The sequence below is a fragment of the Raphanus sativus genome, chromosome 4 (genome assembly GCF_000801105.2).
Source record: "Raphanus sativus cultivar WK10039 chromosome 4, ASM80110v3, whole genome shotgun sequence".
Lineage (NCBI taxonomy): Eukaryota > Viridiplantae > Streptophyta > Magnoliopsida > Brassicales > Brassicaceae > Raphanus > Raphanus sativus.
The window spans coordinates 10,609,127-10,744,720 of record NC_079514.1 but is presented as its reverse complement, the minus strand read 5'-3'; the positions used below and the strand labels follow the sequence as shown (position 1 = coordinate 10,744,720).

Sequence of the window (135,594 nt, the reverse complement as noted above, 5' to 3'; positions counted from 1 at the left end):
GTCAGCACATCGCTGTCATATTGTTACCATATATGAGAACTGATTTAAAACGTCTGGATTTGGTTTTATCCAAAGGCACAATCAGCGTGTATGTGTTGCTTCCGTTTGCTCGGTAGTATTACGGTGTGTTTGTATGAGTTTTTCTCCTCCCTCGTGTTTTTTTTGTTTGATAATAGTATTAAAAATAATAAAAAATCTTGATGATTGATTAAAGTTCTTAATAGTATTTTTTCGAATATTATATATTCAATTTAAATTTTGCAAAATAATAATTATTATTATATTCACAATTAACAGTTTTTAGATGTTGATCATCAAAAGTATATAAAACAACTATTAACTAATTTTCTTGCAACTAACTATTAAATAATATTATAAAACACATTATATAAAATTTAATACAAATATTTATATTATAAAATTAAATATTTAAAATCTAGTACAAACTTAAGATTTCAATTTTTAAAATGTTTACTATTGATATATCAATATTTAAGGGATTCTAGCTATAGCCTTAGCTATTATCACACTGAGGGTCTGACTGGTGTAACTGCAGCGGTTGCGGTTGCGGTTGCGGGAGTTTGTGGGTGCGGGTGGTTGCGGTTTTAAGCGGTTTTTAGAGATTTGTACGACTGGTATAACTGTTAGAAATTGTTGCGTTTGCGGGACTCTTATGACTGGTAAACTACAAAAGGCAACATCTGTTAAATAATAATTTAACAATATTTACATTTTATGTAATTATAAAAATATTAAAAATCATAATAATATGATAAATATAAAATTTATATTTATAAAATCATATTATTCAATTTTAAAAATTTATAGAAAATATTTTAGTTTTGAATTTTTATAATATAAATTGAAATATAATATGAATACATTTTACAATTTCTATTATTTCAATTGAAAATTTTTATTGGATATTTTTAGTATTATTTTTATTTATTCTGTTTTTAAAGAAAAATAATTTACCCTCCCGTGACTACCTGCAACCGCAAACGCTAGCTGGAACCAGCTTTTGATTTTAAGAAGTTCGAAAAAGTTTGAAGCGATTTGTAGCGTTTTCTGTGATTGTTTCGAAATGCCAACAACCGCTATAAACCGCAAAAGCTACGTTTGCGGATGGTAGCGGAAAAACCAGTCGGCACCTGAATAGTCGAATTTCTACCGTGTGTAGACCAGATTACCAGTGAGCCCAACGCATATTATTTATTGTTTTTCCCGATATGGGTTTAACTTAATCAGGTATACGTCAACGGCTAGATTCTTTTACAATGACCAAGAAATAATCGAAGTTTGCATAATTACAACAATCAAACTCACTACACACATCTTTCTACTCTCTGTGAACAGCCAATGAGACTGTTAACACAATTCCCAGCTCACGAGATATGCTCATATATCCTTCAGACTGGTTTTGAGGCAAAGCTCCTCAAACTCAAAACGGAGAAAAGCATGTCGTTTCGTAGTGTGGACTAATCACTAGTCCAAGTAAAGATCCAACCAACTTCAAATGCTTGTATACGTTTAACTGTTTTTCCTAGCCTAAAAGATCGTCTAGAAGCGGACGTCCGGTGTCTGTCCGCGTTGCTGTCTCACTGTACCGACCTCTGCAAGGCAAAAACAATGAGTGATAAATAAGCGTTCTGGTTAAAGGGAAAAGACACTAAACTACACTTTAAAACTTGAATGATTTAAAGTCTGTCTCTATACTAGGGTTTAGACTTAAAAGATCACAACACCAGACTCGCGAGACTCCCAAGGCTTTTGTGATTTAGACACGAGAATAGCAGCAAGCTAGAGACCTTACACTAGTTGACTGTTGGAGTTCAACAGCTGATGATTCCCCGTTTTCCTGCATAACAAGACCAGCAACATCATCGATGTTATTCCTAATGAAATATTGTGTATAAACTCTCTACTGATGTAAAAAAAAATGGATACCTCAATTAGTAAATCCTTTCTTGTGATCAAGCCTATCACACGAGAAGGACGTGGAACAACAAATAGATGTCTCAACCCAAGTTGCCGGAAAAGGTTGTATACCTATAATTCAAACGGATCAAATTCTCTCAACAAATGATGATTGATATTCGTGTATAGGCAAAAATATATAACCAGTGCTAATACTCACCTTTGTCAACGACATGTCTTCAGGAACAACGTATGGAGACGGGTTTAAAAACGGAGCAAGATCTATGTACATCTCTAAATCATCTGAAGTTAGATGTATATCCTCTATGCATAACCCTTTAGATGAAACAGGTTTAGCAAACTCGCTAAATCTGTGCCTGGATATTGCATAATCATTTTATTTATCAGATCAAAGATGATTCCTTCCAAAGAGAGTGGAAAAGAAGAGGGTAAACATTAGTTTTACCTGATCGGTCTGGCACTTGGATCACAAGGCAGAGGACTATGTTGAAAATCCACCTTAGATTGAAGGAGTACAAGCAAGTGACTGCATGATGAACAAAACTTAGAATTATACATTTCTTTCAAAATAACTCCTTTTGCAGTTGGTGGTAATCACGTACCTCCGAAGAACTAACCCAATGACAAGCGTTTCACCACTTCTCGTGTGGTCGATCACCTGGTACAGTGTAAAAAACAAAGCCATCAGTACGGAGGACTAAGCACTAACGGGTCAAACCTGTGTCGGTGAAAGCAATGCTTACTGGAAATCCATTGTGTTTGTTGCTGCGCAAAATTGAAGCGACATCTGCAACCCTGATAACTCGAGGTAAAGAAATTACCTTCAAAAAAAGAAAAAGCATAATATAAGACCCACTGTCACCAACTCCATCTAGTGGATAAAACATAGCTCTGTCTTTGAGGATGGATAAAAATATAACCTTCTGACTTTGGCATGCTTCCTTCGCTATCATTTGCCGCATATGATACTTGGGTCTTGATTCCAGTAACGGAATGCCCTTAAGGCGTGCTTGTACTTCATACAATCCCTCATTGAAAGCATCACCCACGGCCTAGGAACAAAACAAATTAAAACAAACGTATTTTCATAAGAATTGAAGCAAATGATAATTGTTGGTAACTCATACCTTTGAAACGAGAAGAACCAACATTATAAGAGGCAGAAGTTTCAGGTTGTTTGTGATTTCAACCATGATAACACATAAAGATACAGTCATCCGCATCGAGCCTCCAAGAAATGAAGCAGCTCCCAGCAAAGCATAACTAAGGTTCAAAGGGCCTAAAGTTTAATCAACAAATTGAAAAAACGAAGTGGTAAGATCAACAAAGCACTACATAGAGAGACTCACGTTCCCTCTTCAATGTTGAGCTTCTTGTAAAACCTGACCACAAACATGCCTACAAGGCGCCCATACGTTGATCCTATCATTATTCCAGGGACAAACTGGCCAGCGGGAACAGCAGTGCCAAATGTCACCACTGCTAATGTATAAAACATAGCCTGTACATCATTAATTAAAACAGAAAGAGACCCATAAATCAGAAGAATATACAAATAAAATGATGTCCCAATAGATAAAGAGATGGAACGATATTAAAAATCAAATCAGCAAGTTCCTTATCATGTCGATAACATGCACATGATTCAGTTAATCTCAAACTATATACCAAATTAAGGGCATGTGACCGGGTTGAAGAACTTTTTAAAACTAACCAAGCAGAAGCATTTCATACCAAAAAAGTCAGTAGACTCTGAGCACTGAATTCTCGCATTGTTTTTGCGCTGAACAAATTCCTTATAGCATCATCCTGTCGCCAAAAAGAAAAACAGAAGGTTTCAATTGTAACATTCGGGCTTAAAAGTAAAGTAAAATCAAAATTCGAAAGAATAAATTTGAAAATATTCAAGAATAAAGACCTGAGTATTGAAGAAAATTGTGGCGAGATCATTGTACTCGTTATCCGTTTTGCAATAGAACTGCAATAATGGAAACGAAAAAGAAATAATAATAAACAACCAGAATGCGGCAATGCTAAAAGGCTGAAATGTCATGAAAGCCAGAAAGCTCAGTAGAGGCAATGAATGTCATTGCTAAAGTTCTAAGACCTGATTATTTAGTTTTCCTAGTAGACACCATCACATGATTCAACATACGCATCTAACAAGTGTTCGAATTTCACTAGGTGTAATTAGCAAAACTTGTAAGGTTTTTGGCCAGACATTTTTGCCATCGGAGAAACAGTTAAATGATGGGTAATATCACAGCGGATCTCAAAGATACACATCTATCTATAACAATGTCTTACATTTACGTAATTCCCATACATTCCAGGAGGCCGTGGACATTCAATACCAGAGTCAGCTGTTTCAGGGCATGGACTGCATTTCCTTAGGAGTGGCAGCCCAAACGAGATTGCTGAAGTTAAGCAAGAGATGATGCATGCTTCATATATCTGCATATTCAAATATGTAGGCAGTTACTTAAGTTCAGAAACGAGACAATTAATCTTCAAAAGAACAACATAACCAAACAAATGTAGAATTTCTTGTGAATCTTTTACCTTCACTCGATTTCCTTTCTTGTGCAAATAATTTCGACGCCAAGATGTCATATAGTATGTAAGTTGGTTAAATAATGCCCCTGAAAAAAATGCCACGAGAAATGAAATAGTTAATATAAATGGAACCAAGAATGCAGCAGCCAGCAGGAAAAGAAAAAACCTCACCAAGTAGGCCTCCGATAACTCCAATTACAGCCATTGGCAGTAGCTCCTTGAAGTAGTAGTCATCTTGACCACTAAACGAAGGAAAGAAAAGTTGCAAGTCAATTTGAGCACTCTTAGCTTTGCACAATGTAAGTGATCACTGAAGCTAGAACCTTACTCTGATACATCCCATATAATGAAACCACCTCCACCAAAGTGTCCACATATTCCACTCTTGCACCAACCCATGGCAGTACGCACCACAACAGCCACGATAGCAGAAGTGAAAAAGACACGCCACATAAGTTGACTTCTCCACCTTCAATAGAAGATGCAAATTAAGTAGATGGACAGACAGCATAACATCACAGATGCCCACAAGCTAAGGCATCCTAAGAATAAATGCGGTGCTGTCAAATGACACTAGTTACTAAGGACAACAAGGGAATAGACAGCAGAAGTTCCTCAAAAGGTTGTTTCTCTGACCGAATAATTTAAGCTGCTGAACATAGGATGAGGGAAGGAACCTACCATGATGTGACCTCCTCTAATGCAAATAACACTCCACCAACTGGAGCTCTAAAAGCTGCAGCAACTCCAGCTGCACATCCACAAGTGACCTTTCAAGGCATCGCAAAAGTGAAGGAATAAGATCTCTCAAGAGATTCGGACCTATTCTAATCCATAACAAAACAAAACCAGATAGCCTTCTTCACGAGAAGTATTTAAAAACTTACAAGATCACGACGATCTCTGTCACTCTTAAAAAGCTGCGGCCATCTAGAATTCAAATGATATTTCGTAGATCCACCCTGAAACAACATAAGCAAAAGGAAAGTATAATATGAGTTTCTTGAGGAATGCTGGAGAACAGAGGTTTAAAAAAAAAGCAACATTGAATTATTATCATCTACAAGCCGGAACAAAAGAAAACTCAGAAGCTCACCTGACCAAGCAAAGATGCAATGCAAGCACCCGTATGTACAAGGGGGCCTTCTTTCCCCAAGGCTAAACCACCTCCAACAGATCCAATGCTTCCAAATATCTAAGAGAGAGAGAGCAAATTATGAAAAAAACTTGTCTTCAAAATCGGAAAAAAAAAGTAAACTTTCAAGAAAACACACAGAAATAACGCACCTTTCCGATAAGGGTTCTAAAGAGCAATGTACCAGGAATATCAATTCCTGCACAATCCAATACATAAACCATTAAATGTGAACTACAAAACTCTCCACCCAAACCAAAACAAAAAAAAAAAAAAAAAAAACGAGAAAAAGGAGAATCGATGTTACCATTGAGATAACCCTTAATCTCAGGAATGCCAGAGCCAGCAGCAGCAGGAGCGAACTGTGTAATGATATACGCGGAAGAAAACACCAAGACTAGATTGATGACGAGGTAAACTATAAACCCAGCAAAGTAAGACTTCTGAATGATGGCGAAAGTGAGAGCAAACTTCCATCCAGCGAAATTCTCGACCGAGAGATTGATGAAAACAGCAGCCAATCCAGTTCCTTAAGACCCAACCAAACCAAACCAATAATTAAAAAAAAAAGAAAAAAAAAACAAAACCTATGGATCTGAAAAGAAGAATAGTTACCGATCCCGATGAGTAACGAGAAGAACCATTTGACGGCGACGTAGTAACCAACGTAGAGCTTCCCTCGATGCGCCTAACCAGAGAGAGAGAGATCATCATCAGAGGAAGCAAAGGGAGAGAAGTAGTAATAGTAAGTAAGTAAGGAAGTAACCTGTTCTTCTCTGTAGGCGTAATTCTCGATAACCTCGTAATCGAGACTATCGACGCCGGCGGCGCCGCCGTCACGGGGGGAGCTGAGTAAGCCGACGCCGTCGGTGGAAGAAGCATCGTCGGAATCAGGGACGCGTGACCAGATGAGGCTATCGGATTCGATCCCGTTCTGTAGATGATTCGAGAGCATGATGATGATCGAATCAATTCGAATCGAGGAGGTTGCTGGATTTAGGGATTCGATCACTTGAGATGTGTCTTTTTTCCTGTAGATTTGTGTGATTTAAATCTGTTTAAGAGAGATGTCTGTAACTTATGTTTATATACACATTTTAGCTTTCCCTATCATATTTATTTATTACGCGGTAAAAATGCTATTTACTTAACTTTTTGTGATTTTTTTAACGCTGTTGCAAACCGAAAAAATATTTCCGACGATTATACGGCCGACAATTTTACATGTTTTATGAAGATTTCTGATTCTATCACCTGAATCGTTCTATAGATCAACGCTTCACCGGTACTCCTTACATTATGCTGCATATCTTTTGTAAATTTAATCTCTAATAATTAGCATAATTTTGTTTTCTGTGAAACTCAAAACTTAAACCTTTGGCGTAGAAACATTAATTTTTATAACTATAATTTTTTTTAAAGAACTGGCTTGATTATAAACTTTTTTCTTTATCTGCCTGTATAATTGAGAAAATGCTTCTTTGTGGTATTTAAATTTAATATTTTTCTGGTATGAACAACTATAAAGTATTAACAAACCTTTAATCAAACCCAAAAATTTCCACAGACTCTAAAAATACTTTTGAACATTCTCCTTTCATTAATGATAATATAAAGATCATCGGAAGACAAATCTATATGTGTATATCACTGGTGGAACGCAAGTTTAAATTTAGTATCGGGGCTAATTATCCAAACCAAGAAAGACGAGAACCAACAACATCAATAGTTCTGAACACTATATGAGCCTAACAATTAGTCCAAAAAGTTTTTGACATCATATGGAATAAAGAAGAAAGGAAACAATACAATTTGGAATGAACATTGTGACCTTAGACTTAAAGTGCCCCTCCCCTTCGCCTTCATGCTTTTACCAATCCCACAAATGCAATTCCACTAAAACTTTATTGGGAGTGGAATCAAACGCATCGAACTCCTTTGTGCATGCATGTATGTCACTGCTTCTTCAAAGTATCCTTTTGGTTGTTATCTTTTTGTTTGCAGTATTCATCCACACCTCTTTTCGGCTTATGTCCCTTTCCATAATGGGCCTTGAGCTTAAATTATATAGCAAGGCCATATAGTCCTATGAATAGAAAGTTGACCTCAAAAGCCACTTTTTAAGATGTTAATGTCAACATTTTTAACCATACTATATATAGTACCCGTCAACATAACCTTTACAAGTTATGTCGATTTGCACGCAAAGTTTCTACATGTCAAAGTCATTAGCTGGTCCTCTAGCTTAAATGACTTTTTAAAAGTATCACTAAACATCTCTAAAGCCAGCAACACTGGCGAATGGCGATCAAAGTTGCATGGATTAGTACCATGACCGTTTTTTAGCACGTGCAAGTGGAGCGGTCGAACAGGATCCAAAATTTTAGAGGGTCCATATTTTTTTTATTTTGTCTTACTAATAGTTATAAATTTAAATCATATTTTTATAAAAAATCAGAATGACTATATTTGACTTTATTTTTGTATTTATAACCAATAAATGTAAATTATATTTTTTTTGTTTATATAACCAACTAAAAAGACAGTAAATTAGGAAGTAATTAATATTTATATCAATTATATATATTTGGAAAGTAATAAATAGTTGTGATGTGTGTTTGAATATTTAATGGTAGTATAGAAAGTTAATATTCTAATTGATTATATTTAGGAAAAAAATATCAATTAGTGATTAAAAATATGGAGAACAAAATATTTTTTTCATCAATTTTAATTAAAAATAGCAAACAAAAAAAGATAAAGCTAACATACAACTTCTGTTAACAACAAAAATAGTGACTTGTCCAATCAAGAGTATATAGCTTACTATTCAGATTTTGTTATTTTATTATATTTATAGATTATGATTTCTGATTGTGGATATAATAAACGTAAAAGATACTAAAAAAATTAGAATAATGATCAAATTTGATGATATGATCTATGATTTTGCATTAAAAATCTAAATAATAAAATTTAATGATTTGATCAATGATTTTACATTAAAATTAGAAACTGATGTTATTTAGATTATAAATAATAGAATTAATGTATTTATTTTATATTATAATGATATTTTGTAAAAAAATCAAAACTATTTTAGATTATTAAGAAAGGTCTTATTTTTTTTTTTGAACAGGGTCTCTGAAAAGTTTGAGACGGCCCTGATTAGTACAACCCCATTTCACAAATTTCATCCATAAAAAAAGAGACTGAACACACAATATACTTAAACATTACTTTAGTACATAACTACATAACGAAATCTGGACATAAAATGAAACCTACACAAACACAATCTCATGTAATGCCATTTGTACAACATATAGCCTCAGACCTCCTCGCTCTGCTGCCTCTGCAACACGCTTGAAGAAACTCGAGACCACCTGCTCATCACATGCGACTTCAGCTCTGAAGTGTGGTCACTGGTCCTCTCAAGGCTAAACCGCTCCAGGAATCTTCTCTCCTGGTCTGAGTTGATGTCTTGGATCCGAGTCTCTTCAGCGCAATCTCTATCAATTCTAAGAAAGGTAGCAGCTCAAGCAACATTATATCATCTCTGGAAGCAGCGCAACAACGCCCTCCACAACAGTGTCTCCATCCCGCCGCACGCTCTGTTTCGCATCATTGACAAGGAAATCCGCAACATCATCTCAGCCGGGAAGGACAGAAAAGCTTTCCATGGTCTGATGGTTATTTGGCTCGCTTGAAACCTTTATCTTCTTGTTGGCCTTAAATTAGTCTGCTGTCTTGTTTTTAACTTTTTTTGCCTTGACAGCCTATCTCTTCGATTGTACTAATTTGTACTTTCAGAATCTTCATTTTAATGATATTAACAAGTTAGAAAAAAAAAAAAAACAACATTGGTTTTTGGTGGGTAAAAATAGCTTAGGGTAGTGGTATCATCTGAGTAAGATACCAAAACTGGCATTTGTATTTTATTTTCTCTACTGCGAATCCATGGTGGGATCGGATGTATTTCAATGTGATATGACCATTCAGGAAACAATGAACAAAAACTATTAGGTTGGTTCTCTAATCGAGATTGTTGATTGAATTAGACAATTGGTAGACCGCCAAAGATGACAAGGAGCACAAGTAGTGAATGGACTTTGAAACTAAAAGGACCTAATCATAATGAAGTCCCAAGACCCATTTTTCTTCTAGACATGTGGAAAATAAACATGGCTCCAAGCAGTGTCGGCCCTGAGATTTTGGGGGCTTGTTGTACTGTCTATGTAAATAAAAAATTTAGAGGCTTAAAAAAAATTTTGGGGACTTATTTCTATGTAATTTTCTTCAAAATTTTTGGGGACATATTACAAATGTTTTATCACGCATTATTCAGGGCCGGTCCTAGCTCCAAGCCTCCAACACCACCATGACTCTGATATAGTATAATAAAGTTGTTGTTTTGCAAATAAGAGAATGATTTGATCTACGACAATATAAACGGCTTAATCATGTATTAGTTAGAATATAATAATACGAGACTGATAGAGAATCTATTAGTAATAAACTTATATAAAAAAATTGACCCAAAGAAAGAACTAATATCAAATAAACAGAGATGAGATGAGCAAGCGCCACTCATGGCGTTAGCATCACGTGATAGAATCACTATTTTAAACTTCCCCGCTGTATTTTCCGACAAGACGCGACGATGACGTTTATTTCGTTATAAAATATATATAATTTTTTGGTAAAATAAAATAAAATACATATAGTTGCATCACCATATAGTTACATTACTGATCCAAATTACAGTGAGGTTAACATCAATCTTCAAAAGGTATTATTGGCTACTTTTTTTTTTATTATTGGCTACTTGTGTTCCAGATGTTTGTTCTCTTTCACAACAAATGCACCTTGTACAACAATATTTTTCTATTGATAATGTAATATTTCATTATATCATCTCCAATATATTTTGCTATTTTTTCTTTATTTAATAAATGTTGAATCTACTCAAATATTTTTTTCTAAAATAGCATTTTCTAAATATAAAACAAAATAAAAATTACTATTTATTTCCTTAAATATATATAAAGAAGAAAAAATATTTTCTTAGGATAAGAAATAGAGTAGAGTAGATTTATCTTTAAATATTGTTATTAAAACAAATATAAAAAAGTGAAGTGAAGCGCTAATCGGTCCATTGTAAAAGATTAGTTAAACACAAATAAATCGCCAGGTCGAGTGTCCAAAACATTTGAGTATCTCCATATATGAGAAAGAGTATATTGCATGTGTCTCTCCCCTTTTCCCTCAAAATAGCTCACACTCAAGCTCAGACAATAGTAGTAATTAGTAAATCTCTTCCTTTTGATTCAACGTAATTTCATCATACTTTTCATTGATGTCTTATGGTTTAATTAATACTATTAAAACAGACACACGATCTATTAGTATAGGTATGGTCTAATTATTTTAATATAATTATTAACGCTTCTTATTAATTATTTAAAAAAGAAAATTTACACAAATAAAAATACATATATAATTAAAAATACAATTATAAAAATTAAATGTTAAAAATGTAAAATAAAAAAATATACCCACCTTTTTAAAAGTGGGTCAAAATCTAATACCGACTTAATTTTGGAGAGTCTTGAAAGTCACACGAGACGAACCAAGTTATATTGTTTTGCCAAAACACTATTCAAACCACTTGTAAATTGTAACCAATCACATTCATCACTAAATCTATTTCTTTTTAGAACAAATATAGAGAGCCAATTAAGAAATACCATTTTATTAAATTAAACTAGTTATAAACAAAAGAGATGCCAACAAAGTCAATAAAATCCAAACTTCAACCATAATTTCCGGGATGAAGAGAGATCGGACCATAGGTGACAAACTCACAAGTCACAACTAGCTTTGCTCTCACTCCTCACTCCTACAGATTGATTATTAATTTTTTTTGTAATTAATCAGGCGTCATTAAACGTCTCTCTAATCCTGTGGTCCATTTTAACACTATTTAATTACATTGCATGTGACTACAGCTTCAACCTAGCGATCATCGTGGCATTTTCTCATGATATCAACTGTACTTCAGCAGTCTCTTAAATATAAAACAAGAAAAAAATCATTTAAAAAACATTGCACTCTATTATTTACATAGAAGAAGCTAAAGACAAAGCAGAGAGATAAGAGCGCGATGAGACGTCAACCACGTCCACGTCCCTCGCCACCGCGTTCTCACTCATCTCCGTCGTCATCTTCATCGGAGTTCGAGTTCAACGTCTCCATCTCTCCTCGAAAAGCTTCTTCTTCGCTCTGTCCCGCCGATGAGCTCTTCTACAAAGGCCAGCTCCTCCCTCTTCAGCTCTCCCCTCGTCTCTCTCTCGTCCGTACACTCTGTTCTTCTTCTTCCTCCTCCTCTGACTACACTTCCTCTTCCTCCGCCGCACGTGACTCCACCGAGTCTTCCTCCTCGACTGACTCCACCGCCTCTTTTCCTCTCCTCCGCCCTCCGCCGCTCGATGGCTGCGACTCTTCCCGTCCTAGCTCCGTAACCGACGAGGAAGATTTGTTCTTTAAACCGACGAAGAAGAACACTAGCGGTGGTTTCTCGCTCTCTAGATTCTCCTCTGTTTTCAAGAAAGATCACAAAACCGTCTCCGCCGCCGCGGCTCCGTCTTCGGTGAAGAGAATGAGCTCAACGGCGAAAGAGGTAATCCGCAAATACATGAAAAAGGTCAAACCTTTATACGACAAGCTGTCTCAGAAACAGAGCAACACCGTTGTCGCGTCTTCGAAAACAGAGCAGTTATCTCTCAAACACTCCGGGAACATCCGTGGAACCTCCGCCGTCGCCTCCTCCTCCTCCTCTGCCATCACCTCCATTCCGGCCGCTGCCTCCAGCGGCGGCGGCGGGATCTCTATCTCTTTCTCAGGAAACCTGATGAAATACACGAAACGTGGACGGTGCGCGGCGAGCTGTCCGTCGTCGATGAGGTCATCTCCGAGTCACTCCGGCGTGCTGACACGTGGCGGTTTCCCGGGTCAAGGAGGAGGTAGCTGCAGCAGCAGCATCAACAACAGTATGTCTTCTTCGATGGAAGAGTTGCAGAGTGCTATTCAAGGAGCTATTGCTCATTGCAAGAACTCAATGATGCAGAAGAATATGGTTAGTAGTCTTGAGATCTAGTTTGATGCATCTCATTTATGTTTTTATGTTCTTGTCTTTCTAGACATTTTTAAAATTTTAATCTACTCTATTTTTTTGTCTTAGAATTGCAAGTGCGATCCAAACATCCGATATAATTAACGATGTTAATGGTTTATTTTATCTGTTTGATTAACTTAACTCAGAATAAGACATTGTAGTTGGTGGGTTCATTTCATGATCCATCTTGATTTCAATTCCTTTTCATATTATATATGTTATCCATCTTGATTTTTACGGACCAGAACTCATACATTTCATTCGCAAAACAAAACCAGTATTGTATTTATCCAATTAATATAAGTTCATTAGGCTTTTGTATAGATTTTCATGGTATAGCCAAAAAGAATGCTTCCAACGAACACTGTTTTCTCTGCTTCCATACCTTGCGGTCTGTTGAATTGATTAATAGATAAATAAATTAGAGAGCATAGAGACGTTATGAAATAATTGAGGGAAACAAGAAAACGACGGTGGGGTTTATATTTTTTAAATAATTGAAGAATTGGATTATTGAGTACTCATCAGTACTCTTCTGCGATGGTTCAGTTCTTCGTACCTTATCACCTTCCTCTCTATGTGGTTATTGTCGGTGTTCTCTGTTAATTCATAAATTAATGTGCCTTCTCCATTTTAATATCTCAATCAGTGATCTCACTTGAAATATCCAACTCTTTTTAAATAGTATATTTCTTTGCATCATATCTATGTCCAGCTATTATTGTGACAGTGTCACTCTAAACATTAAGTTTCAGAAAAGAAAAAAATGTCACTCTAAACATTTGTGCGTGTGTGTATGTTTTGAAGACATTTGTTTGCCAAAAATATATATAGTCATTGTTCTAAGAATGATTTAGACATGATGTAACCTACGAAATTGCTAAAAAGTAACTGAAAGTAATGTTACTCATTGGATTGATATAATGTACCTTTTCATACTATATTTAAGAAAATAACACACGTCGAATTGATTGATTGATTGAAAATATGAAATAGGTAAAAAGGGCGAGTATTAATTTTTCATTTTTATTTACCTTCTAATTTACAAATTACAAATGAGCACCTACGATCTTTGTTTTGTTGATAGAATTTTTCAACTTTCACGAACAAGTAAAAGAACCAAGCATAGAACCACCGACTCGGTGGTGAGAGCAGAACAAGTTATATTGCAACGGTAGACTGATCAATATAAACGTAACATAAGTAAAATACGTACAAAAATAAGAAGAAAATGGGTAAAACAGGTGAAAACAGCAGGTTAAAACCAATACTAATAAACTTTATTATTGGTTAAAAATGGTGGTTTTAACCCTAGTAAATTATAGATTTTGATTGGTTACCTTGCGGTGGTATAGTAGAATGGTGTTTTAAATATTATGTCAATCAATAAAATTGCAGAATGAAAAAAAAGTAAGTTTGTGTTTTCTGAAAAAAATACAAAAAATGTTATTAAGTGAAAAGTGAATTTTAATAAATTATCTATAAAATCAACACTTTCATATTATTAAATTATATAATAATTAATACCATTTTAAACATTTAATAAAATAAAATAAAATTTTATTTTATAACATTATAAAATTATACAATAATCTTTTTACAATATTATAAGATGTCAATCTACTGTTAAAAACATATTGAAAATAAGCTAAATATTTATAATAAGTAAAGTATTTAAAATAAATTTTAGTCATTTTTACATTTATAATAATTAGCTGAATTGTTTACATTAATAATAGAGTAAATACCATATAAAATTTTCAATAAATCTATTAATGTATTTTGCAATTTCACAAATTTTAATTTTTCCGTAGCTTAATTAAGTTTTTACCCAATTTAACTATTTTCATCATTATGCGATTAAACGATGTTTACCAATTAAAACTATAGTAATATATATCCGAATGCAGAGCAGGAAAGATTCCTATGTGGATCCAGACCACAATTCAAATAGCAACATATACGATCTTTGTTGTTCCCTATTTTAGCAACTCTAAATGATTAAATTGCTTGAAATTCAATTGTTTGCATGTCACATAGATCAATCTGAATTTCCATTAAAAACACTACAATCCTAATTTTTAATTGGTGATATCTTGTAGTTATACCATTAACTGGTTAATTTGAAGTTTTGAACTGCACGAAAATGCACATGTTGTATAGATTTTGTTATGGTATCTTGAAAATGTATTATGATGGTCGTACAATCAATCGTATACGTGGAGTAGAAGCTCAAAAACATTAATCACATATGCATATGTTTGGCTCTAAGTGGTTGGATGCATCATGCATGTGCATCTTTACATTGAGAAGCGTTGGGTATGTAATAAAGATTCTGATGTGGTCAAAGTCAACCTTCTTTTCAATTTGGTGCCTAGTATTTACATCACTAGGCCATCTAGTAACCCCAATCGGGAGCTCTTAACCAATACTAATCTTACCATAGGTACATACCAGCAGGGGCGAAGCCACCTTATGAGGTGTGGTGGCACTTGCACCAACAAATATTTTAAAACTTAAAATTTTAAAGCTAGGAACACTAATATTTTGGTGGATCAGATGGTAAAAGTCAACAACGGCACCCGTAATAACACAGGTTCAAATCTCATTTATGCGCTTTTAATTTTTATTACCGATAATGCACCCAGTAAATAAATATTCTAGATTCGCCACTGCATACCAGATATTAAAAATGCAATATCGGTGATCCGTTCTATTCGAAACGAATAGCTAAATTTATAATTTGCTTCGATCTAGAAAGTTTTAGATACTCAAATTTTTGAATTTTTGATTTTTCTTTTAATAAACGCCATAACAGCATACAAATTAACAAATCAAATTTTCATTATAAGATATGCATATAAATAATTACATTACTTAATTTTTATATACAGTTTGGATTCAGTTTTTGAAAATAATATGTGTATTTGATATGTTTTTACGGATTTTATATTTTACTATTTGATTTGATATTAAACCTTATGAAATATATAGATTTTAATCAAATAAAAAATAATAAGTGACTAAATTAAATTTAATGTTTAGAATGCCTATCCTTGTACACTATAAACTGAAATATTTACTTCTATATACTTTTAAGGGAAAATTGTTTTTTTGGGCCAAAAAACAGCAACTATGTCCCATTAGTCTAATTTCTTTTTTGTACCATTTTTTCCTCTAATACCCTTTAATATTTTCTAAAATAAATCAAATAAATAGTTTAGCAAACAAAAAAAAATTCAGAAAATAGTAAATGCTGATGAAATACTTATATCAACTTATAGATATATTTTTTAAGTTCAAAAAATGTTTAAATCATAAATTCATATTTTGTTCTAAAAAAGGTAGAATTAACATTCTACATAGTAGAAAACGTATTCTACTTTTTTTTCATTGAATATACTTTTTTTAGAATACGTGTTCTACTTAAATAATAGTAATCTAAAAATCTTTAGAAAACACATTCTATGCTTAACATATAGTTCTAAAATCCGTAGAAATCAAAATCTACACTTTATGAAATCTAACCTGGACACGGGATCGATCGGTCTCCAATATACGACCGATCAATCTACTGTCGATCGAGCTATAGCAGATCGGCTAACCTGGGCTTCGCTCGATCAGAATATGGTCTGCAATTTTTTTTTGTTCTAGACATTTATCTGGATCGACTGATTCAGATCGATCGGGTGATTATGGGATCGATCGGTCCTGATGCAAAAATGTCTTCGTCGTTTTTCTTTTTTTTCTTGGATTTTAAATATATTATTTTAATCATTTTCGTTTGAAAATATAATTTAATACTTAATATATTTTTTTCATTATTATTTCGTATTTTAATTGAAATTAGGGGCAGTATTGCCATTTAAAAAAAATTAGTCTAATAGGACATAACCAATATAAGATTAGACTAATGGGATATAGTTACTGTTTTTTTTGCCCAAAAAAACAATTTTCCCTATTTTTAATCATAGCTGATATACTTACTTCTTCTATCCAAAACTTTATGGATATATAATTTTTTCCAATCAAACGAAAATAGGATCAAATTAAATTTTACGTTTAAAGTGTCCATCTTTTTTTTGTCAACTTTAAAATGTCCATCTTTTTTTTGTCAACTTAAAAATGTCCATCTTTGTACACTATAAACTGGAAATAGTTACTTCTATATATCTTTTTAATCATAGCCAACAGTGTCCTCATTAATGATGAGGGCTCTTCATTTTTTCTTGACCATCTTCATGCTTATAAATACAAGTACATTGAATTTCAATTATTATCATTATTTATTGTGACCTCTTCATCGTTATTATCACTTTCTTCAAAATCTTACTCCCTCTGTTTTATAATAAGTATCACTCTAAGGTCATTTTTTTATTACACAAAGAGTGTCACTTTACAATTCCAATATAAATTATACTAATTTTCAGCTGAAAACTAATTACAAATTGCATTGATTTTATAAATAATTTTATTTATCTAAAATACTATTGGTCAAAGAGGTATAATTAATTACAACTTACATATATTTCAACAACTTTCTTAATCTGTGTGAAAAATGTCATAACGATACTCTTTAAGAAACGGAGGGAGTATTACAGATTGTGAAAATGGGAATACTGAATACATTTTCAGTATAGGTATCTACTTGCTATGTGGTTTGTTATATAAGTTATATTGACTGTTTGTGTCAAACAAAATTGATGTAATGTGGAGTTAGTATATACTATAGTATATAGCTAGTGTGATTGATGTGATTAATCGAAAGCAGCAGTAAATATAAAAAGATATAGGTTGGAAATTTGTCTTTGCGTTTCATGGAAATGGAGAGTTAATGACAAACAGGGGCATGTGTTTAGTAAGATCTTTGGTAGCATCGATATCCTATGTCTCACTCCTATCAACGACAATAATTAATACTTGCACCGTCGCATAAATTAAGAGGAGGACTATACGGTGACTGGTGTGAGCTAACTAGGCGAATGATTATACCTGCAAATAATACAAAATGAAAATTATTCTCCTAAATGACATTTTTTCTTACAGAAATAATAGTCACGGTTTAGATCAGCTTATATTTTAGTTGCAGTTCCGTAAAAATATTTATATACTTACTATGTATGAACCCAATTAAAAGAATTATTTTTCGATTAAACTAATGATCAGTAAGGTGTTCACTTAATTTAGTTCATGCTTCATAGTAAAACTGCATGAGAAGTTGAAAACTCTTTAGTTTAGTTCATGCTTCGTTGGTTTATAGTTATTAGAAAATGTATAATAAATATAAATAAAAAATTTAATTGAAAACATTGATTGTTTTCTTAATATGTACGAATTGTATAAAAAATCTTATTTTTAAGAATGGAGATAGTATGTTTTATTTTGACCGGGAACTTATGGTCAAGTGGTAAGGAAAAGGGTTTAAGATGTCACTACATTTCAGATTCAATCCATCTATTATGCGAAACTAAGTCAAATTTTTCTGGTAATCCAACACGGATATAAACTACTGCATTTCGGCCCACTTAAATATTCGGGAGAGAATCTATCCGTGAATTATACCTTCCATCCGGGGATTAGATATGTGTCTTTAATAGATTTAGGTTTAATTTTTTTCAGTCAAAAATTTGTTTTATTTTAAATATTTTATCTATCACATAAAGGTACAATGTATTCTTTTTGTGTGATTATATATCAAATTCACCCAAAATTAGAGGAATGAGAAATAAGAAACCAGAATTGTACTTGTAACCTGGATCATTGTAATCATCTATACTATACTAAAAGGGGAATACCCTCAAATTCTAAGCTGTCCACGTCATTTAATTAAATCGACCAATGGGAGAGAGTCTTTTTGCCACGTCGGATGCATCACTCAAAATCAGTTGGGCTTTATTTCGTTTGGCCCATATTAGGTTTATCAGGTCACGTAGATGAAACGCTGCGTAATAGATTTCGCGACTCCAGACCTGGTGGCGACTTTGTCTGCGCGCTGACCTTCCATCTTCTTCCCCTGGCAAATCCTGTAACCGATTCATCACCTTAAAGTCCTCAATTAATCGAGCAGGCACGATCTAGATTCAATGCGACCTTTAAGGTTTCAGAGACGGTAGAGTTCGACTATAAATAGGTAAGCTATCCTTTTTCATAACATCATCACATTCGTTCTAGACTAATCAGTAAAATGGCTAACGTATCGGTCCTCTCCGCTCTGCAGGCTGGACACTCCTCTTCCACCGTCAAGTTCGCTTACTCCGCTTTTGTGAGGCCTGAAACGTCCGACCTGGTGGAGAGCTCATGGGCATCGACATGCTTTTAATCGTCTCTCAGGTTATGTAACTCTTATTATTTTATGATTTGTTTATTGTTTATAAAGATTTGAAGTTCATGTGTATTCATCGTCTCTGTTAATTCTCTGTTGCCTTGAATTTTGTCATACTATTTAATCCTGTTTGATGCTGTTTTTTTTTATATTCAGTCGACCATGATGCCGGTGACTGTGAATGTCAACCGCCTTGCGACGCACCAGCCTAACCTTGAAGCGGGATCGGTCTACTCTTTAGCTCCACGAACTCCAGTTACCTGCAGCGGTAAGGGTTTCTCGGTCAGATATGTTTGCTATATTTTTTAATTTGGTTTCATGTTCACCACCCTAACGTTGAGCTTTCCACATGGTTCAGCGAAACAGAGAGGGTTTGTCCTCAAGAAGATAGAATCATTGATGGTGTCATAACTGAGTTCTTATGTGCTCAACTTCCACCGCAGGTCAAACTCTAAGTTAGTCCCTTCCATTAAATAAAACGCTTCTCATGAACTCTCTTGAAGAAGCCAAGAGCAGAGAACTGGAAGCTGCATGCTTCTTCTTTCAACCTCACTGTCTTCTTTTGAATACATTGACCTGTTTGTGTTTTTGGGATGTATTTTCAACAGTCATTCGTGAATCCAAGCTGTGAGCCTATGTCTTTACTACTTTGTGTAGTTTTTTTATTTTATCTTTTTTGTCTCAACCAGTTTTTCATGTTTTTTTTTAGCTTTCCAGCAAAAGTATGTTGTAAAGTTTTCTCCTTTTTGCCAAATAAAATTTAATGAAGGTCTTTTAAATATTCAAAAGCAATCAACGCTTTGAGAACATTCCTTTGGGTTCTCTTTTAGGTACTTACATAGATGATCATAGTTGGATCTGAGTTTCTTAGTAAACTGAATATTCACTTTCATAAAGTGATTAAAAATAGTTGATTCCAACTTTGTTTAGTTTAGTTCTACTGACTTTCAGAGTACAAACCAGCTTCAGATACTAGAAAAGTATTAAATCTGAATTAGTTAGATTTAGTATTCTAATATTTGTTTATAGTGCTTTGTCTTAATCTTTCTTTTTAAACCTGTAGGACTACTATCAAGCTTTCAGATTGAACCCACTTAATCCATTTTCAGGGCATAAGATATGATGTCATTGGGAGACTTAAATCCTACAAGCATGTTTGGAGCAGTGGTTTCAGATATGGATTAAGGTATGTTCATGTCTCCTCTCTTTTGCTTTTACAAAAAGTGTTACTACTTGAGAGAGACGAGATTGATCTAATATGTTTTTAGAAATAATGTTCAGAAGGTATGTTAAAGACCATATGTATGAATCAATAGTGTCACATTGTTAAATGAAAATGTCAAGCGTTTGTAATGGAAGTTTTATATAGTTTGTGATGATTAGTTTTCTATATTCAGACAGTTATGCAAATTATTTTAAAAGATGTCAACTAAAATCTTATTAGTAGTTCCGTATTTGTTCCTATTTTGTTGCTTTAATCAATTTTCAATACATAATATTAAATCCACCGGAAAGGTGGGAGTATACAATATTATTTTTGATTTGTATCGATTACATGATTTGATTTTTGATTGCATTGTATATGGAAAATTGTTCTGTCTATTATTATTGTTTGTTTCTGATGGCTGTGGGTATTGGGTTATGCAGGGTATTCAGGAAGGAGAAGAAAACTTGAGTTATATTTAGTTATGTAGAGCATCATGTTTCACAGTGCCTTGAACAAGACATGAACCAAGATCGCTTGGTCTCATGGAGCCAACATAGCGAAACTGATAAAGAGGAAAGAAGGCTGATCATCAGCAGGACACAAGGATCGATGACAATATGGCGACGCTGGTGACTTCCACCCTACAGGTAAAAGCGTTGTGAAGTGCTTTCCAGACAAACAATTTAACTTTTGGTGCTGCTTTGATGTTCCAGACGTCCTTATACCAGTTGGTTTGATGATTCTGAGAAGTTAGGGACTCTTGATCTTTGCATTCCAGCGCAGAAAGATACCCAGATTTAGTGCTATAATCTCCTGATGGAATCTTAAGCCACACCCGTCTGTCCGGAGCCCCGACCAAGCTTGGTTTGATGAGTCTGATACTCTGTTACTCTGTTGGCAATACTCTTCAATCGAAGCAAACTCAACATAGGCAAATTCACAGAAACTGCCATGGCGTCCTATAGCCATTGTAACATTAACAACTTGGCCAGCTTATTTGAAGAAGCTCCTCGCTGGAGGAAAACAATAGTAAAATCAATGGAAAACTTTCAAAAAAATAACCAAAGGTGTGTGTGTGTGTGTGTTTTTTTTTTATAACCAAAGGTGTGTTATAGTTGCATATCTAATCTTTAACAATTGGTATACGAGATTTCAACGTTTCAAAAGAAAGAGTTCCAACGTACTAAGTGTGGTTCCAATGTTTTCTGGAAATGGTGACATGTATTGTTTGTTGTTCTAAAAGTATTGTCTTTATTAAGTTTATTGAAAATAATTCTTTTTTTTGGCATCTATTGAAAATAATTTATAGCTTCAAAATCTAAAGATTATTGAAACATATTTATTGGTCATAAAATTTGCAGATTTCAATATTCAAAATACTTACACATTTATGAAAATATATATATATATATATGTATATGAAAGTAAGGTTATTAACCTATTCTTTAAATAATAACTTAAAATTAAATCAGATGATGTATAAAAAATATATTATATACATAAAACAATTAAAAATAAAAACTTAATAAATATATAGTATGTGAACTCTTAAAAGAGTTTAAACATGATTATTAAAAGATTAATAGAAACTGTGACTATGTTTACATATAAATTATTGATATTCCAAACAAAAAAATTATCTTTCAAAATATTTCACTCTAAATTTTCCAAATATTATATCAAAACAAATAAATTATATAATATAAACAAAAAGATATAATGATATAATGATGACAAAAAGATATAATATAAACAAAAAAATTAATTTATTTTAAAACTTAAGGTTTAATTTATACTCCTTCCAATTCCAAAACAGTAAAATTTCTATAACTTAATAATTTTAGGGTTTTCATATTTATTTAATTTACAAATATGTCCTTTTGAGATTTATATATTTTGATGTATGTTTTATGTAAAAATATGAAGAACATATGATTTCACGGTATTCTATATCGTTCCTATTCGATTATATGGGGTATACAATAAATGCAAATGCATTTTAAGTGTAAAATGAAAAATAACATCGAACATTTAAAAATATTAAGAAAAACTAAATATATACTTTACTGTGAATAGAAAACAAAATATAAAATATAATGATTATATTTATATAATATTTTTATACATTAATTTTTAATTTATATTTATATTACGAACATATATTTACATAAGTTTTTTCAAAAAAATTATCTTATTGAAATTTGTTATATTTTATGTTAGCTCAACTCGGAACTGCATGGTGAAGTTTTTGACTTTTTCTAACTTATAGTGATTATAAATTTCTCAAATATATATTTGGATTTTTCACACATATTAAAAGTATTTTAAATTTTGATTATAATTATTTTATTTCTACTTCACCAAATATATATACTAGATCTAACGGTATATATAAACTAATAAAAGATAATTTAAAAAGCATAAGCCGCGCGTAGCGCGGCGAAAAGATCTAGTATATATAATGCCACATTTTTCTCTCTCGAGAATGGCTCCATGTCAGATTCTAATTAGTGTTTGTGGGTCCCGCTTATATTTGGTTTAGTTCGGTATGATAGTTGATGTTTGGTATGATTTCACTCGGTTATTTTTTAAAGACAAACGACGCGTTCAGAGTTGTAGTGGCTAGGGTTTCACGATCACCTTCTTCATCTGTAATCTTCAACTCGCCGTTTTTTCCATCTCTTTCCCTTCCTCCGCTGCAAACCGTTTTCATCTCTTAACCTTCCTCGACCTTCAACTTTGTCTTAACTTTCGAAATAAATGTTGAGTTCACCACATAAACTCTTCAACGTTTGGGTTTTCTTCCTCGGTTGCGTTCGTTTTCTTATAAATAGGGGATGGATGATGCTGTGAGAATCGTTCGCAGACACTCTCTGTTTCAAATTGTTTTCCCGCTTTCAAAGATTCTCAGACAGATGACTTCCTCCGGTGCCGACATTGTTGCTCCAACATCCTTCGACGATCTCCACCTGGGCAGATCTGCGCAATTCGTGGTCGCTCGCCTCTTGCGTTTCTGGGACTCCAGGAACATTAAGAAGCAAGGTGAATTCATGGGAATCATCTTGCTTTTCCTTGATGAGCAGGTATTGATCGATTTATTAACCATCTTATTATTTTTTTTTGCTTTCCTATTATAATTGAATATATTTAGGTTTGAATCATCTTAATATATATATTTTTTTGTTTGCTTCCTGTTATAATTGAATCAGATAAAAAATTACGGCTTAGATTTGTTCGGAGTACGAATCTGGTTTAGTTTTGTGTCTTGCTTTTGACTTTGCTTTTCGTTTTGTTTTATGTTTCGCTTTTGACATTCCTCTTCACCGATAGCTAAAGGTCTTAATCTGATGAAATGTTTTGTTTTTGTTGTCATAAATCTGTGATCCATGGATTTATTCCTGCTGCTCGGTCCGGTCACTACCGTCCAGGTTTACGAAGTGGTTCCATTCTCAAAGTTGCCGGCTTTGAGATGGCTAGATGCACCAAGATGTACAAGATTACTGACAATCCATTTGTTATCTGGTTCCTCCCACAAACAACCATTGATGAAGTCTTGGTCAATGCTCCTAATATCAGCCTCCAGAAATTCATGCTGAGGAAGTTTGAGCATCTTCAAGCTCTTGCCAACACGAACTTAGAATTCCCAGGTTTGTTTCCTAAATCTTATTCTTCAAAAAAAAAAAAATTCCTAAAATTGTCTTACTTATGAACTGAGACTAAGACAGTATAAGTGTTTCACGTTTCAGATGTTGTTGGAATGATTAGTTCCGTCCAAGGTTCCGAGCTTTCAGACGCCTCAGTGATGCCTCGAGTTGTTGTCCGCTTCATCATCGAACCGTAAGAGAACAAAATTTTATTTCAAAAAACTTTTTATGAACATAGCATATTGATTGAAATCATTTTTGCCCAGTAATGTTGTGGTCTACCTGACCTTATGGGACGAAGCTGCGGCAGCCATTCGGGGACTCATCAGCTCAGGCAAGAGAACACAGACTGTGATGGTGGTCACAACTGTGAATCCAAAAATCTTTGCAGGTAGTAAAATATATTAAAAATATTGGACCAAAATGTCTTCGTAAATACAATGACTTCGCTGTTAGATTATGATACAACCCATTTTAAACGAAACATTTGCTCTCTGCAGGTAATTTGTACCTCAACTCCACCCAAGCTACGAAATTTTATTTCGACATGAATCTTCCGGCCATCACCCAGTTCACAGCTAGGTAATATTCCTGTTTGATTATATTAATCTTGAATATGTCGCATACTAACATATATGATTTACTTCCAGCCTAGGAGGACCAGTTGGTGAAGCTTTTCGTTGCATCGAAACAAAGGAGGGGGTTAAGAAAAAGGAAAATGTTTCCATTGGAGATCTGAACAAATTCATCTCCAACTCTGATGAGCAGGTACCAGTTATATTTATATTTTGTAGGAAGTGTCGTGTCAGATGAAATGAGGCTTATAAGATGTTTTGATATTTGTTTGGTTTAGACCCAAGATGCATAATTCATTTGCAAGGCTAGAGTTCTTGAGGTACTCAAACAGAATGGGTGGTCTTTTGTTTCATGCACTGGCTGCAGCAGAAAGTTAGATCAATCAGGCACCTCACTCTGTTGCAATCATTGTGGTAATGCCAACGTCACCGGTGTTATAAAGTGAGATTTTTTAGCTGTTTAGTATCGGTATCATTTTTTTTTTGGGAGGCGACTTCGTTCCAAAGTGCCCACTAATAAATCTGATTTACCAGGTACTATGTCGAATTGTCAAGTTTCAAGCATCAACACCGGCTGCTCTTTAATCAATGTAATATGCAAAGGGTTCACGAAATAGCAATGCAATGTTTTTTTTTGAATCAATTCTCTCTAATATATTTAAACACTTTCCATCTAAGCAGTAACCATAATAATCCAAAAAAAACATTCTTCTTCTAATACTACTCCCACCACTACCTAACCTTTACATCACTCCTCTTACACTACCAACCACCACCATCAAAAAACTCAAAATGCCACAGCCTCGGTTTTCCTAACATTTTCGCACTTGCGCGGGGCTCCGCCCCTAGTAATTAATAATTACAACGATCTGCCCTATTAACCAAAAAAAAAGAGTGGTCCAATACCAAGAAGCTCGACAACCTAATTTTTTCCTTCAGCCCCACAAAAATTAACCAATAAGGCTTTGTTGATTTCTTTTAAAATTGAAATTTATTTGTCTTCTTACTTTGGCTACGGATAGATTAAGTGTATGAATAGAATGATAGAACAAAGAAAACACAAGATGTGGTTATAATTTTTAAAATAAAAGAAAAATATTAATATATATGTATGTTTCTGAAACCCAATAGAAAACGCAACATAGTAAAAATAGTTACGAAGTAAAACTATTTCGATCATACTTTATTTCTTAATTTATAATGGAATAATGAATAAATAAAAAATAAATTATTTTACTTATGGAGTAAATTTTATTAATAGAGTGAAAATATAGTAGAATTATAACATTTTTTAATCCATAATTACTTTTATTTTTTTTTGGAGGAAAAAGTGGAATGAGATTGGAGATACCTTAACTTAATGCGGGATAATGGGTAAGTTGGTGCGGATAGTGAGTTTGTGATTTTTTTTTTAAGTTTGCAACTTTTATATAACTGTTGCATTTACACATTTGGTACATATGAAGTTGTTGACAAATCCAACTCTCTTTTTTCATTTCATTTTTTTTCATTTCATTTTTTTTTCATTTCATTTTCCCTAAGTCATTAAATATAAATAATATGTTTACATATTTAATCTAATTGTCATTGATAAAACAGAAATTTTTTATTTTATAGTTTATAAAATAAATTTAATATACATAATATAATGTTTTAAGAAAAGTTCTAGTTGTGTAGAATACATAACATTAAAATGTTAATTTTCTACTTATAAAATATATCTTTGAACCATTTAAAAATCCTATATTTTTATGTGTTAAGAAAATTATATTCGTTTATAAGTTAATGTATCAAATGTATTTAATTTTTTAATCAGATTACTTATTAATAAAAATATGATAGTGTTCACATAATATATATATTTTTTTTCATAGATAATGTTTGATAAATAAGCATTTTGAAATATATAGGTCTAAACTAATATAATTAGGATAAAAAATATTTTGTAATTTCTCTTTATATTTTCAATTTAGTATTATTAATATTGTGATAATAATGCAAAATGACTTTTAATATTGTGTTAATATTGCAAATATGTTATGAAAAAATTTAAATTCTTGTTAGTATCTTTGTTTATATGTGTTATAACAATAAATTTAATTTTTGTATATATATATTTATTAGTAATACTTATATTTTGTTACATTAAATATATATTTGAAATATATTTAAATTTAATTTGTAGTCCGCACAGTGCATATTATTTTTACTATTCTACTCTTGGTTCTATATCACATATATTTTTTTGTTACCATTCACATTTTACTTTATACCATTTTTTTTTCTAGCTACTAATATTCTGTAGTTTATAAAACTGTAGTTAAGCTCTATGCAATATCCAATTCACTTGTTCTACACCGTTCAATCCACTGTTATTATTAGAAATCTAAATACCAGGATTTTTTTTCTACAATCTGGAAAGCTCTCAATACACTCTTTATTCTCCCTCCGCATATAAGAGTATTGCATGAAACAAACTTTTTTTTTTCAAGTAGCATTTTTGTTCGAAGATGTAAAACTCAACTTGTACATCATAATTTTTTTTTAAGAGGTGATAAAAAAAATTGACACCAAAAAACTAAATTTGATATAATTTCAACACCAAATTTAGTGTCATGGTCGAAGTTGCTCTACAAAACATAAATTAGAAACCTATAAATATTGACCGGTTTTCTGCTTAATCAAGCAGCCGATTAACTACATATATGTCCAAATTTTTTATATAGTTTATGGAGGAATCCTAAACATCCATAGACATTATTCAATAGTAACGGAATTTATCTGTTATATCAACAAGCCAAATATGTTACATATTTTTGTGCGAAAATCTAGACCTAGCTATACACCACCAAGTAAAAGAGAAAACTACCTGTAAATACAACGTACAAACATAATACACTAGTAGATCAAACACCAACTCTTTTTTTTTTAACATTCTCTTGCTAAAAAAAGCTCTACCTTTCCTCTAATTCTCTAATTGTGAATAGTACTTTCCGGCCAATAGAATGGGCTTCTACAGCCACCATCGATCCGGTTAAAAAGTTTTATTTTCTTTTTATTTTCTTTTTCTTTGCATGTGTGTGTAAGAGGGAGAAGAGCTTTGTGCTTCACCCTAGCTTGGTCTCTGTTTTTTGAATCCGGGACACAGAGCCGTCGTCGGCTATTGTCTCCAAAGAGTAGAGGTTTGCCTGAACCTCACGCCGACTGCTTCGGCTTTCGACCCTCTATACGAGGTGTGACTAATCTCCTCTGGTGTTCTTTTTTGTCTGCTTGGTTCTTTAGTGAGATCTCGAATAGATCGATGAAGCTCCCGGGTGAAGTGAAGGCTATGAAATCAATGATTGTGTGGCAGCACCTGCTCCTGGCGAGGCCCGGTGAAACACTGTTCAGTTTCCGGCGTGATCCTCTTGGCAGTGGCGATGGTGGCTGGCTCGATTGTGTTATGGTGGCTCTGGTTCGGATGAGATAGAGGATAATCTATGGAAGTTCTCCGTAGAAAGGAACAAGGACGATGAAGTTGGATGTGTCGAAATTCAAAGTTCCGGCGAGTTTTCGATGTGTTCTGGTGATACTGCGGTTGCTGTCACTAGTGTTGATTCGTGGCAGTGAAAATGCGGCAGCCTTTTGACGCGTGGCTCCTCATTGTTGAGGCTGCAACACGTATTCAGCTCTGACTAAAATCTTAAAGCATGTCTCGAACTGCATTTCTTTCTTAACGGTTTTTGGTTTTGGGCTTTGTGGACTTATGGCCGAATGGTAGGTTTAGTTTGTGTCCTTCTGGTTTTGGGCTTCATGTGTTTGTAAGATTTTGGGTTTTGGCCTTTTGGTCTTAGACTCTTTAATGAATATAAGGTCGCCAAAAAAAACACTAGTTGATCAACAAAGAAAACTGAGAGATTCTTAGAATTGTGTAATCGTTGTGCCTTTGTTCACCTATCTGCTTTCTCAAACACCAAAATCGTTTCGATTATATAACCACCATCCAAAATATAAGACACCGGAATTTAATATTTTGCCAAAAAAAAAGTGGGCTTGGAGGTAGGCTGGGCTAGGGCAATGCTGGACCAATGACATTTGTGTCTGTATATGCTAAGAATAACAAAAAGTGTCTACATTCAATGTAACTTAAAAAGAGTTGGGTTCGGCTTATTAGATGTACGGAACAAAACGAATAAACCCAAAAAGACGTCTATGTTCAATTAAAATCCCAAGCTTCACGGGATACTCTTCCCAAACTCCAAAACTTTTGTCTCCCTCTCCCTGTATTTATATCTGATTCTCACATACGGAAAAAACATCACATATCATTTTCTAACTTCCTGTTTTCTTCTATTTCTTCTTATTTTCCTTCCTAAAACAGACCATAACAATTCAAGATGGTATTGTGGGTGTTCGGATATGGATCTTTAATATGGAACCCAGGTTTCGATTTTGACGAGAAACTCATTGGGTATATCAAAGACTACAAACGCGTCTTCGATCTCGGTATGTTCCCAACGTACTCGTTCTTGAACTATCAACAAATAAATAGATCAATGTTGCTAAGAAAGATCATTCCGATTTAATTTTGCAGCGTGTATTGATCATAGAGGCACGCCTGAACATCCTGCACGAACTTGCACGTTGGAGCAATCCCCCGGAGCAATATGCGTAAGCAAAGAAAAAAACATATGTTATGTTTTACAGGTTATTATTAAAAGATGAATATTAAACTGTTGATATTTTGGGCAGTGGGGTGCTGCTTATTGGGTTCGTGGAGGACCTGAGAAGGAGAAGCTAGCCATGGAGTACTTGCAGCGAAGAGAGTGTGAATACGACTCTAAAATCCTTGTCGAGTTTTTACACGGTAAGAAACTTGTTGTCCTTGTATTTTCCAAATTTTAATTTTATTTTTTCTAAATGTAGTTTCTATTCTTGGATGCAGGAAACTGACACATTCGAACCAGTCTTGACCGGAGTTTTAGTGTATGTTTGTCCTCTCTTTGTCTCTTGATGTTTCTAATTTGGAAGATTCAAAGTTTAAAGTCAGTTTTGTGTCCCTATCTTGTGTAGCTTTACGTCAACTCCAGATAAAGTGTCGAACAGATACTACTTGGGCCCAGCTCCACTGGAGGAGATGGCCAAGCAAATCGCCACAGCTTCTGGACCCTGTGGGAACAACCTGGAGTACCTTTTCAAGCTGGAGAAAGCAATGCACGACATTGGTGAGCTTCATAATGATTTTGCATTATATATAAGATTTTTGGCGCTGATTTGTTTGATGAATGTTGTGAAAACAGAGCATGAAGAAGAGTTTGTGATAGACTTGGCGAACGCGGTGAGGAAACAGCTAGACTTACCAAAGGAAGTGAAGGCATTGTTGAAGCCTGTTGTTTCTCGTGTACCCATGAAGTCTCAGTCTCAAGCTCATGTGTTTCCACTCTTCAACGTGTATTTGCATCATGAGAGACGACAGGCGAAGTCATGGAGCCAACTAACTACACTCTGGTGATAATTAATCTAAGGATGTAACACTCTTATATTTGAAATTTTATTTGATATAACATCTTTAGCTTTCAAAAGTTTAGATCTTTTATTTAGATGATTTTTCTTCTGTATCCACTGAGAACTAGGATAAAATCTGCGCATGTGAAAAATTTAAGAAAATTTATAATGTAATGTACATAACATACAAACATTCGATTACTTATATATGTAATCATTTGGGATTAACTAAGGTTACTGTGCCACTTATTTTGGCTATACTAATATTATTAGAGATATTACTTGAAATATATAAGTTGGCAATCAACTTTTTAAAAATAAATTCAATCTAAAATATTTTAATATTTGAGTTTAGGGTTTAGAGATTATTGTTTAAGATTTAATATTTTATATCTTAATTTAAAATATTTAAGTTACATAGAAAAATTGTGTGTATAGTGGATATAAACATCTAATCATGCGACCATGCACAATAGTTTTATTATTCAACAACCATCTTTGTACCTTTTTACAATCCACACCACCATATTATATTTTCTTTTTTCTAGATAATTATTAACATTTATTTAACTTTTATGCTATTAAAAATTAATATTCTACCATTTTATTAAAAAGGTAAATATTTTAAATTTTATACATGAATTTTATTTTATAAAATTGTGTTTATTTATATAAACAAGAATTTGTTAGTCAACAATAATGATATTAATAAATATGTATCCAAATTAAATGAACTAGTTCTTTTTATAGAGCAAAAAAATGATGAATTTTGAAATATCTTTAAAAAATATATTTCCTCAAAATAGTTCACCTGAAACAAATAGGATGAATAAAAATGTTGAAGTAATAAAATAGTTCACTTTTAAAAATATCTTTTCACAAAATAAAAATATTCCATACAAAACTATTTTAAATAACATAAAATATAATTTTGAAGTAATAAAATATTTATTTATATCTATATTTTCTTAGGTGAAAATATATATTTTTATATAATGTGATTTTGTAATCTATAGGTTATATTTTACTTATATATATGATTTCTAAAATACAATCACGAAAAATAAACTGTTTATTTTAAAAAGATATTTAAAATAAAGTAAAATTAACTTTTGATCAAATAATTAAAATATTTTAAACTAAGATAACACTATATAATTTAACAAGGTAGATATATTATATATTATCATTATTAAAAATGTTTTTTTAATATTAAATTTTATGTTTTATGTTTGTCAAAGTTAAAATAACCATAGTCAAAATACCAAAGCAAATCTGAATTCTCATTTTAAAGATTATTTAAAATAAATTTTAGTTTACCATTTAATATACATAAGACATAAAGTTATTTATAAGTTATAAATATTTTAATTATTGTAAATATTGATATGTGTTTATGAACTTCCAAAAATGTATTAGTTACTTATGTAAGTAATTTCTGTAAGTAATTTCCTATTGATTATCGTTTTACTTAATAATATTTTATTTTAAAAATCAACATATAATTTAATTTTTGTAATTTGGAATAAATACTTTAGTTTATTTTTAATTCATTCTAATCACAATATATCCTAAGTTATACATAATCTTCTTCAAATATATTTACATATTTAAGATAACAACCGACGTAAATGCAAATAATCATAATTTTCATATATTTAAAATGAAAAAATATAAGTTGAATTTAAAGAGTTGATGCAATCTAATATACCAAAATGATAACTTATTCAAAATCAAATGTCTGATTAAAGTAATATAATATTGTTATTATAAATTATGCATACAAATTATAAATTAATTCAAAATTAAAATTAAATAACAATTAATTATTGTAATATATTTAATTTATAAATATTTATATCCGTGTATGAGCATGGGAAACCATCTAGTTGCTTCAAAATAAGAGAGCTATTTTTGTATAAATGTGTTGTTTATTTTGTGCATACTAATAATATAGTTAATAAATGTGAAAATAAATGAAACACAAATAAATAATTTTTAGAAAGTAAAAATATAGTTATAGATTTTTCATATGATTAAATTAAATCATTTATATTTTTAATAAAGAATTTAATAATCGCAAATCCGCTGATTTATTTCCTAGTATAATTTAATAGTTCTATTATTTATATTTTCCAACCGCGTGGAAGACACATTTTAAGTTCTTCTTTTTCCAACCGCGTGGAAGACACATATTAAGTCTTTCATGTAAACCCCACTCCTACATTTTTCAACACCATCAGTACAAACTTCCGACATTTGAATATGGTTTGAAATTATTGGCTCATCTCTCAGCATTATCTTCTTTCCTCGTAAACTTTTTTATCAAAAAAAAATTTCGATGATCTTCTACGTTTTGTTTGTTTTCTCTATTTTTGTTTCCGCCACCTGCCGAGTAGAAAATGCAACGGATGCGGCGTACGAACCCACCGATGTCTTATTCATCAGCTGTGGTGCTAAATCCGATCCCTTCGTTGACACAGGCAACCGAATGTGGTGGGATGATTACCACTACGGCGGCCTGTTGCCGTGGAATGCAAAAGAATTGTCGTTTGCTGCAAAAGCTTTATACCAAGATTTTGCGGCTTTTCATGTTCCGTTCATGGAAGCTCGCATTTTCCGATCTAATTTCACCTACATATTTCAAGTCTCTACCGGCTGGAAATTTCTCCGGTTATACTTTTACCCGACACGGTACGGATCCGATTTCAACGCCAACGGTTCCTTCTTCTCCGTCAGTGTCAACGGTTTCACTCTCTTGAAGAACTTTAGCGCCTATTTAACGGTAATGACTTCCAAACCGGAATCAAAATATCTGATCAAAGAGTTTATCGTTCCGGTTTTTAAAACTCTCAGGCTCACCTTCACGCCCTCTCCAAACTCTTTAGCTTTTGTTAATGGTGTGGAGATTGTCTCCATGCCTGATCGGTTTTACACAAAGGGGGGATATGATGACGAAATCACAAACGTGAGTTCCACGGTTAATACTCTAGATGAAGAGACAGCATTAGAGACCCTCTACCTCTTGAACGTGGGAGGACATATGGTCTCTGCCGTGAACGACACAGGAATGTTCAAGGTACTACTTAAACACTACACTTTCGCAGAAGTGAAGAAGATTACAAAATCATTTTCGCATACCATTGGAAAAGGAGGATTTGGAACTGTTTACGGTGGAAACCTTTGTAATGGTCGCAAGGTTGCAGTTAAGGTCTTAAAGGACTCAGTGGGAAATGGAGAAGATTTCATCAACGAAGTTGCAAGCATGAGCCAAACATCTCATGTAAACATTGTTTCTTTGCTTGGTTTTTGCTACGAAGGGTCTAAAATGGTGATTGTGTATGAGTTTCTAGAGAATGGGTCTTTGGATCAGTTTATCTCTAGAGAGAATAAGCCATTGACTCTGGATGTGAAAACTGTTGAGATGAGGTGTCAAACTTGAGAATTAAGCTAGAGGGTTATAAGGATTTATAAGACTTTATAAAGGATTGCCAGACTTGAGAAGTTAGGCACTACACTTGAGAGGTTATACACCAGATTTCAGACTGTAGCTACAGTACTCGTCCAGAAAAGAAGAAACATGATAAGGTTTAGATACATTGAACCTAGACAGTCTTGTAATCTCTTTAAAACCTTGTAAACTCTCATTGTAATATTTTTAATGGAGTTTTGAGTCTCTCTCTAGTCTTTCTCTTGTTCTTATTCTCTCTAATCTCTTAATCACTTCAATCTCATACAAAATACTCAGATTAATCTGAATCACACTATAAAACCCAAAAGTGTTTATGGTATCAGAGCTAGGTTCTCTAAAAATCTGGGTGTGATTTTTTTTTTAAATATGAGTGTTCTTGAGGGTTTTCAAGAGCTAGATCTTTGAAAAACTCAAGATTGTTTCTGTTGGTGTTTATTTTTGGAGGTTCTGGAGGTCAGATCTGGCACATACTATTCAATACAAAGATGGAGCTAAGATCTGATACAACAACAAGGCATGAAAAGGAGATTGATGAAAGTTGGTCCAAATGGACTAGAACAACTCTTGAGAGTTGTGGGTTGTGGTGTGGCCATGTAAAGGAAGGACATTTAATGGAAATGGTCATGGAAGAAGGTCAGACAAGAAGTCTGGAAGATGGAGATGAGGCTGCTCAAGAAAACACTATAAAGAGTGGAATTGAAGCAGCTCATGAAGAAAAATCCAAACTTGTGAAGGTGTGTGAGGTCAAAGAGTTGATCCGCAACTATAAACAAGGGAAGGATGAGATTTTTCAGCTTGTGGGAAGGCTGAGAGAAGTGTGGCTGGAGCTTATGGCAAGGTCAGAAACTATTCAAGAAAGGAAAGAACAAGATTGTGTCTTTAACTTTCTGGTGGCTAAGATATATGAGTTTGTTCAATACACTTGTGATGTGTATGAGAAAAGGAAGGTATCAACTCAAGTGAAGGGTGGGTGGTACTAGCTTTAGAAGAAGAAGATTAAGAAAGCTCTCCAAGGGATGGTTCATGATGAGAAAGACTTGGAGAAGAGGCAAGGAATCAGGTCATCTAAGTGATAAGATGAGCTTGAAAATGATCAAGGAAGCTGCGCAAAAGGTGGTGAAGGGAGAGTGTTCTTACTCTGCCTACATTGGGAGCTCATGTGAGGAAAGTATGGTGGTAAGGAAGCAAGAGACCAAAAGAGCAGATGATCGTATCACAAAGAAGGAATGGGATGAGTTTGTTAAGTATGTGTATGCTTTGGCTACGACCCGGAGTCAAGGAGCTCCTGCCTTAGCATCCACAACCAAACCCGTCATCATTGATTTTGGAGCAAGTCATCATATGATCAGTGATAGGAGTCTGATTAGTGAGGTCAAGGCTGCAACATGGAGTGTGATGATAGCTAATGGAGATAAGATCCCAATAGAAGGAGTAGGAAATCTCAAGTTATTTGAAAAGAACTCAGCATCTTTCTATCTGCCTCAATTCACTTCAAATCTGATATCAGTAAAGAAAGCTACCGTTGATCTGGATTGTCAAGTGGTATTCAGACCAAATGAAGTTGAGTTCCAAGATTTGAAGACTGGAAGAATCATTGGCAGGGGAGACAGCAAGAATCAGCTCTACCATCTCCAAATGACTAAGAATCCTAAACCCTTTGATTATGTTTGCTTGAGTAGTGCTATTGATGGAGTTGATAGTAGTACTTAGCATGCTAGATTGGGACATCCTCATGCTCGTGCAATTGAACTGATTTTACCTAAATTGTCATTCAATCACTTCGAGTGTGAGGCTTGCATCTTAGGAAAGCATTGTAGAACTATATTTTCTAGATCTGAGACAATATATGAGCATTGCTTTGACCTGGTTCATTCAGATGTATGGACAGCTCCCTGCATGTCTAGAGATAGTCAGAAGTATTTTGTGACGTTTATTGATGAGAAATCTAAATATACTTGGGTCACAATGCTTCCTTCTAAAGATAGAGTTCTAGATGCCTTTATAAACTTCCAAGCATATGTTGCTAATCAATACAATGCTACTATGAAGGTTCTAAGATCTGATAATAGAGGAGAGTACACAAGTAATGCCTTTAAGAGTCATCTAGCAAAGCATGGGATTGTGCAACAGACAAGCTGTCCTTACACACCACAGAAGAATGGGGTAGCTGAGAGGAAGAATAGGCACTTGATGAAGGTAGCAAGATCTATGATGTTCCATGCTAAAGTCCCAAAACGCTTCTGGAGTGATGCTGTTCAGACTGCCTGCTATCTCATCAACCGAGTACCAACTCAGATCTTGAAGGATCTTTCTCCATTTGAAGTGTTGAACAAGAACAAGCCAAGTATTGATCATCTAAGAGTCTTTGGGTGTGTGTGCTATGTCTGGGTTCCAGGAGAGCGGAGAAATAAGCTGGAGGAGAAGAGTACTAAAGCCATGTTTATTGGATACTCTATAACCCAGAAGGGTTACAAGTGTTATGATCCAGACACAAGGAGGGTGCTGGTATCAAGAGAAGTGAAGTTTGTGGAGTCTACAGGGTATTATGAGAAAGAAAAGTGGGAAGACTTGGAGGATCAGTCTCAAGCATCACCAGGAAGGGCAAACACTCTGAAGATTTTGATGGAAAAACTTGGGATAAACATGTCTCAAGATCAGGTGCCAAGAAGAACACCTACTGATCAAGCTGAAGAAGCTAGCAGAGAAATCCCTCTTGACCATGAGAGGGGGAATGGAACTGAACCTGGAGTGCAAGAACAATATGGAGCTGAAGAACCAACTCATCTTGATCATGAGGGGGGTAATGAACATGAACCTGAAGCTGGAGGTCAAGGAGATCAAGGATCAGGTAAACATGATCAAGATGGAGTAGGAGAAGAGAGTCATGAACCTGAAGGAGAAGTTCAGACTCAAGGAGAAGAAGAACAAGAGGAGGTGCAACCGGAACCAGCTCAAGAGGTTCAAGCGCCAGTCTTAAGAAGGAGCACAAGGCAAAGGTATCCTTCCAAGTGGGTAAACACGAAAGTGTACTACAATGCCCAGATTGTGGAGCATCCTTCTCAAGCCGTGTGTTCCTTTGCTGAGTTCCCTGAAGAGCATTACGCATTCATGATTAGTTTAGATGAGAGCTGTGCCAAGGTTCTATGAAGAAGCTATGGAGATACAAGAATAGAGAGATTCTGTAGCCGATGAATCTAATGCTATGATCAGAAATGATACATGGTATGAGAGTGAGCTACCAAAGGGAAAGAGAGCAGTGTCCAGCAGATGGATCTTTACTATCAAGTACTTGCCAAATGGAAAGATAGATAGGAGGAAGACCAGATTGGTGGCAAGAGGGTTCACTCAGACATATGGAGAGGATTATATTGACACCTTTGCGCCAGTTGCCAAGCTGCATACAGTTTGAATTGTGTTATCCATTGCAACAAACCTAGAGTGGGATTTGTGGCAAATGGATGTAAAGAATGCTTTTCTACAAGGTGAGCTAAAAGATGAGGTATACATGCTTCCACCTCCTGGTCTTGAACATCTAGTAAAGCCAGGAAATGTTTTGAGATTGTAGAAAGCGATATATGGGCTGAAGCAATCTCCTAGAGCTTGGTACAGCAAGCTAAGTACAACTCTTAATGGGAGAGGGTTCAGGAAGTCTGAACTAGATCACACCCTCTTCACTCTGACATGACCATCAGGGATCATTGTTATCTTGGTGTATGTAGACGATCTGATTATCACAGGGAGTGATAAAGCTGGGATCCAAGCCACAAAATACTTTCTCAAGTCTGTGTTTGACATCAAAGACTTGGGAGAGATGAAGTATTTCTTGGGGATTGAGATATGCAGATCCAAGGAGGGCTTGTTTATGTCTCAAAGGAAGTATACTATGGATATGCTAAAGGAGACTGATGTGCTTGGAGGAAAGATTGCCAAGACACCTCTTGAGGAGGGATATAAGATCCTGCGTGAGGGGGAGATTGAAGAGAACAAGTTGTTTGAGGATCCTAAGCTGTATAGAAGGATGGTGGGTAAGTTGATCTACTTGACCATCACAAGACCAGATATATGTTTTGCTGTGAACCAAGTGAGTCAGTACATGCAGACGCCAAAGAACCATCACTGGAAGATGGTTGATAGAATACTGAGGTATTTGAGTGGCACATCTGGACAAGGAGTTTGGATGGGTTGCAATGGCAATACAGAAGTGGTTGGGTATTGTGATGCAGATTGGGCAGGAGATAGAGTAGACAGAAGGTCTACCACAGGGTATTGCACTTTCATTGGAGGGAACCTGGTTACATGGAAGAGTAAGAAGCAGAAAGTGATTTCCTGTTCAAGTGTTGAGGCTGAGTACATGGCCATGTTGAAGCTGACAAACGAGTTGGTATGGATCAAGGATATCTTGAAGCATATGGAGATTGAGCAGACCACTCCTATGACAATGCACTGTGACAATCAGGCAGCAATTCATATTGCCTCCAACTCAGTGTTTCATGAGAGAACAAAGCACATTGAAGTAGATTGCCACAAGGTGAGGCAGATGATTATCCTAGGAGTGATACTGCCATGTTATACAAGGAGTGAGGATCAATTAGCAGATGTGTTTACTAAAGCAGCGAGATTGAAGACAATGGAGTCCATACTCTCTAGGCTTGGACTCATTGACCTTACTCCTAGGAGCTGATCCTCTTGATCATGAAGTCTCCACTCTTTTTCCCTCATCAAGTTTTGTCCCAATGGGTTTTCTTGGTGAGGTTTTTAATGAGGGAGGTCTTCATGACTTTTCAAACTTGACTTGTTTCACATGGTTAAGTTTGAGGGGGAATGTTGAAATGAGGTGCCAGACTTGAGAATTAAGCTAGAGGGTTATAAGGATTTATAAGACTTTATAAATGATTGCTAGACTTGAGAAGTTAGTCACCAGACTTGAGAGGTTATACACCATACTTGAGACTGTAGCTACAGTACTCGCCCAGAAAAGAAGAAACATGATAAGGTTTAGATACATTAAACCTAGACAGTCTTGTAATCTCTTTAAAACTTGTAAACTTTCATTGTAATATTTTTAATGGAGTTTTGAGTTTCTCTCTAGTCTCTCTTGTTCTTATTCTCTCTAATCTCTTAATCACTTCAATCTCATACAAAATACTCAGATTAATCTGAATCATTCTATAAAACCCAAAAATGTTTAAAAACGCTCTATGGAATCTCCCTAGGTGTTGCTCGAGGATTAGAGTACTTGCACTACGGCTGCAAAACAAGGATTGTCCATTTCGACATCAAACCTCAGAATATTCTGTTAGATGGAAAGCTTTGTCCAAAGTCTCGGACTTTGGTCTTGCTAAGCTATGTGAAACAAGAGAAAGCATCGTGTAATTGATCGACACAAGAGGAACTATAGGTGATTAAGCGATTTTAAACATATTTTATTAATTATTTTATTAAAAATGGATACAATAAATCTAATGTTGCAGAAAACTAATTAACTTAAACCTAATAATATTTCTTACACATTATATATCTTTCTAAATATATGTCCAGTGAAAGCAAAACTATCAAATATACAATTTTATAAAATTTCAGTCATTTTTCATGACAAATGTTGATAGGATAGCTGAGTTATTACTTTTAGAGATGATTAAAGTATTTGTATATCAAAACATAAATTTATATGGTAAGTCGTTTAAAATAATATTAATAAATGAAACAGTGGTATAATATACAATTTGAAAACAAAAACATTGTGCTAATATGAGACTAAAATTAATACTTTACTAATATAATTCATATAGCTTTAATTATGATAAAATTATGTTATAAGTGGTTTAAAAGAATATTGATTAATAAAAAGTTCATTATAATATAAAACTAAAAATGGGAAACATTATATTAATGCAAGACTAGAGTTAATACGCCACTCATATCATTTACATAGTTCTGATTATAATAAAATTGACAAGCTTATTTTAAAATAGAAAAAGAGAAAGAAGACTTAAGAACACGAGTGAAGAATAATAAAATTTGCTTGTTGTATTTTTGGTTATTTTATTTTATGTACTTAATTTTCATTTGTTTTTTAAAATACACTGCTTTATGTATTACAATAAATATGAATTAGTTAGTTTTGGGGTTTTTTTCAACATAAAGATAAATTGACTAAAGAATATCAACATAAATGTTAGGTTTTTAAATTGATAAGATCGAATATGGAAAATATAACTTAAAATAGATTTAAAATAAAATTAGTAATGATATGTATTTAAACGGTACAATTTGTTTTTACAACATATGATAATAAAGTTTTTAAAAAATCATACAAATAAAAACATGTTACTTTGAATAAATGTATTGAATATCAGATTAATATTACATATATATGTCTAAAATAATGATATCATATTAAATTATATAGATATTATTTTCTGATATATAATTAGTTAATCAGATTTAATTAAAATTGGATGTATTAAAGTAATTTAAAAAATGATTTCATAACATTTTATAAGTATTATAAATGAATTTACGAACCTTTATAAGCGATTTAAAAAGTCTTATAAATAATACATGAACTCTAATAAAATGATTTCGTAAGCTAAAATAAAAAATGTTTTAAATAATTTCAAAATATATATAAATGATTTATGAACCATATGTTGGCTTTGAAAACATAAAAAGTTCTAATAATGCCTTAAAAAGATATATAATTTTTATATAAAATGTACATAAGTGTTCCAATATATATATATATATATATATAAAATACATCCATTATATTTATTTGTATAAAAAATATATTAGTATATAATTATATATAAATAATTGATAAAATATCATATATTCTTATATGATTCTACAATTAATTACCATAAATTATTATTTGTAATATTACATATCTTATTTGGTAACTTTTATTAATGAGTTCTAAATTTTCTTTTATTTTTTAGATATGACTAAAATAAATAATTAATAAAAGTAATCATTCAATCAATTTATAATAATTTATTAAAACTTCACCTATGAACAATATATAAACAAAAGTTACTTGACTAGCTTTCAATTAGTATACAAACTCTTTTTCCAACAGTGTGGAAGACACATATAAATTGAGATGTCTGATGTGTATAGCACAATTAGTATGTGTCTTTTGCTTGGATCCCTCGGGAGAAGAATGTAAAAGCCAATAGGTTGGCAAAAGAGGCCTTAACTGTGCCTGCAACTCTGGTAGTTGATGAAGCTGTCAATGCTTCCAGCTAACCCACCCCCGTTTCTAATGAATGAATGAGTTTCGAAAAAAGAAAAAAAGAATAGATACAACTCAAATTAATTGACGCCTTCTTTTATTCTTCTTTCAACACCATCTGTGCAAATGCAAACCGTCAACATTTGAATATTCAACTACCATTGTACATGGTCTGAGAGTTACTCATCAGATATATGGTTTGAAATTATTGGCTCATCTCATTTTCTTCTTTCCCCTTAAACTTTTTTTATCAAAAGAAATCGATGATCTTCTACTTTTTGTTTGTTTTCTCTCTTTTTGTTTCCGCCACCTGGCCTGGAGAAGGTGCAACGGCGGCGGCGTACAAACCCACCGAGGTCTTACTCATCAACTGTGGTACTATCTACATTACCAACGACACCAACAACCGAACTTGGTTGGACGAGTACAACTACAGGGACCCTTTGCCGTGGTATTCAGAAAACCAGACGTTTGCTGCAAAAGCTTCATACCAAGACGTTGAGGCTTCTCATGTTCCGTTCATGGAAGCTCGCATTTTCCGATCAAATTTCACCTACAAGTTTCCGGTCTCTCCCGGCCGGAAATTTCTCCGGTTATACTTTTACCTGACCCGGTACGGATCCTATTTCGACGCCAACGGTTCCTACTTCTCCGTCAGAGTCAACGGTTTCACTATCTTGAAGAACTTTAGCGCCTATCTAACGGTAACGACTTCCAAACCGGAATCAAAATATCTGATAAAAGAGTTTATTGTTCCGGTTTTTGAATTTCTCAGCCTCAGCTTCACCCCCTCTCCAAATTCTTTAGCTTTTGTTAACGGTGTGGAGATTCTCTCCATACCAGATCGGTTTTACACAAAGGGAGGACATGATGGCGGAATAACAAACATGAGTTCCTCCACTGTTTATACTCTAGATGAAAAGACAGCGTTAGAGACCCTTTACCGCTTGAACGTGGGAGGAGATATGGTTTCTGAAGTAAACGACACAGGAATGTTCAGGCGGTGGCTTCCCGATGATGATTTTCTTATCAGTAAGAACTCAGCGACCAAACAGAAATTACCGGATGTGAAGATTGAGTACACACCGGAAACTCCGGCGTACGTTGCGCCAAAAGATGTGTACAAGACCTATCGAACAATGGGGAGCAGTACTCAGAACCCTCAACTCAACTTGACATGGCTCTTCAAAGTTGATGCCGAGTTTACCTACCTCTTCAGGCTTCATTTCTGTGAGATTCTACGGGAAGTAGCCGAAGCTAAACAAAGTAACTTCACCATCTTCATCGGAAATCAAATTGCAATGTTTGATATGAATGTAATTTTCTACGACGGAGATTCTCCGGTTCCTATTTATCTGGACTTCAGCGTATATGTGGGTTCTGAAAATGGGCTGAGACCTGATCTACGACTTGACTTGCATCCTCCCAAGAAATTTCCTCCAGAATTTGGTGATGTTATTTTGAATGGTTTAGAGATTCTCAGGTTGAACAATCTTGACAATCAGATGTTGCAAATACAACTCGACGGAAGCGGATTGTTACAATAACACTCATAACTGTTGGTTCTGTAGTTTTAGTGGCGTCTATCATTGTTTTCCTCATCTTTCTGGTGCGTCAGATAAAGAGGAAGAAGAAGAAGAATAGACAGAACAACAGCGTTGCGATGTTCAAGGTACTACTTAAACACTATACTTATGCAGAAGTGAAGAAGATTACAAAATCATTTTCACATACCATTGGAAAAGGAGGGTTTGGAACTGTTTATGGTGGAAACCTTTGTAATGGTCGTAAGGTTGCAGTTAAGGTTTTAAAGGATTCAATGGGAAACGGAGAAGATTTCATCAACGAAGTTGCGAGCATGAGCCAAACGTCCCACGTAAACATTGTTTCTTTGCTTGGTTTTTGCTACGAAGGGTCCAAAAGGGCGATTGTGTATGAGTTTCTAGAGAATGGGTCTTTGGATCAGTTTATCTCTAGAGAGAATAAGCCATCGACTCTGGATGTGACAACTCTCTATGGAATCGCCCTAGGCGTTGCTCGGGGATTGGAGTACTTGCACTACGGCTGCAAAACAAGGATTGTCCATTTCGACATCAAACCTCAAAATATTCTGTTAGATGGCAATCTTTGTCCTAAGGTCTCCGACTCTGGTCTCGCTAAGCTATGTGAAACAAGAGAAAGCATCGTGTCATTGATCGACACAAGAGGAACGATAGGTTACATTGCACCTGAGGTATTCTCAAGAATGTACGGTGGAGTATCCCATAAGTCTGATGTGTATAGCTACGGAATGCTAGTCCTTGAGATGCTTGGGGCAAGAAGCAAAAAAATAGTTGACACGACCACAGATTCCAATGCAGCTTCAGCATACTTTCCGGATTGGATCTATGAGGATCTTGAAAATGGGCAGCAAACGTGGATACTTGGGGATGAAATAACTACAGAGGAAAATGAGATTGTTAGAAAGATGATTTTGGTGAGTCTATGGTGTATTCAACCATGCCCAATGGATCGTCCACCCATGAACAGAGTTGTTGAGATGATAGAAGGAAGTCTGGATGCTCTTGAGATCCCCCCTAAACCTTCTATGCATATTTCCAGAGGGCTGGTTCCTGATCAATCTTCTTCACTTCCTTCATTTTCTCATGGCTATGAAGATGAACAAAAAACTCAAGCCTTTGATTCTGCCAATATTTAGTGCAGAGATATGATTTCTAGAAGAGTTTATGGTAGTGGAACCTCCAGAATCATGATTTTATCAAGTTCCATAAACCTTTTTTGTTGACTGGTAATATACTTTACCATAATTGGTTTCCTCAATTGCTGGATTTCTCTACTTTATGAACTTTTAAATAATTAGTTGATTTTAACAAAATCATTGAAAAACCAAATAATTAATCAAAATAATCAAAAAATGATATTACAATCATAATTAACAGCATTAATTAACTATACCAAATTTAAACAACATTAGAATTCTAGAAATAAATATCACAGCCAAGTTTAATGTTTCGCAAAAAATATTAAAACACTACAGCTAAACAATTCATAAATAGGAACTGTAATAAAAATATACAAACAAAATATAAAAAATATAACCCAAATTATAATAATTTAGTTTCTTCGTAAATATTCATGCATGAGTATTAGGACGGATGAATCACCTAGTATCACATATATTATTTGTAATATTACATATATTATTTGGTAATTTTTATTAATGAGTTCTACAATTTCTTTTGTTTTTAGATATGACTAAAATAAATAGTTAATATTTAATAAAAATAATCAATCAATCAATTTATAATAATTTTTAAAATTTCACCTATGAACAATATATAAACAAAAGTTATTTGACTGATTTCTCGATTAATATACAAGAGTATTTTCAACTTTCACTCGTTTTCCAACAGTGTGGAAGACGCATATTAAATTTAATTATTTAAGAGTCCGATTGTTACGGACTTTCGCTCTAGACTTTCGCATTATATTTTTTGCTGTAAAAAATATGGTTTTAAGAACTTTGGCGTTAAAAACTGTAGGAATATTTACCCAAAATTAACTACTATTAAAAACACATAGGACCTAGGATTATATCACAAATAAAAAAAATTATATTTAGTAAAAAAGATGTAAATTTACTTTTAAAAATATAAATATTAAACAAGTAAACTTTTCTTTATTGATAAAGCATTATAAAATGGATTTCAAAAGAACAAAAAAAATATTATACATTAATTTGTCAGAGTTTTATTTAATACAATTAATTTAGTATAAGAAAAATAAGTTTGAAACAGTTTGGGGGGAGAAAAAAAGAATAATAATCATTTCAAAACTAGAAAATAATGGATTTTAAATGTGAAAAGTTAATAAAATAAAGTAAAAAATGAAATTTAGTGCCATGTCACCCTAATAATCTCATCAAAACACTTCTTGTGGAAGACCTTGAGATACACATCTCTAATCACTATTTTAATTTTTTCATTTTATTATATTATCCTAAAATGTGTTGAAATACACCAATAAAAATGCTCTTACATATGAGAGAAGAGTAAAAGCAAGGAATTGAGGCTTTAGAGAAAAACGACAGTTCAAGAGGAAAAAAAGAAAAAAAACTGAAAAGTGACTTTGGAGACTTTAGAGAAATGTAAAGTCATCCTGAAGTCCTCAAAGTCTTCACCCCAAGTCTTTCATGTAATTCACACCTTTTTTCTTCTTCTTTCAACACCATAAGGTAGAGGTGTAAAAATGAGTTTAAATTAATGGATTGATCTAAACCAAACAAACTTATGATCTTAATGAGTTAATAATTAGGAATATGTGAATATCATTGTACATGTCTGAGAGTCACTCATCGGATATACTGTATTGCTTGAAATTATTAGCTCATCTCTCAGCATTTTCTTCTTTCCTCTAAAATACTTTTATCAAAAAAAAAAGTTCCATGATCTTCTACGTTTTGTTTGTTTTCTCTGTTTTTGTTTCCGACACCTGCCGAATAGAAGGTGCAACGGCGGCGGCGTACGAACCCACCGATGTCTTACTCTTGAACTGTGGTGCTACCTCCAATACCAACGACACCGACAACCGAACTTGGTGGGATGAGGAGTACTACGAGGACATTTTGTCCTGGAATACAGGAAACCAGTCGTTTGCTGCAAAAGCTTACTTTGCAGGTTCTCATGTTCCGTTCATGGAAGCTCGCATTTTCCGATCTAATTTCACCTACAAATTTACTGTCTCTCCCGGCTGGAAATTTCTCCGGTTATACTTTTACCCGACCCTGTACGGGTCCGATTTCAACGCCAACGGTTCCTACTTCTCCGTCAGAGTCAACGGTTTCACTATCTTGAAGAACTTTAGCGCCTATCTAACGGTAACGACTTCCAAACCGGAATCAAAATATCTGATCAAAGAGTTTATCGTTCCGGTTTTTGAAACTCTCAGCCTCAGCTTCATTCCCTCTTCAAATTCTTTAGCTTTCGTTAATGGTGTGGAGATTGTCTCCATGCCAGATGGGTTTTACACAAAGGGGGGATTTGATGGCCAAATAACAAACGTGAGTTCCAACATTAAAAATGTAGATGAAGCGACAGCATTAGAGACGCTTTACCGCTTGAACGTGGGAGGACATATGGTTTCTGCCGTTAAAGACACAGGAATGTTCCGGCGGTGGCTTCCCGATGATGATTTTCTTCTCAGTGAGAATTCAGCGACCAAACAGATATTACCGGATGTGAAGATAGACTACACAGACACTACTCCGGCGTACGTTGCTCCAGAAGATGTGTACAACACCTATCGAACAATGGGGAACAGTCAGAACCTTCGACTCAACCTGCGTTTCAACTTGACATGGCTCTTCAAAGTTGATGCCGGGTTTACCTACCTCGTCAGGCTTCATTTCTGTGACACTCTACAAGGAGTGAACGAACCTGATCGACGTATCTTCACCATCTTCATCGGGAATCAGATTGCAAAGCTTGAAATGAGTATAGTTTCCCATAGCCGTACTGCTTCTCACGCTCCGATTTATCTAGACTTCAGTGTATATGTGGGTTCTGAAAATGGACTGAGACCTGATCTACGACTTGACTTGCACCCTCCCAAGAAATTTCCTTCAATATTTAATGATGCTATTTTGAATGGTTTAGAGATTCTCAAGTTGAACAATCTTGACACTATCGCAGAACTTAATGTTGCAAATACAAGTCGACGGAAGCGGATTGTTACAATAACACTCATAGCTGCTGGTTCTGTAGCTTTAGCGGTGTCTGCCATTGTTTTCCTCATCTTTCTGGTGCGTCAGATAAAGAGGAAGAATATGAATAATAGACAGAACAAGAGCGTCGCTATGTTCAAGGTACTACTTAAACACTACACTCATGCAGAAGTGAAGAAGATTACAAAATCATTTTCACATACCATTGGAAAAGGAGGGTTTGGAACTGTTTATGGTGGAAACCTTTGTAATGGTCGTAAGGTTGCAGTTAAGGTCTTAAAGGACTCAATGGGAAATGGAGAAGATTTCATCAACGAAGTTGCGAGCATGAGCCAAACGTCCCACGTAAACATTGTTTCTTTGCTTGGTTTTTGCTACGAAGGGTCCAAAAGGGCGATTGTGTATGAGTTTCTAGAGAATGGGTCTTTGGATCGGTTTATCTCTAGAGAGAATAAGCCATTGACTCTGGATGTGACAACTCTCTATGGAATCGCCCTAGGCGTTGCTCGGGGATTAGAGTACTTGCACTACGGCTGCAAAACAAGGATTGTCCATTTCGACATCAAACCTCAAAATATTCTGTTAGATGGCAATCTTTGTCCTAAGGTCTCCGACTTTGGTCTTGCTAAGCTATGTGAAACAAGAGAAAGCATCGTGTCATTGATCGACACAAGAGGAACGATAGGTTACATTGCACCTGAGGTATTCTCAAGAATGTACGGTGGAGTATCCCATAAGTCTGATGTGTATAGCTATGGAATGCTAGTCCTTGAGATGCTTGGGGCAAGAAGCAAAAAAATAGTTGACACGACCATAGATTCCAATGCAACTTCAGCATACTTTCCGGATTGGATATATGAGGATCTTGAAAATGGGCAGCAAACGTGGATACTTGGGGATGAAATAACTACAGAGGAAAATGAGATTGTAAGGAAGATGATTTTGGTGAGTCTATGGTGTATTCAACCATGCCCAATGGATCGTCCACCCATGAACAGAGTTGTTGAGATGATAGAAGGAAGTCTGGATGCTCTTGAAATCCCTCCTAAACCTTCTATGCATATTTCTAGAGGGCTTGTTCCTGATCAATCTTCTTCACTGCCTTCGTTTTCTCATGGCTATGAAGCAGAAGAAAACAACTCGAACCTTTGATTCTACCAATATCTAGTGCAGAAATATGTTTCTGATAAGACAGAGTTTGAGAATTTTCTTTTTAACATTTATGTATAACAATATATAAATGTATTTCCGAATTTTGGAAGAAAAGAAACAACAACACCAATTGAAATTTCAGTTGGTCTACAAATAATCCTTTTCACCAGAACACTAGATTCCTATAAGTTTACTATCGGAACCTTAGCATTCTTTCAGAAAATAATAAAACCAAGAAAGAGGTTTAATCATTAAGATGGACAGCATGAGTGAGTCTGTTGATTGTTAAACGATATCAAGAAGACAAGAAGAGGTTATGGTAGTGGAAACTACAGAATCATGATTTTGTCAAGTTCCATAACCCTTTTTTGTTGACTGGTAATCTTGTTTTACCAGATTTTTTTTGCTCAATTTCTGGATTCTCTACTTCATGAACTTTTAAATAATTAGCGGATTTTAACAAAATTATTGGAAAAACAAATAATTAATCAAAATAATCAATGGTATTACTGTCATAATTAACATAATTAATTAACTATACCAAATTTAAGCAACACAGAATTCTAGAAATAAATTATCACAGCCACGTTTAATATTTTACAACATTCAAAATATGAAGATTATCTGAATGACTGTTAGAAGATAAGAGAAAGAAAAAATCCAAGAACACAAGCTATCCTAGACCTATCAAATGTAGCAGACCTAGATGATTTTCATGAATTCTTCTGAATTTGAAACATTATAAAAGTGAACATAAACAAATAATCAATGTTGAGTTGGTAAATTTTAGAAACATTATTGTATATTTCTTGGCATACCATATCACTAGTATTAAGAATATATTAGTTCAATTTAGTATTTTATGAAATTTTAAATTAAGTTACTAATATAAAAATAAAAATAACAACAAAAAATATGGTATCATATGTTAGAAAAGAAATAGGTGCTAAGGTTAAGTTTTTAATAGATCAATATCTTAATAATAAAAACAAAAATCGTTAAACCTATTGTTTTAGTATCATGTTAATAAGGAAAATTCGGAGCAAAAAAATGAGTTTAGAATTTCATTTTAACTATTTTAGTAGAGGAAACAATAAAAATATCAAAAGAAACTAAGAAATTTATTACCATAATTATTATATCATATTTTACCCAAAAATTCTTACCGTTTAAAACAGAAAATTTCGAGAATCTAATAAAATATTATAAACACATAAAAACCGTTAATATTATTGTTAGTTATGATTTATATTCGGAAAGTAATTATGATTTAAATTTGGAAAGTAATTTTGATGCGAACAAAATAGATGAATTCAAGCCTAAGTTTCAAAAAAAAGAAAGATGAATTCATATAATCTCATATAAACCATCTGAGACGATAATTAAGAGGCTAAAAGCAGTCCAATGTGTAGCTTTAAATTTAATCCATCTACTTGATCAAAAAAAAAAAAAAATTTAATCCATCTACTACTGAAAAGAATTTGATGCTAAAGAACCGATGGTTTTCTACAATCCATTACTAAAAACAAATTAAAACACAAAAGTGAAAAAACCATTAAACACATTACTACTACTCCCAAAACCAAAACATACTAATAACAAAGGAGGTTCCCGTGTCATCGCCGGCGCTCAGGCGACAGCGAAACAAAACACGTGTTAAGATCCTAGAGGTTAGTAACGTAAACGCTTTCTCGTGCTCCGTTCCCCATCAGATTCCTCTCTCTCTCTCTCTCTCTTTCATCTGCGGACTCATCCTCCTCTTATTAAATCTGATTAATAAATTGTTTTAGTGTCCGCTCTCTCTCTCTCTCTCTTTGTCACATCTCTCTCTCTCTCTCACGCACCCACCAATTGTTCAGGGCAAGTCAAAATACTTCCTTCTGTGTGTAAAAGATTATGGACGGAGGTGGTGGTGGTGCAGCGTACAACCCACGAACGGTGGAGGAGGTTTTTAGGGATTTTAAGGGTCGTAGGAATGGCATGATTAAGGCTTTAACCACTGGTAAATTTTATTATTGGTCACTTCGCTTATTTAGCTCTTCCATTGTCATCAAAAAAATCTCAACTTTTTTTTTTTAATTCCGCAGATGTTCAGGAGTTTTACCGACTCTGCGATCCAGGTGAGTGTTACCCTTCAGAGATTTGTTTGTGGGATTGACCCAAAGTCACTGTTTTTTTAATGTCTGTTTGAATTGTCTTTGTTGTGCTCTGTTTTGAGCTGAGTGTTGAATGATGCATTTAGGGTTTTTGATAGTTTCTCTCAATTCTCCTCAATAGATTAGTAAAGTGTTGATTTTTTGTTTGTGGGATTTGGTTTCCACTGAGGAAAGTCTTTTGTCTTTTCCTTTTGTGATTTTATAGAGAAGGAGAACTTGTGCCTTTATGGACACCCGAACGAGCACTGGGAAGTGAATCTACCAGCTGAAGAGGTTCCCCCTGAGCTCCCGGAGCCTGTCTTGGGTATCAACTTTGCCCGAGACGGGATGATGGAAAAGGATTGGTTGTCCCTTGTTGCTGTCCACAGTGATGCATGGCTTCTTGCTGTTGCTTTCTTTTTTGGAGCCAGGTTTGGATTTGACAAAGCTGATAGGTATATGTCTTATGTTCTTTCTGTTTTTAGTCTTGCATGATGATTACATGATACCATTATTCATTCTTGTCAAGTTTTCTACTCCTTAACAGTTTCAGCTCTTTGTCATTGATGTTTGCAGGAAACGGCTTTTCAATATGATGAATGACCTCCCATCGATATTCGAGGTTGTGGCTGGCACCGCAAAGAAACAATCAAAGGAGAAGTCCTCTGTTTCCAACAACAGCAGCAACAGATCAAAGTCAAACTCCAAGGTAACAAGCTTTTGCTTTTTTTATGTGCAATGTTCTTTTTGTCCAACTTACTAAATCCCTTTGTCAAATTACAGAGAGGATCAGAACCTAAGCCCAAGTACTCAAAGCCAGAGCCCAAAGATGAAGAGGAAGAGGAAGGTGTGGAAGAGGATGAAGATGATGATGACGATGATGAGCAAGGGGAAACACAATGTGGGGCATGTGGTGAGAGCTATGCCGCTGATGAGTTCTGGATCTGCTGTGACCTCTGCGAGAACTGGTTCCATGGGAAGTGTGTCAAGATTACACCAGCCAGGGCTGAGCACATCAAGCAGTACAAGTGCCCATCTTGCAGCAACAAGAGAGCTCGATCCTAAACAAAAAAAAGAACTCATTGTTTATTGCCCCCCGCCTTTGTCTATTTGCTTTTGCATATGATGAACAATCCCCTAACTGTTTGGTTAGATCAGATTTGTTGGTTTTAAGACTTCATGTGATTTGGTTTATCTTTAGGCGCTAGTTAGCCCTCTTTGTTCTGTTTTATGTTTGTTTATTAGAGATGAAAAACATTTTTAAAACTCAATCAATTGCGTCTTGTTTAGATTTGCCCATTACGTTTCTTCATTTCAACACAAGAAACAGAGAAACTTAGACTTATGAATGGTTTTATAACTTTATATCATATAATCATCTCTGCTTCTTAGTGGAAAGACGCTTCAAGAACTCGTAGGTTGTGATCATAGTTGTTGCAGACATTGACATTGAGACCCACCTTGGTCCCAACCCTCTGTAACAAGCCCCAAACCCTCCTTCCCTCATCAAGCTCTTCACCGTCTGCATCACTGTCATCGCTCGTCTCCTCCCATTCTCCTCCGCGTCTAAAACCTGCAACCTCGTCTTGATTGTGTCTACCGGCATCGTTATCAAAGCTGAACAACCGCTTGCTATGGCTGCACTCAGCGCTTGAACCACCATTGAGCCAGGAGCGTTTTCCTTACGGTCACATGGACCTTTGAAACGAGACCAAATCTTTTTCTGAGACAAAGAATAAGACGCCCACCATACAGCGTTCGAAGGTGCATAAGTCAAGAGGGAGAGACCAAACCCTCTGTAGAACCCTCTCGGTCCATCACTGTAAAGAATCTTTCTAAAAGCATCTAACCCATTAGTGTATCTACAAGAACTGATCACTCCAGGGACATGCTTATTCGCCGACAGGTCTCCTTGAACCATAAGCCGTTGGCTCACGACATCAATAGGAGTCCAGACAACCTGAGCAGCAACTGCCGAGGCCAAACCGGCTGCACCGTTGGAAACAGCCATAGACGTTGTATCAGACAAACCTAACCTAACAGTTGCTTGGCCTACACTACTCTTGGTGATCTCTAGAGCCGTCATGTAGAGAGCACGAGCCGGGATGGTACCAAGCAAAGATGTACCAAACCCCTTGTAGAACCCTTTCAGACCCTCGAGCCTAGCGATGGCCAGAGAGATGTTGGCGCAGGAAACGTGGGTCGGTGAGACTTGTTGCCTTGTCTTGAGGACTACGATAGGGTAAAGAGCAGTGGATACACCGGAGAAGAGAGCGGCACCGAGGAAGAAGAACCTTGACTTATCAAGCATTTGCCAGTCTACATCTTTGGACATGTACACCTGAGAAGAAGCTGGTCTTGCTCTCTTCTCTTCCCTCATCAAAGCACCTAAACTCATTTTCAACTTTATCTTTTTTTTTTAACTTCAGCTATCAAGTGACTTCACTAAGAAAGAGATGTATAACTTGTGAGTGACCTTAAAACATGGAAACTCTGTTGATTCACACTAGTATTATGAAATATCTTATGGAGAAGAGAGAGGAGTAGATATAGACCAGTCGAATGAGAAGATCTCTGTGGATCTATTAGCTTATAAAACTGTGAACTGGATAGAGAATATATTTTAGTAAAAAAAAAAGGAGCCAAAACGATGGGTCGTATAATAAGGGGGGAGCTTGGCCTTTAATGGCTCAAAAGGGTGTGCGAGACATGTGGGAAGGAGGATGACTGGACACGTGGTGAACTGTTATTGGATTATGTACGAGAAACTCGCCGCCTTTGAGGTTAACATTGGTTTCTGTTGGGTCGTCCACTTGTTTCATCATTCTATGGGTGTATCCACATTTTTTATTCATTCTTATTTGCATCTTTTTTTTTTCTTTAGTTTCTGATTCAGAGTCACATTTCTTTTTTTTTGTTGCTGCTTCCTGTGGGTGTCTCATTTCACTTTTTGAGAAATAATGTACTTGTTCATAACCGTCCCTGTGACAATTTGATGGATACTTTTTTTTTTTAATAAAAGAGTGATTAGTCCAAGAGAATCCTTCTCCAGCCTCAGTAAATGTTCAGCTGCAAGCCAAAGCCAACATGATCAACTTGTTAGAAAAACCTTAAGTCAACTCTCTGTTTGATATAATAGCAATAAAAACCTTGAGTTAACTCATGGTTTCATCTATAGATTCACAATAAGATAATGTATGGCACTAGAAAATAGAATGCACACTATGACTCCAGTTACTAAGTAAAATAACACACACACACACACACTCCCAGAAGAATCAGTTAAAACCTTCTGAATGAGAAGGAAGAAGATGGTTCAAACGATCTCTATACTGGTTCCAGAGCCAAAGCAAAAGATGGATTCAACAATGTACCCCGGACCTGTGACGATAATCAGCCACATCCACATGCAAGCACGTATAACACTGGCTTAAATGACTGCATCAGCATATGCTACATGCTTAGACAATATAATATCAGATGTTTACTATTGTTCATTTCATAGAGTGTCTCTCTTCAGGAATCAGGGGTAGACTCAAAACAAAGGAATGAAGAAATTGAACTAGGACTATATAGATCCTAACTGCGGCTACCTGAAGAAGATCCAAGATCAAGAAACGATCCTAAAATAGATAAGCCATACAACAGAAGATAAGCCATACAACAGACTGAGTAAAGCTTAACCTTTGCAAAAGAATTTAGCATGGTAACTAAGCAAACAAGATACAATAAGCGTATTCAATCACCATGACAACCACACATGTTGTTACACCTTTCCAAGATTAAAACTTGACTAACTAAACTAAAAATCTAGATATCATACATATGGACAAATCTTTTACTATGTAAATGTATAGTTACTTCTTATAACAAGAAAAAGATATTCATATGACCCCGTCTTAGACTGCATAAGTTACTACTACTTAATAGGGTCTAAAAAGTAGGAAGCAGAAAAGATGGAGAATCTCTACCCAACAAAGTCTGCTTGACTTGAAAATTCAACAGTCTAAATACATAAGAGTCGGTCTTTTCTCTCTTTTATATCTTTTCTTTTCATTTCATTTCATTTCAGCCAAGTATGTCATATCGCTTCAAAATGAATTGGTATTTTGATTCTCAGTGATGGTACTTTATGTACCGTAACTTAAGCCTACCTCCTTGCACTAGAAGACCTATGAAAAGACTTGAAAGAAGACAAAGGAAAAAAAATAAAAATAAATAAAAGAGTAGTCGTGGACTAAGACACAAGTCAACCACAGGTCTTTGTAAGACTTAAAACTGGTTTGAAGCATCTATCTTTTTATGTATCTGTACCTTCAACAAGTACACGTTTCTACATATTATATATTTATACATTTACCTTGAAGCTTCCTCTCTAAAGTTAGTCTTTAAAACCCGGAAAAAGAAAGACTTATTTTGAAACATATAGGCACTACTCACACATTCTCTTTTTGTATGCATAACTAGAACTATGAATGATGCAGAGACAAACTTGGGGAGGAGGTTCAGCGATGATACTTACTCAGGTTTCGACCTTCCGGATATGTACTTGTCAGATGAATGGATGGACGATAATCTTGTGTCTGCGGTTTCAGGGATGAATCATTCTTATGGTTATCAGACTAGTGATGATGCTCATCATCCTGCTGCCTTCTTCTCAGGTTCCTCTAGCAGTTTTGATCATCCCAAATCTCCAAGTACCAACGCATCTGTTGCCGCTGCTACAGCCACTGGTTCTGCCGGTAAGTTTCTCTTTTCTTCTGGGGAAACCATATAAGAAAGGATTATACTGAAAGAAAATGGAATAATGATTCAAAGATCTGTCAACATATGCATACACTATTTAAAACATGCGTCCATGATGATTTCATTAACCTTATGCGTTAGGAAACTAGACCATAAGATGGCTGGGTTCAAAGACAGTTTTCTGAAAAGCATAGACATATTAGGACTTTTACCAAAGAACTTTTAGGTGAAGTAAAATGGTGTTTTACAGGTCATCCTGTGCTGAATCTGTTTTTCTTCTTTCCTATTGACTTATGCAAGAAAAACAGATTAAGAAAGAAAAGAAGAAAGTAAAAGAGAGAGTTGCATTCAAGACACAGTCTGATGTAGAAGTGCTTGACGACGGGTTCAAGTGGAGAAAGTATGGAAAGAAGATGGTGAAGAATAGCCCAAATCCCAGGTAGAAAACAACATTTTCTCAATTATTAGCCACATCTTTCTAAATCTTAACCTTTTCATACTCCAATGTTAAAGAAGCATACCAAATGTGAGATAACAAAAGCAAAAAATTTGGCATGATTGTAATGATTTTCATGTAATTTGCAGAAACTACTTCAAGTGTTCAGCTGATGGCTGTCCCGTGAAGAAAAGGGTTGAACGAGATGGAGATGATCCGAGGTTTGTGATAACAACTTATGAGGGCTTCCACAATCACTCAAGCATGAACTAAGATTCTTAAGAATTTTCTAAGCTTATGGTTACAAAGCAGTCATGAGAAAAGATAGTGACACCAATACTATTATTCACATTATAATTTCTGATGAATCTGTTCTAGAGACTGATTTTCATTGGTTATTCTACTTATACTCAATGTAAACTGATTGACAAATTTTGAAAATTTTATGATATTCTGAGTCTTGAGTACTTCATAAATTAGTAATCTTGGAATATCAATGCAAGAGTAGAAAATTTACCAGGCCAACTCCCAAACCAAGGATGAACATGATTGCTTCTTACCAGCCTTGAACCTGCATAGAGCAGGATGAAAAATTCATGCACAAGGAACTGAGAAAGCATCACATTATTTGATGATTTGAATCAAATACTTAGTAAGCGATCCATTACAAATAATTACAGAGCGGCCATTTACTATGTAACGTACCTTGAATTTTAGCCTTGATTTTCCTGCAGTAAGATGGAGACCAAAGCTACATGTTTCTCCTATTGACGAGTCTGCACATCACAGAGATTCCTAAAGGCAGTATATTTACACTCGAGACAGAAAATCATATATTTGATTCACAGGAAAAATATCATAAACTTTTGTAAGAGAAGAAGGATCGATGCAAAGGGAAGTATATTTACTTAAAAATATATATTTTCTCATACACATTCAAGTAGAAAAAGAAGACTGCTGCTTTCACATCAAAATGATGTGCTCTTACGCAGAGTGGAAACAATGTATAAGATAATATCCCGATGGAAATGCTACTATCACAATCCTTTTGTTATATCATCAGAAAATATCACATCTGAATTTCTTGTTAGTGGAACAAAGGCAGCAGAGCTACTATTCAAATCACCTTCTTGATTGTGCCTGCTATCGATTGTTATACTCCACAATGAGTCCAAGTTCTTTCTGGTTGCTTGTGGGTTTGATACAATGATCGCCTTTGACTTAGAAGCTTGACAGTTGTTGGTTTTGCCAGTACCACTTGCAAGTAACCAGCGGGATCCAGACTCTTGCTGGGTTTTCGTACCCCACGGATGGTCTACACCAGGCTCAGTTTTCAAACCCGCAAGACCAATGTCAATGATTCTCCACAAATGTGTATCGTCATCAAAGGACTCTTCTTGAGCCAAACTACACACAGGTGGATCTGAGGAAACCAGAGACCTTTCAACTTGAATCAGAGCAAGCATAGATGCACCAACAGGTTCATTATATCGAGATGGATCTCTAAGCAATACTCTAAGAGCAAGTGTCAACTTGTTCCCTAAGGTATTATTACCCTTTCCATTAGAAGCTTGATCTTGATAGGCATGGTGAGCTGAGCTTCTCTTTCTCATATGTGTTCCTGATGTTCCATGGTCAAGCCTTAACCACTCATCCAACGTTAACGAAAAACTAATCAACTCCAAAGCCTCGGATTGATCCATGGGTTTTGGTGCAGTGACTGATGGTGGATCTTGGTCTGACATGCTGTATTGAATCTTTAATCCTTCTACCGACAGACTCTCTATCCCATCAATAGCTAAGGAAGCAAGAGCGTCAAGAGGTACATAACCTGATCCAAAGCCCCCAAAATTTTCTTTTGAAGAACAATCATGTGCGGTTCTGCAATTCATGAAAAAAATACAATGAGAACTATATAAACCTAACAATAGAAATATTATGCATAACGGAATCAACATGGTAGAAAGCATCTGAACCTCTCAAATGCTGTGTCCTCGATAACTTCATGTATTGTCTTCCCCACGATATCTTCCAAAGGCATCAATGCATTAATCTCAGAGCAGAGCCCTTGGATTCCAGAAGCTGCCAAACTTTGAAGTATTTCAAGAACATCAGAACCTAATTCTGGTACTAACACCACAGGGACTGAAACTTGCATGATCAGACGTGATGCATCCTTACACTTTCTGAACAATAACGGACTCATAGACCGGATACACCCTCCTCCTTTTGTCCAAACAAAAGGACCACCAATATTATCTCCAAGTGGCGGCAAATCTAGTTCCTCGCCAACCGGAAGCTCTATTGGACTTCCAAACCCATCGGAGCAAACACTGTTGTCATCTAACTCCCATTCTCGCATTAAAGTTTCAGTTTCCAAATCTTCAAGTAGCTTGGCACTCCTTCTGCTTATTAAGATCTGAGACTTTCCCTCACCCACGGAACTTGAGGAGAATGAGAAATCATTCGGTTCCTCATCAGTATCAGACACATATTCTTCTCCCCCACCATCTAAGAGACAGTTTCCAGAAGCCAGAGCCTCCTTCTCGAACTCTCGAAGCAGAGATTCACGCGGAGATGTAGGTTCACCATCTGAGGTATATATATAAGAACTTTCCTCAAGTTCAAGCATCTTTAGAAAATCATTAGCCACAGATTCGGTAATGTCATCCAAGCTTCGTGACTTCGTCAATATCATTGCAGCTTTGTAACTAGATTTAGCTTCTTTGTCAGTAGAATCATCGATGGCTGATGAAGATTTAATCTCAACATGGCTACTTAAAGCAGACTTGGGGCCTCCACTTTTTAGCTCGGCCACTGATAACTGATCAACAAAAAAGGTTTCCTCTAAAACGGCTGCATCTTCATCTTCGTCTTTAAGTAACTCAAGGACATCAATTATTTCAATTTCTGAGGACTCCTTTGAATCAGTTCTTTTTCCAGTGTTGTCAGAGTCATCTGCTTGCTTATCAGTCTCCAGATGGTCATACTTTACATCAGTTCCTGTTGATCTTTCTTGGTTTTGTTCGCTAAGTTTTTCATAGAGAAGATCAACCGACCTTGAAAGATCAAGGCTCAGATTCGGCGAGAGTTGATGGGAGACCTTCCCATTCCCATCATCAAGCGGTGAAGAAGATCTACGCTCCATACTCGGAACACTACCAACTCGCTTCAGCACCACACTCCCACCACCACCACTAGTTGAATCACAGACAGAGCTGGTGACAACCGAGTAATCAAAACTAAGATTCAACACAGCAGAACCCTCCTCCGCCACACCAGACAGCTCGAAGCTCGTGTCCCACTTCCTCGAGCTTCTTCTCGCACCTTCCATCTCCTCAAGAGACAAAGGCAAGATCCTGGCGAGATCAACCCAGTGCTTCCCTAGAACAAGCCAGGGAGCATCGACGGGAGAGGCACAGACCAAGAAAAGCTTCTGCTCGTATTTCGCAGAACGATGGGGCCCATGTTTGCTACCGTAGACCGAACATCTATGCGTCAAAGTCTCCTCAAACTCGGCAGTTCCTTGCGAAACACTGCAAGGTTGAGTGGACATCACCTCGTCTTTCCTCTTCCACTGGACAACTAGTTTAGTACCGTCCAAACTCGAAGGCAGGCCTTCGATGGAGTGAACGTGGAGAAGGAAACAAACATCAAACCTACGCTGCCCCAAATGAGCTATAGCTTTCAGAGGCTTCTTCCAGTCCCATGCTACTGACGATCTCTTCTTCTTATCTGGCAGTAAAAGTCCATTCTCTGCAAGAGATCTAGATCGGACAGGAGGAGGCAACGAAAGGAGTGGCCTCTGAGGTGGGTTGTTGTTCAAGTAAAGAGCTTTGCTTACCTCCTTAATGTCCCTCAACAGCTGCTGCCCATTGTATGAATCCTCTCTATCAGTAGAGGACATTGCTTAACACTATTTGATCAACTCATACACTGTAGCAAAATGCTGAAAACGTCAGTTTAAGGAAAAAAAACAAAATTAGAATCAAAGTTAGTAACTTTGAGTGAAACAATCATTGCTCTAGAGACTACAAGTCAACGAGTAAGATGAAAACTTGGAATCTGAATGTATGAGAATAGAAGCAGCAGAACCGTTACAGATCAAAAGAGACTTGCTTTGTGTTGCTATTAGAAGAAAAGAATCTAAAACAGAAGGAAGCAGACAAAACAAAGCTCTCGTTGTTCTTACCGGTTTCAAAGGGATTTATGGAACGAAACAATCAAAGAGATCTTGTCGGGACTTTCAGAAAATAGAAAAATCGTGTTCACGGGAAAAGCGTGAGTGAATTTAATGCTTGATTTCGCCGGTAGGGTTTGTTCGTCTGATTTGGTGGGGTCCAAATAGAGTGTGTGTTGCAGTGACGTAACCATGGAGGAAGATAGAAGATGGAATTTAAGGCATGGAGCTAGATAAGCGGCGAGAAGACTGTCTGTTGTTTTGCTATTCTGCGTTCTCACAAAAACGGCATGCGTTATGTATATATTCTACAGTTCAGTCACAGCACGCAGTTGCCATCAAGGAACTTTTTTTTTTTTTGTTTTTGTCACGACCATCAAGGAACCCTTTAAATTAATTATAGAATGTTTTACAACACCATAAGGGGTAGATTTCGAACAGTTAACAAGGAGGAGAGAAACTCATGGATCGATAGGGTAGTCGTGGACATACCAATCTCAATGGAGAAGAACTCCCAAACTTGTAACGCCACTGGCCATCAGAGGAACACATGGATATCATCCTCAACATCCTTACAAGTTCTCACTGACAGGAATAGCTTTCCTAGCCAATCTCCAAAGAAAATCCTTGATCTTAGGAGCAGTTTTAATATTCTAAACATTCTTCATCCAATTAAAAAGGTTGGGAGGAGGGGAGTTCTGCACCATCCAACATTCCTATAATGTATCCTGATCGAGTGTTATACGCACCAGAGTTATCAGGTAGCCAAGCCAAAGTGATCCGGAGATGGAGTAGAGTTAGTGAAAATCCTCAAAATTTGGTTCTCGTACTGCGGTAAGTAATCTCTTATTTTTCCAATATCCCATTGGTTAGTGAGAATACAAAGCAAGTCCTTGACCCTAAGATAAACAGAAGATGACAATGGTGGGCCGATGGGAGTAACAGGTTTCTCGCAACTCATCCACGGGTTTTGCCAGACCCGGATACTCTCCCCACTCTCTACTATCCATCCAAGGCCTTTACGGAGTAAATTTCTTCCGAGCAGAATACTCTGCCACCCATGAGACGCTACGGACGGAACAGTGCAGTCCATGAAAGATGAACTCCAAGCGTACTTTAATCTTTTTATTCCTAATCACTTTATCGACGTATATTTATCTGAGTCAAGATGGTACCAAAGAAATGAGTGAGAATAGTTAATTTCTCTCTACTCTTTTAATTCCACACCATTTATAAGAAATATTTCTTTTTAATGTTCATTCTCATTTTTTCAACTCTTTTTCATTTCTAACCATTTGCTCTTTAAACATGGTCATAAGTGTGAAGCATTTGGCCCCATAATGTACTTAACACATAAGGATTTTTATAATATTTCGGTTTATGGTATATAAAGATATAAATTGAATGGTTTAAGAAAATTGATTTGATTATTTATGTTATTAAAATGTACTTATCTTTTCGTTTATACATTAAAAGATTCAAGAATTAAACGTGATTTTATAGTGTGTCGGATTCTGTTTTCGCGTAGGTGATTGTAAAGTTCGGCTTGTCCGATTTTACAAAAATGTGTGTTTATAGCTCTCATCCTTCTGTGCTTGATCTCGTGTATTCCACTGGATCAGAAGGATTGATTTCTCGTTGTTGTTGTTTTTTTTTTTTTGAAACATCTCGTTGTTGTTTAGTAAAGCATCAAGCTACTAGTGTGGGTGCTACGTGTCAAACATGCTGAAATCATTATCCTTTTCTATTTGGGCTTGTTGGGCTAAATGCTATATTTTAGGTTTTATATTGCTTGTAATGGGTTTGGGCTTTAGACCCATTAATAAAATGAAGTCGACAAAAAAAAAACTAAATTGTTAACGAGTTTTCTTCGTTGTTCTCCTCCTCCGCCTCCTTCCCTGCGACGGTAACTTCGTCTTTAACCAGATTCCTTCCTTCTTCGCCGGCTTATACTCATCATTGTTGGTTAGTCCCTCTTTCCCGTGAACTTGCTCTCTCTCTCTCTCTCTCTCTCTGTTTTGAGTTTCCTCTGAGACCAAACAAGATTCCGACAAGTTCATAGTGTCTGTTTGTGTTTCCCGTATTGCCCCCATTAGGAGGGGTAAAATATGGTTTCCGATTAGATTTGACATGGTTTAGACCAAAGAAAGTTTGGTTTTTTAGAACAGCGATTCAATCCCGGCGAGTTAGTTATGTGTTGTGTGCTGTTTCTGGCCAAGTTGCCGGAAGAAAAAAATTTAATTTTGCATAGATGGGTTGATTGATAACACCTCTGTTTTATTACTTCTGATTTTGATCTATGTTTTCTGTATACATAATTTAACATTTGCTCAATTGATGTTAAAAGACGAAACTAACAGTCTTATGTTACGTGTTATTGACATTGTCATTGTTGTTATGATCAATTGTTTTTTTTTTATCTTACGTAAGATCTCATCTGTGTTCGTATTATGAACTCAAAGATTGAAGACTTCTTAAGTATCGAGTCACACTGTTTGGAGTTTCGACTAGTTTCTTGGTCTGACAGTACATTGGTGATAATAGTGTGAGTGCAAGGCTTCGAAATATTGCATTTAAGTGTGTTTTCTTTTGTGCTGGCTGGCTTTCTAGTTTGTGGAAGTTGCTTCCAAGAAACTTAGGATGATGGATAGTGAGGGAGACCACGTTGGGAAGGAACCTCTCCTTCTGATAAAACAAGGAGCTGAAGCTGTAAGTGTCTCTTGTCTGTGTGAATCGATCAATCAGTGTTTTATGTTTTCTCTTTTTTTTTTGCTTTATTGACATGATTAAGTCTTTTGTTTTTCAGAGGGTGTTCGAGTCTACGTTTGTGGGAAGAAGATCCATCGTTAAAGAGCGGTTCTCGAAGAAGTATAGACACCCGATTCTTGATGTGAAACTCACACTCAAACGATTGAATGCTGTTCGTTTCTTTCTTTCTTCTTCTTCTTCTTCTTCTTCTTCATTACCTTTTCCTTGTGTTTGAAATCAACTGTTCATATTTATATTATGTAGGAGGCAAGGTGTATGACGAAAGCAAGAAAGCTCGGGGTTTGTACTCCAGTCCTCTATGCGGTGGATCCTCTGCTTCATTCCTTGACCCTCGAGTACATCGAGGGCGTCTCTGTCAAAGACGTTTTCCTAGAGTTTGGTGCTAACGGGATAGTCGAGGAACGGTTGGATGATATCGCTGCTCAGATTGGTGAGGCCATCGCTAAGCTCCATGACGGTGGCTTGTCTCACGGTGACTTGACCACTTCAAACATGTTAGTCCGAAGCGGTACAAATCAGCTGGTAAGTAAGCAAGCGTCTTCAAAGAGTTATGTTCACTCGTTTAGTTACTTACTATAGTTCATGTCTTGGCTTCTCTCAGGTACTAATTGATTTCGGGTTGAGTTTCACGTCGACCTTGCCGGAAGACAAAGCTGTTGATCTATATGTACTTGAAAGAGCCTTGCTCTCAATGCATTCTTCATGCGGAAATGTGGTAAGACATAGCTACTTCACTGCTCTTTTGCTTGGTTCGAGTTTGTTTGTTGTTGTCTCAAAATGACGTATTATGTTTGTGAAAATGTAGATGGATCGTATACTGACAGCATATCGGAAGTCCTCAAAGCAATGGTCAGCTACGTTCAACAAGCTCGCTCAAGGTTCTACTTCTATCAAACCCCTCTTCCACGTCTCCTCTTAAAAACCCAACTCTGTTTTCAAATTTGAAAATATGTTTTTTTTTTTCTTTTGTAGTGAGGCAACGAGGAAGAAAGCGTACTATGATTGGATGAGCCAAAGATCTCCAGTAACTTGTGGCTATAAAAGCTACTCCAAAACTTGCTACTTGGTCCAATAGAGGTAGGAAGATTATACCTTTGAATGTTTAGCACATGTGCACTTGCCTCTGTTTTAGTATTTTGATTACAATCCAAACAGACTATCAATGTTGTTTCTGTGAGAGAGCACACTGTTTAAACTTTAACTCATTATTATATGATGTAGCTAGTTTTCTTTATTTGTGTTTGTGTAACTACTAGATTGTTAATATTACAAGACTCATTGACGGTCAAGAAGTTGTATAGGAACCCTGTTAATATTAACTACTAGATTGTTAATATTACAAGACTCATCTCAACAAACATATGGCAAATATAGAATGTTACAGCAATTGTATACACAAACGTTACAAATACTTTCTATTTGAGCAAATAACGACATTGATCTCTAACCGAACACTTTTTGTTTGTATGTATGTATATAAGAAAGAAAAAAAACCTAGAAATAATCTTCAAAAAGGAGGAAATGGAAAATTTGTTTATAGGAGCCCTAATATGTCTAAGCCTTGTGTTACAAGTCACCGGCAGTGGGGACGACAACCCTTTAATAAACCATTACGCTGATTACGAGACGATTCATCCCAGCGAATATTACAGCTCTGATTTCGAACTCAAAGACGGAACCAATGTGATCTTCGAAGCTATCAACGAACTAAAAGGGATCAAGAAACCAAAAGCAGGGTTCGAGTGCAGCATTGGTCGGAAACAATGGACTAGGTCTCTCCCTGGAGACGTGTTCTACGCAAAGTTCTTCTTTTACACTATTAACCCCAACGCAAAGGTGACTAACCGGTGCCATTTCCGGTCTAGTTTGGGTTATGCTACTATCAATATCGAGATAACGCCGGCGCTGGGAGAACGGTGTCCTGGATACAGATGCGTTTTAGCGATCAGACGTGAAGGTCTTCTGATGAAAGATACTAACGAGCTTTTCCCTTGGACTCCTTGGCCTCATCGTCATACTCAACCTAAGTTGCCTGGGATGATCACTAAGTGATTCCTCTGATATGTTGCCGGGATGTTGTGTCAGTGTGTGTATGCATTTTTTATTTTTATTTTGGTTCTCCCTTTGAAGATATATCTATCTTATTAAAACAGAAACATTCTATTGGATCTAACATTTATTTTGTAAGTTTTTAAATTAAATACACTTTTATACTTTATAGTTAAACCTACATTAAATCAATAATGTTCATTTCTTTATACTACTATCCATGTTTCCAAACAATATATTTATTTCTTTATACTACTATAAATGTTTCCAAACAATATATTTTATATACTACTATCAATATTTCCAAACAATACAATAATTAATCTTAGTTATTTTATATCCATCACTTTTTAAATTTTTTTTGTAGAAACATCATAATTTCATAAATTGCAAAATAATGAACTTTAAAATTTGGATTATAAGATTACAAATTATGAAACTATTACAATTTAAATCAAATTAGATTACATATCGGTCATCCATCAGTTCAATCGGTTATTCTCGGTTTTAGTGATTTTTAATATGAATATTTTAAAAACCTAAATTGAATTGTTAGATCTTCGGATTAACCGGTATAATCACAATCGGGTTGAATTTAAAAATACTGATTTAAATGCAAAAATATTTTAAATACACACTCTTTAAAAGTTACCAAAATATTTGTTAAGTTATTAGTGAAATTTTTCATCGTAAAATATTCCGCGCTTCCAAAGCGCGGATCAAGATCTAGTTTTAGTTAAAAGTCAGAAACTGAAAACAATGTTTTAGAGCATTTGGCATCGTCTCCAAATTTCGATTTGAAATCGTTTCCTTGATACTACGGATCTCTGCAAACATCTATAAATTAATAACAAAAATATATAGCAATATATCAAGAAAAAATAGTTATCAAAAACTATATAGACGGAAAAATGAACATAAAATTAGCTACCGAATGACCAAAAATCAAGACAAAAGATCAATAAATAATCACAAAAATATATAGACAATATATTTTTAATCCTTTTGAGAAACACAAGGATTGTAATGATTGGTTATTCATTTATAAATTTTCACATTATTACTAAAACTTAATTAATGTTGTTAGTTTGATGATGTTATAATTCTTTACAAAATAATTTAACTATTTACGAGTTGAAACATATTATTTCTTTATTTATAGAATAAGATTTATCTACACATATTTGTTTGAAATTACAATATATTTTTTAATTAAACTAAGGTATCCTTGATCTGTAGTAGAGTAATTTTTAATAGAAGGTGCCACCCATGGATCGATGGACTATTTTCGAGTATTCAAATGATCCCAGACCATGGTTTCATATTTGTGTGAATACACGAGTTTAGTGTCGTGGATTTATTTTGAATCTAAGTCGCTTACCTTTCCTAAAATCTATCTACCACTAGCCAATTTTTTGTGTGACTTAAATTTCAAATATTTATAAACAAAAAAACAAAAAAGATTATTATAATTGTGACCTTTAATACATTGGTTGCAATATAAGAAAACTTTGAACGCATTAAGAAAATGAACGTTATAATTGTGACCTTTAATACATTGGTTACTATCAAATGCTTCATAAATTAATAAATATTTATATATATAAGAAATTAATACAACTCCGATCCGTAGGGCAGGGCAACCACTAGATGTTCTCTAAAACTAGGATAAGTTTTTTCTGAAAATAATTTATTAATTTCAATTTTAAGATTTTTAGTAATAAGTACTTCCTTTAATTAACATCCGATGGTACAATTAGCTCTAGCACCACTAACATAGACGTGTATAAGATGCATCATGTATGAATTAATCACTAGAAAATATTGTTAGAAGTTATAACAAGAATGTAATTTTCGTTTTTAACGTGTTGTGTAACAAATAAATTGGTATCACTAATTACTACATTGTTGTATTATTATCCAACAATAGACACTGGATTGGTTATCTCGTTAGTAGCTACAAAACTAATTTTCTTCAATAACTTTTCGTATCCTTTCGTATAAAAGCAAAAGGAAATAAAAGTTTCATAAAGTAAAAAAAAAAAACGATAAGAATTCAGAACTTGAGTAACTTTATAAGAAAAAAAAAGAGAAATGAGAGGATACTATAGCATTGCCAAGAACGCTATAGTCTGGTGCCTTGTGTTGCAAGTCATCACACTCCATGTAGAATCCATAGTTGGAGATGTGAGTTTCTCGATAGTAATGAAAAACGAAATGTACGGCTTAAAACGTCCATCAGTTGTCTACCGGTGCAAGTCGTCTGAAAAATCCCTCCGGTGGCACAGATCGCGCCCCAAAACGCAATTTTCATGGGATTTTGATGTACCGCCGTTTGGAAACGGCGTGGTGACTCACCTATGCCATTTCCTGTCAAGCCAAGGGACAGCGCATGTCGAGATCAAGACGTTGTCGATGACATCTATGTTGTGCGGAGGACATGTGTGTAAATACGTCATCAAGCCGAACGGTATATATTTCGTTGGTTTTGAGACGTACTATCCGCACAACGTTTTGTTAAGGTTTCTAGAGTTGGTGAGGCCTGTTGAAAAGCTTGTCGAGCCATGGAAGGCGTGGTCTCCGAGGCAGTTAAAAGCTTTACGAGCGGAACGCAATCGCACCAGGTCAAGCGATGACAAAGATTATTATGATGACGACAAGGAATTAAAGGACGATTAGGCATAAAACACAAGAAGAGACGGAAGAAATGATGAAGAATATAGTAGCTAGTAATATTCTTTATGTGATACAAAATGATATGTAGTGTACTTTTGTATCTTACGCTTTAATATAATCTGTCGACCAAAAATAAAAAATTCTTTACTTTTATTATAACATAATTTGGCTCTACAACATGTTTCTTCTATAGTATTGAATGATCAGAACAACTTTAATTTGGATGACACCCACAATTTCATACAAACAAACAAATGGATTAACTTCACATTGCAAATACAAATAGATCACAATACTTTTATTTTTGCTGATCAATAAATTTAACATTCCAAAAGAATAAATAATAATACAAATACCTCACCAGAAACACCAAAACCATGTTGTAAGACAACATTAGCACAGTACTCTTAATGTTTTAGAACATTGCAAGTGTGCTTTCCTGAGCCACTTTTACCGCCTCATAACAACCACCACCAAGGTTTACCGGAGGGAGGAGGAGGAGTCTGTCTGTAGTAGAAGGCTCTGTAAGCTTGAGGAGAAGGATTAGCTTTCAAAGGTGGATTGAAAGGAGCGGGAGGAGGAGGCAAATATATTGGCGTTGGAGGAGGAAGAGCAACAGGAGGGGGATAAACCGGGGTAGGAGGAGTAATTGTAACGGGAGTTGGAGGAGGAGGAGGAGACGAAAATATCGGCGTTGGAGGAGGAAGAACAACAGGAGGGGGATAAGCCGGGCTAGGAGGAGGAATTGTAACAGGAGTTGGAGGAGGAGGAGGAGAATAAACCGGAGTAGGAGGTGGAAGAGTAGCTGGGTTTTTATATGTGGGTGATGGAGGAGGAGAATAAGCAGGCTGGTAGTAAGTGGGAGTTTCCAGGAGTTTTCTGTTGCTGTTGGCTTCAGCAAATGTGAATAAGATTGCCAAGAGAGATACTAGGGTGAAGGAAAGATCTAGAGACCCCATTTTTTTCAGGTTAATGTTAAGATCCTTACACTTAATTATGTTTATAGGTTATATATAGTACATTGAAGTTCTCTTAGAGGCTTCCCACTAACTTAAGGATTTATTTAAGATCTAAGTTTTTAAGTATATACTAGCCGGCCGGTTTTGCTGCTTGTTGTGGCCACCCTCTAATTAGCATGCTTGCCTTCATTCTTAAGCAGTGGTATTAACTATTATAGTATCTTTTTGGATTATCAAATTTACAAGTTATTTCGCTAGTTGCGTATATATAAATTATGTTGACCTTTTAAGACATGTTGTAGATCATTTCTATAGTTGCTTAATATATCCAATATTTTGTCATTTGGGAGAATATACTAAAAGTTACTATTCTTTTTTTTTGTGCAACAAAAAAAACCTGCATTTGAAAGTTTACAGTTCGGAAAAGAAGTAATAAATGTGGACGTTGGAGAATGGCTTGTTCCTCCTCTTGACCCGCAGCAATAGCTGAATCCTTAGGCGTTACATTTCTAAAAATAGTATTTTTTGTAGAAACACTATCTATGCCCCAAAAATCAAAACAAAAAGATCGAGTGGGCAAAAAACAAAGAACAGAACCAGAGTTACGCATATGGGGTCAATAAAGATTCCCAAAACCCTCAACGGGCACTTTTCTCTTGTACTTATTATCATCATAATAGTGATGATGACTCACTCCCATGGATTTCAACTACAGATCAAGAACGAGCTCTCAGGTCGGTACAGGAGGCTTGCGTACAAATGCTGGTCCCGCGACAACGATCTAGGGTGGCGAGAAGACTGGCCAGATCAACACAAGGAATGGTCCTTCGCCATGTCGCTATTCCACACATTTTTCTACTGCAACTTCCATACAGGATACGGACGTGTGGACAAGCAGCTAGTTGCGTCGTGGGAGATGAAAGAGCAGTGTGGGGACAGGGAGAAATGCACTTGGGTCGTTAAGAAGGATGGACTCTACTTGAGACAGTGGAAGACCAAATTTTTTAGTAACAAGTACGGTAACGAGAGGTGGAATGAGTATATTGAACATGATGTCCTCCAGAAAGCTTGGAGCTAATTAACAATTTCACGATGTTGATCAGTATGAAGATCGTAACAGTGTCGTGATTTTCGTCTCTGTGTGTTGTTATTCGTGTTAATAAAACCGAAAAACATGATGTGTAACTTTATAAATGGTGAAAATGAGAAATAACATATCTATGATGATGTTTTTTTATTTATACCTGATAGATGGATTAAACTATTATAATCAGTAATTACAGTTTCTGATGATAATCATCAAATAAACTACCTTAGTCACCATTAATAATTTAAGACAACTCACTGAGTGTCTCAGGTGGAAATCAATTGATACAATATACTCTAATAATTATGTTTTTAGCAATTGATCGATACAGTGAACTTTTTGAAAATGTTAAAGGTGAAAACTATCCACTAGGGTCTAAACAACCAACAGAAGCCATCATCTGGAAACCTCAATCTTTTTATTCTTTGACATCTATATGATTCTTTAAACTTATTAAATGTTCTGGACATGCTATCTAAAATGAGTCATTTTAAATGACATATCACTCATTTAAACAGAACGTTCTAAACTTTTCAACATATGATAAAAGAAAACACAAAATAGGATGATGCTGATCGGTGGTCAAAGTTTCTGAAACAGAACATTTTATTTTTCAACTTTTGAGATTTGCTTTCTGTTTTTATCTCCATAAATAGATCAAAATAGCTTCTAGTACATCTAAATTTGGAAGCGGCAACAGAACGGTCTAATTGCCATATAATGGACATTTATATAACTAGGTTACACCTTCACGTGTAACAATTTGTTCCGTAGGCCTCAAGACTCAACGAAATCAACATTTAAGAAAACTTTAGAATCGTTTAATCCAAATGAGGAGAAACCAAGCATGGTGCTTCTTCATGGCCGCGGCTGTGGTCGCAGCATTGTTACCCGCACCAACCATGGCGGGTCGTCTAGAGCTAAAGAACGAAATCTCGGGGGTGACCGGTGTCCGGAAAGCGAGGCTGGCCGTGCGGTGCTGGTCGAACGAGGACGACCTAGGGTGGGATATGCTAAAGCCAACGCAGTCACGGATATGGAAGTTCACGACAATGAACATGTGGCCGTTCAGGAAAACTGAGTTCCGGTGTCAGTTTCGTAGCGGGTTTGGAACAACGAGCCAAGACGTTGTGACAGTGTTCTCTGTCCAGAGCGGGTTCCGGAAAGAGTGTGGAGACGGAGGAGACGAGTGCATTTGGGTAGCGAAGAGAGACGGGTTCTATCAAAGAAGGATAGTGAGGGATGAGAATGATCGTAAGAGCTTTGTTGATATACTCAAAAGCAAATGGGTTTGGAAATGGTGATTTTTTCAATATTTGTAAACAACCTTTAATCAAAAAACATTCTTTATTTTTAAATAAAAAAACATTCATTATACGCGGGTTAAATCCACGTGATAACATGATTACAAACCACTAAACTACGGTTCTAAATAGTGACCAAAAGAATGAGTGGGAATGAATAGTTTTATTCCTTATCAAATCTGACAAAGAACAATAAAAAATAAATACTCCTATTATTTTGTTCTTCTGCATTCCATTCCTCTTTGTTCATATTTTTTTTTTATGGTCACTAGTTAGAGCCGCATGTTTATCTAACTACTCAGTATTTCTTATTCACTCTTTTACACCCCTTTGTTAGCTCGGACGATAGTCGATATTATCTTTTTTTTTGTGACATCACTCGGAAGATAGTATTTTGAGATAGATATTCATGGGGTTTTTTATACATGAAGATTTACGATACTACAGAAAAGCAGTAACATTAATTATTTCTTAAATTACAAGAATAATCTCTGTGATCTCTAATCCTGACTAAAAACCCTGAATTTCATTTTGAGGTGTAAGAATTACACCCACATTGCAAGTTTTTAGTGGATTTTTAATATAAAAAGATTAACATAATAAATTTTTGATTGAATATTTCAAAGTTGACAAACTCAGCATTATATTTTTTTCTAAAATAATTTTATCAAGAATATTGAAATTAATATGCTCTAGAGATTTCATAAACTGCACGTTTGTTAACTTTAAAAAAAAACACACACATTTCATATAAACAAATAATAAGAAGAGAAAGTCTTTGCTATGAGTTTCTTTTTAAAAAAAAAGACCAAGAGAAAGTCAACGAAACGCGCGTCTTCCGCGCGTCTGGAAAGTTGTCATCTGTAGATCTTTCTTCCAGAACAGAACAAAACATAAACTCGCCGCTTCAGTCATGAAAGATATCCAAACTGTCTCGACATCATGGACCGATTTAACTCGTGACTCAGCTGTTTACTTGCTCTTCACGTTTTCCGCCATCAAAGTCTCCCAATTCATCTACACCGTTGCTTTCAATCATCCGAAATGTCATCGTTTTCGATGGAGACTCACCCTGAAGCTCTCCGGCGAGAACGAATCCTCTCCAGCAAACTATACTTCAACGTCCCTGAATCAAAGGTATCCTACAGATTCTGCTTGTTTTGTGTGTCTCTAATACAATTCAAGATTTTGACTATAGAGTTTGTTTGTTTGATTGTTTGAACAACAGGTTTCGATCATCTACTCATCAGCATACGACATCTCGTTCATGGGGATTGAGAAGTTGTGAGTAATATATATACCCAATTCTAAGCAACTTGGTTGAATGTTCTGTGGTCTCTTTTATGATTCTTCTAAAGTTGGAATCATTATTCTTGTTATCTGAATATGTGCAGGCATCCGTTTGATTCGACCAAGTGGCGTAGAGTTTGCAAGTTCCTCGTTTCTGATGGGTTCTTGGAGGAGAAATCAATCGTTGAGCCTCTAGAAGCTTCCAACAGTGATCTCTTAGTGGTACTTTTGACTTCTCTTTTAGATGGTGTGAAAACTATACATAGAGTGGATCAACTCTCTTTGATTCTTATGTATCATCATCAGGTACACTCGTTGAACTACTTGAACAGTTTGAAAAGCAGTGCAACCGTCGCTAGGATAACCGAGGTGATTGATTCATTGTCTCCATTTAATTTAATCTATTTTGTTTTTTTTTTTGTTGAACTAAACTTTTTTTATGTGTATGATGATAGGTTCCACCAGTTGCTTTGTTCCCAAACTTTCTTGTGCAGCAGAAGGTTCTTAGACCGTTCCGGAAGCAGGTTGGCGGGACGATCCTGGCGGCTAAGCTTGCGGTGGAACGTGGATGGGCGATAAACGTAGGAGGAGGTTTTCATCATTGTACTGCCGAAAGAGGAGGCGGGTTCTGTGCTTTCGCTGATATTTCTCTTTGTATTCACTTTGCATTTCTTCGTCTAAGCATATCCAGGTAACTAACTACATCTTCTCTAGTGGCTAACAAATGTATTATTAGCTGTTTTTATGTTCTTGACATTGTTAAAAACTCGAACAGGGTTATGATCATAGATCTTGATGCTCATCAAGGGAATGGCCATGAAACAGATCTCGGCGATGATAGTATGAGAATCTCATATTTGTATTTATGATTTTTTTTTCTTTGTTTTACTTGTGTGCCGTGTGTTTGATAATAGTTTTTTTGTGTGCAGGTCGTGTTTACATTCTGGATATGTACAATCCTGAGATATATCCTTATGTAAGCTAACATTCTCGGAGCTTTTCCCTTTTGGAAAGTTATTTACATTCCTCTTTTAACTTGTAGTGCAGTTTCAGTCTTATGGCTTTTGTGTTTGCATTCAACACTGTTTTTTTTTCTTTTGCTTCTCAGGATTATAGTGCTAGAAGATTTATCGATCAGAAGGTTGAGGTGATGGTAAGCAAAGCATACCTTCTCTCGCTTGTACTAATTGGAATGTTTTTTGTCATTTTGTGTCACCTTTTTTTTTGACAGAGCGGGACCAGCACTGATGAGTATTTGAGGAAACTAGATAAAGCGCTTGAGGTATGCATTTCTTTGGTCTCTTGTCTCTTGGAAAATCACGGTAGCTGTGAAGCTGAAAGCTAGAAACTTGGTCCATTGAAGAGACATGATTAGTAGTAGTGAACTATGTTGGTTTTATGAATCTTAAGAGAGATAAACTTATGATGGTTGGGTATAACTCCTCTCAGGTTGCTTTCCGGAACTTCCAACCAGAGTTGGTAGTTTACAATGCTGGGACTGATATCTTAGACGGTGACCCTCTGGGGCTTCTAAAGGTGAGAGCTTATATTATGGCCTTTTTCTATATGAGCAGAATGTCTCTTAACTTGGTGACTCCTTGGTGCAGATAAGCCCTGATGGCATAACCAGTAGAGACGAGAAAGTCTTCAGATGTGCAAGGGAGAGAGAGATTCCTGTTGTGATGCTGACTTCAGGTCAGAAAATTGAAATACAACACAACCAACAAAAGAGCCTATTGAGTAATGTGTTTAATGATAACATATAAGATAAAACTTTTGTGCAGGCGGGTACATGAAGTCCAACGCCAGAGTTATTGCGGATTCCATTGAAAATCTCTCACGTCAAGGGTTAATCAATACACAACTGGACTCAACTTCCACGTGAAACTGTTGTCAAGAGCCAAAGCAGTTATGCTAGAAGCTTCTATGCGCTGCGTACATGTGAATATATAACCGTCTTGTCTTGTGTGTGTAACATGATGTTCTTTTTCATCCCAAACACAACCTTTAGTGGGATGGTCTTTCCTGCTTTCTTAAGGTGAAGAAAATTACACTAATGATCGTGTTGAAAGATGATGACTTTTTTAACTTCTGATTAATAAACAAAAGAAAGAATGCATTTGACAAATTGCTTTTATAGAAAACCAAAATAACTAATAGATTATATTCCTTTTCCTCAATCTCTAGGAGGAACGAACGTAGCACTATGTTTATAACTAAAACCCAGAATAATCCTCCCGTCTCTTCTTCCCTCATTATTTCCGTTCACTAGTTTATATCTTGATCAAATGTAATATATGTAGTCCAATGTATTGAACTACTCAAACCACATCACCTCACTAGAGATGGTGTGCTAGTACTTCAATAGATTGGACTACATACATTACACTTGACCAAGACATTTAAAAAGAACACAAAACCAACTATTCATCAGAGATCCTCAACATGTTTCTTCTAGAGGTTGCGGAATGCATGGAACATCTTTGGAGAGAGAAGCAGTAGGAAGGCTAGAACCGAACCAAAGAACATCTTCATTATGTAACCGAAAGCGTCTGATGACTCCCTATCATCCTCTGAGACACCCGCACCACTTGGGTGCACCATTGCTTCCGCTGAAGGAAGCGATTCTATCACTGCATCAGCCAAGTCGGTGATGAAGGATGGCGTCAGACCTAGCGCCGGGACACGACCCCAGTTCTCTATCCCTGACTCCAATGCTAGTTCCCTGTACTCCATGTCTATCTCTTCAAGCGTCTCAATGTGCTCACTCACAAAACTGAAAATTAATTCAAAGACAAAGAAAGAAAAGTTGAGAAAGCCAAAACACTCACAGCTTCTACTTGATGGAGATTATTATTATTATATGTTCTGTTTACCTGACTGGAACGGCTAGTAGACTCTTGACACCGTTCTTACCAAGGTCGACAAGAACCTCATCAGTGTATGGCTTCAGCCATTGAACAGGCCCAACACGACTCTGGCAAAAGATCAGATTCAATTACATGGCTTGAGATAAAAGAGGTAATGGACAAAAGCAAGCTTTGTATTAACGGATGATAAAATGAGACCAAACCTGGTATGCCAATATATGGTTGTTTTGAACCCCTCGAGATTTTAGCTCTTCCATTATCAAGTCAATGCACTCTTCCATCTGTTTCTGGTATGGATCTCCAGAGTTCTCTACATAGCTAACTGGAACACCATGAGCACTGAAGAACACCATAACCTAAAATCATACAGACAAATGACACCAATTAAAAACAATAGTTCGGACTAGAAAATGTAAACATTAGAGGAGAGATAACAGTTACCTCCTTAGGATCAGAGAAAGTTTGAAGCTCCTTCTCAATGAGGTCAGCCATGGAATTGACATAGCCTCGCCTTTGGTACCAGGACTGTATAATAGCAACTGGCACTCTAGCTAGGTACGGATCTTTCCTGAATGATGATAATTCTCATGTTAAAGAGCCGCTCATGCAAAACAATACAATATACCACAAAGTGGATTACACAAAAACCTGAATAAGTCTTGGAGAACGCGGACGCTTGAGCCAGTAGTGGAGATAGAATACTGTGGGTACAACGGTAGTACAACAAGTCTTGTAATCTTGTCCTTCTTAATCTGTTTTAAAAAAAAATGTAATTGATAAACATAACTAAATCCATCGTCTAAGAAACAAAAGAAAATGTAAAAAATCACCTGCTGAACAGCCTCCTCAGTGAAAGGAAACCAGTACCGCATCCCAACATAGACAGTAGCAGAAACGTTCTTAGTTTGCAAAGCCATACGGATAGCATCAGCTTGCTCATCGGTAATCTTACGCAGAGGAGAGCCACCACCGATAGCAGCATACCCTTCTTTCGACTTCGGGGCACGGACAACAGATATGAACTTTGCTATAGCTCCTTGGAGAAACTGAAACGGTCTAGGAAGCCGTATAATATCCTGCAAAACAAACATTTTCATCAGAAACCAAACATTCCCAAATCACTCCAAAACTCAAAAGCATTTTCCTATAGAGTTCTCTCACCGGGTCTGCAAACAGGTTATACAAGAAGGGCTGCACGTCATTAAGCGTTTCAGGGCCACCTAGATTCAAAAGCAAGACACCGATCTTATCTTCAGCAACATTAGAACGGTTAGCATCGTCGTAAGAGAGGTCTCCAGCTACAGGATGGGCTTGCTCGAACACGTTCGTCTTGAAACTCAATCCACGGTGATGCGTGGTGATCGCGAGAGACACTTTAGGTTCGAAAGGTGTCTCCTTTGAGTGGAATCGAGCTAAAGGCAGAGACTTTCTCAGAGAACACGACCTGTAACACGACATTTAAAAACCAAATCGTCATCCTTAATAATACTAATCAAAATCGGAGCTAAAAAAAAACAAATCGAAATTGAGAATCTGCTAAAACCTCGGGAGTCTGTAACCGTTAGGGTTCGGAAGAGGACGAAGCCCAGATGATAACGCCGTTGCTTCCATAGGTATCAGTTTCAAATAGAGGGGGGAGAGGAGATGGAATTGGATTGTGGGTTTTAGGGTTTTGATTAGCCCTTTTACTTAAAGGGGAGATTTTTTTTTTTTCAGATTGGGGGAAGATGCGAAGAAGGTTGGTTAGGTGAATGCAAAAGATCAAGACTTTTCCATTGGAAGCAGTTGAAACGTGTTCTGTTCTTAAGTCAAAGTTTATACGTTTCCCTTGTATGGGCCCCAGGAAGAACAAAACAGTAAGAAACGACAGCGTTTTGGTGAACAAAGTGGTTGTTAGTCTTCCGGTTTTGAATACAACCCCAAACCGAATCGGTCCTTAACCGGCATCTACTTGATTTTTTTTTGCATTTACACGTTTACTTTTCTTGATTCTAAGATTGAGCTACGTGGCCGAACAATGGCCACTTGAATAAGTCAAACAAACAATTGGATACGGTAAGATGCTAGGAATATAGTTGACCAAGTTATGAAACTTGCCAATATTGGACTTGAGAACATTCTGAGTTGATGTCTTTCGCAAGACATTTTTGTTTCTATCAAAAAATATCGTCAAAACTCACAAATGTGGGCAGTAGGAGGTTAGTAGCCAAGCGGATGTTCTCTTCTTATAAGTTGACCATATTATTGATATAAACTCAAAGTTCCTTGATAATTCATATGGAATAAAACTTAGCTTCACCCCCAAGGTGAACCTCTACATTCACCCACCAATAGGAATTAGTTAATTGAGATTTGATATCTCTTGAAAAAGGAAACCAATTAATAAGAATTTAATGAAATAAAATTATGTTTTTAGATAAATAAAAAATAGTAGCAATTATCAAAAAATTTTTTTTTTAATATTGATAAATCCGTCAGAAAATACTAAACCCTAAACCCTAAATTCTAAACCCTAAACCTTAAATTCTAAATACTAAACCCTAAACCTTAGGGAAAAGCCTGAACCCTTGGGCAAATCCTATACCCTAAACCCTTAAATTTAAACCAAACCTTAAATCATAAACTAAATCCTAATCCCTAAACCCTAAATTATAACCCCTAATACTAAACCCTAAATCCTAAATTCCAAAATGGTTTATGGTTTAGGATTAAGGGTTTATGATTTAATATTTGTCAAAGAGTTTAGGGTTTAGGGTTTCGTGTTTAGAATTTAGGGTTTAATATTATTGTTTATGATTAAGGGTTTAGGGTTTAAGATTAACGATTTAGGATGTAGGATTTGCCCAAGGGTTCAGGCTTTCCCCAAGGGTTTAGGGTTTAGTATTTATAATTTAGGGTTTAGGGTTTATGGTTTAGTATTTTCTGACGTATTTATCAATATTAAAAAAAAAAAATTTTATAATTGCTACTATTTTTTTTTTATCTAAAAACATAATTTTATTTCATTAAATTTTTATTACTTGGTTTCCTTTTTTAAGAGATATCAAATCTTAATTAACTAATTCCTATTGGTGGGTGAATGTAGAGATTCACCTTAGGGGGTGAAGCTAAGTTTTGTTCATTCATATGTATGATAAGGTGTTTAAGTGTATTAGTTATTAAAATATTCAGTAGCACACACATCAAGCATGTTCTTATAAAGGTATGATCTCCTTAAGTAGAATGCCCTGTTAAACGGCAGAACTTGCCCTTTCAAGCGAGACTCGGGCAACATGATATTGATTGTGTATCGCTATATTAAATAAAAAGTCAGCGTATATACATCTATCTATTATTGATTTCATTGAAGTTTAAAACTCAAGTTGGTGCCACGCAGACAGTGATAATGTTATCTTATGGAATTCAATATACCACATAATATGGTTATTAAGTTGCCATAAGAAAACACTTTCAATAAAATAATGTTATATTTCCTCTGTTTCTGAATAAGTGTCATTTCAGAGTTGTGCACACGGATTAAAAAATCATTAAATTTTGCATATTTTCCATACAAAAACATCATTACCCATGTATCTCGACCAATAGAAAAATAAAATACAGAATAAAATTAATAAATTCTGCATTGAAATTCGAAAACGACACTTATTATGAAACGGAAGGAGTATGAATCTTTAATAACTAAGCTCCAGCTTCAAGAAAAGGCTTTTTCATATTTAATATAAGTTCTTGAACGGGTCGTCTAATCAAAGCTTAACAAAAACAGTATTATTTTCTTCTTCCAAGTAAATTTGTGTGCGACTTTGGTGAGATTATGGGTCATTGCTTCTCGTTGCCTTCTTCTTCATCGGAGATTCACGAGGACAATGAACACGGTGATGGGAATGCGGTTGTGTGTTATGGCGATGAGTTCGGTTTTGATCACTACTGTCCGGTTCACCGACGCGGTTCTATCTGCTCTATACAAGGAACCAAAGCGATTAACCAAGATAATGCTATTCTTTATCTGGTAGTTCATTTTCAAACTTTGCTATTTTCTTGTTTCTATATTCCTTCTCTTTTGTTCTATAAATCATTATCTTAGATGAGAACCAACAAGGTTCTAGGGTTGATGACAAACCGATATATGTTTCATTTCATAACATAGCAAGATCGATGATCTGCCTTGACTGTTCCAAGATCATTACAAATTTATGTGTTTGTATTTACATGCGAGAATATTCACTGAAATTTCCTTTATTTTCATTAAAAATCAATTCTTCTCACTTTTTGTGAAGTGTTTATTTGTCTTTAGATTAAGTCTCCTATAAGTAACTGTTTAAGATGCTAATATTTGAACTCGCCAAATATAAAATAAGAATAGCAAACAGAAACAAGCAATCAAATCGAAGCCTAGATTAACTGTTTTTTATATGTGAGTTTCTAATATCTATGGAGTTAAGTAGATTAAATTGATTAGATTGGTATAAGCTAACTGGTTAATTCCTTAGAGATATGGAACAGAGGCAGCAGAGCTATGTGGAGCGTTTGATGGACACGGCAAAAATGGGCACTTAGTGAGCAAAATGGTGAGGAATAGATTACCATCACTCCTGTTAACACTAAAGAAGGAGCTAAACGAAGAACCTCATGCATGTGAAGAAGATGAAGCTAGCAAGTGGGAGAAAGCTTGTTTTAGTGCATTCAGACTCATTGACAGAGAGCTTATGCTCCAAGTCTTTAATTGCTCCTTCAGTGGCTCCACGGCTGTTGTTGCTATTACTCAGGTAAATTTATTTTATTTTTTCCTCTAGCATTAGGACTTGAGTGGTAGCAATGGAGGATTTGACTAGCTCGAGCTCATTTGTATTCTTCAGGGAGATGACCTCATGATAGCTAACCTTGGGGATTCAAGGGCAGTGTTGGGGACAATGACCGAAGATGGTGAGATCTGCGCAGTTCAGTTAACATCGGACCTAACACCTGATGTCCCTAGTATGCCACTCTCTCTTTTCATAATGAATGGTTGTATCATTATAGGTTTAATGATACTTATTTAGTGAGTTGTAACGTCGCAGGTGAAGCAGAGAGGATTAGGGCGTGCAAAGGTCGCGTTCATGCAATGAAAGTAGAACCATCCAGCCAAAGAGTGTGGCTACCCAACCAAGACATACCAGGATTAGCCATGTCAAGAGCTTTTGGAGATTTCAGACTCAAAGACTACGGTGTTATTGCGGTTCCAGAGATCTCTCACCACCGAATAACTTCTAAAGACCGATTCCTTGTACTCGCTTCAGACGGGGTAAACACACACATAAAATTTTTAGCACTTCAAAAATTTAGTGAAATCCTTTGTAGTATTTAATATTTGTCGTCACAGGTTTGGGATATGCTTAGCAATGATGAAGTTGTATCACTAATATGGAATTCCGGAAAACCCCAAGATACTGCCGCTAAAATGGTGGCAGAGGCGGCCGAAGCTACTTGGAAGAAGAAGCTTAAATCTAAGAAGATTGATGATATTACAGTAATATGTCTTTTCTTACAGAACAAGGAACAACCAAGTTGCACTATGGACATGTGAATCATACAAGATACTACTACAGTATGATGGTCGAGGTACATTCATCGCACATGCTGCCAAGCGCAAACCTAAGCAAAGTCCAATATAAACTCATGATGTAAATGTTACTTAACTGGAAACACTATTTATGGCCGGTTCAAATATATCGAAGGCCTAAAGTAGATAAAACTTAAATGTGTGAATTGTTTTTTTTTTAAATGAACAAAGTGTTCTTTTTTTTTTGAATCACCAACTTATATTAAAAGAAAAAATAATACTTTGCTCATTTAAAAAAAAACAATTCATACTTTGAGCAAAGTATTTTAATTATTTTTTGATGTGCACCAAAGTATTCTAATTCATGTTTAAATATATATATATATATATATATATATATATATATATATATATATATATATTTTTTTTTGGTAAAAGGGCATGTTTAAATATTTAATCATAAAAATGTAACTACTCAAAAGCTCAGAACCTTAGGAGCAATCTGAATCAAAGGCTCCAAAGCACTAGGCGAAAACTTTCTAGCAAAGAGACAACACATGGATGTGTTTTCCCCATTGTAAGTGCAGTTGTAACCTTTCATGATCCTTGCAAAGAAGTCCTCATTGATGTCTGGCTCTCCAAATGTAGCCGGGTGGGCACCACCTCTCGACCAGTCTACCCAAGTCAAGCTACGGTTAGCCAAGGCCGCTGGTTTCTCAATAGTCAACATTGTTGGGAAGTAATGCTCGTCCACGTAACATGCGGGCGTACAGAACTCTTTGAATTTAGGGTAATACAAGGTATCTTTGACAATGGAAACCGCAAGCTCCCGGTTAACCTCAAACCATTGAGACCCTTTCCTCCATTGCTCTATGGATACCTCAGGGGACATGTTGGCATTGTAACGGCCTCGGCCATAGGGACTAGGATCATCAAATGAACCCATAAAGCTATGCTTTGATTTGCTTATGTAACCGTAGATAGTAGTAAAGTTGTAGAGGGGGATGCATGACTCGGAGAGGAGAACAAACCATTCGTTTGAGATATCTAGCAATGCATTTGCAAGAAGCCGCCTCTCTGCGTCACATATTGACATTCTTCCCCACTCTGCAACCTGCACAAGGATGAAGTCAATTCAATTGAACATGACCCGGTTCTAAAAGATTTTTTTTCTTTTAATTAAATGTATAATTTAGGGCTCAAAATATTAAAATTTTAATTATATTTCTAATTAGGACTTATAACTTCAAAAAAATGTTATATATATATATTGATAATATTATTAACATTTAAATATTGTTATTATTTGTCTGAATATAAATTTTGTTTGAAGAGATCCTACAAATAATTTGAGACACCACTGGAATCACCATCGCATATACAAACAACTACTATTTTTCTTTTTGAACGGCTCAAACAACTACTTCAAAAGTTGATTTACCAACCAAAACAAAATCTTGCAAAGTAGATTAAAAGCTATACCTGACTTGGTATCTGCCGACGGTAGAATACAGAGGAAGCTGGAAACTCGGCCGAAGAAGATACTTGTGAATGGATGTACACCGAGTAATGCTTTTCATGACCCTTGAGAAGCCTCTCCCAAAGCGGTGCAAACGGCAAGGGACCCAACGTCAAAAACATAAAGGCGATTTTTGGGACCCTAGTAAACGGATAGTCTTTCCTCTGAGGCATGAAAGAGGCCAGCCAAAGAAGCTCTTCATCGCTCATATTATGCATGAGAGCTAGAGGAGGTTTTATCCATTTATCCAAAACATTCGGTTTCTCACCGCAAGGCACGAAGCTAGAAGTGACTGAGGTGACCACACTATTGATTCCATAATACTTGATTGTGGACACAGTAATGATGATGAAGGCAACTGAAAAAGCTAGAAAAAATACAAGCAGAAGAAGCAGTTTGACAGGAAACGCCTTATTTAGCCCTGTCCGGCCACAGGTAACAAGAAGTTCTTTACCTTCTTCCAACTGAACGGTCCTGCTCAGCATCTCTGCAATAGAAGTTTGAATAAAAAGCGTAACGGCTCTGCTTCTGTTAAAACTCCTAAGCTTCTGTGAGAGAGATGAATGGAGAAGTAGTGCTATAAAAGGCGGATACTGGTGACCATTAGGTAAATTTGAGTTTGGCATATCGGAAGTGAAGACTCCACGAGTTAGAAAAAGGTTAGGTTCCATAGCCGTCCTATCACAACCAACCTCTGAGGCATCTACGATGTTTAGAAGGATTGGACCACTAAACTAAAAACTCAACAGGCCACTCTTTGGAAGAACTAATTATTATTATTATTTTCATTCGTAAAGTTCATCTGTAATTTGAGGCTTTGAACATGCCTTAATTCATGGTTCATAGTTAGCATAAGAACCATCTTATTATTAGAACAATACTTTGGTTTACCGGGTGAATTTTTAAATTCACTTCTTCCTTATTCCAATCAAATTACCATATAGATTAATGACACATAGATAAAACAATCAAGATACTACAGTAAGCAATATAAGACAGCAGAATAAATAGCATAACAGTTCGGTTTATATTTAAATTTAGTTTGATCCGTCAAAATTAACCAATTTATATTTCTTTGTTTTTTTAACAATTCATGAAGTAATAAATATGTCCAATGACATTTTATTGTAAACTAGATTTTGACCCGCCCTTTTGAAGGGCGGGTATAATTTTTGTTTTAACTTTTTGAAATATTTAAATATTAAATTTGTGTGTTTTAGTTATATTTGTAATTAATATTAATTTAATTTAATACTCCCTCTGTTTTTTAAAGATGTATGTTTTAGGAATTTTTTTTTGTTTCAAAAAGATGTATTTTTCATATTTTCAATGTAATTTTTGTCAACTAATTATGAATAATTGTGAATCTCAAAAACAGTAATTGCATTTCTTGAAATTTTATTGGTTTAGAAATATAGGAAATATAAAATAACAAAAAACTATGCACTAATAAGTAAATTTTAATATGTTTTATTAAAAAGTGTGAAAATCTCAAAACATGTATTATTTAAAAACAGAGGGAGTATAATTTTGATAACTATATTCAATATGTTAAGTTGCATAACTATATAATTGTGTTATATCCATTTCAGAAATTATTTTTAAAATTTTATTCCTATAGTTTGTAACCTATTGTATTTTTTATTAGTTACCTAACATAATTAGTCAAGTATATTCATATCCGAAAAACCCGACTTTGAAATCAAAGTCTCATACTTAGTGTTTTAAAATCTGACCCGGATTCGCGATTGAACCGATAAATCCGGTGATCCAAGGTAAATACAGTTTCGGTTTTATAAACAAACTAATATTTAAAAACCCCATAAAACCTGCAAAAAATCATTAAAACCCGAAACCCGGTTACCGGTTGAATTGGTGACTGGTTGAACTAAAATATAACTTTTTATTCTTTTGTTTTTAGTTTTTAATTATGTTTTTAGAATCTATTTTGTATAGTTTTTAGTACGGAAATTAGGTTTTTAGTTTTGTTATCCACAATTTACAAATAATATTTTACTTCTGCTTTATTTTAGATTTGAAATTTAATTTTTCTATTCACATTTTACATATAAATATTTATTAATTTTTAAGTCTTGATGTTTAAAACCCCAATAAAACCCGCAAAAATCAATAAAACCCGCAAAAATCACTAAAACCAATTACCGGTTAAATCACTGGTTGAACCAATAGATAAATTTTAATTTTTTCACTTTTTAATCATATTTTAAAAATGTGTTTTGTATAATTTTTGATAAAAATTAGGCTTTCAGTTTTTATCGACAATTTATTAATAATTTTTTACTTTTGCTTTATTTTGGATTTGAAGTTTAATTTTATTATTCGCATTATACAAATAAATATTTATAATTTTTTAAGTTTTGATGTTGTTTGATAGATGTCAAAAATATTAACTTGTTACAAAATTATTTAAATTATTTAAATTATTTTTGATATTTTATATGTCAATTGAAAATAAAAATATAGAAACAAAAGTTAAAGTAAGTATTTACTGTTGAACAAAAAAATTAAGTATTTTCTAAATATTTTAAACACAAAATATATAGGGGAATTTTCAAAAATACCACTTTGAAGGTATCATTATTCATTTTTACCACCACTAAGTATACATTTTCAAAAATACCTTATTTATTAAAATGTTAAAGACTCTTATATCTTTGTTTTTATATGCTTTTCAAAATTTTAATCCAAAATTCTAAATCCTAAACCCCCAATTCTAAACCCTAAACCCTAAATCTTCAACTCTAAACCCTAAACCCTAAACTATATACCCTAAATTTAATATCCTAAACCCTAAACCCTGAAACCTCAACTATAAACCCTAAATCCTCAACTCTAAACCTTAAACTTTATACCCTAAACCCTAAAACATCAAATCTAAACCCTAAAACATAAAATCTAAACCCTAAATCCTAAACGTTCAAATCTAAACCCTTCATTAAAAGTAGTGGTAAAAGTGGTTAGTGTAAACATGAAAAGTGGTACTATGAAAATGGTATTTTTGGCAATTTCTCAAATATATATATCAAAACTATTATTTTATATTTTAACTGGAAAGAACATCTATTAAATAAAGAACATCATTACGACTGGAGTCGAGGTATTAGTTAATTGATTAGCTAAATCAAATACACATTGTATATACGTATATGTACAAATGTGTTTTGTTTTGTCAACATATGTATATATTAATACATTTTAGTTCATTTTAATTCATCGGACATGATATACTAATCTACACTTTTTGCCATGTTCGTGTCCTATTAAAATAGGAGTTTCAGAGGTTATCAGAGAAACAGTTATATATTAGATGCAGTTATAATTTACTTAATACAGTTATATTTTAAATACAGTTATAATTTAAATTAGACCCAACTAATATAAATAGGTCATACTTCAACTTTAATAGCATTGATACTCTAGTAACTTATATCTATTTTAATAAGTGAACTAACAATGACTATGAAACTGACACGTCAACAATGACAAATTTATTAATCACATATCAATGCAATGTTAATTATTAAAAGTGTTCCTTAAACAATAAAAAGAGGATCAAAAAATTTTACATTCTCTGGAAATCGATCCATAGATTTAGTGTAGAATCTTTAGATCATAATTAGTAGGTCACGATGCTTCCACATTTTTGTTAAACAACATCATTTGAACTTCAATTTCTTCTTCCTCTTTAACTCCTCTCACTAATCCGCACGAGTTTGAAATTATTTTATTCAACTTATATCAATTTTTAGCCAAAAAACAAAGATAATTTTAAGCAACTATAATGGGTAACCGTAATTTATTCGTTTATTTAACCGAAACTGGAATTATAAAAAAACAATTAGTCAACTTGGACGATTCTTTTGTGATAAAGGAAAGAACTAACGTTAAATCTGTTAGTAAAAAAACAAACACATTCAAAGCGAACCGATCAATGTTATATAAACTTGGTTTGACTTGAGAAATCTTTAGCATAAAAAGTCAAAGGAGAATCAATTCAGCATTCATGTTTGGACAGATATTTTTAGAAATATACTGAAGCATTCATTATTTCATATATATGGTTAATATGAATTTAATAGCAGAAAGAAAGAAAGAATTGACCAAACCGTTGCAAATCTGGCAGATTGACACTGTGAGATTTCCGTTTTGCAGTTTGTCATATTAATACCTTTTAAAACTTTTCCATAGAAAAAATTGAACCTATTTGGTTTTATAAACTCGATCATTAGTAAGAAGGTCCAAAGCCATATCACAAATCAATTCTTTCATCACAGGAAGAATAAGAATAAGACGCAAGGTCGCCATGAGATTAATCTTAACCTTTGCGATTTTGTTTGGTCTTTGCAATGAAGCCTACGGGAAAGCTTCTATAGATATAGATATGAAACTGAAGGCCCTTAATAAGCCAGCGTTGAAAACTATCAAGGTATGTATGGAATGAATCCTAAGGCAAAGATAATTTTCAATGTTCCTGTTTTTTTTTTTTGGTTTCTGAGTTCCCAAAGTCAATTGTAATCTATCTGTAGAGTGAAGATGGAGACATTATAGATTGTGTAGATATCTACAAACAACATGCTTTTGATCATCCGGCCTTAAGAAACCACAAGATCCAGGTAAACAAATTAATTCAACACATGCATGCCACAAGAGACTCTAGATACCGCTTTTTCTTTACCCATTCTGCATATATGCATGCAGTTGAAACCAAGCGTGGAGTTTGGTACAACAAAGACCACTATACCAAACAACGGTACTTCTAAACCAATCACATCTCAGAGTTGGACCAAATCTGGGACTTGTCCCAAAGGGACAATACCGGTTCGTAGAGTCAGTAGAGAAGACATAATCAGAGCCTCCTCACCGTCTCATTTTGGAAGAAAAACTCCTCGGAGATACGACTTTCTAGACAATGCACTTAAACACAAGGGTAATTTCAATATAACAGCTGAAAGATTACGCCAACCACGCCCAAAGGACCGATCGGTACGTAAAGTCAAAGGTGTTGAATGAAGAAGTTATATCCTTTTTATTATTTACTATTGTTAGAACTTAGAAACACTTCTTCTATGGTGATGATACAGGAAGCGATACTAATCGCTGTTGGGTACAATTATGTTGGTGCTCAATCTGATATAAATGTCTGGAACCCTCCGCGAGTCCAGTATCACGACTACAGCTCTTCTCAGATATGGCTGATTGCTGGCCTCTCAGATCAATTTGAGACCATAGAAGCTGGCTGGGTGGTACGTTTTTTTTCTACCCCAAGAAATCATATAGCTTGCGTTAGAAGTAACCCCCATAAAACTATTTGCAGGTGAACCCACACGTTTTTGGAGACTCCCGCACACGCCTGTTCACCTATTGGACTGTAAGTTACACCATTACATGACTATATACAGACTTTTGTACATCTCAAATCACAGTTTCATAAATTAATCTATTTGGGCTGCAGAAAGACTCATACGCTACAACAGGCTGCACCAACCTCTTGTGCTCCGGTTTTGTCCAAACAACAACTAGCTTCGCCCTGGGTGCAGCCGTAGAACCCGTTTCAACTCCCTCGAGTGAACAATATCACATCACTGTTAGCATGTTCCTGGTAAAATTTTCTATTTTATATATTGTAAGAATTTGCTCAAAAAATATATATTGTAAGAATATAAAGCTCTCACATCAAGAGTTTCTGTTTAGCATAGTACATGAGAAAGATGATTCAATCCAATTGCCGTCAATTAGTTTTAAGTTAGAATTCGAGGAAAAAATATCATCCTTTTGTGCCTTATTTGTATGCATTTTGATCATAAAACCGTACGTGTTTACAGGATCCGAACACCCAAAACTGGTGGTTGACTTGCGGAAACAACGTGTTAGGGTACTGGCCGGGAAATCTCTTCACATACTTAAAGCACAGCGCCACGGCAGTGCAGTGGGGTGGAGAAGTGTATAGCGCTAACGTGAGGAAGAAGCCACACACAAAAACTACAATGGGAAGTGGAAGATGGCCATCTTACCGCTATGGCGAAGCTTGTTTCCACACCAACGTTAGGATCAAAGACTATTCCTTGCAGATCAAGTATCCCCCGTATCTATCCGAGTACTCTGATGAGTATGATTGTTATTCTACAAAGCTTAACCGGGAAACGTATAGGGCAGAGCCCATGTTCTTCTTTGGAGGACCTGGTCAGAATCGTTTTTGTCCTTAAACTTTAACCTTTGTAGAGCAGAATTCATATACCTGAATAATGATTTAAACTCCTAAATCAATACAGTGTGTTATCTAGACGTAAACTGAACTTATCTGAATGTAATGAATAAAACTATGGATTCCAAAAACGGTTTCTTAGATTGGTAATGTCTCCATGACCAATCTGCCAAGTTTGTATGTTCATCTCCGTTGTTTCCTTCTCTTCCGTTCACCAGCTCTAACAAAACTACAGCGAAGCTGTACACATCGATCTTTTCATTCAATTTTAAAAGTGAATTTTAAGCGTTCTGAACTTCAGGTTCCCGATCTCCGGTGGGATTTCACCGGAGAAGGAGTTAGAACTGAGGTCGAGAATCTCGAGTTGTGGTGAGAGACGGTCGATGTCGGCGGGAAGAGTGCCGTTGAAGTAGTTCTGGGAGAGATCGAGATCTCGAAGCTTGGTGCAGTTGTAGAGAACGGTCGGGAACTCGCCGGAGAATCGATTAGACGACAAGTCGAGAGTTTCAAGGTTTGGGAAATCGCATATATTGGTCGGAACCGTTGCGGCGATGGTCTGGTTCTTTAAACTTATCCCGGTGACGATTCCGGCGACGCAGGTAATCTCCGACCAGTCGCACGGGGAAGATGTGTTGTTCCATAGGCGGAGAGACGGTGGGTCTCCGAGACTGCGTTTCAGGTTAAGAAGTGTTGACCGTTCGTCGAGCTGCGAAATTACAGAAAAGGGTAGTGAGGTGAGAAGGAAGAGCATGAATGGTAAAGGGTAAAAGAGTCATATTTGTAGTTTTTGTTCGTTGGGGTTTTGTCGGGAAATTTGTCAAACAGAGTTTGACTGGTAGGGATTCATACAAGTTGAAGTTAGTTGCAGTTTTTAACGTATTTTTATAGATGAGATAAGAGTTCAGTTTTTAACGTATTTTTATAGATGAGATAAGAGTTCACAATTAATATTTCTCAAAGTATACAAAGTACCTTAAAAATATATAAAATCAATTTTTATGGAACAAAAATAAAATCTAAAAAATTTTACTTTCAGGAAAGGAGAGAATAATATTTATTAATATTTTGTTTATTTTTATATTCTATACTTTCTAGTTAAAGTTGTCATTTATATGTTATTGAGTTGAGATGTTTTAAATATATTTTATTTTAAAAAATATTCAACTTTGCCATGATATTTATTTTTAGAATGTTAGTTTGATTTTAATTAGGTGTAATTTATAGTTGTATGGTTATTTTAATTATAATTTCAGACTTTGTTTATTTTGGTCTATTATAAGGGTTTTTTATTTTTTTAAATACACAAATCACTTATAAAATTTTTAAACTACATTTTACAGAATTGAAAAATTATAGTATAAGACCAATCTAAAATTGTATTATTAAAAATATACCACTACATTAAAAAGTTATCAACTGAAATAAAGATTTACCCTTTTAATCAAAGTTGTCAATCTAAAACACTCAAACATGTTTATACAATTAGTTGTTTATTTATATAAAATTATTTATTTATATTTTTATTATATTCCTTGTTATTTATATAAAATGTTTTTTATTAAATTACATGCTTAAAATATAAAAATTTATATATATAGTTTTTTATCTTAAATTTATTTTTTTATTTATATAAAGAAAACACGTTTTTATTAAATTACATGATTTAAGTATAAAATTTTATTTCTTCTTGATAATAAGGTAACTTGTAAACAAATATTGACAAAAACAAATTTAAATAAAAGATATTATTAATGGTATTTTAGTAATAAACTTAATTCATTAAAATTATCATCTATCTTATTAAAACAGAAACATTACAACTTCTTCTAGGTGGATTTTAAGGTTGGACCTTATGTAATTAATGTTATATTAATCTACTTATTATTAGACATGCCTTTTTATAAATAATTAATATCAACCATTACCATAGTTTTTCACTTATTACCTTATTATTATATTCAATACGCATGTTTCTTTATATTGCATATATTTTACTATAAGCTAGATACATCCGCTAGCATATTATACTATAAGATAGATTATTAATAATACATCTACTAACATATAATACTATACGACAGATTACTAATAATACAGTATATTATCTGTATTCATTAACTTGCATCTATCAATATTAGCAATACTATGAAGACGACTAACTCTATACTTTGAACCTATAAACCATGACATACTAATTTATAACAAAAATGATATTACTGTTACAAATTAGTTTTTATAAAAATTATTTATAGCAGCAATTTGTTATATAAGATAAATTTATTTTTTTCCTGTTCAGAAAAAAAGAAACCTATGAATATATATCATTAAGTTAGCCAAAAATCTTCCGAATAAATAGTAAATCTCACCAACCCAAAAAAATGAATTAAAAATATAACAAAAGATATTATGTTTGAAATTTAGTTCACTGGGTCGGGTATAAATCTGTTCATTTCAGGTATGAGTTCTTCGAGTTCTCAACATTTGGATCTAAGTAGGTATTTGATTTTTTTTTGTCCGGGTTGATTTTTTTGGTTCCGGATCATTCTGACTTTTTTATATTATAAATCTTAAACTAGATCATGACCCGCTCTACCGAGCGGGAGTCAATTTTTTTTTATCTTTGTTTCTACTAAATTTACTAAATGTTATACATGATTGCAATGTGTATTAATATAAAATTTTGATAAATAACAATGTGTACTAATGTGTTTAAATAAGTAATGTGTTTAATTACTAAATTTGATTTTTAAATTTTATGATAACGTGAAGTAGATTTTTATATATATTATTTAAAATATATAGTGCTATATATTTTGTATTTTCAACATTTATCATATAAAACTTACACTGGGGTATTATTTATATGAAAATATGTGTAACATAATATATAATTATATTATATAAACATATCTACGATTTTCGCAAAGGCCATGCGCACCCGCACGGGTTTTATTTTTAAAATGTATTCTATATTGTTTAGTTTTATGTAGTATTGAGTTTGTATAATTCAATTTTGTGTTTAAAGAACAATATCAAATCTGTCTTTATGTAAAAATAACACTTTGCAAGCGCGAGTTGTGTCTTTTTATTGTAACACAAAATTTTATATAAAACTTATGTTTTTTTGTACATTACGAAATTTAATTTTTTAAAATAACTATTACATAATTTCAAAGTGAAGTTTATCTCTGAGGTCTAATATATTTTGTGTGTAATGGTTCAAAGCATTTTCGATATATATTATATTTCAGTTTGGTTTGTTTTTAGTATTATTGTATAAGTATAATACTATACAATATTACTATATTCTATACAATATATAAAGCTATGTGTTATTTGTTTTAGAAAGTAGATTAGGCCCAACGTAGTATGTATGTGTCTGTGATTTATCTACTTAATGTTATTCGTACTAATAAAATTAATATGGCCAATGAAAGTATACTGATCAATTTAAAATAAATTGTATAAGGTAATTCTAAAACGATTAATATTTTTAGTATCTATCTTATTTAAATCGATATGTAATAAATGTGAAAATCATATATGGAATATGGACAAAAAGAATAATTGTATTTAAGGAAATACATCAATGCAAAGTTAGACTATAGTACATATTATATATAAAGAATGAGACATTTAATTTAAATATATGAGGTCCATCTTTAAAATCCACCTAGAAAAAGTTGTAATGTTTCTGATTTAATAAGATAGATAATATACAACATGTATATAAAGTATGTGAATCAAAAGATAAACCCGCGCAGGTGCGCGGGTCATGATCTAGTTGTAATTAAATATTCTAAAAATTAACATAAGAGCGACATAAAAAATTCAAATATATTATAGAGATAGAATAATTAGTTACCTACAATATATCTAATGTTGATGAATAACGATTTCACGATGTAGCTCTTATGTGATATTCGGATCGACAAAAGTTTCTTTATATACAACATTTTTGATGAATATGCTTTTTTCCCTAGCACACGAGCACACAAACAGTTCTACTTAGAAACATTCCAAAACTTCTAATCAGAGTCTATTATGGGCCCAAGCAAAAGAAGCATCGACTTCCGACCACCAGATAGTATCAGTATAATCAGCCGCAATATTCCTTAACTGTGTCTTTAGCATAGTGGTTAAATAGTCAAGAGTTCAAATCTTCCTACATGTAACATTTTTCGGCTATTTTTTATTTTGAGCTTATACCCTTTAAAATTCTAGATCCGACACTGCTTCTAAGTTCCAAATCAAATCTTATATTCTATAATCTAAGAAATAATATTCTCTAGAAATCGATCGATAGATTTAATGTAAAAATCTTTAGATCTTAGTTAGTAGGTCATGATGCTTCCACATTTTTGCTAAATAAATAACTAGTAAAAAATAAGAAATTTATGGAATTAAAATAAATAGAATACTAGGAATGAAATACATCGACAAATAGAATGAAATTCATCTCATCCATTCATGATCAAATTTGTTATGAAATGATTTTCTTTGAATTTATGGAATTAACATAAATAAAATATTAGGAATGAAATACAACAAAAAATGGAATGAAATTCATCCAATTCATTCATGATCAAATTTGTTATAGAATGATTCTCTTTGAATTTATGGAATTAAAATAAATAGAATATTAGGATGAAATACAACAAAATTGGAATGAAATTCATCCCATTCATAATCAAATTTGTTATCAAATACTAGAAACGAAATACAGCAAAAAATGGATTGGAATTCATCCAATTCATGATCAAATTTGTTATGGAATTATTCTTTTTATATTTTCTCTATTTAATTTAGGAATTGATGGATGTCAAATGGTGAAACAATTAAGGAATTAATGGAATAAGCCATTATACATCATTCCATTTCAAAAATCAACAATCCAATTGCAGCTATTGTTTGAACTTCGGTTTCTTCTTCCTCTTTAACTCCTATCACTCATCCTCACGAGTTTGAAACTATTTTATTCAATTTATCAAATTTTAGCCAAAAAGACAAAGATAATTTTAAGCAAATATAATGGGTAACGGTAATTTATTCGTTTACTCACTGAAACTGGAATTACAAAAAAAAAATATTAGTCAACTTGGAAGATTGTTTTGTGATAAGGGAAAGAACTAACGTTAAATCTGTTAGTAAAAAAACAAACACATTCAAAGCGAATCCATCAATGTTATATATACTTAACTAGTGGTTTTCCGGCGCTACGCGCCGGGTCTGTATGTTTTATTCTTACATGAATTTATAATTTATTATATGATTTTAGTAAAGAAAATATGTTAAAAATATGAAAATAAAAATATGTTAAAATTAAATGATATTTTTCTAATATTTTTGATAGTGGTTAACGAACGTAGTATATTACTTTGTTTGAAATTGTTTAGTTCAAAGAGAAATAACATAAGTGGCTGTTACAAATTGATTTAATAAAAATAGAATAAAAAACTTATAGTCGTAACAAAGTTAATTTAGTTAGAAATAAAGCAAAGTTGACATTTTATTTAGAGAACATACTTATATTATTAATTATTAGAATACTTATGATCTATTAAACTTGTACTAATATATGTAGTTCAAAGAATAGAAAAATAGAATAAGTTTCATATTTTATAAATTTTATAAAAAAAATAAGGGTGAAGTATCAATTTTTGGTAAACTAATTGATGAGTATTAATATATACTTTTCAGATTACCACGTTTATTTTTTAAATATGGAGGTGCGAGTTGTATGTGTTAGTTTAGTTTGAAGGCCTCTAAAAATATGTATTTAAAATAAGAAACATAAATTTATTTTCTATATTAATTTTGTTATAATGGAAGATTATGTCTGTCTGTTAACGAAATTCTTGTTTGTCTACCCTTATTTGCAAATATCAACGAATCTTGATAAATTTAAATATATTTTTTTTAGCTAAAAATATAAATGTTTGGTAAACTTCTCTATTTAATGGACAAATTATGTTTTAACCGGAGTGGAACATTTCACCAAATCTTCTTACCTTTCCATCAAGCAACAACATATCAACCCCAACAACTTGCCTATTTCTTAACATTTCAGGCTTGCCAAAATTGTTGTATCCTAATCTTAACAACATCTCTATATCGGCTTGTCTTTAACTCTGAACAATGAAACTGGGACTTCGACATGATCTGAAATGGAAAAAGTAAAGGGATTTCCACCCGAGCTCTCACACCGTCTATACATAGGCAATGAAGCTAAGGCAGCATGAATTAAATAAATCTTTATAAAACCTAAATCCGATTAATATGAATTAAATTTTGCTGACAAAAAAAAATCTGATTTACATTGGGTCACCAAATCTACCGATTCAACCGCAGATCCGGATCGGATTCAAAACACTGTTATAAACTCGTGGACATTTATGAAAGAAAGTTTAAAAATTCAATGTCTTTCACAATTAACACCAATTAAAACCCATTAAATATAAATTGAGAAAATATTTTAATGGTTAAAAGAGAATGCCACATGGCATTTTTCCCCCAAGGAGATAAAAAAGCCTACTTTATATATAAAGTATGAAAGAAAGTTTAAAAATTCAATGTCTTTCACAATTAACACCAATTAAAACCCATTAAATATAAATTGAGAAAATATTTTAATGGTTAAAAGAGAATGCCACATGACATTTTCCTCCAAGGAGATAAAAAAGCCTACTTTATATATAAAGATTTGACTTGAGAAATCATTAGCAGAAAATGTCAAAGGAGAATCAATTCAGCATTCATGTTTGGACAGAGACATTTTAGAAATATACTGAATATGGGTGGACACTTTAACCGATATCCGAAGTCGCACCTGCCTCCAATCCGAAAAACTCGAACCGAAATCCTAACCGAAATAGTAAAATACCCAAATAGATATTGATTTAAGAAAGATTGTATATCCGAACTCGAAAATGTGATATCCGAACCCGAATGGATGTCCGAAGATAACCAAATATATATATATATATATCTACTCTTACATTCTAGTTTTCATCTTTCATTTTATTTAAAATAGTTATATTAGTGTCATACATACTTTAAGATTATATAGTATACATATAAATTACGGAGAAAATGATTTGACATTCACTTAAAATAAATATTAAGCTTTTTGTTTCATGTATTAACAAAAGTTTCATCCAAATTCTAAAAATAGTAGTCAAATTAGAGTTTATTTAATTTTGAAATATTACCTTCAAATCTATTAATAATTTAATCTATTAAAAGATATAAAAAATCAGTTAATCTAAAACTAAAATTTTAAATACAAGAACCTTAAAATGAAAAAAATTAATATTTTCTTTTAAACTCTAAATATCCGAACCTGACCCGAAATAACCGAACCCGAACTAAAAATAGCCGAGTCCGATCCGAAGTACAGAAATATCCGAACGGATATTATACCCCTATATCAAAATATCCGAAAATCCAAAATACCCAGCCCGAACTCGAACGGATTTCCGAACGCCCACCATTGTATTGAAGCATTCATAACTTCATATATGGTTAGTATGAGTATATAGCACAAAGAAAGAAAGAAGGAAAGAATTGACCAAGCCGTTGCAAATCTGGCAGATTGACACTGAAATTTCCGTTTTGCAGTTTATCATAATACCTTTTTAACTTCTCCATAGAAAAATAAATAAATTTGGTTTTATAAACTCGATCATTAGCAAGAAGGTCCAAAGCTATATCATAAATCAATTCTTTCATCACAGGAAGAATAAGAATAAGACGCAAGGTCGCCATGAGATTTATCTTAACCTTTGTGATTTTGTGTGGCCTTTACAATGAAGCCTACGGGAAAGCTTCTATCGATATAGATATGAAACTAAAGGCTCTTAATAAGCCAGCCTTGAAAACTATCAAGGTATGTATGGTATCCCAAGGCAAAAGATAACTTTCAATATTCATAGCTTTTTTTTTGGTTCCTGAGTTCCCAAAGTCGATTGTAATCTATCTGTAGAGTGAAGATGGAGACATTATAGATTGTGTAGATATCTACAAACAACATGCTTTTGATCATCCGGCCTTAAGAAACCACAAGATTCAGGTAAACAAATTCTACACATGCATGCCACAAGAGACTTACACACCGCTTTGTCTTTATACATATATATGCAATGCAGATGAAACCAAGTGTCGAGTTTGGTAAAACGAAGACCACTATACCAAACAACGGTACTTCTAAACCAATCACATCTCAGATTTGGTCCAAATCTGGAACTTGTCCCAAAGGGACAATACCGGTTCGTAGAGTTAGTAGAGAAGACATAATCAGAGCCTCTTCACCTTCTCATTTTGGAAGAAAAACTCCTCGGAGATACGACTTTCTCGACAATGCACTTAAACACAAGGGTAATTTCAATATAACAGCTGAAAGATTAGGCCAACCACTCCCAAAGGACCGATCGGTACGTAAAGTCAAAGGTGTTGAATGAAGAAGTTATCCTTTTTAGTTATTTATTATTGTTAGAAATTAACAGTTCTTCTATGGTGATGATACAGGAAGCGATACTTATCGCTCTTGGGTACAATTATGTTGGTGCTCAATCTGATATAAATGTCTGGAACCCTCCGGGAGTCCAGTATAACGACTACAGCTCTGCTCAAATATGGTTGCTTGCTGGTCTCTCAGATCAATTTGAGACCATAGAAGCTGGCTGGGTGGTACGTTTTTTTTCTACCCCAAGAAATCATATAGCTTGCGTTAGAAGTAACCCCCATAAAACTATTTGCAGGTGAACCCACACGTTTTTGGAGACTCCCGCACACGCCTATTCACCTATTGGACTGTAAGTTACACCATTACATGACTATATAGGGACTTTGGTACATTCTTAAATCACAGTTTCATAAAGACTACTACTAAATAATCTATTTGGGGTTGCAGAATGACTCATACGCTACAACAGGCTGCACCAACCTCCTGTGCTCCGGTTTTGTCCAAACAACAACTAGTTTCGCCCTGGGTGCAGCCGTAGAACCCGTTTCAACTCAATCGAGTGATCAATATCACATCACTGTTAGCATGTTCCTGGTAAAATTTTCTATTTTATATATTGTAAGAATATATATTGTAAGAATATAAAGCTCTCACGTCAAGAGTTTTCTATTGAACATAATACATGAGAAAGATGAGTCAATCCAATTGACGTCAATTGGTTTTAAGTTAGAATTCCAGGAAACATATCATCCTTTTGTGCCTTATTTGTATGCATTTTGATCATAAAACCGTACGTGTTTACAGGATCCATACACCCAACACTGGTGGTTGACTTGCGGAAACAACGTGTTAGGGTACTGGCCGGGAAATCTCTTCACATACTTAAAGCACAGCGCCACGGCAGTGCAGTGGGGTGGAGAAGTGTATAGCGCTGACGTGAGGAAGAACCCACACACAAAAACTACTATGGGAAGTGGAAGATGGGCATCTTACCGCTTTGGCGAATCTTGTTTCCACACCAACGTTAGGATCAAAGACTATTCCTTGCAGATCAAGTATCCCGAGTATCTATCCGAGTACTCTGATGAGTACGATTGTTATTCTACAAAGCTTGACCGGGAAACGTATATGTCAGAGCCCATGTTCTTCTTTGGAGGACCTGGTCAGAATCGTTTTTGTCCTTAACTCTAACTTTTCTAGAGCAGAATTCAAATACCTGAATAATGATTTAAACTCCTAAATCAATACAGTGTGTTCAATATCTAGATGTAAACTGAACTTATCTAAACGTAATGAATAAAACTACGGATTCGCAACTGATATGAGACCAACTTCTTATTTACAGATTTGTTCTTATTATTGTCATTATGTAACTCAAATCAGTCACACATCTCTCTGCTTCTCTGTATGCATCTTGCCTTGATTCAAAAATAAGAGAAATAACAAGGAATTTCAAATTTATTGAGACAATTTCCTTTCATTTATTCTGAACAGAAAGACTTATATAGTTAACTAGCCTAAACTGTTCTTTGTTTACACACGACACATGCGTTAAAAATTCTTAAAATAGCCTAAAAATTTGTGATGATTGATTATACAAAACCTAAAGCTTCATCTTCTACCCTTTTACTTGTCCTCCGACCAGATAAACTAACCAGTAAAAGTGCCACAGATGCCTCTGTTGCAGTCCTTTTTGTCGCCTCAAGTCCTTGTTGGCGAAGAACATAAAAGAATAAAAGATCTCTTTTGGAAGGCATGTGACTAGGCAATGTGTAGTACACATTAGACCTATCTTAAACATTGTTGTCATCTCCTCCGTGTTAGAAGCATCTTTGATGTCCTCATCAAAAGCCTCTGTGATCGGTTTCTTAGATTGGTAATGTCTCCATGACCAATCTGCCAAGTTTGTATGTTCATCTCCGTTGTTTCCTTCTCTTCCGGTCACCAGCTCTAACAAAACTACACCTAAGCTATACACATGGATCTTTTCGTTCAATTTTAAAAATGAATTTTAACTTTACTTCAATTATCATAAATGATACAAAAACTAAAATCAGTTACTTTAATCGTGATATCAAAGTTACACCATTTACAAAACAGATGTCAATGTTAATATCATTTTTTGGCAACTGATGTATTGATATCACTTATAACAAATTGATGTAAATATTTAATCTTTTTTGCATCGGTTATTTATGTAAATTATTTGCATCACCACTTCCAAAATCAATTATATAAATGATACAAAATAATTTTACATCATCGTGTATACCGAAAACAAGTATTAAAAATAAACGATGATAAACAACCTTTATTTTCTTTATTTTCTTGTTCTCCGCTTGTTCTTCGTTTCCTTGTGTAGTCCCGAACCGCAATGAACGTCAGAACCAGAGTGACGGCGAGGATCAGAGCACCGATGACTACAATGATGGCGAAGATTGCCCCAGGCAACCGTCTTGATTTCCGGAGCCCTTTCCGACAATCCTGCAACTTAACAACGGGTTTGTCTGCGCAGAGATTGGTGTTGTTCAAGAAACTTGTCTCGTACGCAAGGTTATCAAGTTGGTCCGGTAATTCTCCGATGAGCATGTTTGAGGACAAGTTAAGCGTTCTGAACTTTAGGTTCCCGATCTCCGGTGGGATTTCGCCGGAGAAGGAGTTAGAACTGAGGTCGAGAATCTCGAGTTGTTGTGATAGACGGTCGATGTCGGCGGGAAGCGTGCCGTTGAAGTTGTTCTGGGAGAGATCGAGATCTCGAAGCTTGGTGCAGTTGTAGAGAACGGTCGGAAAGTTTCCGGAGAATCGATTAGACGACAAGTCGAGAGTTTCCAGGTTTGGGAAATCGCATATATTGGTCGGAACCGTTGCGGCGATGGTCTGGTTCCTTAAACTTATCCCGGTGACGTTTCCGGCGACGCAGGTAATCTCCGACCAGTCGCACGGGGAAGATGTGTTGTTCCATAGGCGGAGAGACGGTGGGTCTCCGAGACTGCGTTTCAGGTTAAGAAGTGTTGACCGTTCGTCGAGCTGCGAAATTACAGAAAAGGGTAGTGAGGTGAGAAGGAAGAGCATGAATGGTAAGGGTAAAAGAGTCATATTTGTAGTTTTTGTTCGTTGGGGTTTTGTCGGGAAATTTGTCAAACAGAGTTTGACTGGTAGGGATTCAGACAAGTTTGAAGTTAGTTGCAGTTTTTAATGAATTTTTATAGACGAGATAAGAGTTCAGTTTTTGTACGCACAGAAAAAATAAGAGGTGAGTGATTAGCTGAATAGTCAGAAATTGTGGGTTTGGCGATCAGATCGCATTACGACTTGTATTTTGACAACTTGTGGCAGTCTTGCAAGTTGCAACATAGAAAACTAGTAGAAAATTCCGGCTTTCGTATTTTGTAAATCATTACACTTTTTTTATTTATAGAATAGCTCCTTATGTTATAATGCCACTGGCCTTTAATATCAAAATTTTAGAATATTAACAAACCAGCTAATTAATTTACAAACTAAACCGTTAACAAATTTTTTTTTTACAAACTAAACCAAAACTAACGTGTTTCAAAACCAATTATTGTCCAGTTTACTATTGTCCACCAAATCAAATCCAATCTATCAAAATTCAGTTGACTACTAGTATATTCCAATTATGTAACACCTACCACAAAAAAAAATTGATCCAGTATATATCATGATAACTCAACCAATATATTGTTTTTCATCTAAGTATCACTTTAATAGATTGTACCTTTTGTAACATTTGTGTGCTTTTCGATTGTTCTTCAAAATATTTACAAACTATTTTTAATGAATAGAATTGTATGGTTTCTGTAATATGCAAAATATATTTGTGCGATTTTCGATTGTTCTTCAAAATATTTACAAACTATTTTTCATAAACACTTGTATGGTTTGTATAATATGCAAAATATATTTATAATACTTTATTTGGTTATTTAGTATAAATGAATATTCAGTAAATTAGTATAAAAAGAATTTCCGGTGTACCAAATCTAAACTAATAATTTCCTACAGAGTTAAATCAATAACATTCCAAGATCTTTTCTTATTTTAAAGCAATCATCATAACTAACAATATCAATCTTATTAACACTATCTCCATATTCTGTTTTCAAAACTTGCATATCATTTTTGATTAACATACGAAACGAATATACTGTTACCTAAAGGTTAGGTTCCCCTTAATCGACATACATTATCTCTTGCAAATCACGTTTGAGTTACATAAAAAACTAAAATATATTGTTTTAACCATTTAACATTAAAAAAAATGTATATAAAAATAATTAAAAACGAATATTCTGCTGTTAAGATTTTTTATTAAACCTATCACACTCAGATGAAACAATATATACATAGCATGTCTTTTGCTTGGAAACACATCATCATTCACAAAACAACATGTGTCTAATTTTGAGCATAACATTTGGAGAAGTGTATAGCCCTAACAACTAAGGTGAGGAAGAAGCCACACAAAAACTACAACGGGAAGTGGAAGATCGCCATCTTACCTCTTTAGCGAAGCTTGTTTCCACACCAACATTAGGATCAAAGACTATTCCATGCAAATAGTTCCCCCGTATCTATCCGAGTACTCTGATGAGTATGATCGTTATTCTACAAACCTTAACCGGGAAACGTATAATGTCAGAGCCTGTTTTCTACTTTGGAGGACCTGGTCAGAATCGTTTTTGTCCTTAACTCTAACCTTTGTAAGGATCAGTTCACATACTCGAGTGCTTTACACTCCTTAATCAGTATTCAATATCTAGATGTAAATTGAACATAATGAATAAAACTGTGGATTCAGAACTGATATGAGACCAACTTCTTATCTACAGATTTGTTCTTATTATTGTCATTATGCAACTTCTTATCATCGTAAACTGAACGTATGCATCTTGCCGTGATTCAAAATAAGAGAAATAAGGAATATCAAATTTATTAAGAGTATTTTCATTCATTTATTCTGAACAGGAAGACTTATCTAGTAAACTAGCCTAAAATGTGCTTTGTTTACGCACAACACATGCGTTAAAAATCCTAAAAGCATCTCAAATTTGTGATTATTGATTATACAAAACCTAAAGCTTCATCTTCTACCCTTTTACTTGTCCTCCGACCAGATAAACTAACCAGTAGAGGTGCCTCGTGTGCCTCTGTGGCAGTCTTTTTTGTCGCCTCAAGCCCTTGTTGGCGAAGGACATACAAGATCTCCTTCATGGAAGGCCTGTGACTAGGCAATGTGTTAGTACACATTAGACCTAGCTTGAACACTGTTGTCATCTCCTCCGTGTTAGAAGCATCTTTGATGTCCTCATCAAAAGCCTCTCCGATCGGTTTCTTAGACTGGTAATGTCTCCATGACCAATCTGCCAAGTTTGTATGTTCATCTCCGTTGTTTCCTTCTCTTCCGGTAACCAGCTCTAATAAAACTACCCCAAAGCTATACACATCGATCTTTTCATCCACCTTTGATGTATAAGCGTATTCTGTAACATTAAAGATGTTAGAGACCAAACAATGATACATACATAACAAGAGACCTGACTGAACTATTTAAAGCGTGTTGTTACCTGGAGCAATGTAACCAAATGACCCAGCAACAGCTGACATAGTATGAGGTTGTTGGTTTTGCTTAACCAAGAGTTTAGCCAAACCGAAATCAGCAATCTTGGCGTTGAATTCATAATCAAGCAAGATGTTGCTTGACTTGACATCTCTATGTATGATCGCAGGAGTACAATCATGATGCATATAGCAAAGTCCTTGCGCTGCTCCTACCGCAATATTCAACCTCTGTGCCCAATTCAAGGTATTAGCCTCTACATCACCTCCTTTCTTCTTGCCATGTAGCCACTGATCCAAGCTGCGTTTCTCCAAGTACTCATACACCAGAAGCTTTGAATCCTCCCGCGAGATACAACACAGTAGTTTCACTATGTTCACGTGCCTGATCGTTCCAAGAATCTCAACTTCAGCGATGAACTCCTTCTCAAGGTTCTTGTCAAGCTTCTTGTTGTCCCATATCCTCTTCACCGCCACGTGTTGTCCAGAGGATCCGATGTATATCTTGTAAACTTTGCCGGATCCTCCACTTCCAATCACATTGTGTTCCATCAGATTCGAAACGATGTCGCGTTCCGCGAAATCTACTCTGTGGAAAGAAGTTAGTTTCCACGTCTCTAAGCCTCTGCTTCTTCTTGGTTTCCTTGTGTAGTCTCGAACCACAAAGAACGTGACGACCAGAGTGACGGCGAGGAGCAGAGCAGCGATGACCAGAATCACTGCGAGGACTCTCCCAGGCAACTTGTTTGATCTCCGAAGCACTTTCCGACAATCTTGCAACTTAACAACGGGTGTGTCTGCGCAGAGATTGGTGTTGTTCAAGAAACTTGTCTCGTACGCAAGGTTATCAAGCTGGTCCGGTACTTCTCCGGTGAGCATGTTCGACGACAAGTTAAGCGTCGTGAACTTCAGGCTCCCGACCTCCGGCGGGATCTCGCCGGAGAGTTCGTTCTCCGACAGATCGAGATCGACCAAGGCTGGCAACAACCCTAGAGCCCTAGGAATCTTCCCGGAGAGTTTGTTCTTCGACATACTCAACGTAACCAGCGACTTCCACGAGATGATTTCCTCAGGTAACTCTCCGGAGAGATCGTTAGAGTCGAGAAAGATCGATATGAGTTTCGAAAGAGACGTTAACTCCGTCGGGATCTCGCCGGAGAACCGGTTGTTCCGAGCGCTGAACACTTCGACGGAAGACCAAGCGCTTATCGTCCGAGGAATCTCACCGGAGAACTGGTTGTTATCTATCTCGATCCTCGAAAGGTTCCAAGCGACTTTCTCCGGTAACTTCCCGGTGAACAAGTTGTTACTCACCTGGAGACTGTACATGTCTCTAGAAGTCCATATCCCGGAAGGAAACTCACCGGAGAAACGGTTGTCATATAGCTGGACCGTTAGGAGGGACCCGCAGTTCCCGAGCGACTCCGGGATAACGCCGGTGAGATTGTTCGAGAATACTACCACGCCGGTGAGCTTCCCTCCCTTGCAGAGATTCTCCGGTAGTTTCCCGGTTAACTGATTCTCGGATACTTCGAACGCCTCTAGGTTTGAGTGTAAACCGAAATCCGCCGGTATCTCACCGGTTAACTTATTGGTAAAGAGTCTCAGCACCTTCAATCTCGGTAATTTTGCGATAACCGCCGGTATAACGCCGGTTAACTGGTTTTCCAACAGGATTAGAGACTCTAATTTCGTCAGATTGCCGATCGCTTCTGGAATTGAACCGGTTAAATTGTTATACGAGAGATCGAGTTCAACAATGTTTTTCGCCGAAATAGATTTGGGGATCTCTCCGGTTAGGTTATTTACGTAGAGGTAGCAAACGGTTAGGTTCTTCAACCCGAATAAGCCTTCCGGGATCCGACCCGATAAGTTGTTAGCGGAAAAGTCCACGTGTTCGAGATCCGTCATGTTCTCGAAAAGAACGGCTGGGATTTCTCCGATCAAATTCATCTCCTCGAACCACAAGTACTTGAGTTTCGTCAACTTCCCAAACTCCGCCGGAATCTCCGCCGGTAAAAACTTATCGTTTAACGCCAAACGAAGCTCTTGGAGCTCCGATAGGTTTCCGATCTCCGACGGGAACGTACCGTCGTATTCGCTCATGTATAGATTCAAAACCGTGAGCTTAGAAAACGCACCTATCTTCTTCGGGATGTCGCCGGAGAAGGCGTTGGCACTGAGGTCGAGAAGCTCGAGTTGTGGTGAGAGACGGTCGATGTCGGCGGGGAGTGAGCCGTTGAAGTAGTTCTGGGAGAGATCGAGATGTCGGAGCTTGGTGCAGTTGTAAAGAACGGTCGGGAACTCGCCGGGGAAGAGATTATACGACAAGTCGAGGGTTTCCAGGTTTGGGAAGTCGCATATATTGGTCGGAACCGCGGTGAAGTTCTGGTTCTTAAAATTTATTCCGGTGACGTTTCCGGCGACGCAGGTGATCTCGGACCAGTCGCAGGGGGAAGATGTGTCGTTCCATAGGTGGAGAGACGGTGGGTCTCCGAGACCGCGTTTCAGGGTAAGAAGTGTGGACCGTTCGTTTAGCTGCGAAATTACAGAAAAGGGTAGTAAGGTGAGAAAGAGAAAGAGGACGGTTAAGGGTAAAAGGGTCATATTGTAATTGTGGTTTGTTGGGGTTTTGCCGGGAAATTAGGCAGACAGTGTTTGACTGGGAGATTCATACAAGTTTTGAAGTAAGGTGAAGTTTTAAAAACGTTTTTATAGAAATATAAGAGGTGAGTGATTCCGCTGAATAGTCAAAAAAATTATTTGAAGGACTGACTCTCCTTTTATCGGTATCAGGCGACTTTTCTTCTTTTATTTTTTGTTTCTTTTTTGTAACGGTTCTTTTCTTTTTGTTGCAACCCCAAAACAAAAACAGTAGAGCATGATACACGAACACTTCGCTACTATTAGGACACAAAAACAATAATTAAAACTTCTTTATGTTCCAAATATCGATTTAACTAGATTTATGTGTGTTCAGTTATATAATTATTGGTTAGATATTGCATTTGATCATTTGACAGATACCATCAAAGCGTCTACGTCAAACTAGATTTACATTTCGGTGCCATCTAGAACATCGGCGGCAGAGTTAAGAAGGTGTATTAATATGCTAATCTAGGAGGAGTGTTCAGTTCAGACACGCGAGTAATTAATTAAATTATTGGCCACCAATTTCTCTGAAATGTATTGCCAAGAAATTTGTGCCATTTGAAAAGTCAGAAAGCAAAGTCAAAGATGTCTATGATTTTTATATGATTCGGTTTCTAGTAATAAATCGATTCTTCCATATTGTAGAAGTTACTCACCTTGTATTTTCTTCTCATCTCTAATCCATATTGGAGAAAGTGTGTGGAGTCTAAGATTGTAACGAGCAGCGAGCTCAATTTTCTCAAACCTTTTTAGTTTGTGATATGGTTTGCCTTACATTAACATATGTATTCAACTTATTAATGGTCGTAGTGGTTATCATTTTGACCAAATTAAATCGATAGGATGCAAATGCTACCACTATACTTTTTGTGGATTTGACGATCAGATTGCATTAAGACTTTGTATTTCTGACAAGTTGTGGCACAAAGGAAAAACTAGTAGAATTTTCAGGATTTCTAATTTGTAATCCTAACACATTTTTTTTGTTACAGAATAGCTCGTTAAAGCTAGCATTTCTATTGTAAAATTCTAAAAAATGAAAACTTCTGATGAGTTTATCAAAATTCTAGATAGCTACTTAATACTTTTGTGGTATTCTTAGTTTTTAATTATGAGCTGATTTTGTAGAATTTTGCAATGAATATCCATAACGTCAACAACTAAACAAAAACAAACAAATTCTTGTTTAATTTTATGGTTCCCTCACCAAAAAGCAAAATTTGTTTCTTTTTGAAAGTTGGTTTCTTTCAAAAAAAAAAAAGTTGGTTTCTTTTTGTAACACGATATACTAATACAGAGAAACATGGGGTATCTTAGTAGAATTTACAATCAATCGAACAACACCGTTGGCCATTGTTTTTTTTTTTTTAATATTTCCACACGTTGTAACGTAACGTACGTGTGGCTGATGTTAAAGTCCGTGATACGTTATTTATTTAAAAAAGTATTTCCACATGTTGTCTAATTTTGAACATTGACTTCAATTCTACGGTCTGAAACTCATGAAGAGATAAGATGCGGATCCCTTGTGTTATTGATTTCTCATATTAGTTGTCTCCACGACTCCAACGTGTCAGTGTCCAACACCATCGGACCATATTGTATTGGTAAACAGACCCGTCCCTTTCCTAAGGCTGGTAAAGCAGCTGCTTTAGGCCACTAATTATGAAACAAAATTTGGGCCACTTATGTGTATCGCTCAAATGGCTTGATTGCTTAGTTATTGTCTTCTTTGTTAGATGTGTTCGATCATATTATTAAGGTTTGTCACTTTGTTTTGGTTTATTAACTTTTTTTATTATACAATTTCTCCTCACCTTTAAAGCTATTTAACCAAATAATTTTTTCTCTTCTTCTACTCCAATTTTGCTTTGTTTATTTGTCTCATTTTAGACAAATGGTTTTCAACCTATATGGTTTTTAGTTTTTAAAACTATCTTTTCCATACAAAAAAAATCCACCAGTATATTATTAGATTATACTTAATACACTGTAAAACCAAATAAAGTCAACGTTTAAAAAAAACGGTTCATGCTTGAAAAGATATAAACGAAAAATTTGAACATAACCAAACTACTAAATTTACAAATATTAAATAAAATCAGAATTTTAGTGATGATTTATATATTTTATATTTTTTTTTCAAAACTTCAAAATATTTATAAAGTAAGATGATAGAATATGTAACCTTATATATTTTAAATATAGGGCCACATATGAAAATATGCTTTAGGCCACTAAAATATTTGGGACGGCACTGTTGGTAAAGTCTATCAAATATTGTATTCTTGTGAAATTCTGTTTTTAGTTCTTTTATAGTATTAGATTAGGTGTTTGTATAAGCAAATATAATATTCTAGAAAACGTTTAAACTTGAATATAACAAACAACCGAACCAAACATAGGATTGCATAATATTCAGACAGAACTCAAAACTAAAAAAAAAAAACTCAAAGGAAGATGTCTCAGCTTAAGAAGAGGAAGACCTTGGATTGATAATAGCCATGAGAGGATATAGCTTCTGAGAGGTCAAACCATAGGTATCAACATTCTCTTCTTCACCATCTCTAAGCTTCCATTCAAACTCTTGAACTAATCTCCCAATAGCAATCCCTGCCATGAGAGACGCTTGAAGTGCACCAGCGCAAACCCTCTTCCCCGCTCCAAACGCCATCGTCTTGTGAAGATCAGACAACTCGTATCTGTCATCCAAGAACCTCTCAGGCCACCACTCCTCTGCCCTCCCCCAACGCTTCTTATCCATGTTGCATCCATAGATATTTATTGCTATCTCACTTCCCGCAGGGATATAATAGCCTCCTATCTCGGTATCTTCATGAGCATAGCGAATGGGAACTAGAGGAGCAGGACTGTACTTCCTAAGCGTTTCATGGAAGATTGCATTGACATAAGGAAGCAGAGGCAGCTTCTCTTCACTGATCTTTTCTCCTCCACAGACGCTTTTGATTTCTTCACACAGACGATCTTGAACACTCTGATGCTTTGCAAGTTCGTAGATAGCCCATTCGGTTGTGACCAGAGTAGTGTCGGCCGTTTCGATAATCGTCTCCCAAACCAAGATTGCAATCTGCTCCTTTGTTAGCGTCTTCCCTTCAGACATCAAATAGTTGAGATAGCAATCATCGTCCTGTTTGAAAGTTTTAGAGATGTCTGAATCATTCTGCTTTAATCTATCTTGAATGAGAGCGTTCATTACGGCGAGTCTGCGTTTATGCTTCTGCTGGATTCTTGCTTCAAAACTATTGTTAGGAATCCATTTCAAGTATGGGAAAAAGTCTCTCCAATCAACATCAATTGCACCTTCCATCATGTCGTGTACCAAAACTTTGAAGATCTCTTCTCTAGACAAAGTCTCACCGAGTTCATCCACGTGAATGGATTCAACATCTTTCCCAAAAGCCTTTGAGAAAGAAGGGAAGAAAAAAAAAACATATTAAACAGAAGTGTGTCTTTCTTGAGGGTGAAATGAAGATACTCACTTGCTTCAAGGCTACTCCAAAAAGCTCATGTTCGAAGATAGCTCTGAAGTTTACAGGCTCTTGTGGGTGGTCTCTCGTGTGTGCGTGGAGCTTGGAAGTCACGTTTTCAATGAGAGCATCTCTGTAGTGCCTCTTTCGTTTCTTGAAAGAAAAAAAAAGAAGAAGAAGTTCACACAACATAGAACTTGATTCAGCTTTTTACCACAAAAAGTATATTGAAGCGAAGCTGCAGAGTAAAGAAGCTGTGAACTCTCACCTGTGCATTTGCACCTAATAGGCCATTTAAGATGCAGCGTTTCACTAATTTATGGAAGTCATCATAATCACTTGTAGCAACCATAGATTTGTTGCAAGTGAGGACTGTTAAGGCGTTTGATAGCTTTCTTGTTGAGATTGATGGAAACCTAGTCACCATCGCCTGCCAAACAAAAAAAACAAATTATTAAGAGAATGTATCCACATGAGCAAATAAGCTGAGAGTAGAATCATATAACAAGAGTATGATCAAGTGTACTCCAAAAAAAAAAAAAATCTTCTGAGATACATTGAGTTCCTTTCTAAGGTCTGCTCATGTGTTCTTGACTGTAATCAACACTTCAAGATTGATAAAGGAAGCAATTATTAACACTTTTCTTTACTAGCCAAAGTCTCTTGTTAATGAAACTACAGTACAGTCAGACAGGAAACTTAACCTCTTTGGCGGTTTCGGTTGAATTAAGGACAACAAGGGAGGAAGAGCCCATCTTGATAGAGTAAATAGGACCATAAAGCTCAGACCATCTAGTGAAAGTCTTGTGTGGTTTCTTCTCTTTTAGTTGCAGCAAGTTCCCAATCAACGGAAGCCCTGGCACCACTGCCATCAAACACACACACACACTTGAGAGCTCAGAGTTTTCAAAGTTTCAATCCTTTTTACAATGATTAGTGATGAAACGTCAAAGCTAAAACTAAACTAGTTCCCTAGATCATAAAACAACTAACTAGATAAACCCAGATGGTTAAAACTGTAAAAGGAAAAGAAATAACTAACCTGGGACAGAGGGGAGCCTAGAAACTTCAGACATGTTGTGTCTGGACAGTAGTTTCTTGAATAAGAAGATGAAGAGGAAGGAAGAGACAACAAAGCCAAGGAGAAGAGAGATCATGGAGGGCATGGAAGAAGTAGTGTGATTGATATGAAAGAGAAGAAACTGATGAATATATACATTCATTTTTCTAGAATGAAAATAGAATGGAATGTTTGGAGTTTTTCTCTTATTGGCACTGTCTTGTTTGGAAGTTTATCTTTTGTGTGTTAAATTATACAGTACTCATTTCGGATTTCAATGAGTCCATCATATGTTATGTCCATCCGTTCTAGGTAATCTTGTGACACATGTGAGCAGTTGCCTCCTTGTTTGGGCCTTTTGAGAGTCTGGGTTTTATGAAAGCCCATCTGAGGCTTTGTTGTAGACCTTACAAGCCTTATTAGCATGTTCGTATAACCTTTTTCCATACAAGTCTTAAAAATGTAGCAATTTGTTACAACATATATGTCACTTGCTAGTTGCTTGATACTGTGTACTATTGTGAGGTTAATGGTGAGAAGACATCAAGCATGATTAAAATTAGAGTGAATGGGCGAAATATCCCCAACTGAGACCCATATTTGCTAATTGCCCATGGGTAAAAAAACCCAAGAAACTGATAACATTTTTGATAGTGTTTGACGGATTTGCCCCTGCTTTAGATGTCGTAGAAACGGCGTTCTTACGCGCGAGTGAGTGTCAGAGAACAGATAATCTGGGATTTGTGTCAGACGTGTACAGAGAAGCGTGACTGGCATAGGGGGGCGCAACAGCGACGATGAACCGCTGGATAAAACCGAGAATCTTCCTCGATATGATGACAAGGTGTGTAGAGTGTTAGCGGGGATCAGATAGGTTATCAGATACCATGACACTTTGAATAGAATAAATGATTTCATTGGTATGGCGAAAGTATAAGCGATTATGTATCCTTAGCAGTTAACATGCACATTGCCGGTAACTAATTAGATTATCTGATAACTTGAGATAGAAATATCTAATTAAATTATGTTTCCGTGGTGAGAGTATAAGGGGATTTGTATGATTAGAAGCCCTAGTTGAATACAATAGTATCATGTTGAATACAAACAAGGGTTATTAGAAACTTTTCGTGACATAAAAATGTAGTGAGTTTAGATGTGTCATGTGGGTTGTCGCTAACAACAGGGGTTATCAGGGTGTGTTGAGTGTTAGCGGGAATCAGATATGTTATCAGATGCCATGAGACTTTGAATAGAATGATGATTTCATTTGTATGGCAATAGTATAAGAGATTTTGTATCCTTAGTAGCATTTGTTGAAGATTATCTCATAACATGAGACAAATACATTTAACTAATTTCTGTTTTCATGGTGAGAGTATAAGGGGGTTTGTATGATTAGAAGCCCTAGTTGAATGCCACAGTATGAAAAAAAAATTTTCGTGCTAGTTATGCTGAATATCAACTACGATGAGTGTTAACAGGAAGCAAAGCAGTCGGCAGATAACATTAGTTGAATACAACAGTATGAAAAAGTTATTGTGTGCTAATTAATTTACATAACAGAGTAACTTAGGGGTTAACAGCCAACACGAGCATAAGAGTAACATGATAGTTAACAGCTAACATGAGTGTAACTTACAACCTGATGGTTATTAATACCATAACAGTTAACCCCAAAAAATAAGAAAATTAGTGCTGTAAGAATATAAATTGGTAAGTTAACGTTTATAGTCAGAGTTAACAGTTAACATGCACATTGACGGTAACTAATTAGATTATCTGATAACATGTTATGCTGAATATCAATTGCGAAGAGTGTTAACAGGCAGCAAAGCAGTTGGAAGATAACATTAGTTGAATACAAACAGTATGAAAAATTTATTATGTGTTAATTGATTTACATAACAGAGTAATATATGGGTTAACAGCTAACACGGATAAGAGTAACATGATGGTTAACAGCTAACATGAGTGTAACTTACAACCTAATGGTCATCAGTATCATGCCAGTTAACCAAAGAAAATAAGGAAATTAACAGATAACTTTAGATTGGAAAGATTAGTGGTTGCATTTGCCCTGGAAAGTTATCTGATACGAAAAATATAATAAAACAGAAATTGCATTGTGAGAGAAGTATGAGAAATAAATCTTGGGGGAGGAAAACATAGACGAAACAGACAAAATCTTTGATCATAGCGATAAGTATTAGACATAACCGATAACATCATGGTTGGACAGACTCATCAACCCATTGGAAATATAAGCCATCAGACCATTCTTCGTACGGATCATCGAGAATAGACTTCACTGGAACCTAAAAATACACATGCGCCTGAATTAGGTTACCATGTAAATCATCATTTAACGGTTAAATATAAATATTAACGGCTACCTATTTTGATATCGCATCCAAGCAACAATAGTTAACGTTTGCAATTCCTAGATTAACTAGTAAACACTTTATCAGCGGTATCTGTGTCGGTTAGCATCAAATATAACCATAAACTCCTGCAATGTGGTTTTACTATAGAAACCCTATGTTAATACAATTCATTAACGCTTCCTCTAACTAAGTTAGTTGTCAACAATCTCTTAGCAGTGATGTAGTACTTAGGCAGGCTGCTAAATATTTCTCGAGCTTTCTGCGACCTAGCTTATCTGAGGTGCTAAGAGTCCATCCTAAACAAAATAGTCAGCTTAAGCGTTGTTTAACTCTCCAATGACATTGTTAACGAGATAATACTGTCTTTAACAGGACAAAAGTTATCGGGTAATAAAAATGTTAACAGAGTCGGGTACCTGGCAACTCATACTTTTTGTTGATCTTGAGAATCATAACTATAACGTAATGTCCAAAAGCACCCGAGAAAAGAGGGTTGTCGTCAATCGAAAGTATTTTGCCAAAAGTTGAGTTCTAAAGAAACTCCAACTCTTCTGGTTCGAGTGCGGCGATAATGGCTCTGGTGGTTTTGATTTTGTGATACGAGTTGACACGCTCACCAACCGGTTCATCTCCTGCAGTGAGCATTCTGGGAGGTAGCAGAATCTCATCCATCTCACCGATTACGAAATTAAGGTTTCTGGAAAAGAAAAGGGGGTTTCTCTACGGTGTAGGAAGAGAGAGAGACTGTAAAAAGGAGAAGAATATTGGGTTGGAAATATGAAAATAAATGCAACTGTTTGGTAAATAGAAGCGACAGAGTACTTCGAATTATTCAATAGGTGAGAAGGAGTTTTCTGACACCTTTCTCTGTGCGAAGCGCGTCTGGGAATCGAAAGGTTGTGCATTTATAAGGACAAAATCGTCAAACTAAAAAGTGATTTCTATGGAAGGGCATGTCGCAAATTAGTAGTATGTTCAGGTGTATCTGTGCCAATTTCTCTTAAAATTACTTTCTATCTTAGACAGTTTGTCTGCCAAAAGAAAAAAAAAAAGCAAAAAGTATTTGAGATATATGGTGTTTGCTAAGTGGAAACCAGTTCGTTTCTCATTATATAAATTTATTGAAATGACATGATGCGACTGTGATCATAGTCATGAGAGTGAGACAATGGTGAATGTTGAAGAACAACAACGTTACTAGAAGCAATACTCAACTTTTGTTTACAATATCTTTATAGTTTATACACACGATTAATACATAATACCACACCACACAGCTTACTTAAGCAAACAACATATTTACACAAAATCATCTTCCATAAGCAAAAAAAAAAAAAATCACTACAACAAATATGGGCATTGATAGCAGACGATTAGCGCTATGTTAGTATTTTTATAGCGTTTTCATAAATGCTATTACAGCCGACGCTATAATAGGATGGTAGGATATGATAGCGTTTTTACCAGACGCTATAATAGGATAACATATAATAGCGTATTGTTAAATGCTGTTTTATATTTATTAATGACACATGAACCATGCTATATTAAACTATATAATAGTAGATATACTTTGCTATAAATAATTCATTTGTAGCTATATGTCATTGCTATGATTCATGTTATACTAGCTCATTTTTGGTGCGCTTTATTTTATGTTTTATAGCACTGATATTGAGTTGTATATATTGAGTTGTAGCTTATATTATTCGCGTTCAGTGAGTCTTCTATAACTTAAAATTATACCATATGCTGATCATATGAACCACTGCAATTGCAAAATAGTAACCTGTAATGAAGATGAAATTGTATTCCATAATAAAAAATATAATATCCCACACAACATTTTTGTCATAATTCCAAAGGAGATACAATTTAAAGTTACAAATCTCAAAAGAAGAACACAAGTCTCATTTGCAAAGAAAAAAAAGAGAAGATGATACAGTTCTTACTCCACATCAAATGATCCGTTCTTAGCACCCTTTCTTACGTTGCAGCAAGATTTCTGTAGACACCGACAGTACTCCACCCCACCCGTAGCAGCAGGCATTCTTACTTCGTAACATATGAGAGAACACCGTCAGCACTAAGCTCAGAATCTAGCCCCTGAACACGAGGACTTAGTGAATTTGTAGCAAGTTAGAAACCTACATAAACCGCAAACAAGAAAGCAAGACGAACACTAAAGATTAATATATCAACGAGGACTTCGTTGCTGTTTCTGGTTTCCACAGTCGTAATCAAAAGTGATTCATCCTTGGAAGAAGTCTCGACATCTGCGAAAGAGAACACACATTTACATGAAAAGAAAAAAGAAGCTAAAACAAGAAGAAGAAGGAGAGAAAATAAATTTAAAGTTTGAACCTGATGGTGTTGCACAAACTGCGACGAACTGTTTATTCATTGCACTGTAGAAGTGTAAAGTATAAATATCAATTAAATCAAGGAAGAAACTAGAGTTGGAGAGTAAAACAATTAAAAGGAAACAGTCCAAACAATTCAGCAAACACAACAATGGTCTCTTTTTATTTTCGAGCAAGCTAATGCTTAAACTCTATGTTACAAACTTGGGGAAGATTTGTTTACCTTGTTGAGTTTCTCCCTCACAGTTTTAACCGTTTGTGGTGAGAAATTATCCTTTTGGGTCAAAGCTGGTTTTGTGACTTGTGAGACGCTGCTCTTGGCTTTCTGAGCTGTTCACAAGATAAAACATATAGAGTTGTCAATCGTCTAAAAAGTTTAGTATACCACAAAACACACTTTACTAGTACAATTCCTAACTAATGATTGATAAAAAACCTTTCTTTCTGTTTTTTTTGTAAGAAGACTACCTGAGGTGGGAAAGCAAAAAAGCTTACGGTTGGATATTGAAAGCACTTCTTTCCTCCTTGTTTCCAACTTATCCTTGGTGTCACTGAGGCTCTCGAACTCGGGAGCATATGAAATCTGGAGCCGATTTCCCAAGAAAACTGAGTCATCTAACTTCCTCTTTGCAAATCTATCAAACAGAACCATACCATTAACCAACAAACTATTCCTCTTGGGACCAAAAGTAGAGACAATATATAGTTAGACAGGTTTAGCCTCAGAACCGAGAGTATAACACTCATGCAGGCAGACATCTTCTGTCTTTGAAAAATTTCACACAATTTTAATACTCAACTCATGAGTAAAAGAGAAGAGTATACTAGAATGCAGCGACAAGATAGCATCAGGATCATAAACGTGGCTTTACACAAGGCTTTGATGAGAACGTTAAACGTGGAGACATCTGGTTTAATCCCCCAGACGCTCATCTGGTCGTGAGCACTCTCAACGAGTCTCAGATTGTTGCCGTCGACGAGGACGTTCAGGATCCGGTTGTAGAAATGTGTATCGGGTTTTAACCCAAACTCATCAATCATCCAGTGAACAGTGACGAGAATCTCGTCGTGCGAGTCGAATTTGAGCGTAACTCTCTAGCAAAATCAAGAATTGAGAAGTACCCATTTCGCAGGAGGAGGTCTTCTTCATGTCGGATAGGATCTTCTTCATCGAATCGAAGGAGCCGGAGCGGCCTAGCCGGAGAAGGATCTCGTCGTAGAGAGCAGGGTCAGGGGAGAAGTTGGGGTGCTTGGAGGCGGAATTGAAGAGGCGGAGGGCGGAGGAGTCGTCGGGATGGCTACGGAGGAAGTCGAGGAGGTTGATGGCGGTAGAGGAGAGAGCGGCGGAGTGAGGGGAAGCGAAGGAGACGGTGGAGGGAGGAGTGGGTTTGAGAGAGAAGTAGAGACGGTGGAGGGAGGAGGGGGAAGAGAGGCCTCCGAGACCGGTTACGGCTACCGGCACCGGGGGAGATCCGTCGTACTTAGGGTTTGGTTTCTATCGAGAGCTTTTTTCCCAGATGTTTGAAGGTAAAAGTGTATTGGTCTTGGTTGTCTCTTTTTTTTTCAAGTCTCGTGGTGATACTGATTTTTTTTTTCCATTTAACCTAAGTAAAGAAATTATTATCTTAACGAGGGAATATATTTGGCGCTCGTGTAATTTTCATTCAAGTATAGCGGTATTATTGATTTTCCCTTCCCACTCTCAAAGTTTTTCACAACAACATTAATAAAATGCTATTAATGTTAACCAGATTCTTTTTTTGGTCTTTCATGGCACTTACGAAAATCGTGCTATCATATTCTGCTATTAATACCACTTTTTCTTGTAGTGAATCTAGAATATAAGTTGAAAAACAAATTCTAACGAACAAAAAAAAACTCGGTAAATCAAGCAAAGCCCCATGGTTTCCATAAATTACATTTTTAAAACAAATCATCGAACTGATGATTGTGGCGAACCTCACTCTATTCCTTGCCGTGTTTCCTAGCTGGAAAAAGAAAACAGAAATTATGCATAGAAATTAACTTAAGCTGTAAGAAAAAAGAAGGCAGTAGTAGATTGATATATGTATAACCTTAGTAAAGTTCACTGAGAAAAGTAATCTTACGTGAGAGCATGGAAACGTGGGAGCTCTTTAAAACATGCAGCCTCTTGACAGTTGATACAAACATCCTAACAAATATGCTTAATTATGTCATTAGTTTGTCTAACAAATAGATGAAAAAATTCCAAATACATATATCTAAACCTTTTAAAATGGTATCATATGAAAAGAAATGACCAAAACTCTTTTTAGGAGAACTCATTGTTTAATATATATATGATTTTTCTAAATTTTAGCTCAAAAGGTAGGTAGATATAATTAAATTAACTTTCGGAGACTTATTATAATGTCAATATTTGATTTTGTTTGAATCTGTTTGAATCTTATAGCAAAAAAAAAAAAAAAGTATTTGATTTTGTTTGATTCATCAACTTACTCCCAAGGAACATCTCCGACCAGAACTTTATCTCCTTCAGTGTCTTCGTAGACCAAAGTGTATTGTCTGTTTAGATCCGACGAATCTTTCTTAGAGAAGAGTTGGTCAACGGCATGTGAAAGCTGTTGGTAGTTGTTATAAGCCGAGAGGTTGACTTTTCTTCCGATGGGAACTCCTTCCATGTTGATCTTAACGTACAACTCTCTTTCTTCATCACTCTCAATCTTCTTTATCTCTTCCTTTAGCTGTGCCGTTAGGTATCGCCGGGAAGATCTTACCGGCGGCCATCCCACCACAGGAGCTGCCTCCACCCTGCTTTAGCCATATCTTATTATAAACTGATAACAGTTTTTTTTTTATGTAGTTGGATGAATCTTGAACCGAAACCAGACCAATCAAGATATCTGAGATAGCCATGTCTGGAATCTATTGATAATCATGTTACTATTAGACAGATTGTTAGAACGATTAAACTAAGAGAACCTGTTACTGGAAACAAAAGGTGTTTCTTTGGCGAGGTTTCTTTGTTTAGGTCCATTGATGTTGTTGGAAGTGAGTTGGTGACAAGGAGGAGCCAGCCTAAGTTCCAGTCTCTTCTCTTCTTCCATTTCTTGGTTTGTGTTGTAATATTTTGGTGTTGGGGAGCATTATATGGATGGTTGGTTGGCAAGGAACTACAATCTCAATCTTTACAAAAGTACCTTTTATTTTCTTATAAAAAAAGACATGTTATTTTGCATAAATAACCACCTAACAAAGATCTCTTACATGAAAGGATTCAGAATGTCAAGATGCCTTACATACGTGTATGAATATGACAGGGTACATACATATAACGATTACTATATATGCACAAGAGTACAAATAGTATTTATTTTATTATTGTACCAGATGATAAAACAAAAAAAAAGTTGAATATACAAATTTAGAGCTATTATATATTCCCTCCGTTTTATATTACATGTCGTTCTAACCTTGTGCACACAGATTAAGAAAACATTTAATTTTACATATTTCCAAAATAAAAACACTATTACCAATACACCTAACCATGTATTAACCAATAGAAAAATACAAAAGAGAATATTATCAATAAATTTTGCATTGAAAATCGAAAACGACACTTATTTTAAAACAAAAAATTTCCTCTAGAACGATATATAATTTGAAACGGAGGGAGTATTTAAGAAGCCCATAGTAAAATTAAACATAATTCATCACAACGATTTTATCAAACTATTGGATTTTTTTTAAAGCATTTTGGACTGAAACCCGTAATCTTTTTTAGGCAAGAGACTAGAGTCCATTGTTAAATTATTTCCTCAAATAACTACTAAAATTTGAACTTAACATTTCTATCCTTAGACATAAGACTTTACTAGTAATTAGTATTAGTTAACATAAAGAGAACCGTCTTGGAAGTTTCCTTAGTTCAATGGTTTAATTAATGATTCATTAATTGTTTGTTTTAGATCATGAGATCTGAATTTCGAATCCAAGAAAATATAGAATTTATGAGAATTAATGAAAAAAAGTTTACAAAAGATCTCTCGTATTGAAGCAAGAAACTTGTTTTTTTCTTCCTAGATCGAGGTTGTAATAACCTAATTGCAATTACATTTGCTTCTCTTCTGCATATTGACATGTGTGTTTCGGTTTTTGTTTAAAAAAACCTGAAAGATTAGTCTAGAAAATTCATATTTAATTTGACAATTAGGATTTGAAATTGTATATCTGATATGTACATATATAGCCGTGTTTATATTTACTCATGAGAAAGAAGTATATAATGCATGCATGATTGTTACATCATGTGATTATCAGGATCGTCACCATCATCATCTCCATTATCTCCATTTTTAAAAGCATTTTCTAAAAGCAACTTAACATTTTACGAAAAATTGGAGAATGGAGGCCGACAAACTAAATGAAAGAAGAAAGTGGAAAGAGATTCCTAGGCATGCTTAAATGATCGCCTACCAATAAAAGGAGAAAAGTAGTAGGTCTTCGTTTCTTCTCTGTTTATTTTCACAATAAAATATTTTTATTTCTTATTTTAATGCTAAAAAATAATTGTATGCATACATAGATTTCCACTACCATTAACCCTCTTTATTTTTCACAACAATTCCACTACTAGCTTATTGTTTTCTGTTTATTTTTTTGTTTGCTGCAATTTGGCCTGCATTTTCCTTTCTTCCAGTTGAATAATTGTTTGGTTTAGGGGAAATATCAACTCATGAAATGATATCTTACATTTAAGCTAATGATACCGATAAGACAATCAAGTGTAACTTTAGAACTATAACGAGCGGTTTAAGGATCTTTCAACTCAATAAGAAAATTAATAGCTATGGCATTTAATCAAAGAAGCTGTAATTTGATGGGTGCAAAAATCAACTAAAATGGGCTAGTTAGGGTATGAAGAGAAACTCATGCATGCTGGGTTGATTTCAAAATCTGTTGGGAAAATGGTTGAATGAAGCCAACCATGCTTGCCATCTCTCGCTTAAGCTTAATGTCTTCTTGTTTTTACTTTTTTGCCAAGAAACATTTGTATAAGAAGCAACATTGTAACCTAACCACTTCATTTTCTGAAATTAACATGTTGAGAAGAAAAAAACTCATGCATGCTTAACTCTCATTTTGCAGCTAGTTTTGGGCCATTGACCGTGATTTGGGATTACTCATACGTACAGTTGTTAAATACACCATGACTAATTACCCCTATAACTAATGATATCAAAGGTTGTAATAGTGTTTTGGGTTCGTTCTGTTGTTGTCACAATTTAAATTTTGAAATTTGCGTCCTTTATAGAAGACCAACGAATAGGCAAGTGTATTGCCAAAAAGATAAGCCGATTCTATGTCTGTCCAATCCTGAATCATAAGATCATTATAAAGTATATACACGAAGCAATATATATTTTTAACAAATGCAGGTAGCAATGATGTATCTATCTTAGTATACAGTAAGAATTATGAAATTTTGTATGTCATAAAGATTTGGATTATATTCAGCTCGAGATTACAAAACTCTTTAATCGAATCAATTCAAGTAAGTCCGTCCAGCTATTGTAATTGAGCATCCAGAGGAGAAAACAATAGAAAGAAATACGGGAAAATAATGCGTTCCAAAGAAGAAGTTATGATGAAAATCTTGATATCAATGGTCGATACACATTTAGGCATGCCTATCATTTTTAAAGACATTATCAGGCAAAAAGGCTAAGAACAATTATACAATTGTGTTCAATGAATGTACAACCCATTCTTAAAAGGAAAAATAAATCAAAGATACCATCATTATCATAAATAACAATGGCACTAATGGAGGGCCACCACTTGCATTTTTAATCTCTTTCTCGCTTTTTATCTGTCCCTTAATTTGATTTATATATCTTTTCTTGACTTTTGAGTTTTGAGATATGATGGATGGGATCATTGACTTTGCAATGATTATAATTTCAGGCCCAAAATCACTTCAAGTGTTCGCTTTTAAACACTTCTTTTTATTTATTCTTCTCTTTTAAATATGTTTTATAATCATTGCATTCTGTGCCAGTAAAAATGATGACCTTAGTACCAAAGATCAATTTGCAAACATCTTCTGCAGTAATTTTTCTTTTGAAAGGTCATTATTATAATATCTCTGTTTAAAAATAATATATATTTTAATTTTTCACACATATTAAAAATATATTAAATTTTATTAAAAATGTATAAACTTTTCTGCTATTTTTATAATTTTAAATCAATAAAAATTAGTAAATATAATTAACTTTGAAGTTAAAATTTAGCTATTATTAATTGATAAAACGTGTGAAAATACAAAAATATATTTTCTAAAAATAATTTTTTTCTAAATATGTATCTTTAAAAAAATGTTAAACAGGACATAAACATGGTAGTTTAGATAAATTATTTTAATCTTACATTAACTAAATTTTGATGAAAATAATAATATGGAAAACTGCCCCATTAAACAAATTTGTGTTTTTTTTACAAAGACATCCCCATATACTAAAAGAGAAACATTTGTCAATAAATATGTTCACATATAAATTGACACATGACAGCCTTATAGTTATTTCAATTTTTAGAATGCTTATGAACTTCACAATCAATTTATAATTAATGTATTTGCACACTAATTTTTTTAGTTCCATTGCAGATAATTTAATGTATTCATACACTAAATTTTTAATCAGCTCATTTTTAATTTCTGTATTTTTTTAGTTTTTGTATTAGTGAATTAAAGTTCAGTACTTAATATTATAATTGTTAAAATAAATAAATTATAAAATTATTAAGATTCGCATCAACTAATATGCAGGAATGAGAATGCTTTAGAAATTGAAAATTTTGTATTTTCCCAAACTTAGCTATAGTTGAAGCTTATATAAACGAAAACAACAAATAATTGCGATTAATTATAAATTAAAGAAACAGAAGTGAAAAACACCATACAAAGTTAGATCTTTAGTTTAATCAACTAAATATTGTTTTTCTTTACAGAGTTTTCATATAAGACAAATAATTGGAAACACAATCAGACTACTAGAAACAAATTAGAAATCAAAAAAACTTTGAAAGAAAAAAAATCGCGAAATTGATTGAAAACAGAGTTCAGATACTTAGTATATAGATCACATTATTTCTGACGCATCTCTAACCCTTTTTATTTGATTGTATCGTGTTTTTATTATATTTACCAATAATTTTTAAGAAACTACACGTTATTTTGTTATAGGCTACATCAATTTTGCAATATACCCAACAATATTGACATGACATCCAACCATTTTTATTAGTATTTTTAAAGTGTGGTCTAATAATTATGTATGTAAATAAGTGTAGAATATTTATTTTTACATTTATTATTATTTTATATTATTTTGGATTTTAAAGACTAGATTTTTGTTAAAAATTACGAAATTAAAATGGATACCCAAATCCAAATAGAACTATAATAATCTGAACCAAATCAAAACCAAATTCAAACCAAATTTTGTAAAATTTCGAATCATATTTAAATTTATAATTCTAAAATTCTGAATAGATTAACTGCATCAGAACTGATATCTAAATTTCTATTCATTCAAAAAATTATACAATAAATTAACGTATAATAAATAATCTAATACACACATATCACTACGTAGTGACACTTTTATATCGTATAGTTTACCAAGTTGATTACAGACTTACAGTCAATCTTTACAAATGAGTTTCATTTGGGAAAGGAAAAAAAAGTTGGCTAGACACTAGACCTTGTCAAAGTGCAAGATTATCAGCTAACAAATTTTTTGAACATAGTCGTAACCTAAGGCATACGACAAAATGAGTCATGTATATTTTACTATTCATAAAAGAGAAAAAGTATTATATTTCAGTACTTCAAGTTGAAATTATATTTTAAAAAACGATCAAACAGTAAAAAAAAGTTTGTGTCCAGTGTACCAGCAAAACCGAAGAAGCAAAAAGTAAAAAGAAAAGAAGAAAAGCTGGGGAGGGGGGAGACAAAATGGATGGTGGAAAAGAATCTTTAACGGAAGTTTCTGTAGACAGGGCTGTACATGCAGCTCTCTGCCATCTTGACCAGGTCCTTAGGACGAGGCAGGTTCGATGCCAGTCCTGCAACAACAAACAACATGATATCAGACATTTTAAGCAAAAAAGTAACTATTTTCTGACATCATAATAATTTTGTACATATGGGAGAATAAAGTAAACTAATTAATTACCAAGTTCATAAGTTTTGGCTCCCACACTGGCTGCAATGTTAGCAGAGATCTTTCTGATGTTTGTAAAAGGCGGATAGATCAACCCGTCCGCAAAGTTCTCCTCAGTCACTTGCGAGGCCAGAGCTTCCGCTGATTAAAAAAAAAACAAATTGGATTACAAAATAACACTCAATAAATGGTCTGTAATTTGATGTTATAAACTTATGGTCATTCCTGGCGAGTTTTAACTATAACATCAGTTTCTTGAAACAGTTTTATTGTGTACTTACAAGCTGCTAGAAGCATGTCATCACGGACACGAATGGCACCGGACATGATCAAACCAAGACCGAGACCTGGGAAAATGTAGCAGTTGTTTGCCTGCAAAAAGAAGGGTGTTATCGAAGGGAACATTAACCGTGGATCGTTAATAAAAATGTTACAGTAAACAACAAACGAACCTGGCCAGGGAAGAATGTTTTGCCTTCATACTCAACAGGGGCAAACGGGCTTCCACTTGCAAAGATTGCACGGCCCTATAATAATCAAAACACATCTTATTTTTTAGTTGCATCAAAATGAAAATTTACTTGTTGAGGTGGTGTCAATCAATAAGCTTTAGATTGTTACCTCGGTCCATGTGTAAGCTTGTTCAGCCGTGCATTCGGCTTGAGAAGTTGGGTTTGAGAGAGCAAGAATCAAGGGTGTCTGTAACCCCCACCACAGAAAAATAGAGCATCAGAAACAAGAAGCATAGATACCGAGAAAGCAGAAAAGAAACAAAACCTCGTTGAAGGTGGCCATAGCCTCCACTACTTCCTTTGTGAAAGTCTTCCCCACACCAGAGGTTCCAATGAGCACGGTTGGCTTGATTGCCTGATTTGAGAGAATGTTATGAATACTTAGATATGTCATCTACGCATGAAGAGATTTTGAGATGAGTTGTTTAAAGTACATTAACAGCTCCCAAGAGCTCCTTGACAGGCTCGTGGTCATGTGCCCATGGCTTCTTGAAATGCTGAAGAGATTCCATGCGTGAGCTAACAATCAGTCCCTGCAAGATCATTTATAGCATGTTTCATAAGTGAACCAAAAAAAAGCAATAGTTATCAACGATGTAATCAACAATACCTTGGAGTCCACAAGCCAAATCTTCTTCCTAGTCTCGTCGATTGGTGTTCCAGTCTACAACACAATGCAGTTAAAGATTCTTGACAAGAAGGAGCAAAGGTATCAAAGAAATAGCATGAAGTCAAAAGACTACTCTTATCTAACCTCTTTGGAAATCTTAAGAGCAATTAGCTCAGCGATTCCGGTTCCAGCCTTCAAAGATATAAAAAAAAAGCTTTACCAGCAAAACAAATAGTAGACAGTAAACTTATTTGGTATATATTTTTTCAGGTCTCACCTCTCCGGCACCCAAGAACAAGAAGGTATGGTCAGCTAGGCTTTTACCAAGCACTTTCTGAGCCGCAATAAGCCCAGCAAGAACAACGGATGCAGTACCCTGCAATGTTGCACAGACAAAACAAGTTTTTACATCGCGTAAAACTCAAAAAGTGATATGCTGAACTGAAGACAAGATATTACTTGGATATCATCATTGAAAACGAGATGACTGGAGCAATACTTGGAGAGAAGCTCAAACGCGTGGTGGTTTGCGAAATCTTCAAACTGAAACCAAGAGTGAGTGTAATGTTTATATCAACACAAGATTAGAAAAAAAAAAAACAAGTTTAGAAGTATGAATGGTATGATTTACCTGCACCAACACTTTTTCTCCATAGTTCTGTTTAACAGCACACATGAACTCGTGCAGAAACTCTGCGTATTCCTGAATAACAGAAAGCAACTACAACTCTTCAGTTTCTGAAAAACATATGTATGTCAAAGAGTAGAGAAAATTAAGAAAGATAATAGTAAACCTCGCCAGTTGCCCTGTTCTGTTTAAGTCCAATGTAAAACTCATCGTTCAGGAGCTTCTCGTTGTTTGTACCCACATCAATTGTGATTGGAAGGCACTGCATGTGTTACATTAACATCAGAACTACACAGAATCAAGCATAAATGGAAAATTATTTTCAGCAGCTTTTTGTTTCAGTGCTTACAGCCGATGGACGGATCCCTCCCAACGCTGTGTAAAGAGAAAGCTTGCCCACGGGGATTCCCATTCCCTGTAGGAGCATTCAAAACCAACAAAAAGGGTAAAGAAGGCATATCACAAGAGGGATGGAGTGTTAAAAACGGTGTTTACCTGGCAACCAAGATCTCCAAGACCGAGTATACGCTCACCATCAGTGACAACAATAACCTGAATCCCTCTCTGTGGCCAGTTCTTCAACACTTCAAGAATCTTTCCCCTAAAAACAAAATGTCACACTCTACTTATAAAACACACAAAATAATTGAATCAAAACCGGTACTGTAGAAGAGAATGTTGATCTGCTCACTTCTCTTTCAAACTGATGTAAAGACCTTGAGGCCTCCTGTAAATGCTCCCATACTTCTGACAAGCCTCACCCACCGTGGGGGTGTACACAACCGGAAGCAACTCCTCCACATTGTCAATCAGAAGCTTGTAAAACAACCTCTCGTTCCTCTCCTGCAAAGATATCAGATTTTCATCAGCTCCCCCATTGCATCCAACAAAGAAAAAAAAAAAAGCAAATCTACCTGAAGATCCATGAGGGCGACGTAACGGTGGAGAGGAACAGGGTACTGACGGAGGTTATGCATCATCTTCTTCTCCTAATAATAAGCCACACCAAGTGAGAGAAATCAGCACAAAGATGAGATCTTTGAATGAGTAAATAAATAAATTACCTGAACATCTTGAGATAAGATGACAGGAGGAAGAAGACCAGTTAAGTAATGAGCGTCTCTCTCTTTATCAGTGAATGCAAGTCCCTTGTTGTATCTCGGGTCACGCATCAATGTATACCCACTGCACCCAACAAAATTGTAACCCTAACAACAATATAGACTCTTTGCTTCCACAACAAGGCAACAACAGTGATTTTTTAAAAATATATTATTTAATAAATAAATAAACAAAGGTATCAAAATTTTTGGATCTTTTTGTTGTGACTCGTGAGTGTGTGTGTGTCTGACCTGGCGACGGAGGTAACCCAAGGGGTGACGAGCTGATCCAATGTAGCGAGATCCTCACCGTAGACATCCGAAATGCCGCCGCCGCCGCCGCCGCCGCCGCCGGACCTGTTCTCGGAGACGTAGTCGTCGGAGATCTGAGCCATTTTTGTTTTTTGATTACGATCTGAAACAGAGAGAGGAAGATGAAAGCTTTTTTTTTTTATGGGTAGGTGAAGTGTTTTAGGAAGGAAAGGATAGATAAAAAGAGAATGGGAGAGTAAGAAGGGGAAGAGAATGGTTTGGTTTTGAGAGGTCTGAAAAAAACGCGGAGAATGGGTTTGGTTTCTATCACACTCTTTCTATTGGTCTCCTTCTTTTTTGGAAATTCTTACATTTTTCTTCTTACCAATAAATTATTTACTGCATTAAAATTAAAGGGTAACAATAATAAGAGTTTATATTTTTTAAAAAATTAGCTAATTTAATTGACTATATTATTTAATCCCAAAAAGTACTACACACATCAAAAGAAAATGACGGAAGAAATTTAAATATGGAATTTGAGAATTGCGTGAGATAGAAGTTAACGGATGATTATTATTATACCGGGGCCACGAAACCACAACTAACAATCGTGAGATATGAGAGAAAGATCTTTTTTTTTTTTTTGTCACTGAATGAGAGAAAGATCTTAAGATGAAAATCTTATTGCTACAAAGGATATTTCTTTCAACTTTCACTAGTTGATAAATATGATGGCTGAAGAGTAAAAGAATCAAGCACCAAATAGTATGGGTACGTGGTGATGGCGTTTTGAAACGCCATGAATAATGAAAGTAGTTGGACAAGTGCAATAAGTATGTTACCATTATAGGCTCAGCCTATACGCGTAAATAAAACTGAAGTAAATGTAGATGTAGCTCCAACAAATGCAGCAATAAAGATGGTCCAGAGTGCAGTGGGTTTGGAAAGATGTTAAGTAATCCCAATGGTACGACTGTTTTGGAAAAGTGTTAAGCATTTTGACTTCGAAACTTACCACACTCAAATTTACCACCTTATGTGGCTAAGTGACATAGAAATCTAATTCACATTATAAGTCGAGTTTGACCCCCAAATGATTAGTCGATTAAGGCTTGATTCATAATACTCGGATTTAAGTATTGGCATTTTTACCTCAACCCAAAGTATCTACCTAAAACCGAACCGAAAAAATTGAAATTGCATCCGAACCACTATTAAAAAATATCCGAACGAAACTTATGAGCTTAATACTTTGGAGTATGAGTATAATCCAAACTGAAATCCAAACTAAGATCTAAAGTTATCCGAAATTAGTTAAAAATGTTAATAATTAAAAATTAATTTGGATATTTATAAGTTTTAGTTTGGTTCATATTCTTGTGGGATCTGTTAGGGTTTGACTACCTATCTAAATCGTATACAAATATAAAAATTAAAATATAACTTAAAATCTTGAAAATCCAAAATAAATGACAAATAAATTTTATAACATATGATTAAATACCTAATTTAAACATAAAATTAGTTCCGTTTGAATATTTAGGTGAAAAACAGCAAGTATTTCGAGTATCTCCTAATTTTAACAAAAAATAACATAAGTCATGAACTTTAAAACATATTTTAGTTTAAACAAAATATTATTATTTTGAATAATAAATATTAAATCAACATATATTTACATATAAATTTAAGTATTAAAATAGTTAATATTTTGGTTAGGTTGGTTAAGGTTGACGTTTTTACAGGTTACTAGATTAATTTCCGCACTATGCTGCGGGATGAATTTTATTAAAATCATTATTATATTTATCATCATTTGAAGGGTTGACAAATGATGATTTTAACTCTTGTATTACAACATATCAATGCAATCCATATCCTTCCTGAATAGTAACCCTCGAAAATGTAAGTTTAATTGAGATTATAACTATAGAAGCTTGAATTTCTTAACCCTTTGTCCCTACCAAAAAAACGAAACTTAATGCATGACGTGCCTTTGTACCTCCTAGAAGAACATAATACTTAGCTAGTATATGCTCGCAGTTTTCTCTTTTAGTATTGGCCACAAAATTTTACCATCCAATTGTATTAGCCCAAGCAACTATATGCACCATTGGTGTGATGATATCATTGTTTGCGAATCTCTATTTTATCGTTAAGCAGATTGAACAATCCAGCCTCATCACTTTCCGGATTTCACCTTTTGTGATTCCATATAAAATTCAATCAGAAAGCAAGATAACCAAATCAGAATTGAACCGATGAAAAAAGAGTAAGCTTGTAAGATTTCTCAAAAAGATAAATTTATTAAACTCAAAGTTCAAGAATAAAGATGAGAAGCATAACCATTGACACCAATATCAAAAACAAATTAAGTTACAAAAAATAATATAAAAAACAAAGTTTCTTCTTATTGTAAACATAACATGACTTAACTTCCCAACTGGTTCCACAGAAGCAATTGATTGGATTGAGCCTACGTTTCACCCTCATTCGATGTATCAATCTTTTTAAACAGACAACGTTACCATAAGAAAACAAAGCAGCAATCATATTCAAAATTTTAAAAACATCGTTAGAAAAAAATTATCTTATTATATTTGTTGGTTCGAAAGCATCTAAAAACTAAATCTTTGCCATATAAATCACAAATTAATGCGAAGAGAGGAAGAATGACAGTCGATTTCTTGAGTTCAACTAATGTGAAAGATAGGAAGAGATCACATTTCTGTAGATGATTTTGCCAGCGATTAATATCAATAGAACTTAGGTGTTATTAAAATGTTGTGATTGGAAGTTGAAGCTTTTTCATCTATTGACATGTCAGTTCCAAAATGATTTTAAAATCTGATGTACCATCTTCTATAAAGATTCACTTGTGTTATTGTTGTGTTGATTCTATCAAATATACGAACTAAATCTCAAAAAAAAATTTCAAAATTAGATACATAATTTCAAACATAAATCATGAATAAATATAAAAATACATAAAATCATGTTTATATTGTAATTTTAATATTAACCAAATATTAATTTCGCGTTTTGAAAGTGCGGATGACAGATCCAAAATCTAGTTTAACCATTAAAAATAACTCATTTTCTTGTAGTGCTCAAATCAATTTGGACTACAAAAAATGGAATTTTTATGGAATTTTGGACCAACTTAATCCAATTGATATAAATCCATTTATTGTTATCATGTGTGTAGATAAAATTACATTTAAGAAACGAAAGGGTCATATTTTTTATACGAAAACACCAGTTAAGTTTGAAAACGATATCGCACGCAGCTGGAGTTTGCTGGAAGTCGATGGAGAGGAAAAAGGGTTTTCTTTCTTAAAGTATCATGCACGTCGTTTAAATGCCAATGAATAGGTGAGCAACTTGCTTCTCTTTTATTCAGCGAACGCATTACATCAGTTGTCTTCTTTTTAGTTAAATGAGATAATCAAATCGTACAAATAAATACATGTGCATACATGTTTACCTTTACCTACCATATATCAATAAATTTTTGTTTTGATATGTTTTATTAATTGTTTTGGACCAATATACAGTATTTTAGCGCTGTATACATATAAAATTATATAATATCATTAATTTTAATTTTATTTAAATTAACAAGTCTATATATATACTTTCGGACAACTACCATTTTTTCTTATATAGTATTATTCTTTTAATTAACAGTTTCCTATAAAAATGCCATTATCTCATTTATCTTTCTCTCAATTTCTCCACATCCATAAAACTGAATATCTTAAGAGTTGGAGCCTTGATAAAAAGAAAAGAAAGTTACAAGTTTCTTTATCAATACTAAATAAACTTCAACCTTCCCACTGACAAAAAGGGAAACTTTTTTATTGGCTTTACCGTGTTGCTCAAGATATACATGTGAGGTTTGGTCCTTTTTAGCTCATTAAATAAAAGCTAAATTGTTCATGCTTTTATTGGCAGGCCAAAAACAAAAGTAGATAGGGAAACAGAACCCTCGAGACCGATCTCTTAATACTATAAATACGCATCATCATATCAAGTAACAAACATAAAAACGTAGTTACAAAGTGACTGTTATACACAACAAACATACAAGATCGAAACCACCAAAAGATCAATCATACTCAATGGCCCCCATTCAACGCACTTTCTCGGACATCTCACACCAATTATCCACAGACAACACTCTAACAAAAGAACCAAATCCAACCGCAACCACGACAACTTTATTGTCCTTGGCAGCTATATCCGAAGTGGAAGATGCAAAGTGCGAGTGTTGTGGCATGTCTGAAGAGTGCACACCAGAGTATATAAACCGTGTGCGTTCAAAATTCTCAGGGAAGCTGATTTGCGGGCTGTGCGCAGAAGCGGTTGAGCAAGAGATGGAGAAGATGAACAATAGTGAGTTAGTTGTGGAGAAGCGGCGTGAGGAGGCAGTCAAGGCACACATGAGCGCATGTGCCCGGTTCAACAGGCTAGGCCGGAGTTATCCGGCTTTGTTTCAAGCAGAGGCCGTTAAGGAAATTCTCAAAAAGAGGTCTAAAACGATGGTTAGGCCTACCAAGTCTGAAAAAGGTGGTCTCGCTAGAAGCTCTAGCTGCATGCCTGCTTTGGCTAAGGAGCTAAAAGATCGTGCTGTGGTTAATTAGTATACTAATATACGCATGTTAGTTATGTATGTTTTTCGATAAAGCCGTTTACGTATATGTTACTATGTTCATATAAAGATACAAAGTTACATGTAGAGAGGGAGAAGGATGTTAACGTAGTTATACGTACGTAGTGAAGAAATGGAAGTACTCCGTGTAATGTATATTATTGTTTCCCCTCGTGTGATGTATAATTAATTTTTTTTTGGCGGCAAACGGCTATTGTGTGATGTATAATTAATTAAAACTTTTGTTTCTCACTTTTATATATTTTCGGATCAATTATGTACAGAAAGGATATTTTGTAAAGAACTATATACTACCGGTAAGAACCCTAAGTAACATAATTCCCTTATAATTAATTAGGTGGGAATCTCAAATATTTGAGAACTGCACCCAAAAATAGATGATAACATAAATCCTAAACAACATGAATTCCACTCTAAAATTCAGCAAACATAGACACCATTGATTGGGCTAAAAATGAACTACGGATCTTTAAGCAGTCCATTCCACTAGAATCGAAGTAAATGATATAAAGATCAAACTAAACCATGTTTTAAAGTTGACCTACAACCACCTCAATTGGCACAGAGCAAAAACAAACAAACTGAAAGCAAATCCAGCAAATCCGACTGCAGGTTGCTGTTAAATTAAGGCTCACGGTTCACTAGAGCTAGCAGATGCTTTGGGCTTCTCGTTTACTTTCAAAGAAGCATGAGCCATGAGAAGATTCGATTTAGGCCCAGCTAATTTTGAATGGAGTTGCACCACTGGTTTTTCGCTTTTGACACGTGAGGGGCACTCCTATGCACTACTACTTCTTTGGCCACGCTCACGCACTTCTTACTTCTCAGGATCCGTTGTCATAATTACCATATATATGAAGATAACATAAACTAAGTATAATAAATGAATGATGTAATATTCAAAAGCAAGAGTCTGGTTCAAGCGATGATGATATAAGAAACCTAATAAACCTTATCCGATCCGTTGTTTGGAAGGACGCTCGCGTACGGGCTGGCGTATATAAGACTAAAAGCTGGGTCCCATGGAACTAGGGTCTTCTCTAGACACGTGTCTGAAGTAAGTAGACACTCATGTGAAGCTACGGAAACTTAAGTGAATGCTTCTCTCAAAACTCTAACACTTTGATTGCAAGCATATGTAGAGGTCGTTCGTGAATTGTGACTTTGGTGAGGCGCAAACTATTCTAAACGATAAAAATAAGAACTTAAAATCAATTCAAAAAGAAAAATTTTGAACCCTATTAAAATTTGTTCAATGCAAGAATCAGTTCAAAAAAAAAGAAAAAGAACTTAAAATTTGAATCCTATTAACATATCTAAGCTATGTGTTATACATGAACACCTTACACATACATATACATTTATAATTAAGATATAATATATAGATCTAGTATACCCAAATATTTTCACGCATAGAGCTGTACTGTTTTATTAAATATACGCACATATAAATTCCAAACGTTTATTTAGAAAATAATATATTATTTCTTACTTCGTTAAACTAAAAACATTCTCATCTTCCTCTTATTTTTTGTTGTTGTACGTAATCGAGTTTCATTAACTTTGATATGCACTTTTGAGGACTTATAAACGGTCTTGTAGATCGACTAGTCTAAGTATATATATAAGGAGCTCCATTGACAATACCAACCCATTATAAACTTAACCATTTAATTTTATTTCTCTTATATTACATTTCTTCCATATAAAAACCTCTTATAATAGACCATTGTGCTCATTGTATAGCATGCTTCTCGTTTTAAGTACTTTACGTATGGGACTTGTTTACATATCTATGGGTTTTGGTCAATTAATTAGATGGACTTATTATAGCCAAAGTGATTTATTTACAATAATACCATGGTAATTCTCTCTTTTTGAAGTGGTTAGAATGTCTGATTTTCAGGAAACAGACTTGGATTCTAGTTAGGCTAATTCTAGTTCTGACTACCACATTTGTAATAGTAGGTGTTAGGTTAATACTGCAGAACTTAAAACTAGGGGATGAGAACAAGAGGGTTTAAGACCAGGCAACACTCTTTCTGATTGCCTGAGCTGGAAATTGTCGTGCCTAAAAGTGGGGTAGGATAAAGGAATAAAGAGAATTAACATGTGATTAAGAAGAACGTGTAAGATAACAATAGCTAGCTAAAGATTTTTTAACTCTTAAAAGTATTCTTATACAAGTCCCGAGAAACATTGTTCAATGGGGTTAGATAATCGAATCGACTTATAGAATGTTTTGATTTCACAAATCTTTTATTTTAACTTAACCAATACAAGTTAACTTAAAAACAACGGAGATATACGTGATTACAGATAAACAAAGGGTTTAAATCCCATTTGAGATAGCGTAAAGGCTAAAACTATATACGAAGCAAATATATGATTCAAGTTCCGATTTCACTTGTGACTAGCATAAAAAGTCACATAATCTGCGCACACACAAAACGGCTTAAATAATGTCATGACTTTGTTTCTAAATTCTAAAAAGAAATTAACTCAGAGCAAATGATTTATACACGTTTAGCAAGGCAATCCACCACTAGACCACGACAAAATCTGACTACCAAACTTATTAATGACTTAAGGGAAATTTATATATAATACAAATAGTTGATTATTGCATATATACCATGATGAGATTATTCAATGTATACCGCATTTCTTTTAATTATATTTGCATTTAGCATTGGTGGAATGATCTGTTAGTTTATATGATTACTAATTGAGAAAATGTTTGTATCGCTGAGTATGATAACTGATTAACTGTAAGTTTGGGGAGAGTTTTTTTGCTGGAAGATGCTATAATCCTCGAATGTACATGATTTGATAACTGTACCGTATATAGACTTACCAAAAGCGGTAACTCAGTCCGGTTTTGAATAGATTTACATACAATGTGGACAAAACTGGACCGGTTTCAACTTTCCCCTAATGGTGTTGTCGCTTAACGAGTATTGATAATCAACGGCGTGATCATCATCCAGCACATGCACGTGAGGGGTACCTTTTGTAATTTGGAAGCAACGTTATGACCCTTCTATTAAAGTTGTCCCCACCACTAATACCACAATTGCACATGTTTGATTCATTAATCTTTGAATTATCTCTTGAATATCTTATGCATTAACTATCTTCCATAAATCTCAAATAAAAGCAATATTCTAGTTTGATAAGTTTTGTTTTGTTTTAGAAGTATTACGTGCAAAAGTTTACCAGTACAATTGTACAAATATCACATTTGTAAATGTAAAATCAAAATATCCATACAAACAATATTTTCGCCAATTAATAGATAGTAGTGTTGTGTTGATTAAGGTAAAAATAAGATATGTCCTATGGAAAACGTGGCTAATCATATGTTTGTACAAGTATGTAAACAAAATAAAATATGGTAAAAACCAGCTGGGAAATTGTATCAATTATAATCAAAATCTATTAAAGAAAAAAACTAAAATAAGAGGATTAATTGATTAGTGTAAATTTGCCAATAAAATCTCCTTTGTCCTCGTCAAACCTTCCGATTTACATGTATGATGATTTATCTCTTGTCCCCTTCAAACGCTATAAAAATATAATAAAATTAACAAAAATAAAAATAATTTTTTTATCTTTCTACAGAAACCATAACTTTCGCTAACTTTACTCCTTTTTAAACTCACATTTCCCCTCACTCCACTCTCTCCTCTCCTCTCTCAACAAGAGCTCCGGCGAGAGTTCACCGTAACAATCCCACCGGAGAAACCAACCTTTTTCATTTCATGGAAGAAGAAGAAGCTCATGAATTCTTACACACAGCGGATCATTTCGCCGTAGATGACCTCTTGGTGGATTTCTCTAACGATGACGACGAGGAAAATGATATCACTGTTGATTCCGACGGCACCAACACAGCCACCGCCGTAACCGACAGCTCTAACTCCTCCTCGTTATCCCCCGCATGTCTCCCTAATTTCCAAGGTGATGTTCAAGACGGTACCAGCTTCTCCGGCGAACTTTGCGTACCGGTAATGTTAAAAATCAACTTCAGTAAATATGGAATTAACCAAAAAAATATATATTTTTGTTTGGTAAATATTGGATTTTAGGGAAGAAAATAAATGATAGTCCGTATGTAATTGTGATTAGATAAATAGTACTATGTAATTGTGATATTAAATTTCATATATTTTAAGGAAAGTTTTGTTGGTTAGTCGATTTTAATTGATTTGAATTATGTGTTTATTTCGTTCGGACAGAGTGATGAGCTGGCTGAGCTGGAGTGGCTGTCTAACTTCGTGGATGACTCGTTCTCGACCGACGATGTACAGAAGCTACAGCTAATATCCGGTTACAAAGCCCGACCCGACCCGAAACCCGAACCGGAAAACCCGAATAGCAGCAGTCCGATTTTCACCACTGACGTCTCAGTGCCGGCCAAAGCCAGGAGCAAACGCTCACGCGCCGCAGCATGTAACTGGGCCTCACGTGGGCTTCTCATGGAAGCCGTTTACGACAACCCCTTCACCGGAGAAACCATTCTCTCCCGCCACCACCTCTCTCCTCCGACCTCGCCGACGTCCATGACCCATCCCGTGAAAAAGCAAGCCCTCGACGGAGGGTTCCGGCGAAAGAAAGATTCTTTGCTGGACTCCGGCGCGGAGGAGCGGCGGTGTCTCCACTGCGCCACCGACAAGACGCCGCAGTGGCGGACCGGCCCAATGGGCCCGAAGACGCTGTGCAACGCTTGCGGCGTGAGGTACAAGTCGGGGCGTCTGGTGCCGGAGTACCGGCCGGCGGCGAGTCCGACGTTCGTGTTGGCTAAACATTCGAATTCTCACCGGAAGGTTATGGAGCTGAGGCGGCAGAAGGAGATGACGAAGGCCCACCATGAGTTCATACATCACCATCAGGGTACGGAGACTGCCATGATTTTCGACGTCTCGTCGGACGGTGATGATTACTTGATCCACCACCACGTTGGCCCAGATTTCGGACAGCTTATCTGATCGATCCCTTGTCCTTTTTTTTGTTTACTTCCAATAATTAGGGATATCTTATTAGATCAAAGTTTTGCTAATCTTGATTATGATGATGACAATTCACTCTCTCTTTCTTGCGTTATTTTGGGAATTTGTTAGAAGCTTTTCTTGTTTTTTCCATGACATATGAAATGAAATTTAATATAGTTTTGTTTGGTTAAATCTACTTCTTATGCCGTCTAGTTTTGCCACTACAATATGGGATAGTGGGATACTGTAAGAAACTATTTTTATACCTTACTAATCACTATTATAACGCTAATCATAGAGATTATAAAGGAAAAAAGATTTATATCAAACTAGACTATCATAAATACATATATATACAACAAGGTAGAGGTGAAAATTCATAATGATGAAATATTGGTGGGAGAGTGTCCAAGTGTTGGTAATATGTCACCTCACGGATCAAGGTCCCTCACTCTTTTGTAGTATAGTCATTTCAAAGTTTCTGCCTCGCAAGTATTGTGATTAGTCTTTAAAAAGTTAACAATCTTTTAAGAAAAATAATAGTACCAATGAATTAAAGAGACAACGGTATTTTGTAAGCTACTTTGTTAGCCTCTTCTGTCTGATGACTTAGTAGTACTACCAAGGTTTGTTTCATGCCGTTCTTGTAATACATGGATGGTTTACAACTACTAGATAATTGATAAATAAAACATCTAGAGATAAAATATCTGACTGTTTTTATCTGCTCTCACGATCCAATGCAACACTAATCTATAGTTCTGCTGTTCCTTTTGGTTTATAATAATTTTGTTTATCAAGTTTACTGATTATAAGTTAAGAAATTCTTTAATTTTTTTGTTAATAAAAAATTGTATACTTAAATTATTATTCTTACAATATAACTAAAATTGGAGACATGCATAAATTCTATTCGGTTTTGCAAATAGAAATTTGGCAAGTGTCGATATTTATTTTATATTATTGTAAACACTGCAGAACTATGGATTATTTGGAAAGTGTCGATATTTATTTTATATTATTGTAAACACTGCCAAACGCTAACGTGAATCATTTCTTATAACCAGTGTTGTTTGGACTAATGTATACGGAATCATGATAATTAAGAAAAAAATATCAGTGGAGGCTTAGTTTGCGGTGGTCACATGCCTCATGCACATAGAGAGAGTCATTTTCATGAACGCCCTTGTATCTTACGCACATGTATCCG

At 35.0% G+C, this 135,594-nt stretch overlaps 29 protein-coding genes, 1 long non-coding RNA gene and 1 pseudogene across 43 annotated transcripts; 20 read left to right on the top strand and 11 right to left on the bottom strand.

Annotated features, from left to right (window-relative positions):
- Positions 1-1,193: 1,193 nt before the first annotated feature.
- Positions 1,194-6,701, bottom strand: LOC108833009 (chloride channel protein CLC-d). Of its 2 annotated transcripts, none has more exons than XM_018606461.2 (23): positions 6,396-6,701; positions 6,245-6,317; positions 5,937-6,158; positions 5,782-5,828; positions 5,591-5,689; positions 5,382-5,456; positions 5,176-5,264; positions 4,823-4,963; positions 4,666-4,736; positions 4,501-4,580; positions 4,246-4,392; positions 3,857-3,916; positions 3,673-3,747; positions 3,288-3,439; positions 3,066-3,201; positions 2,859-2,990; positions 2,682-2,759; positions 2,541-2,596; positions 2,384-2,464; positions 2,138-2,294; positions 1,948-2,049; positions 1,809-1,858; positions 1,194-1,613 (listed from the first exon to the last, which is right to left on the bottom strand). In XM_018606461.2, the coding sequence occupies exons 1-23, from the start codon at positions 6,582-6,584 to the stop codon at positions 1,544-1,546; spliced, it is 2,382 nt and encodes a 793-aa protein (XP_018461963.1). In that variant the 5' UTR covers positions 6,585-6,701; the 3' UTR covers positions 1,194-1,543. The 2 variants fall into 2 exon arrangements, with proteins under 2 accessions (XP_018461963.1, XP_018461965.1); XM_018606463.2 differs by having other exon boundaries at positions 1,814-1,858; positions 6,396-6,700.
- A 4,990-nt stretch (positions 6,702-11,691) lies between these two features.
- On the top strand, positions 11,692-12,942 carry LOC108850244 (probable membrane-associated kinase regulator 1). The gene has a single exon (XM_057006859.1). It carries the CDS (start codon positions 11,796-11,798, stop codon positions 12,786-12,788), a length of 993 nt encoding a protein of 330 aa, XP_056862839.1. The 5' UTR covers positions 11,692-11,795; the 3' UTR covers positions 12,789-12,942.
- A 5,688-nt stretch (positions 12,943-18,630) lies between these two features.
- LOC130510755 (uncharacterized) lies at positions 18,631-21,535 on the top strand. 5 transcript variants are annotated; one of them, XR_008944512.1, is made up of 7 exons: positions 18,631-18,936; positions 19,024-19,136; positions 19,285-19,396; positions 19,487-19,571; positions 20,192-20,314; positions 20,776-20,982; positions 21,086-21,535. It is a non-coding gene; the product is annotated as an uncharacterized LOC130510755 (long non-coding RNA). The 5 variants fall into 5 exon arrangements; XR_008944510.1 differs by having other exon boundaries at positions 21,049-21,535; XR_008944509.1 differs by having other exon boundaries at positions 18,634-18,936; positions 20,776-21,535.
- Positions 21,536-22,946: 1,411 nt separating this feature from the next.
- Positions 22,947-25,198, top strand: LOC108833698 (uncharacterized). 2 transcript variants are annotated; one of them, XM_018607106.2, is made up of 8 exons: positions 22,947-23,418; positions 23,764-23,982; positions 24,082-24,172; positions 24,246-24,370; positions 24,480-24,561; positions 24,630-24,747; positions 24,833-24,996; positions 25,089-25,198. In XM_018607106.2, the coding sequence occupies exons 2-7, from the start codon at positions 23,805-23,807 to the stop codon at positions 24,845-24,847; spliced, it is 609 nt and encodes a 202-aa protein (XP_018462608.1). In that variant the 5' UTR covers positions 22,947-23,418; positions 23,764-23,804; the 3' UTR covers positions 24,848-24,996; positions 25,089-25,198. The 2 variants fall into 2 exon arrangements, with proteins under 2 accessions (XP_018462608.1, XP_018462607.1); XM_018607105.2 differs by lacking the exon at positions 22,947-23,418 and having other exon boundaries at positions 23,433-23,982.
- Positions 25,199-28,841: 3,643 nt separating this feature from the next.
- Positions 28,842-30,251, top strand: LOC108833700 (gamma-glutamylcyclotransferase 2-1). Its single transcript, XM_057007113.1, has 6 exons — positions 28,842-29,039; positions 29,128-29,204; positions 29,286-29,389; positions 29,460-29,519; positions 29,607-29,758; positions 29,834-30,251. The coding sequence occupies exons 1-6, from the start codon at positions 28,931-28,933 to the stop codon at positions 30,043-30,045; spliced, it is 714 nt and encodes a 237-aa protein (XP_056863093.1). The 5' UTR covers positions 28,842-28,930; the 3' UTR covers positions 30,046-30,251.
- Positions 30,252-32,259: 2,008 nt separating this feature from the next.
- On the top strand, positions 32,260-33,624 carry LOC108833701 (probable receptor-like protein kinase At5g39030). The gene has a single exon (XM_018607107.2). It carries the CDS (start codon positions 32,380-32,382, stop codon positions 33,478-33,480), a length of 1,101 nt encoding a protein of 366 aa, XP_018462609.1. The 5' UTR covers positions 32,260-32,379; the 3' UTR covers positions 33,481-33,624.
- Positions 33,625-40,970: 7,346 nt separating this feature from the next.
- Positions 40,971-43,511, top strand: LOC108835959 (probable receptor-like protein kinase At5g39030; annotated as a pseudogene).
- A 1,657-nt stretch (positions 43,512-45,168) lies between these two features.
- LOC108852211 (probable receptor-like protein kinase At5g39030) lies at positions 45,169-47,778 on the top strand. Its single transcript, XM_018625715.2, has one exon. The coding sequence runs from the start codon at positions 45,192-45,194 to the stop codon at positions 47,619-47,621; it is 2,430 nt and encodes an 809-aa protein (XP_018481217.1). The 5' UTR covers positions 45,169-45,191; the 3' UTR covers positions 47,622-47,778.
- A 1,637-nt stretch (positions 47,779-49,415) lies between these two features.
- Positions 49,416-51,045, top strand: LOC108854341 (PHD finger protein ALFIN-LIKE 4). The gene is made up of 5 exons (XM_018627875.2): positions 49,416-49,623; positions 49,709-49,741; positions 49,983-50,211; positions 50,333-50,465; positions 50,540-51,045. The coding sequence occupies exons 1-5, from the start codon at positions 49,518-49,520 to the stop codon at positions 50,819-50,821; spliced, it is 783 nt and encodes a 260-aa protein (XP_018483377.1). The 5' UTR covers positions 49,416-49,517; the 3' UTR covers positions 50,822-51,045.
- On the bottom strand, positions 51,011-52,366 carry LOC108854340 (uncharacterized). Its single transcript, XM_018627874.2, has one exon. It carries the CDS (start codon positions 52,152-52,154, stop codon positions 51,132-51,134), a length of 1,023 nt encoding a protein of 340 aa, XP_018483376.1. The 5' UTR covers positions 52,155-52,366; the 3' UTR covers positions 51,011-51,131.
- Positions 52,367-54,088: 1,722 nt separating this feature from the next.
- Positions 54,089-55,387, top strand: LOC108854342 (probable WRKY transcription factor 50). Of its 2 annotated transcripts, XM_018627877.2 has the most exons (4): positions 54,089-54,282; positions 54,352-54,498; positions 54,803-54,941; positions 55,088-55,387. In XM_018627877.2, exons 1-4 carry the CDS (start codon positions 54,228-54,230, stop codon positions 55,209-55,211), a joined length of 465 nt encoding a protein of 154 aa, XP_018483379.1. In that variant the 5' UTR covers positions 54,089-54,227; the 3' UTR covers positions 55,212-55,387. The 2 variants fall into 2 exon arrangements, with proteins under 2 accessions (XP_018483379.1, XP_018483378.1); XM_018627876.2 differs by having other exon boundaries at positions 54,094-54,498.
- Positions 55,388-55,455: 68 nt separating this feature from the next.
- LOC108854339 (protein PLASTID MOVEMENT IMPAIRED 1-RELATED 2) lies at positions 55,456-59,374 on the bottom strand. Of its 3 annotated transcripts, XM_018627872.2 has the most exons (5): positions 59,131-59,374; positions 56,915-58,874; positions 56,065-56,819; positions 55,644-55,714; positions 55,456-55,509 (listed from the first exon to the last, which is right to left on the bottom strand). In XM_018627872.2, exons 2-5 carry the CDS (start codon positions 58,843-58,845, stop codon positions 55,495-55,497), a joined length of 2,772 nt encoding a protein of 923 aa, XP_018483374.1. In that variant the 5' UTR covers positions 58,846-58,874; positions 59,131-59,374; the 3' UTR covers positions 55,456-55,494. The 3 variants fall into 3 exon arrangements, with proteins under 3 accessions (XP_018483374.1, XP_018483373.1, XP_018483372.1); XM_018627871.2 differs by lacking the exons at positions 55,456-55,509; positions 55,644-55,714 and having other exon boundaries at positions 55,824-56,819; positions 56,915-58,887; XM_018627870.2 differs by lacking the exons at positions 55,456-55,509; positions 55,644-55,714 and having other exon boundaries at positions 55,824-56,819.
- A 1,557-nt stretch (positions 59,375-60,931) lies between these two features.
- LOC108852419 (uncharacterized) lies at positions 60,932-63,121 on the top strand. The gene is made up of 7 exons (XM_018625921.2): positions 60,932-61,083; positions 61,729-61,827; positions 61,925-62,038; positions 62,131-62,409; positions 62,489-62,602; positions 62,693-62,765; positions 62,860-63,121. The coding sequence occupies exons 2-7, from the start codon at positions 61,759-61,761 to the stop codon at positions 62,895-62,897; spliced, it is 687 nt and encodes a 228-aa protein (XP_018481423.2). The 5' UTR covers positions 60,932-61,083; positions 61,729-61,758; the 3' UTR covers positions 62,898-63,121.
- Positions 63,122-63,269: 148 nt separating this feature from the next.
- Positions 63,270-63,976, top strand: LOC130510868 (uncharacterized). The gene has a single exon (XM_057007563.1). It carries the CDS (start codon positions 63,358-63,360, stop codon positions 63,937-63,939), a length of 582 nt encoding a protein of 193 aa, XP_056863543.1. The 5' UTR covers positions 63,270-63,357; the 3' UTR covers positions 63,940-63,976.
- A 2,054-nt stretch (positions 63,977-66,030) lies between these two features.
- Positions 66,031-66,615, top strand: LOC108850241 (uncharacterized). The gene has a single exon (XM_018623809.2). The coding sequence runs from the start codon at positions 66,031-66,033 to the stop codon at positions 66,613-66,615; it is 585 nt and encodes a 194-aa protein (XP_018479311.2).
- A 455-nt stretch (positions 66,616-67,070) lies between these two features.
- On the bottom strand, positions 67,071-67,571 carry LOC108850240 (extensin). Its single transcript, XM_018623808.1, has one exon. It carries the CDS (start codon positions 67,569-67,571, stop codon positions 67,071-67,073), a length of 501 nt encoding a protein of 166 aa, XP_018479310.1.
- Positions 67,572-68,147: 576 nt separating this feature from the next.
- On the top strand, positions 68,148-68,812 carry LOC108852908 (S-protein homolog 12). The gene has a single exon (XM_018626384.2). It carries the CDS (start codon positions 68,182-68,184, stop codon positions 68,647-68,649), a length of 468 nt encoding a protein of 155 aa, XP_018481886.2. The 5' UTR covers positions 68,148-68,181; the 3' UTR covers positions 68,650-68,812.
- A 615-nt stretch (positions 68,813-69,427) lies between these two features.
- On the top strand, positions 69,428-69,962 carry LOC108853393 (S-protein homolog 13). Its single transcript, XM_018626808.2, has one exon. It carries the CDS (start codon positions 69,489-69,491, stop codon positions 69,960-69,962), a length of 474 nt encoding a protein of 157 aa, XP_018482310.1. The 5' UTR covers positions 69,428-69,488.
- An 898-nt stretch (positions 69,963-70,860) lies between these two features.
- Positions 70,861-73,380, top strand: LOC108854845 (histone deacetylase 2). Its single transcript, XM_018628513.2, is given in 13 exon segments — positions 70,861-70,986; positions 70,989-71,099; positions 71,191-71,246; positions 71,357-71,474; positions 71,559-71,621; positions 71,708-71,943; positions 72,028-72,092; positions 72,182-72,228; positions 72,361-72,405; positions 72,484-72,534; positions 72,702-72,788; positions 72,860-72,947; positions 73,037-73,380. Coding segments are annotated over 13 exon segments (1,179 nt in total). The 5' UTR covers positions 70,861-70,875; the 3' UTR covers positions 73,138-73,380.
- LOC108854844 (ferrochelatase-1, chloroplastic/mitochondrial) lies at positions 73,313-75,899 on the bottom strand. The gene is made up of 8 exons (XM_018628512.2): positions 75,666-75,899; positions 75,284-75,566; positions 74,953-75,198; positions 74,771-74,874; positions 74,564-74,690; positions 74,326-74,478; positions 74,129-74,229; positions 73,313-74,028 (listed from the first exon to the last, which is right to left on the bottom strand). Exons 1-8 carry the CDS (start codon positions 75,731-75,733, stop codon positions 73,707-73,709), a joined length of 1,404 nt encoding a protein of 467 aa, XP_018484014.1. The 5' UTR covers positions 75,734-75,899; the 3' UTR covers positions 73,313-73,706.
- Positions 75,900-77,840: 1,941 nt separating this feature from the next.
- LOC108852058 (probable protein phosphatase 2C 72) lies at positions 77,841-79,907 on the top strand. Its single transcript, XM_018625544.2, has 5 exons — positions 77,841-78,128; positions 78,610-78,885; positions 78,976-79,093; positions 79,177-79,400; positions 79,479-79,907. Exons 1-5 carry the CDS (start codon positions 77,934-77,936, stop codon positions 79,680-79,682), a joined length of 1,017 nt encoding a protein of 338 aa, XP_018481046.1. The 5' UTR covers positions 77,841-77,933; the 3' UTR covers positions 79,683-79,907.
- Positions 79,908-80,101: 194 nt separating this feature from the next.
- LOC108850239 (glycosyltransferase BC10) lies at positions 80,102-81,718 on the bottom strand. The gene is made up of 2 exons (XM_018623807.2): positions 81,141-81,718; positions 80,102-80,772 (listed from the first exon to the last, which is right to left on the bottom strand). The coding sequence occupies exons 1-2, from the start codon at positions 81,660-81,662 to the stop codon at positions 80,134-80,136; spliced, it is 1,161 nt and encodes a 386-aa protein (XP_018479309.1). The 5' UTR covers positions 81,663-81,718; the 3' UTR covers positions 80,102-80,133.
- A 3,783-nt stretch (positions 81,719-85,501) lies between these two features.
- LOC108850237 (uncharacterized) lies at positions 85,502-87,422 on the top strand. Its single transcript, XM_057007897.1, has 7 exons — positions 85,502-85,624; positions 85,725-85,811; positions 85,897-86,016; positions 86,280-86,441; positions 86,513-86,566; positions 86,651-86,797; positions 87,021-87,422. The coding sequence occupies exons 1-7, from the start codon at positions 85,502-85,504 to the stop codon at positions 87,399-87,401; spliced, it is 1,074 nt and encodes a 357-aa protein (XP_056863877.1). The 3' UTR covers positions 87,402-87,422.
- Positions 87,423-95,160: 7,738 nt separating this feature from the next.
- On the top strand, positions 95,161-97,182 carry LOC108853209 (uncharacterized). 2 transcript variants are annotated; one of them, XM_018626655.2, is made up of 7 exons: positions 95,161-95,288; positions 95,385-95,471; positions 95,548-95,667; positions 95,927-96,088; positions 96,160-96,213; positions 96,312-96,458; positions 96,669-97,182. In XM_018626655.2, the coding sequence occupies exons 1-7, from the start codon at positions 95,166-95,168 to the stop codon at positions 97,047-97,049; spliced, it is 1,074 nt and encodes a 357-aa protein (XP_018482157.1). In that variant the 5' UTR covers positions 95,161-95,165; the 3' UTR covers positions 97,050-97,182. The 2 variants fall into 2 exon arrangements, with proteins under 2 accessions (XP_018482157.1, XP_018482156.1); XM_018626654.2 differs by having other exon boundaries at positions 95,548-95,832.
- A 300-nt stretch (positions 97,183-97,482) lies between these two features.
- LOC108850236 (receptor-like protein 52) lies at positions 97,483-98,960 on the bottom strand. The gene is made up of 2 exons (XM_018623805.2): positions 98,235-98,960; positions 97,483-97,848 (listed from the first exon to the last, which is right to left on the bottom strand). The coding sequence occupies exons 1-2, from the start codon at positions 98,958-98,960 to the stop codon at positions 97,483-97,485; spliced, it is 1,092 nt and encodes a 363-aa protein (XP_018479307.2).
- A 1,842-nt stretch (positions 98,961-100,802) lies between these two features.
- LOC108848837 (receptor-like protein 52) lies at positions 100,803-104,187 on the bottom strand. The gene is made up of 2 exons (XM_018622286.2): positions 101,453-104,187; positions 100,803-101,368 (listed from the first exon to the last, which is right to left on the bottom strand). The coding sequence occupies exons 1-2, from the start codon at positions 104,049-104,051 to the stop codon at positions 100,950-100,952; spliced, it is 3,018 nt and encodes a 1,005-aa protein (XP_018477788.2). The 5' UTR covers positions 104,052-104,187; the 3' UTR covers positions 100,803-100,949.
- A 2,263-nt stretch (positions 104,188-106,450) lies between these two features.
- On the bottom strand, positions 106,451-108,895 carry LOC108853944 (ent-kaurene oxidase, chloroplastic). Its single transcript, XM_057007142.1, has 5 exons — positions 108,627-108,895; positions 108,289-108,449; positions 107,853-108,014; positions 107,597-107,737; positions 106,451-107,517 (listed from the first exon to the last, which is right to left on the bottom strand). The coding sequence occupies exons 1-5, from the start codon at positions 108,805-108,807 to the stop codon at positions 106,567-106,569; spliced, it is 1,596 nt and encodes a 531-aa protein (XP_056863122.1). The 5' UTR covers positions 108,808-108,895; the 3' UTR covers positions 106,451-106,566.
- A 3,928-nt stretch (positions 108,896-112,823) lies between these two features.
- On the bottom strand, positions 112,824-116,532 carry LOC108851778 (auxin-responsive protein IAA28). Of its 4 annotated transcripts, XM_057006969.1 has the most exons (8): positions 116,359-116,532; positions 115,876-116,187; positions 115,503-115,567; positions 114,517-115,382; positions 113,890-114,029; positions 113,618-113,724; positions 113,396-113,439; positions 112,824-113,307 (listed from the first exon to the last, which is right to left on the bottom strand). In XM_057006969.1, exons 1-4 carry the CDS (start codon positions 116,481-116,483, stop codon positions 115,360-115,362), a joined length of 525 nt encoding a protein of 174 aa, XP_056862949.1. In that variant the 5' UTR covers positions 116,484-116,532; the 3' UTR covers positions 112,824-113,307; positions 113,396-113,439; positions 113,618-113,724; positions 113,890-114,029; positions 114,517-115,359. The 4 variants fall into 4 exon arrangements, with proteins under 4 accessions (XP_056862949.1, XP_056862950.1, XP_056862948.1 ...); XM_057006970.1 differs by having other exon boundaries at positions 113,863-115,382; XM_057006968.1 differs by having other exon boundaries at positions 113,890-115,382.
- Positions 116,533-121,246: 4,714 nt separating this feature from the next.
- Positions 121,247-124,879, bottom strand: LOC108836651 (NADP-dependent malic enzyme 3). The gene is made up of 19 exons (XM_057008931.1): positions 124,713-124,879; positions 124,425-124,545; positions 124,275-124,349; positions 124,052-124,203; positions 123,856-123,961; positions 123,710-123,775; positions 123,527-123,622; positions 123,364-123,435; positions 123,192-123,275; positions 123,010-123,108; positions 122,877-122,924; positions 122,733-122,786; positions 122,557-122,655; positions 122,388-122,477; positions 122,232-122,309; positions 122,063-122,137; positions 121,892-121,982; positions 121,623-121,751; positions 121,247-121,512 (listed from the first exon to the last, which is right to left on the bottom strand). Exons 1-19 carry the CDS (start codon positions 124,853-124,855, stop codon positions 121,424-121,426), a joined length of 1,767 nt encoding a protein of 588 aa, XP_056864911.1. The 5' UTR covers positions 124,856-124,879; the 3' UTR covers positions 121,247-121,423.
- Positions 124,880-128,752: 3,873 nt separating this feature from the next.
- Positions 128,753-129,623, top strand: LOC108852111 (uncharacterized). The gene has a single exon (XM_018625607.2). The coding sequence runs from the start codon at positions 128,840-128,842 to the stop codon at positions 129,359-129,361; it is 522 nt and encodes a 173-aa protein (XP_018481109.1). The 5' UTR covers positions 128,753-128,839; the 3' UTR covers positions 129,362-129,623.
- Positions 129,624-133,054: 3,431 nt separating this feature from the next.
- Positions 133,055-134,576, top strand: LOC108849601 (GATA transcription factor 12). The gene is made up of 2 exons (XM_018623171.2): positions 133,055-133,400; positions 133,632-134,576. The coding sequence occupies exons 1-2, from the start codon at positions 133,155-133,157 to the stop codon at positions 134,379-134,381; spliced, it is 996 nt and encodes a 331-aa protein (XP_018478673.2). The 5' UTR covers positions 133,055-133,154; the 3' UTR covers positions 134,382-134,576.
- Positions 134,577-135,594: the final 1,018 nt, after the last annotated feature.

Bases quoted from the DNA above. Each gene is read 5' to 3' on its own strand.
- LOC108833009 (XM_018606461.2), bottom strand. From the start codon at position 6,584: ATGCTCTCGAATCATCTACAGAACGGGATCGAATCCGATAGCCTCATC. The intron at 5,829-5,936 runs GTAACATCGATT...TGGATTGTGCAG, and splicing joins GATTAAGGGTTATCTCAATG to GAATTGATATTCCTGGTACA. The intron at 2,760-2,858 runs GTTATATTTTTA...CTTTTTTTGAAG, and splicing joins AAGCATGCCAAAGTCAGAAG to GTAATTTCTTTACCTCGAGT.
- LOC108850244 (XM_057006859.1), top strand. From the start codon at position 11,796: ATGAGACGTCAACCACGTCCACGTCCCTCGCCACCGCGTTCTCACTCA.
- LOC108833698 (XM_018607105.2), top strand. From the start codon at position 23,688: ATGTTTTGTTTTTGTTGTCATAAATCTGTGATCCATGGATTTATTCCT. The intron at 23,983-24,081 runs GTTTGTTTCCTA...TTCACGTTTCAG, and splicing joins CACGAACTTAGAATTCCCAG to ATGTTGTTGGAATGATTAGT. The intron at 24,173-24,245 runs GTAAGAGAACAA...ATTTTTGCCCAG, and splicing joins GTCCGCTTCATCATCGAACC to TAATGTTGTGGTCTACCTGA.
- LOC108833700 (XM_057007113.1), top strand. From the start codon at position 28,931: ATGGTATTGTGGGTGTTCGGATATGGATCTTTAATATGGAACCCAGGT. The intron at 29,040-29,127 runs GTATGTTCCCAA...TTAATTTTGCAG, and splicing joins CAAACGCGTCTTCGATCTCG to CGTGTATTGATCATAGAGGC. The intron at 29,520-29,606 runs GTATGTTTGTCC...TATCTTGTGTAG, and splicing joins GTCTTGACCGGAGTTTTAGT to CTTTACGTCAACTCCAGATA.
- LOC108833701 (XM_018607107.2), top strand. From the start codon at position 32,380: ATGATCTTCTACGTTTTGTTTGTTTTCTCTATTTTTGTTTCCGCCACC.
- LOC108852211 (XM_018625715.2), top strand. From the start codon at position 45,192: ATGATCTTCTACGTTTTGTTTGTTTTCTCTGTTTTTGTTTCCGACACC.
- LOC108854341 (XM_018627875.2), top strand. From the start codon at position 49,518: ATGGACGGAGGTGGTGGTGGTGCAGCGTACAACCCACGAACGGTGGAG. The intron at 49,742-49,982 runs GTGAGTGTTACC...GTGATTTTATAG, and splicing joins TTACCGACTCTGCGATCCAG to AGAAGGAGAACTTGTGCCTT. The intron at 50,212-50,332 runs GTATATGTCTTA...TGATGTTTGCAG, and splicing joins GGATTTGACAAAGCTGATAG to GAAACGGCTTTTCAATATGA.
- LOC108854340 (XM_018627874.2), bottom strand. From the start codon at position 52,154: ATGAGTTTAGGTGCTTTGATGAGGGAAGAGAAGAGAGCAAGACCAGCT.
- LOC108854342 (XM_018627876.2), top strand. From the start codon at position 54,228: ATGAATGATGCAGAGACAAACTTGGGGAGGAGGTTCAGCGATGATACT. The intron at 54,499-54,802 runs GTAAGTTTCTCT...GACTTATGCAAG, and splicing joins TACAGCCACTGGTTCTGCCG to AAAAACAGATTAAGAAAGAA. The intron at 54,942-55,087 runs GTAGAAAACAAC...TGTAATTTGCAG, and splicing joins AAGAATAGCCCAAATCCCAG to AAACTACTTCAAGTGTTCAG.
- LOC108854339 (XM_018627871.2), bottom strand. From the start codon at position 58,845: ATGTCCTCTACTGATAGAGAGGATTCATACAATGGGCAGCAGCTGTTG. The intron at 56,820-56,914 runs GTTCAGATGCTT...CATGAATTGCAG, and splicing joins GAGGACACAGCATTTGAGAG to AACCGCACATGATTGTTCTT.
- LOC108852419 (XM_018625921.2), top strand. From the start codon at position 61,759: ATGATGGATAGTGAGGGAGACCACGTTGGGAAGGAACCTCTCCTTCTG. The intron at 61,828-61,924 runs GTAAGTGTCTCT...TTTGTTTTTCAG, and splicing joins TAAAACAAGGAGCTGAAGCT to AGGGTGTTCGAGTCTACGTT. The intron at 62,603-62,692 runs GTAAGACATAGC...GTGAAAATGTAG, and splicing joins ATTCTTCATGCGGAAATGTG to ATGGATCGTATACTGACAGC.
- LOC130510868 (XM_057007563.1), top strand. From the start codon at position 63,358: ATGTATATAAGAAAGAAAAAAAACCTAGAAATAATCTTCAAAAAGGAG.
- LOC108850241 (XM_018623809.2), top strand. From the start codon at position 66,031: ATGAGAGGATACTATAGCATTGCCAAGAACGCTATAGTCTGGTGCCTT.
- LOC108850240 (XM_018623808.1), bottom strand. From the start codon at position 67,571: ATGGGGTCTCTAGATCTTTCCTTCACCCTAGTATCTCTCTTGGCAATC.
- LOC108852908 (XM_018626384.2), top strand. From the start codon at position 68,182: ATGGGGTCAATAAAGATTCCCAAAACCCTCAACGGGCACTTTTCTCTT.
- LOC108853393 (XM_018626808.2), top strand. From the start codon at position 69,489: ATGAGGAGAAACCAAGCATGGTGCTTCTTCATGGCCGCGGCTGTGGTC.
- LOC108854844 (XM_018628512.2), bottom strand. From the start codon at position 75,733: ATGGAAGCAACGGCGTTATCATCTGGGCTTCGTCCTCTTCCGAACCCT. The intron at 75,199-75,283 runs GTGAGAGAACTC...TTTGTTTTGCAG, and splicing joins ATAACCTGTTTGCAGACCCG to GATATTATACGGCTTCCTAG. The intron at 74,691-74,770 runs GTTTTTGTGTAA...ATCATCATTCAG, and splicing joins GTTCTCCAAGACTTATTCAG to GAAAGATCCGTACCTAGCTA.
- LOC108852058 (XM_018625544.2), top strand. From the start codon at position 77,934: ATGGGTCATTGCTTCTCGTTGCCTTCTTCTTCATCGGAGATTCACGAG. The intron at 78,886-78,975 runs GTAAATTTATTT...TGTATTCTTCAG, and splicing joins CTGTTGTTGCTATTACTCAG to GGAGATGACCTCATGATAGC. The intron at 79,094-79,176 runs GTATGCCACTCT...GTAACGTCGCAG, and splicing joins CCTAACACCTGATGTCCCTA to GTGAAGCAGAGAGGATTAGG.
- LOC108850239 (XM_018623807.2), bottom strand. From the start codon at position 81,662: ATGCTGAGCAGGACCGTTCAGTTGGAAGAAGGTAAAGAACTTCTTGTT. The intron at 80,773-81,140 runs GTATAGCTTTTA...ATCCTTGTGCAG, and splicing joins GTCGGCAGATACCAAGTCAG to GTTGCAGAGTGGGGAAGAAT.
- LOC108850237 (XM_057007897.1), top strand. From the start codon at position 85,502: ATGAGATTAATCTTAACCTTTGCGATTTTGTTTGGTCTTTGCAATGAA. The intron at 85,625-85,724 runs GTATGTATGGAA...ATCTATCTGTAG, and splicing joins CAGCGTTGAAAACTATCAAG to AGTGAAGATGGAGACATTAT. The intron at 85,812-85,896 runs GTAAACAAATTA...ATATGCATGCAG, and splicing joins TAAGAAACCACAAGATCCAG to TTGAAACCAAGCGTGGAGTT.
- LOC108853209 (XM_018626654.2), top strand. From the start codon at position 95,166: ATGAGATTTATCTTAACCTTTGTGATTTTGTGTGGCCTTTACAATGAA. The intron at 95,289-95,384 runs GTATGTATGGTA...ATCTATCTGTAG, and splicing joins CAGCCTTGAAAACTATCAAG to AGTGAAGATGGAGACATTAT. The intron at 96,214-96,311 runs GTAAGTTACACC...TTGGGGTTGCAG, and splicing joins GCCTATTCACCTATTGGACT to AATGACTCATACGCTACAAC.
- LOC108850236 (XM_018623805.2), bottom strand. From the start codon at position 98,960: ATGACTCTTTTACCCTTACCATTCATGCTCTTCCTTCTCACCTCACTA. The intron at 97,849-98,234 runs GTTCGGGACTAC...TTGAACGAAAAG, and splicing joins TGGTTCTGACGTTCATTGCG to ATCCATGTGTATAGCTTAGG.
- LOC108848837 (XM_018622286.2), bottom strand. From the start codon at position 104,051: ATGACCCTTTTACCCTTAACCGTCCTCTTTCTCTTTCTCACCTTACTA. The intron at 101,369-101,452 runs GTAACAACACGC...TTAATGTTACAG, and splicing joins ATTTGGTTACATTGCTCCAG to AATACGCTTATACATCAAAG.
- LOC108853944 (XM_057007142.1), bottom strand. From the start codon at position 108,807: ATGAATGTATATATTCATCAGTTTCTTCTCTTTCATATCAATCACACT. The intron at 108,015-108,288 runs GTTAAGTTTCCT...TTTGTTTGGCAG, and splicing joins CAACCGAAACCGCCAAAGAG to GCGATGGTGACTAGGTTTCC. The intron at 107,738-107,852 runs GTGAGAGTTCAC...TTTTCTTTCAAG, and splicing joins TATTAGGTGCAAATGCACAG to AAACGAAAGAGGCACTACAG.
- LOC108851778 (XM_057006970.1), bottom strand. From the start codon at position 116,483: ATGGAAGAAGAGAAGAGACTGGAACTTAGGCTGGCTCCTCCTTGTCAC. The intron at 115,568-115,875 runs GTAAGTTGATGA...CATATTTGTTAG, and splicing joins GTCGGAGATGTTCCTTGGGA to GATGTTTGTATCAACTGTCA. The intron at 115,383-115,502 runs GTAAGATTACTT...TTCTTTTTCCAG, and splicing joins CCACGTTTCCATGCTCTCAC to CTAGGAAACACGGCAAGGAA.
- LOC108836651 (XM_057008931.1), bottom strand. From the start codon at position 124,855: ATGGCTCAGATCTCCGACGACTACGTCTCCGAGAACAGGTCCGGCGGC. The intron at 123,962-124,051 runs GTGAGCAGATCA...TTTTGTTTTTAG, and splicing joins TACATCAGTTTGAAAGAGAA to GGGAAAGATTCTTGAAGTGT. The intron at 122,925-123,009 runs GTGAGACCTGAA...ATATCTTTGAAG, and splicing joins TGTTCTTGGGTGCCGGAGAG to GCTGGAACCGGAATCGCTGA.
- LOC108852111 (XM_018625607.2), top strand. From the start codon at position 128,840: ATGGCCCCCATTCAACGCACTTTCTCGGACATCTCACACCAATTATCC.
- LOC108849601 (XM_018623171.2), top strand. From the start codon at position 133,155: ATGGAAGAAGAAGAAGCTCATGAATTCTTACACACAGCGGATCATTTC. The intron at 133,401-133,631 runs GTAATGTTAAAA...TCGTTCGGACAG, and splicing joins CCGGCGAACTTTGCGTACCG to AGTGATGAGCTGGCTGAGCT.